Source organism: Fringilla coelebs (genome assembly GCF_963513975.1).
Source record: "Fringilla coelebs genome assembly, chromosome: 17".
In the NCBI taxonomy this organism is placed as follows: domain Eukaryota; kingdom Metazoa; phylum Chordata; class Aves; order Passeriformes; family Fringillidae; genus Fringilla; species Fringilla coelebs.
Window position 1 is genome coordinate 3,330,853 of NC_140043.1, and position 117,594 is coordinate 3,448,446.

Consider the following 117,594-nt stretch of genomic DNA (forward strand, 5'->3'; position numbering starts at 1 on the left):
CAAAGGCAGCACTTGGAGGGGGAAGGAGGCTCCAGGTCTTTGGTGAGGATGTGCCAACAGAGGAATCATGAAATCCCAGAGCCAGCAGCTCTTAGCACATCTCATGAGCACTTCTGGGACGGCAGACCCCAGCCCTTTCCACATTTTAGGGAGCAGAAAGTGCCACCGTGGAGCCACCTGCCTGCCAAGAGAGATGTGTGTGGCATTTTGGGGGTGAGGCCCCTCTGTGCCACCTGCCAGTGGCACGAGCTGTCTCAGCCAGGACAGCTCCTGTGAGAAGGGAGGTGAGATCAGCTGCAAAGGTGCTGGGCTCTGACACGCTCACACCTCAGCCCTGCTGCAAGAGCCTGGCCCCAAAAGCAATTTAACACAACCACAGAAAGGTTGGAGGAAACAGAAAGCCTCTAACAGAGAAAAGCTGTCTGCAAGGGAAAGCAAACGTGACCTTGTGTGTCCTTCTTGCTGCTGCACCCTGGAGAATCACAGAACATTCTGAACTGGAAGGGACCCACAAGGATCCAGCCCAGCTCCTGGGTGAATGGCCCATCCAGGGATTGAACCTTGGCGTTTTTTGGCTCTGCCCATCCCAGTTTGTCCTCCCTCGCTGCCGCCACAAGGACAGCAGGACATGGCTGCAGCTCTTGCTGGAGGCAGGAATGCAGGGTTGGCATCTTGAGGTGGCAGCTGCTGATCCTCCCCTCCTGCCCTGCTGTGCCCAGCTGTTCATGGATATCCTGGATGGAGCCGAGCTCCTGAACTGCTGACAGCACAGGGATTGCCCAGGAGCTTTCACAGGGCTCAGATCACCTGCCCTGAGCTAAAAGCAGCGCAGGATGAGCTGCAGGAGCTCTGCTGCTCTCCCAGCCCATGGAACAAGCCCCACTGTCCCGGGCTGTGCTGTTTTTCCCACCCTCAGCCAGGACCTCCTGCCACGTCTCCATGGGCTGTGATACCTTCTGCAACTTCGACTCCCTGAATCCCTGAAGCATCTCCAGCCCAAAATCCTGGAGCAAAAGGGCTCCAGGCACCGGGAGAATTTGAGATCCAGGTCTGCTGGTGCCAGCTGAGCATCCAGCACGGGATAAAACGAATAAATGCTGCCACGGTGTGGCCAGAGCTGAGCCGGCAGGGCTGGGACGCACGGCCGGCTGAGTGGCGCTGCCTCGGCACTTGGGGACCCGGAGGGGAAAGCTGGAGAGCATGGAGGAAAGGACAGCCCACCCCAATGCCAGGGCAGGCAGTGGGATGGGGGAGCTGGGCCCCTTGGCTCGGGGTGTGTGAGTTTGGGAGTGGTCCTGTCTGGGAGAAAACTGCCTCTCTGCAGAGCTGGGAACTCGCAGCAAGCTTGGCCTTGACCCCCATCCTGGGGCTGCAGAAACAAAGCTAAAATCAGAAAGGAAATCAAAGAAAATCAGACTCGTCCTCTTCTTTTGGGGAATTCTGGCTCCTGCTTTGTGCTTTTGGTCCTCCTTAAGAAGAAGGGAAAGATGCAGCCTGATGAGGAGGAGGAGGTAATGCCTAAAGAAACATCTCTTTGTCATCTTCCCAGCTCCCACTGTGGTGCTGGCAAGGTTTCCCTCCTGTCCTGCCTCCTGCCTGCCCTGCTGTACCACCTCCCACCTGCAGCCCGTGCCTGAGCTGGATTATCTTGCTTTCAGTGCATCCCAAAGCTCCTCAGCTCCATCTCCCTTCCCAAGGGAGCCAGCAGGGCAGCACAGCCCTCCTGCCATGGCTCTGCAGAGGGTCTGGGCCAGGCAGGCAGAGCTCAGCAAACACCTGAGCCCTTGGAGGGGAACTGCTGGTTTAAGGCTCCTTGCCTGGACCTGGAGCAGAAATCCCCTCCCTGGCATGAAGGTCCATGAGGTTAAACCCCCCCAGGGCTCTGAGCTGCCTCTTCTCCTGCTGGCTCCTCACAAGCTGCACCACTGGGAATTTTGATTCACTCTTTGCTGTTGAGTCAGTCTCAGACGTCTGAACTGCTCCCCTTCATCCCCTGCACCTGCAGGGGCTTCACACTCCCCTCGAGCTCCATTTTCTCCCATAGCAACAGGGGAAAGAAACTTGTGGATGTGCTTTATTATTCCTGAAATGTGGCTCTTCCAGCCTGGCCTCTGCTCATCTCCCTGTGGCCTTTCTGATGTGCAGGTGAAGCCACAAAATCTCTGCTATGAACACAGAGGGAGGTGGGTCTGCCCCAGCCCGGGGCCCTGAGCTGCTCCAGGGGTCACACACACAGGGGTTGTGCCTCTGGGGCACTCAGGTGACAAATCTGTCCCCTCTGGGTGCCTGCTGCCCACCCCTCCTGTGCTGGGCCTGATGGACCCAGCCTGGCCAGCATCTCAGTGGCTCTCCCAAGGATCTCCACCACCTCCACCACCCCAGTTTGGAGCAGCTCTGCTCCTTTTCACTCTCCAGGTGTTAAAGAGTCTCTTCTCTGAGCAGGAGGTTTGATTTTCAAGACACTACAAAGTGGGATTTTGTGCAAAGATTTCACATCCTAGTTCTTTCAAGTGTCCACAGAGAGTCATTATATGGATTTGAAATCCCAGGGGGAAAGGTTCTGTGTTTTCCCACCCTGCTGTGTCCACCAGCAGGGAAAAACCACTCAGTGCACAGGTATCCAGTGCTGTGCTCTTGGTGATTTCCGAGGTTTCATCTCCTGGGAAGGGCTGCCTGGGAGTTTGTTGTTCTTCTGTTTATGAGAGACAAGGGCAAAACAATGAGACAAGAGCAAAACAATGAGACAAGAGCAAAACAATGAGACAACAGCAAAACAATGAGACATCTGCCACCAGGAGTGGCCTCACAGAGCTGTCACCTCCACGTCGTGGCCTGAGCTTGCTGCTGGAGAGGAACTGAGCCAAACTGGCCAGAGAATGGCATCTGGCTCTGGGCTGTCCCTGTCCCCTTTGTGCCTGTGTGTCCCCAGGGGGAGCAGGGACTGTGACACCCCCTGGCACGGGGATCTGAGGGGTCTGAGGTGTCTGTGCACAGCCTGCAGTCCTGCAGCTGTGTCCTGGCCAGGAGCCACACCCTGCAGGGAGGCCATGGGAGCAGAAGGGACAATGCCCCCGTGTCCAGCCTGTGGCTGCTCCTTCCCTGGCAGTGTGTGATTCCTCTGCCCCACCCTGGCTGTTTCCTGGGGATCCCTCCCTTGGCAGCCCTGCCTGCCCAGCTGGGAGCACAGGGACTCCCAGTGCCTTGTGCTGGGCAGGGAGCACAGCTCTGCTCCTGCCTCGGGCTCCTTTTCCCCCTGGGATAACTGGGAGCAAACGCAGCCCCCTCTCCCTGAGCTGGGGTTCCACAGGGGGATGGAGCTGGGGGAGGTCACAGCGTGGCTGCAGACTGGGGCTGGGAACTCTCCCACACCCTGGAGAGGTCATGGCTGTGCTCACAGCCCAAGCCCAAGCCAAAGCTGCTGCCTCCTGACTTCTGACCACTGAAGCCATTCCTTTGCCCTCTGAGGGTTCCCACCATTTTTTGGAAGGATGATTTTATGCTCAAAACTCGATTCTGTTCTTGCTCTCACCAGGGACTCGTTCTCAGCTTCAGAACTGCTCTGATAACTCTGCAATTGCGTTGACAGTTCCAGAGGGGAGCACAGTCCCTTCACACAACAGATGGAGACACATTTTCAGGACCATTCAACTTTGCTGCAACTCCCTGTTTGTTATAACAATTCCTTCTGCTGTAACAGGGAGAGCAAAATTTGGCCAGTGCTCTTGAAAAACCTGTAATCCCGAACTTGGATAAAATCAGCCTGGAATCCAAGTCCTCCCAGATCCAAAATGCCTTCCACACCTGCTGGCTTCAGTGGCACTGGGGATTTTGGCAGCTTGCACAGCAGCAGCAGTAGCAGCAGCAATTTCAGAATATTTTTGCGTGTGTCAATCTGCGCTTGCACGTGCCTGCAATGCATGGCTCCAGCAATGCCTGGGAAATCTCCCCCTTCCCAGGAAAATCCCAGCTCCAGCTTCTTCCATGTGGCCATGTGTGCTCAGCAGGGAGGCAGGGGAGAGGGAGAAAACTGCTGCTTTAAAGCACTTGGTTCCAGAGGTGAAACAGAATTTAGGAGAGGTGGAAATCAGCTTGGTTTAGCCCAGGGAAACTCGTGGCATATCCAAGCATTGCCAAGCAGATCCACCTTTTTTTTTTTTTTCCTGCTGGGAAAATGAAGCAGAGTGGCAATTCCTGGCCTCCACCCCTGCAGATGTTTGGCTGTGATGGAAATTTGAGCCCTGGAATCACAGGAATAAAACCCCAAGAGGTTGTGAGCTCAGAGCTGAGCAGAGGCAGCACCTCACTGCCAGGGCTGCTGCTCTCCTGCCTCACTCATCCACGTCCTACCTGGCCAGATTTTGGGGAGGGAGGAGGGAGGAAGTGCCTCAAAGTGAGCAAATCAAACCTGTGAGGCTGGCCCTGAGAATTCCCGGTTTACCAGGAGCCTACAGGCTGAAGTTTTGCAGCTATTCCTCATTGCAGTGGAGAGGAATTGGGCAAGACTCTTGTATCCAAAGCTTTCAGAGCTGTTCTGGAGCTGTGGAAAAGCAAGAACTGGGATGCAGGGCAGCTCTCTGCAGGGCTGGTGTAGAAATCTGGGAGGGAAAAAACACCAGGCAAAGCATTTTCCTTCCAGGGGCATCCTTAATACCTGGAAAACTGAAAGGCTAAATAGTGGAATAGTTGGTCTAAGAGAGGAGCTAATTCAGGGCTCCTTTTTGCTGCTTTGTTTTCCTGTGTTGGTTTTGGGGTGGGGAAAGCAAACAGAGAGCAAACAGCCAGCATATCAAATTTGGATTAAATCAAACTTTTTGTTCCTACAATAACTGCTGGCGGAGATTTTTAAAATTTATCAAGGGCAACAAAACCAGCCTTAATTAACTGAGACATTAATGCTCCTTGCTTCTGAGCCTGCTTTTTTGTTCTCCTTTCCCTGTGATCGTGGCATGGAATCCTGTCTTAACAAAAACCACTTCCCAGCAGCCCAGAGGATGCTCAGGAACAGGGATGGGGTTGGAGAATCTCCCTGCGAGTGAGGTTCAGTGCAAAATCCCTGCTTTGCTAAAACCCTACCAGATAGGCAAATCCCCACAGTTCCCAAGGTTGAATTCCCATGCTCTGCTGCCTCGAAATGCCTTTAAAAACCCCAGGCTGTGTGTGCTTTGTGAGCAGTGTGCAGCTTTTCCAGAGTGCACACGCAATTCCCCAGGCAGAGGATGAGCAAGAGCGCGGTGCCTTTCAGCCGGGACTCGTCGCTTTTTCGATTGCACGGAGTTAAAAACACCACTTCTGCCAGCTGCCCGGGGAATTTGATATTCAGTGCCAATTAATTTTTGTAATAGGAGCAGGGATTTATCCCCTTGGCTCCCCCAGGCACCTTCAGTCTCAGACTCAAAGGTTGGGTTGGAGTCTTTCATTTTCCAGTGGCCTTTTCCTGAAGAGCAGCGGTGCCACGGTGAGGACTGGGCTGGGGAAGGTGGCAGCTTTGGGGCAGGGAACTCCCAAATTTTCCATTGTAAACCCTTCAGATGTGGGTAAATCCTGCTGGGCTGGCTGGGGCTCCCAGCCCTGGCTGCTCCCTGCTCCCCTCACACCCTCAGGTCACTGTGCCTTCATCCGCTCGAGGAAACGATGCCAAGATTTGAGCCTGGCACTCTCACTTTGCATCCCATCCCCCAGGTGTGTGTGGCTCAGGGGGAGCTCCTTTTGTAGCTGCTTTCTGTGTGATCCCAGGGTAGGTTTGTGCAGGGGTGGGGTGACCTGAGCTGTGTGTGATCCTACCAGTGCTTTAAGCAGCCAGAAACGTGGTTCTTCCCCTACCTCCGAGCTCTCGATGCTGCTAAAATCTCTGCCATTCGTCCCCCGTGCTCCAGCCCCTCTCTCAGACTGGCTCTGGCTCTGTTTGCAAGATATCCACGTTGTTCTGAAGCATGCACCTCTCTGTATAGTCCCAATCTTCTGATTTTATGGAATACTTATGCCTGTTTGCATTACGGTCAAAATAAAAAAGTGAACTGAAAGCCGGCAGTTCTTCTCTCCTCTCTGGGTTTTTAACACCAGAAGGTGCTCGAGGTCTCTGCCGGTGCCTTGGCCTCGCTCTGCTCTGCCACCTGTAATGCCAGGGTGCCACAAATAGCACAGTGACAATCAGCAGCACCCCTTCACCTGCCAGACACGCACGGTGCCTCGTGAGGGGGCCTGAGTCACAGCACTCGCGTGTGAAAAACACCTTCACTCTCCTGGGAGCATCCAAAAAGTTTCACAGAGGGCAGCAGGAGAGAAGGAGCACAGAGCAAGGGTGATTATGGCCAGGTGCATCCTGGCACTGAACCAAGAGCACCCTCTTATCCTCGGGGTGCCCCTTAAATACCTTTAATTGCATCAGCATGTCCATAGATCCTCATGCAAAATGAACTTTTCCCAAACTAGTTTATATATTCCAAGAACTGTTTAGCCTGGCTCCTCCTTGGATCCAGCTTTTCAGAGCATGCAGATTCCTTGGTTGTGGGTTTAAACTTTTTATCACCACCAGTTTTTGGGGCTTGCTCCTCACTGCCTTCAGAGGGTGAGTGCTGATGACTGGAATATCAATAGCAGGATCCTCATCCTGTGTTCTTGGTGTTATCCCATCCCAGCAGGCATTTTAACACAAGCACACTGATACCAGATATTTCACTGAGCTTAATGAACACCAGAAATAAAAACTGTATCTTTATAACAAAGTTATAAAGCACCACACATTGTAAAATTGGTGAAAAGCCAATATTTTAATCTGTATCTATAACACACAGATCCTGTCATTTATCCTGATGAGAATATAGTAGTATATATATAAAATACATATAATATACAGTATACATTGTATTTATTATTATATAATTATATAAATAATATATAAAATTATATTTATATAAAACAAAATAGAGGTTTTAGGGTGGAAGCTAGTCCTTCTTCTTCACCTTCTTCACAAATTTAAGTAGTGTTGTGCAATTAAATAAAATATCCACATTACAGAACACAGGTAATTCATTAAGTTAAAAATAAAAATAATTTAAGTGCAATTTCTTAATTAGACAGTTTACCCTTAAGAGACCTTATACACATTGATAAGTCTCCTTTTGGTATATTTTGAGATATTTTTACACATTGATGTGTTCCCTCTGTGCAACCCTTTAGGTACTGATACGTTAGAACCTCAGCTGCTGAGAATTTTACATTTTCTGTGCTGACAGACACTGACCATCAAGAGAACACAGCATTTGTCCTGAGGCCGTGGAGAAGGCTTCCAAAATGGAATGATAAAACTGAGATTATGGGTGTGGAGTTTGGATAGAAGTGTGTAGAAAACTTAGAGTTTAAAGCTTTAGAGTATAGTAATATATAAAAATTTTATGTAGATATAATTTATATTTTTAATATATATTTTTTTTTATATAGGTGTATATATATATTTAAAAAAAGAGGGTTCAGGGTGGTAGCTAGTCCTTCTTCTTTGCCTTCTTCACAAATTTAAGTAGTATTGTGTAATCAGATTTAAAAAGTCCACATTACAGAACACAGGTAATTAGTTCTTAAGTTAAAAATAAAAATAATTTAAGTGCAATTTCTTAATTAGACAGTTTATCCTTAAGAGACCTTATACACATTGATAAGTCTCCTTTTGGTATATTTTGAGATATTTTTACACATGGATGTGTTCCCTCTGTGCACCTTTTTTAGGTATTGATAAACATTGAAAAGGTCCCCTTTGGGCTCCCCCTTTTCAATATTGATCCCTTTTGTAAGTCCCCTTTGGGCACCACCTCTTAGGTATTGATACACATTAGGTATTGATTAGACAAGGCCCCCTTTGGGCACCCCCTTTTTGCTATTGATACACATTGATAGGTTTCCTTTTTGGAATCTCCTTTCTGGTATTGATACACCTTGACAGATCCCCCCTGTGCACCCCAGCTTTGATATTGATACACAAAATTGATGCAGTCCCTTTTTGGAATCTCCTTTCTGATATTGATACACCTTGATAGATTTCCCCTGTGCACCCCGTTTCTGATATTGATACACATTGATGAGATCCCTTTTTGGCCCCCATTTCTGATATTGATCATACTGATACAGTCTCTTTTTGGCACCCCCTTTCCAATACTGATCCCACTGATGCAGTCCATGTTTGGCACTCCATTTCCAATATTGATCACATCGATCCCTTTTTGGCACTCTGTTCCCAATACTGATACACATTGATGAGGTCCCTTTTTGGCACTCTCTTTCTGGTATTGATCACATTGATGAGATCTCTTTTTGGCACTCTGTTCCCAATATTGATACACATTGATGAGGCCCCTTTTCAGCCCCCATTTCCAATACTGATCGTACTGATGTGGTCCCTTTTTGGCTCCCTTTTCCAACACTGATCACATTGATGAGGCCCCTTTTTGGCCCCCATTTCCAATATTAATGATACTGATGTGGTCCCTTTTTGGCACTCTGTTTCCAATAATGATCCCATTGATCCAGTCCCTTTTTGACACCCCCTTTCCAATATTGATCCCATTGATCCAGTCCCTTTTTTGGCACTCCTTTCCTGATATTGATCACATTGGTTCAGTTCCTTTCTGGCTGCTGTTTCCAATATTGATCACCCTGATGTGGTCCCTTTTTGGCCCCCATTTCCAATATTGATCACATTGATCCCTTTTTGGCCATTGTTTCCGAAATTGATCAAATTGATGCAGTCCCTTTCTGGCCGCCATTCCCAATACCGATCACATTGATGAGGTCCCTTTATTGGCACTCCTTTCCTGATACTGATCACCCTGATGTGGTCCCTTTTTGGCACTCCATTTCCAATATTGATACACACTGATCCCCTTTTGGCCGCCGTTTCTGAAACTGATCACACCGATGCAGTCCATTTTTGGCCCGTTTCCACTATTGATCCACATCGATGTATTGGCCCTTTCTGGCCACCATTTTCAACACTGATCACACAGATGTGGTCCCTTTTTGGCACTCCCTTTCCAATACTGACCACATTGATGCAGTCTATCTCTAGCCCCCCTTCCCAATACTGACCACATCGATTCGGTCCCTTTTTGGCCCCCGTTTCAATATTGATCACACTGATTCGGTCCTTTTTTTGGCACTCCCTTCCCAATACTGATCACACTGATTCGGTCCCTTTCTGCCCTCCATGTCCAATATCGATCACACCGATGCGATCCCTTTTTGGCACTCCGTTCCCAACACCGATCACGCCGATGCGGTCCCTCTGTGCCCGCCGTTCCCGGTACCGACAGCCCCCGGTGCCCTTTCCGTCCCCGCCGTTCCCGTCACTTGTCAGACGCTCCCTTGCCCGTTCTGCGCCCGGCGCCGCGGCCGCACTTGGCGGACGCTCCCCGGGCCGCCCCTCCCCGGAAGCGCCGGCGGCCCCGGAGCGCAGGTAAACAGCCAAGATGGCGGCGGAGGCCGCGGGCCCGGCGGGGCCCGGCAGCGGCGGCGGGACGGGCCTGACGGACCTGCCGGGCGAGCTGCTGGAGCTCATCCTCTGCTGCGACGTGCTGGGCGCCGCCGACATCGGCCGCGTGTCCTGCACCTGCCGCCGGCTGCGCGAGGCGTGCCAGCCCCGCGGCAAGGTGTGGCGGGAGCGCTTCCGCCTCAGGTGGGCAGCGCCGCTCGGCCCGGCGCGCCCGGGCTCGGACGGGAGGGAACGGGCACCGCCGGCCTTCCGCGGCACCGGGGAATGTTGGGCTGGGCAGGGAGGGTCGCGTGGGGCGGTGGAAGCGCCGCCGTCACCGCCCGGTCCCTTCCCGCTGAGCTCCGCTCGGGCCGGGTGAGCCTGCGGCGCTCCGGTGGCACCGTGCGGGCTCCGGGCGGTGCGGGTGGGAGGGAGCCGTGAAGCCACGGTTCCACCCCGTGCCACGGGCAGGGACACCGAGCGGTGCGGGTGGGAGGCAGCCGTGAAGCCGCGGTTCCACCCCGTGCCACGGGCAGGGACACCGTGCGCGGTGCCGGGTTGCTCCAGGTTTATCCAGCCTGGCCTGGAACACTGCAGGGATGGGGCAGCCACGGCCTCTCCGGGCGGGTCCTGCAGGGCTGCTGCCCTTCCAGATCCCCTGGGGAGGGACCAGGCCCAGCCTGCTGCTCGCAGGGGCTCCCCCTTGGCCGGGGATCCGTTCTGTGGCCCTTTCCACCCCGGGGCCCGTGCATCCCCTGCGCTGCCAGGGCCAGCCCGGATTGGCCTCCCTGACCCCTCCAGAACTCCCAAAGCAACAGCCAAGACCCATCTCAGGACCGATGCTGGACGGCAGAGAGGTGTTTCTGCCTGAGGATGGATTTGGGCAGAGTTGTTCTCACAGACAGCCAGGTCCCTGGCGTGGGGTTTTGCTGCTGTCCTTTTTCCCCTAGGGGGCTGTGCTCGGTGGCACTGTGCAGATTTTGGCTGGGATGAAGGGTGACACTGGTGATGCTGTGCTGGTCTCAGCAGTCCTTAGGGCAGCTCTCCTCATTCCTGAGGCTGTCCAGGCTCATCTCCTACCTGCCTTTGTCTGTGTTGGCACAGGAGAAGCAGCAGAATTGCTTTCTCTCACTGCCAGTTGGCTCCTGAAATTCAGCTCAGCCCAAATGTGGGGATTGTTCCCTTTTTCCCCCTTTTCACAGGGGTAGAAAAGCTGCTGAGGAATTACAGCTTCACCACTGCACCAAGCCATGGCTCTGAGACTGACTTTCAGCAGTTCAGTGGCTGCAGTTCCTGCAAGTGTCAGCCTGGTTGGGATCCAGCAGCTGGAATGGGATGTGGTGGGTGATTGGCACAGGTTGCTCTCCTCCTCTCTCCTTGATAATGGAATTTTTGGCAGGAGGCTTCACCCTGACCTTGCCATTCTGGCAGGATTCCATCGTCAGCAATGGCACTTTCATCTTTCCAAAATTCCCACTGTCCTTCCAAGCCATGCAATTCTCCTTTTTAATCCCAAAATAAAGGACTGTGATGGTTATTGTGAGGTGGCTGCGTTTCAGCAGTAGCTGAAAGGCCAGGGATTCATCAGGAGAGAGGTTGTTATGTAATGTGAGGTTATTTGACTTTATTTTGTGGAGACAAGTGCAGGGGAGTTTTATTATTAACCAGCAGTGAAATACCTCCCAGGTGTTGTTTGGACACTGGTAATAATTATGATAGAGGAGGAGTGATTTCAATATTTGGCAAATTAAATATATAAATATGTATATACATATAACCTGAAAAGAGCCTACGACAAAGGAAAATGTTTTGTAATAATGAACAGCATTTCAAAATGTGGAATAAATCCCCCAGCAAATGAAAAGAAACCCCTTTCTTGCAGTTTCATTTCCAAAATATTTCCATCTGTGCTGATTATTGTTCATGTTTCTCACACAAGTGATCCTGGTGTCTTCACAGCAGCAGGAATTGCAGTGCTGGCACCTGTTTTATGGCACAAAGCTGTGTTGTGGCAGCACACACCCACTTTATTCAAAAAGGTGCTGCTAACAGCCCCCAAAGCGTGCCCTGAGGTTGGATTTTCAGCTGAACCTTGAAATTCTGAGTAAGCTGTGAAATGTGTGGTTTTTTGAGTCTCAGTAAAAGAGGGGGTTTTTACAAGAAGGCTGTAAGGTGTTGGGTTTGGTTTTTTTTCAAACAATTATTTCTTGTCTCTTGTCAAACTGCAGAAGCATTTAGCTGTCACAATTTGACTTCAGGTTGTGTTTTCCTCCCGTAGATGTTGCCACCAGCAAGGGCAGTGGAGGGAGCTGTGTTTTTAATGAGCTCCCCGAGGTGGTAGGAAGAACACAGGACAGAGAATTCCCCTTCTGTTCAGTGCCAGGTTGGCTTCCTTCTTTGTGGTAAACTCTTTTAATTATAAAACTGAAGCATTTAGGATGTTTAGGTATTGAAATCCTGGAGTGGGAGCCTCTGAAGGCTTCAGGAGAGCTGGCTTTTAAGTAATCATTAATGCACAGCTGCAGCTGGGGAGTTGTGCTTTGATGTCTGAGGTAATTTAATACAATTTAAAGCTGGGCGGTGTCTGTGCTCTTTCTCAGCTCCTCAAGTCATCCTGGAGGTTCTGAGGGAGGTGAAATATTAATGGTGCTGTTGGTTTGTGTGTGTGTGTGCAGGTGGCCATCCCTGCTGAAGTACTACAGCCACAGTGACAGTGTCAGCTGGCTGGAGGAGTACAAGGCACGGCACAACGCGGGGCTGGAGGCACAGAGGATCGTGGCCTCCTTCTCCAAAAGGTTCTTCTCAGAACATGTAAGTCCTCCTCTCCTTGTGTGTGTGTGCAGCAGCCCAGCCACCTGTCCAATAGAATCATTAATAAAATCATTAATCCAATCATTAAGGTTGGAAAAGACCTCCAGGATCAAGTCCTGAACCCTGTCCCTAAGCACCACATCTTCACGTTTTCTGAACCCCTCAAAGGACCTTTGAAAAGCCAGGGCTGACATTCCTGAATTCCCTCAGGGAAACAAATCTTGCCCCTCTGCAAGGAGAATGTGAGAGCAGCACAGTGCAGGTGTCTGTAGGGCTGCTTGTGTTGGTCTCACAGCTTTGTCTGCTGGGCAGAAACCAGAGCTCAGAGAGGCTGAGCTTTCTCACAGCACCCTGGGATGGCATCTCAAGACACAAAAACATCATCATTATTATTATTCTTTCAGAAATGTTGGGGCTTGCAAACGATGCAGCCACAAGAGCCCATGTTCCACCCTTGGTCTGCTGCCAGAAGGGTTTAGGTGAGCCCAGCACTGGTCCTTGCACCGACCCAACAGCAGCTGCTGCCAGGAGATTTTCCTTCCAAGGGTCCAGAAAACTGAATTTCTTTGAAGGACAGCAGTTGCACCACTTCCCTAAGCAGCTTGTTCCAATGCTTGACAGCCCTTTCAATTAATCAGTTTTTCTTAATATCCAACCTAGACCTCCCCTGGAGCAGCAGGAGGCTGTTTCCTCAACACTGCCTGAGCATTCACATCACCAGGGTGTATTCTTCTTTAAAAGTTCTTAAACCACTCAAAAGTTGTTTATTCCATAGAGGGGTTTTGCCTTTTAAAAATGTGTTTATTTAGTCCTTATTATTATTTTTATTAGGAAAAGGTTTTTCCTCCCCCAGAGGGTGCTGGGCACTGCCCAGGCTCCCCAGGGAATGGGCACAGCCCTGAGGCTGCCAGAGCTCCAGGAGCCTGTGGACTGCACTGCCAGGGATGTGGTGGGATTTTGGGATGTCTGTGCAGGGTCAGGAGTTGGACTGAATGATCCTTGTGGTAGCTTGGGGTATTCCATGATTCCATAATAATTCAGAGATTCACCTTCCTTGATTGTGATCAATTCTTTTTATTAGTTTCTTTTGCCCCTCTCTCCACATCACCTCAACTGTGCACTCAGAGATTTTACATTTCCTGACTTTGTGTAAAATGCTGAAACACAGCCAGAAGGGGAGAGAGTTCCAAATCCAGAGGTGTGTGGAGTGCAGCACACCCCGGGATTGCATTCAGCCCTGAAAGCTCTTTGCTTTGTGCTGGGAGTTCAGCCCCGGCTCTGGGAATTCTGAAGGCCACAGGGTTTGTTGACACAAAGCACAGCTGCTGTTTCTCACTGCAGACCTTGTGCAAGGACGAGTTCTGAGAGCTGTCACAAGCCCTTTGAGTTCAGGAGCAAAGCACAACAGGGCCACTCAGTTGCAAAGTGTGTTTTTGAAGTTCTCCAGCCAGCCATGGCCCTGAAATGCTTCTGTGTTCAGTGAGGAAAAAGGGAAATTATGGTCAGACTGACCTGCACAGGACAGGAGTTACTTGGCTGTAGCTGTGGATTTTGGCAAGCTGTGCAGCTGGGTCAGCCTGGAATTCTGTGAAATCAATATAAATACTTGCTGTAACTTTGGCTGAATTCAAAATCCCACACCAGAGCCGCTGAACAGCCCCCCTTGTATGGCTCCTGTGCAGAAGGGAGGCAGCAGGGCCAGGTGGGTGTTTGGTGTCTCCTGGCTGCTCTGTTCTGCAGCAGCCAGACATTTGTCCATGGAGAATTGTCAGAGCATTAACTGGGAGAAGCAGCTCCTGGATTCCTCCTGTTTTGATCACATATGCATAGACCATGGAGAGACCATTAAGCAATGCCCAAAGGCCTCATGATGAGAACCATCTCCTGTGGGGCCAGAAACTGCAGCTTGATTCCCTGCTCAGAGCTGAGAGGAGAAGGATTTCAACCCATACATGAGCCCATATCCTACAGTGAAAAGCTTGAAAGCCTGGGTTTTTTTTTTTACAGTTCAGCCAAAGTTTAAAAAGTAATTCTGAATTCTGGAAGAAAATAGCAGTTCTGAATATAGATGCAGAAGTGGTTGTTGCAAAAAATAAAGGCTCCTGCCTCTTCATTCCTTCACCCAGGATGAATCTCCTGCACAGGAGTATGGAGGGGTTTGGTCAACCACAAGCAGAAGTTGATTCCACCTTAAAATCGCTTGCAGCTTATGCCCACTCTGCATAAATGTGATTCTGCTGGTCCTGAACTCAGCATCACAGCCCTAAATGCTGCCGAATTGGGCTGAAATTGCTATAGAGTATTCCTGGGGTTCTCAATGGATTAATAAATCCATGAGTACAGTCTGGGAGTATTTGGGAAGCATGAGGTTCTTAAGATCTTTAATAAATTGGAAAAAAAAAAAAAGGACTAATTTGGTTTTGAGACTTTTTCTGAAGTCATGGGAGAAGCTGTTGTGCTGTGCATGACTCCTTGTCTGCTTTGGCAGGTGCCCTGTGATGGATTCAGTGACATTGAGACTCTGGGGTGCCCCAGCCATTTCTTTGAGGATGAGCTGATGTGTATCCTCAACATGGAAGGAAGGTAAGAGAGGGCTGAGAAATCCCTCTTTCACCACTTCAGGGAGAAAAATACCCTGGTTAATGCCTGACCTCAGCTTCTGCCCTTGGTCACTCATTAAACAATACCCCCAGGCTTGCTGAGGCCTGATTTCACAGCAGATTGAGTATTTCCAGAGGAAACCATGGAAACCTTGGCCCACAAGAGGAAGATCCTCTGACTTTGTGGTGCTTTTTGTTGTTTATGTCCTTGCCAGCTCATGGCATCTCTTGGGACATATCCCATGCACCCCTGCCTAAGCAGTTCCCGTTCTCTTGTTCCTTTTTGATTTAGGCCTGGATCAGTTTGCTGAACTGATTTGCAGGATTAGGCCAGAGCACCAGAGGGGAGCAGGAATCCTTCAGGAATGCCACCATGAATCCCTGTACCCTGAAATTCAGCTTTTTCTTTCCTATTCTGAGCTGGAGTAGGTTGGTCCAATTTTTGTCCCCAGAGAAGCAACTGAGTTGAATTCAGACACTGCAAAATTTGCAGTTCTGTAAATTATTCAGACAGGTGGTAGATAAAACCCCTGGGTTTTATCTGCCTGGGTAATCTCATCACCTTGATTAACACTGGGTAAGATGAGTATGTTTATTTGAAGGTTTTATTTGCTTTATTTGAAGGTTTTTCTGCTGGTACCACCTACACAGGCTGGGTCTGGTGAGATACAAAGCTGTGATAAATATCCTTAATGGGGCCTAATAGCCTTGATTAGAGGGACTGTTAATAGGGCTTGAAAAAACCCAACTGGAATGGCAATCATCTCATTTTTGCCTTTTCCCATCCATTTTATTGCCTTCTCTATTTGAGCTGGGCCTGAGCATCTCTCATTTGACAACTGGTTAAAAAGCTTTTGAGGCTTTGCACTGGCCAAATGCCTCCCCATAAAGCAGAATTGATGCTAATTACACCCTGATTAAGCTGTAGTCAGTGCCATTCAGGAGCATTAGGCTAAATCATCTCCCTGGAAGATATCCCAATAAAGCAGTTGTCCCTATTGAGGATCCCAGTTTATTGGAAGAAGATAAAATATTATGAGTTTTGATTGTCCTGCTGTCCAGGAGGTTGGAGAGGCTTTAGAAAGTGATGGGGCTTTGCTGTAAAAAGTTTTGGAATTTTGTCATCTACAGAGCAACTGTTGATCTCCTCCTGCCTTTTCAGAGCTACAGAGTTGGTTTTCCTCTGGGGAATTTTGTTTTTCTTCTGAATACTGTTGGACTGACATTCATGTCCCTCATCAATCTATATTTAATGCTGAGAGGATGCTTTAGGAGTGGCTCTGGAGAGATGCAGTCAGACAGAGGGTAATGTTTTATGAATAAAGTATAGGATTTTAATCAGATATTCCTGAGCTCCTTTAATTAGGATCTGTGTTGTTTCCCATGATAAAAGAATATGGGATGGGATGAAAATTGGAGATGATAGGAGCAATGTTTTGCAGGTTGTGTGGCTTTTTGTGATAAATTCCTCTCAGCATTCCCCTTTTGAGTTGACTTTCAGTGACAGTGCTTGTTGAGAAAAACAATAACCCAAACTGTAAACTTGTAAAACTTAAACCAGCTGTTCACCCCTCAAATACCTGTTAAGGGAAATGCTTCCTCTCGTGTTTAACTCTGCAGGAAAGGTCTCACCTGGAAGTACTATGCAAAGAAAATTCTCTATTTCCTACGGCAGCAGAACATACTAAAGAACCTGAAGGAGTATCTGCAGCGCCCCACGGAGCGACAGTCCTTCCTGGAGGGTGAGTCCTTGCCAGAGAGCCCAGCCAGAGCCCCTAATGACAGCTCTCCATCATGCTTTGACTTGCAGGGAGCCTGCCTTGCCTAGATTCCAGCAAGCCCTTGGCTAATGACTCAGAGTTCAGGTTGGATTTTGGATGTGTCTGGAATCCTTCCCATCCGGCAGCAGCGTTGCATCAAAATGTCAGGATGGCAGCAGGTGCTGTCAGTGCTGTGTGCTTGAAAAATCTCACCCTGGACAGCTGGGCTGAAGGCAGAAAATGGTAAAACACTGGAATCTTGAACAAGGTGCTGAGAAAAGGAGCTGTAGCTCGACATCCTCGTTACTGACATTGCTGCTGTGGCCCCTGAGCTGCTTCCCAGTCAGCTCCCTGCTTTCCCCCTTCCCAGGAACTCCTCAGATAAGGGCAGGGAGCAAGCAGAGGGAATTGCTGTAGCCTGAGCACTGGGAGTGCCCCAAGAACTGAGTGCTGGACTTTGGTGGGAAACAAATTCAAGTCCAGTCACATGATGGGAGGGCACTTACACCTGCTGAGAAAGACAAAGCTCTTTCTTCTGTTTTCTGCTCTTCATGTCCTCAGTCTGGTGGATTATTCTTCTTCTGTTTTCTGAATGGCTCAGAAGCTGCCAAGGGCTGTAGAAGAGTCCCTTCCTCTTGGTCCACACTCCAAAATGTCCCTGAAAGAGGACAAAAAAGCCTGGTTCTTGTTAATGCAATAGACTTTGAAGAAGGGGCTGTTAGGGCAAGAAGGGAAAGCAAAAAGTGGCATTTTCTAGAAAAAAACTAATTAATTATGAGACTTAGTCATGTGGGTCACAAATATGTGTGATAGGTCTGCCATGAACGTGCCTTTGAAGCACCAGCAGGAAGTGTTTTGGGAATTTCAGCAGAGGGAGCACTTTGGGAGGACAAGAAGGAGACATGGGGCCCTGCTGAATTTCTTGATTCACAGACCACTCATGGGCATGCTGACAAAGCCATGTAGGAGGCTGGAAGAGGTATGGTCCATGCAAAATCCTTGCAGCTGATTCCAGAGTTTGAACTAGAGGAGGCTTTGGAAAGAGCAGTGGTACCAAGGAGAAGGTTCTGTGAAAAGGAAATGTTTTCCTGCAGAGGCTGGGGCAGGAGGAACACGAAAGCTTGTTCTGTTCTGTGTTGTGCTAGGAAGATGGAGAGCAGGTGTGGAAGAGAAGGATGAATGTAGCAGATAAGGGAATGATGAACAGGGATGATATGGAGGATGTGACAGGGAGCAGTCAGAACTGAGGCAGTTTGAGTGCAGCTGGGATGGTTTCAGGCTCTGAATAAAAATCTCTGTATTTTGGGGAGGTGCCAGGGACTGCAGTGTGAGCACAGAGCTGGTCAAGCCTGACCCAGCAGCATTCCTGCTCAAGGTACAGATACCTTTCAGCGTGGTGGAGAGGGCAATACTGAGTTCAGCTGGTAATTTCTCATGTCAGCTCACTCTCTGCATTTTGTGTATCCAGGAGGTGACTGCAGGTTTCAGACACAGAGCTCTGCTGTTCTGCTGCAACCACTCGCTGCATGCCTGGAATGTAGAGTAGGCAAAACCAAGCAAAGAAAAAACTGAAGTCCTGTTTCTTATGCAGTTTGTTTTTTCCAGGTGCTGTTTTGATTGATCAATACTGTAACCCCCTGTCAGACATCTGCCTGAAGAGTGTCCAGGCTCAGGTGGACGATATCACGGACAAGGTGCGCAAAGTGCTGCGGACCAAGAACCCCAGGCACCCCAGCTTGGCTTCCAAGGCAGGTACTGTACAGAAATGTGCCTTCCTGCAGAGCCTTCCTGCCCCTCTGCACAGCTGAAACAGCTGGGGAGCTGTGGCAGCTTAAAGAGCTGTTGTTTTTATCCCCTGGCAAACAAAATTGTGACATTTACTGAAGCCATCATTCAAGAAACAGCTGTTCAGTAGCCCAGGGTTCAGTCCATCTGATGGTGAAAGAATTGGGAGGGGAATTCTATTTTTTCCCATTTGTCTCTGAAATCTTACTAGTCCTGTTATCTACAGCTGAGCTGTGGGACTGGAAAACAACCTCTTTCCTGCCAATCTCAGAAAATCATCAGTAGAAAGGTGCATGTTTATAATCTCCAAAGGTCAGGCAGCATCTTGCTCCTTGGTTTTATAAACACTGAGTAAAAAAAAATCTGGCTTCCAAGGGGAGACTGAGCCTGCCCATGTGAAGATTTCATTGCATAACGGTTGAGTGCTCTTGTTTTCTCAGTCTTTATTTCACTGCATGTGTTTGCAGGAGAGGTTCTCATTCCAGAAGTGGAACTTCAGAGGCAGGTGCTCGATGCCATGAACTGTGTCCTGTATGAGCAGCTGAAATACAAAGGAAATGAGCTGGATTACTACAATTCCCTGAATTCCTACATTCACCAGGTGTGTGTGTGTGGGAGGCTGCAAGGCTTGAGACACTTTATTTGTCTGAATGTAGCCAGACAAGTAATTCTCTGTGAAGAACAACTCTTAAATAAATATGTTACCCTTCAGTGCATATTCTGTCAAGTTGCATTTTCAGTTGTGAAATCAACCCCTGAAATTCCTGTTTTTCTGAAATCCCACTTTTGTTTTTGTCACATTTTTTTCCCCTAGGTTTTGATCCGCAGGACAGGAATTCCCATCAGTTTGTCTGTGCTTTATTTAACAATTGCCAGGCAGCTGGGAGTCAAACTGGAGCCTGTCAACTTTCCCAGCCATTTCCTGCTGCGGTGGTGTCAAGGGAAAGAAGGGTGAGTGACCTGCTGAACTCTGAAATTGTGCCCACAGTGACAAAAACCAGAGCGTATGTACAGCTCCACACCTGTGTGAGAGTGTTTAATTGTGTTCCATCTGCCTGTACAGAGGGAAAGATCACATCTTTAGAAAGGTTTTCCTAGAGCTCAGTTCTGCTGCTGCTGAATGGGAACAGATTTCCTGCTCTAGATCTAGAGGAGAATGTTTAATTATTATCCCTCTGGAATTATAACCTATACAGGTGGAAAAGCCAGATTTTTAGGAAAGTTTTCTTAAAACTCAATTCTGCTGCTGCTGGATAATAACATATTTCCTGAAATAATAATACCCATGAGGTGATGTGAGAATTATGGAAAAGAGAGAAGGTACCAGGTAGCCTCTGTTTGGGAAGGAGCTGAGAAATGAAGATGTTTAGGAAAGTTTTCCTAGAACTCAATTCTGCTGCTGCTGCTGAATGGTAACAGATTTCTTGCTCTAGACCTAAAGGAGAATGTTTAATTATTTTCCTCATGGAATTAAAACCTATACAGAGGGTAAAACCAGATCTTTAGGAAAGTTTTCCTAGAACTCAGCTGTTGCTGCTGCTGAATAATAACAGATTTCCTGAAATAATAATACCCCTGAGGTGATGTGAGAGTTATGGAGGAGAGAGAAGGCACCAGGTAGTCTCTGTTTAGGAGGGAGAGGAGGAGTGAAGGACACGGGTTGGAAGTGCTGAGGGAAGAACAGAAACAGCAAACCCTGCTTTACCATGAGGCTGATCACAGTTTGGGCTCTCTGTTGCCTCCTCAGGAGCACAGATATTTTTGACTACACCTACATTGATGCCTTTGGGAAGGGGAAGCAGCTGACAGTGAAGGAGTGCGAGTACCTGATCGGGCACCACGTGACAGAGGAGTTCTATGGAGTGGTGACCTCCAAGGAGGTCCTGCAGCGCATGGTGGGCAACCTCCTGAACCTTGGCAAGAGGTGAGCTGAGGATCCATACCCTGGGGAAAAGCACCTGGGTACATTATCTGTATGTCCAGTATTGCTGCTGCCAAAAGGTGTCACTCACCTCATGAGATCCTGAAAATTCCCTGTGCACAAGGCATTTTAATCTGAGGGGAAACACAAATATTTAATGAAACTAGTTCCTCTCAAGAAAATAGACAAGATGTTTTATTTTTTCTGTGAAAAGCTGATAGGGACTGTCCACCTTGAGAGCAGAGCCTTTTCCTGTCATGTGGTAGGCACAACCCCCAAGTTCAAATGGGCATTTTCAGAGATCCTGTTGGTGTACTGAACATCAAGTTTTGTTTCCAAATCCTCCTGATAATCCCTTTCCTGAGCCACAGACAGACTCACAGGAGTGGAAGGATTGTTGTAGGTGTCAGGGGAACAAAAGGAAGTGGCTTGGAGAGGGAATTCTCCATGTGGGATTATCTGACCCAGGAGAAGAGCAGTGGGTGGGAGGGCAGCGTTCAGTGATCAGGTGTGGAGTGCTTTTCCTTGTAGCAGGCTGATGTGGTCAGTGACAATCCGTGCTAGAGTCACTGCTGTGAGCATGCTGCACCTGCAGCACCACCCTGGGGACTCCCCCTGTCCCTGGGAGCTCTGGGGACAGGGCTGCAGAGCCTCACAGGTGAGTTTCCTTTCTGCTGGCAGAGAGAGCACTGACCAGTCCTACCAGCTCCTGAGGGACTCCTTGGACCTGTACCTGGCCATGTATCCAGACAATGTGCAGCACCTCATGCTCCAGGCCAGGTTATACTTCCACCTGGGAATCTGGCCAGAAAAGGTACCTGGGCAATCAGGGGAATGCTTTGGGGAAGGCTGAGCACTATTAACACTGGGTTATTGATTTCTGGGCTATGTCAGCCTGCATTACAGTCTGCCACAAGTTGTTTCTGTAATAAATGCAGTTGGAGGAGTTCTCACATTGCAGGGAATCAATTTGAAGCAGGGAGAGTGGATGATTCTTGGCTGCTTGTCCTGGGGGAGACTTGGGAGCAGCTTTGAGTCATAAGTTATGATTTACAGCTTGTCTTGCAACCAACACCATGGACTGTGAGTTCTAAGAGCATCCTGTTTGCTCTGTGCCTAAATTGTGATAAAGCTCCTTCTGGGCTCCTGGAAAGGGAGCAATTACCTTATCAGAAAACTTTAGGAAGTTATCTTTTATAAATAAAACCAAAGCTGTGCTCCCAACTTTGGCCACACAGTCTGTGGCTCTTGTGAAAAAGCAGCTTGATATTCCTGTCCTTGGAATTCCTTTTCCTTCAGGGTAACAACTCCAGTCCTGTTATCTTGGGAGTGTGGGAAGGAAGGTGCTGAGATTTACAGGTTATCTGGATCATCCAAGGTTTTCACTGAATCAGGGAAGAGCCTGTAGCTCAAAAAATCTGATTTTTTTTTTTTGGTGTCACTGCAGCACAGAGGTTTTTCCTACTCAGAATCCCCTGTGCTGGTTCAGTGGAGCCTGTGCCAGTTCCATCTGTGAGGATTGGGAAGTGGACAGGAATATTGGCTGGACAGCTGAGCAGAAATAAAGCTCTTCCCACCAAATCAACTGGAACAGGATGCTGGAGAAGCTCCTTTCTTCCCTTTGGAGAGCAAACTGTGCTAAGCTTGGCCTTCCTTTCTTATGGCAGCAAATTTTAGGGTCAGCACAGAAAAACCAGCACCAAAATATTGTGTATGGGAGGGATTCAGTGAGCTGGATATAAATAGGGAGCACTGAAAGATCTTCCTGCCCCTTCCTGGCATTCAGGGATGTGTTTGGAGATCACCAGACTTGGATTTGCAGCCCCCCAGAACACATAACCCAACCCCAGGGCCGAGTTTTACTGAGCTCTCTGCACCAGCTGCAATGGAAATGAGCAAATTTGGATTTTTCAGGATTGTATCCAGTCGTTCCAGGCTGTCAGGCAGGATTGCAGCTAACCAGAGAGAATGCTGTGTCTGACAGGACACAATGTACCAGCTTTGACAGGGGCTGCCAGATTTATGGATGGGTAGGAAATCTAAAAAGTCCTGCAGAGCTACACTTAATGTTGCCCTAAATATTTGTAAATAACAGTAAATAAAACTCCCTAGAATCTCTGGCAGCTGTGGTTACTTACTTCCTTTAGGATTTTTCATGATTTTCACATCCTTCTTAATTCTTAATAGAATTAAAGTGCCCAAGAAGCCTGAGCTGTGCTTCTTCTCATGAATTACTCACCTGTCCTTTATTTAAATTGATTTTCCTCGATTTTTGGCTGCTGTTCATGCTGAACAGCCTGAGATTTCCATTCCTCTTCTGCTGCTGCTCTGAACTTAATGACCAAACCTATGATCAAGGAGACAATCCTTTTGCCAGGTGCCAAAGTGTGGCAGATTTTGGGACTTGAGGATTTGATGTTGAGACAGATGCCTGTCTTTTCCCAACGTGTTTACACAACATGCTGGGTTTTTTTCCTTGCTTTTACCAAAAAATGAAAATTTGCTTTGCCTGCCTCTAACAAACTCAGCAGCAGGTGCTCTGATGTTGTGCCAGAGGCTGTTGGGAGGCTGGAATTGTGGATGTGCAGACCTTGCTGCTCTGTGTTCTTTGTCATCCTGAGACAAGCAGCTTTTCTGTCTTGTTCCTTGGGAAAACATCATGGAGGTTATTTCCATTTCCTCCTGTGCTGCCCTATTTTTGCTCCTCACAGACATGCTGAGAAGCTCTTTTAAGTTAAAATATTAGTTCTCAAGAGCACCAGAAGTCACCTGGAATCACTTCCCAGCAGCATTTTTGGGACATTGGGAACTGCATTCTCATGACCAGAAACTTTGAGAGGTGCTCTGTGGGCACTAAACAGGACGTGATGAACTCATGGGGCTGAGTTTTAAGGAGCTGCTGAGCTCTCCAGTGCCTTTCCTGAAGCTGGGAGCTTTACAAAGAGAAAAGGAATAAGAACAGGCTGTGTGCAGGCTGAACACAAAGCTATGGCAGAGAACAGTGTGGAAGATGTTGTGGCAGATCTCAGGGCACTCAGATGCAGCTGACTGCAGCAATATATCTTTATGTGTTTATGTCTGGGTCTGAAAAGAGAGGTGTGTGCTGAGGAAGGCAGGAGACTCCCTTGAAATGGAAAATGCAAACCCCCTCCCTCCAAACTGTTATAATTTTGAAATTTAGGGGCTCTCAGGTAAAGGTATGGGAGTAGGAATAACAGTTCTTTAGCAGGAAAATTAAAAATACAAATGCAATAGTACAAAAAAAGGAAAACAAACCACTGCCAGAGTCAGAGCAGTCCCTGTCCCCCTGTGTGTCAGGGTGGGGGCACAGCCCCATCCCATGGGGGCTCAGCCCTCCTGCAGTGCCAGCTGTGGCTCTGCTGCAGCAGGATCCTGCACAAGGGGGGAGTTTTCCTCTGCAGCTCCAGGGCTGCTGGAGATGGGCCTGCTCTCCCTCTGGGAATGCAGGGCAGGAGAAAGCTGCTCCTCTGGGAATGCAGGGGGCAAAGGCTGCTGTGCTGTTCCAGGGCAGATTGTATCCAGGTAGGAATGCTTGGCTCCTGCCCTGGGCAGAGCATCTCCCCATGGGATGGTGGAATTTGATCAGCCCTGCAGGGACACTCACTGGCCATGGACAGCAGATAATTAATAATTAATGGCCCATGAACAAAAGAGATCTGGAGGGAGGATTGGCTGTGAGAGAGATAAAGAAAACTGCCCCATGAACATCAGAGAACTGCCCCACCATAACAGATGGGGGTGGAATACACACTCACAGCTACACCTTTCAACCTAAGACAGTTTATAAGTTGTGCTGCTGCAGGGACGTGTCCTGAACCTGTTTTTGCTGTGGTTTGGAAGGTCCTGGACATCCTGCAGCACATCCAGGCCCTGGACCCCTCCCAGCACGGGGCTGTGGGGTACCTGGTGCAGCACACCCTGGAGCACATCGAGCGGCGCAAGGAGGAGCTGGGCCCCGAGGTCAAGCACCGCTCGGATGAGAAGCACAAGGAGGTTTGCTTCTCCATTGGGCTCATCATGAAACACAAGAGGTGAGCTTGGAGCCTTCCCCAGAGTCAGCTCTGCAGCAGCAGAGCAGAAGGGTTTGAGCTGACAGCAGTGAGATGTGGTTTAGTGCCAAGGAGGAGTGGGAAATGCCAGGCACGTGCGTCTGTCCCGTGCAGGAAAGTGGAGGAGGCGCTGGGAGTGCCTGGAGAGAGCAAATGTTTGCACTGCAGAGAGCCTGACTTGTCTGAGTCATCCTCTGTCACACAGGTAGCATCCCCACAGCACAGAGCTCTCCAGGAAACAGCAGCAATCACTTTATGAGGGACTGTGCCACAGAGTCAACTTCAGAATCTATTCTGATATTCCCAGGACAGTCTGTGAATGTTTTCCTGCGCTCTCATTCCCTGTTCCTGCCTGCACTGTGTTGCTTTGGCCACTCTTCTGACTCCCCAGGACATCCAGAGCATATTTGAGGGGCATCAGCAGTGACAGTTAAAACCTCTCACAGTTAACCCCATGAATATTCTGTAAATAGTGATGGCTTTCTTCTCAGTGTTGGGGTTCCCACGTCTGTGTGATGAGCACGGAAGAAGTTGCACAGCCCAGCAGGGTGGTTGATCCTTCCTTATTTCTTCCTTCCTCTTCTGCCTGCTGATTTGCCATTCTCATTCTTGCTCACATTTAGTTTTGCTTTGTCTTCAGCTGTTTATTCCTGTCTGTTTATCCAGTCATTCAGAGTCACTTCCCTCCACCTCAAAATGCAAACACAAAGTCTTTCTGAATAGTTGTATTTTTCTCCCTCTTGCTCCTCTCCTCCTTGTGCCAGCTCTCAGGAGGTTTCTATCCTCTTTGTGCTCTGTTAATCTTGAGGAAAAAGAGCTGGCTCTCGAGTTTCCACAGCCTTTGTGTGCAATTTCTTGAATCAGGTATGGCTACAACTGTGTGATTTATGGCTGGGATCCTGCCTGCATGATGGGCCACGAGTGGATCCGGAACATGAACGTGCACAGCCTCCCCCACGGCCCCCACCAGCCCTTCTACAACGTCCTGGTGGAGGATGGCTCCTGCAGATACGCTGCCCAAGGTGAGCAAGGGCTCTGCCCACATCAGGACAAAGAGCTGCTTCAGTGATTAATTAAGTGTGGTTAACGAGGCTTGTACAGGTGGAGGTGGGAAGGAAATGATCCTGAGCCGTGGCCTGCTCTGTTTGCCCTCCATGAAATCAGCATTGCTGGGATGGCCATGCAGGCTCACTCTGGTGTGATCTCCTCTTGCCCCAGGAGTGTTTTGGACACTCTGATGATGTAAACCTTGATTGCTGCTTTGAAAGAAATAATTCAGCTTCTGCTGGAGGCTGAAGGTCAGTCAGCAGCTCCCCACAGCTGTGCCTTGGACAGGACCTGGAAATAGGATTTAGTGAGGGATTGCTGGTCAGGACATAGTTCTGTCCACTGTCACATGCCAGGATCCCAGGGGACACAGGTAACCTGGCTGTTAGTGCCACCTTGAAGCAGAACAAAAATGAATGTCCCTTCACAAGTGCAGGGAGGTGTAGAAATCTCAATGTCACATGTGCTTTATGCAACAAACCATAAGAGGAAACTCTTGTCTGGTGGTCAGAGTGTGTGGTTGGGATGCAGGAAGAACTGTTGAACTGAGGTTCTGAAGAAAATTACAAAAGAGAAGCACATCTGCGACTCTGTTCATTGTAACAATGTTAATTTGCCTCATGTTTGTGTTCCCCCTGTGACAGGGAGGTCCCATCCAGGCAGGGCAGCTGCACAGCCAGAGTGTGTTGGGCTAAGGGAAGATGTGGAAGCTGCTGGAGGGAGAATGCTGACCAAAATGCCCTTTCCCTGGCTGCTCCCTCATGTTCTGTCCCTGAGTGTGACAAGAGGTGGTTTTACAGGCAGGGACACTCCTCTCTCTGTAGATCTAAAGTGCAGGTGTTTCCCACTGTCCTGAGATTGGCTTTTTTATATTCAGAAGCCCACAAAGATGAAGTGGCAAATCCTGATGGCTCAGATCAGGCAGGGCTTGGCCTCAGAGAGTCTTAAACCCAGAAATGCTCGTGTGCCATGAGTTGATATTAAAATGTGCATCTTGGTAATTACCTAATCAGGTAATTGTCCCCAGTGCTGCTGGGGCTGAGTCATCACTTATCTTGTGTCTAATGATGTTTAAACAAACAGAACCCTGTCTGGTCCCACAGGGTAGGCTGACACTGTTGTCTCTGTGTAGGAGACACTGCTATCACTGCATCTCTGTGGCCTGCAAGAGTTCTGATATTGCTGGGGATAAGTGAAGGGTTTGTTCTTGCTGCTATTGATATCCCTTCTAAAACATCCTCAGATCATTTGGGAAGGATTATTTCATATCCTCCTGACCTGACTCTGGGGAGGGAGGGAGAGATTTTACTGAAAGAATCCTAAACAAATCCTCATGTGGAGTTTAATTTAACCAGCTCAGAAATAACCTCAAGCTTATTATAGATAAATGTACCTCAGTTTGAGGCCTTCCTGTAAATCTGTGGGTTGAGTGCAGCTAATTCCAGAACTTCTGTGTTGTTCAGGGAGTTTAGTACCTGTCCACTCTTGTCTGTGTTTTGTTTGCTTTGTGACAGCACAGGAGAGAGATCTGTGGCTCAAAACTGCTTGTCAGCACCTTTGGGAGGCTCCCACCTTGTGCTGAAGTCAGCCTGTTCCCCTGCCAGCTGCTGTTCAACCCCTGCAGCTCCATCCCTGCAGCTCCCCATCCCTGCAGCTCCATCCCTGCAGCTCCCCATCCCTGCAGCTCCCCATCCCTGCAGCTCCCCATCCCTGCAGCTCCCCATCCCTGCAGCTCCCCATCCCTGCAGCTCCCCATCTCTGCAGCTCCCCATCTCTGCAGCTCCCCATCCCTGCAGCTCCCCATCCCTGCAGCTCCCCATCTCTGCAGCTCCCCATCCCTGCAGCTCCCCATCCCTGCAGCTCCCCATCCCTGCAGCTCCCCATCCCTGCAGCTCTCCATCCCTGCAGCTCTCCATCCCTGCAGCTCTCCATCCCTGCAGCTCTCCATGCCTGCAGCTCTCCATGCCTGCAGCTCTCCATGCCTGCAGCTCTCCATGCCTGCAGCTCTCCATGCCTGCAGCTCTCCATGCCTGCAGCTCTCCATGCCTGCAGCTCTCCATGCCTGCAGCTCTCCATGCCTGCAGCTCTCCATGCCTGCAGCTCTCCATGCCTGCAGCTCTCCATGCCTGCAGCTCTCCATGCCTGCAGCTCTCCATGCCTGCAGCTCTCCATGCCTGCAGCTCTCCATGCCTGCAGCTCTCCATGCCTGCAGCTCTCCATGCCTGCAGCTCTCCATGCCTGCAGCTCTCCATGCCTGCAGCTCTCCATGCCTGCAGCTCTCCATGCCTGCAGCTCTCCATGCCTGCAGCTCTCCATGCCTGCAGCTCTCCATGCCTGCAGCTCTCCATCCCTGCAGCTCTCCATCCCTGCAGTTCCTGAGCACAGCTCCCAGCTCAGCCATGCTGCTGCAGAGCACTCAGCAGTGCAAATTGTTTTTCCGCAGTGGTGCAGTACCCAGAAAGGTCCTTTGCAAGCCTCTAGGACTGCACCAGGCTGCTGAGGCATGGAAAGCTCTGGTGCTGCTGGCTGCACACCCTGCCATGCAGCAGCTTCAAAGAGCCTGCATGGATTAATAGGAATTCTCTGTTCCCACTAATGAACTGGATTTCAGAGACAGATTATTCCTGAATGACATTCTCTGCACCCCAGCTTGTTCCTGCCCTGCCCAAAGTCAGTCTTTGATCCTGATGCAGCTTTTTTTTTTCCCTAGCTAATACTACCTGTTTTATCTGGCACTGCGCTGGAAAAAAATGACATCATTTGGGGAGTGCTGCAGGGCTCCAGCCTGTGGGATTTACTCCCAGTCCCTGCTCTGCACCAACACTGGGGAGCAGAGCTGCTCTTGGCTGGGGCCACCTTTGGGGCTCAGTGTCCAGGGGTCACCTTTGGGGTTCAGTGTTGTTTAACTTTGGTGCATAATGAGGTTATCTGGAGGAAAGGAGCTGCTGTGGGAAATATTAAGCGTGTCCTTCTTAGGGACTTCCACTGGACTTGGGGAAGTTTGGATTTAGGGAGGTTTATTTTGCTGGAGGCACATGCTGGGCTTTGGCATGGTGGAACACAAGCTGAGGGAGGAGGCTCTTGGCTCCTCTGCCAGGACAGCCTTGTGCAGGTGGGCTCACCTTGGAGCATTTGAGGGGGATCTCTCCTAGAACAGATCCCCCAGGGCTGTGAGGGGTTAGGGGAGCAGAGCTCAGTGCAGCAGCTTCTCCCCACACTTACAGCCGAGTCCTGGGAGCAGCATTCTGCTCCTCCAGCCTCATGCAGGCAATCCAGGCATAAAGCAGTTGCCATGTGCCTGGTCAGGGGGGTCATCAGGAGGGGAGGCTCTGTGAGCAGTCACACTGACCTGCTCTGCCCATTAGGCTATTTTTTTCCTCTCAGGCACCAGATTTGGTGTTTCTAGAGACACAAACAAGGCCTGAGAGAGGCCCAGGGTTCACTGCCCTGCATCAGGCTGTTGTGTGCTGGTAACTGCTGCTTCCCTTCCCTGACAGAGAACCTGGAGTACAACTCAGAGCCTCGGGAGATCCCTCACCCCGACATCGGCCGCTACTTCTCCGAGTTCACCGGCGTTCACTACCTGGCCAACACCGAGCTGGAGATTCGCTACCCCGAGGACCTGGAGCTCACCCGAGCCACGGTGCAGAAGATTTACAGCTCAGGCAAGGAGTGAGTGCCAAAGGCAGCCTGGGGACAGAAGCAGCTGGAGTGTAGCTTTACCCTCTCTGCAGAACTTGCGTGGGAAGCAAGTTTGGTGACAATCCTTTGGCTTAATGCATTGAAAACTGCACTGAACTTGGAAACTGGTGCTACAGCATCTTCCCGTTGTCTGCCTGCCCGTCCTGGCCCAGGGGCACAGGGACACTTTGGGACTTGAGGCCCAGCAGGAGGATCTTGCAGGGACAGCTGTGCCGGGAGCGTTGTCCTTGGGAAGGATCTGCACATTCTGCTCCTTCTGTGGTGGCCTTAGAAGGTCAGCACAGCGAGATCCTGGTGTGGAATATGGAGGAATCCCCTCTTCCAGAGAAGGAAGTGGCTTGTCCTGGCAGTATTTTTGTTTGGCTGTGTCTGTCTGGTTTGGTTTGAGTGTGTATCCCATGCAGGCAATAGTTTTTAAAGTCTCTCACGTTTCGCTGTTGTCTTCTCCAGTCTGAATTTCTGGGTCAGGTATTGCTTCACCTCTGTAGTCTGATTGTTCCTAGAGCTACTGTTCCAATCCTGAATATCCTTCTGGGCCTGGCAATATCCTCATGGGCCTGGGAAAGAGCTCCAGCCACGAAACCAGCAGCAGTGAGGCTGGTGAGCAGTGCTGACCCGGGGGCCAGGTGGCCACCTCGCCGACGGCAGAGACCCCGAAAGCAGAGGAGGAGCTCCTGGCCCTTTTCCATGCCTGCTGAACACACCCAGCCCACGTCCTGACCTTGTTCTTCGGTCTGTCCATGGTGTGTGTCCAAGGTGGGGTCCGTGGCACAGCCATGAGTGTTCCCAGAGGATTTGGAGCCTCGTGGGGATGTTTGGTGGGACCCTGAGTGACTTCGATGGACGCGGAGCTGCCACTCGCTGCCATCTCCAATTTTTTTTTCCAATAGGTATTTGTGCAATACAGTGGAATGATGACTGGAACCTGGCCATCCCTGGAGTCAGCCAAAGCATTATGGAAGCAAGATGTTAATTCCTGCAGCTTGAGGCCTTCTTCCTTCTTGCCAAAAGAAAACGGATTCTAGGGGGGCGCAGGCTTGGCTGCCTACAAGGGAGGAGCTTTAGCAGCCCGAGGCACATGACTTTTAATCTTGACTGAAAGGCCCAGACAGAACCACTGCAGAAGAGGTTTTCCTCTGGGCTCAGGGGCTGTGGGGTGCAGAGTGACACAGTGTTTGTGCATATCTTTGTGGTTTCTGAAGCAATGTGTGTAGAGTAGCTGCAGCTCGTGTCTCCTGTCACTGTCCACTTGCAACACAGTAATTCTTCTCTCTGAGCTGACAATTAGGGCCCTGTAGAGGTAGGTGGATGCTCTTTAGTCTCTTATGCACTACAGGTATCTCCATGTGGAATCACAGCCCTCCTCTCCAGCAATGCCTGCCCTGCATGTCACCTCCTGCAACCCTGAGCACTGGTTTGCTGTGGAAATAAATGCTGAGAGCCCAGCACTTTGGTGGTGGTGGTCTGCAGGGATTTGGGGCTCCAGGAGGAGCAGCCTGTGGGGAGAGAGTGAGGAATGCTGAGGGGGCTCTGCTCCAAGCACTCTGTCTTTAAAGAGTCAGAATCCAGAATGGTTTGGGCTGGAAAGGATCTTAAAACTCCTCTTGTTCCATGGGCAGGGACAGCTTCACTATCCCAGGTCTGTCCTGACAGGAACCTGGAGGGAGGGAGGGAGGAGTTCCCATGGTGAGGCAGGGTAGGGAATCCTCAGGCAAAAAATCTGAAATTCCATCTCTTGTTCTTGAGGGTTGGAGTAGACCCCAAACCTCCAACCCGCTGTGAAAGCAGATCCCAAAATATTCCTGGCAGGGATGCGGGGTTGGGAATGGGGCTGGTGAGTCCCAGGATGGCTGAGAAGGGGCGGAGCAGGGCTTGGGCTCCCCATTCCCAGCTGCCAGCAAGATTCCTGGGGCTTTGTGCTCCCTTCTGTTGCCACTGGGCCTCTCTCCAGTGCACCCAGGGAATGACAGAGCTCACAGGAGCCCTGAGCATGAGGAGCTGCCTGAGCTGCAGCCGGGCCATAAAGAGCCACAGGAGCCAGCAGAAAGCACCCAGAGTTTCCCTGGGAACTGGCCAGTGCTTGCCAACCCCCCTGGAGAGCTGCTGGGTGCCTCAGGGTCCCAGAGCTGCCAGCAGGGCCCTTTCTGTCCCTCCTGGGGCCACTCTGTGCTCACTGCCCAGGAGGAAGTGTGGGAGCTGTTGCTCACCACAGACTGGTGTGGCCCGGGGTGCAGAAGGGTTGGGTACTCAGGGCAGCCCTGGAACTAAATCCTCATCCCTCTGGCAGGAGGTTTTGGAGGAACTGTGACCTCAGGCAGCTCTGCCTGCTCTGGGGTCTGCCCACATCCACAGCTGGGCTGTTGGTGTTGGGTCACCCAGAGCACCAGCACAGCCTTGGAGGTGCCAAATTTGGAAAGATTGGGCTGAAAAATTGGAAATATTGGTTCAATGTGTTTTCCACACAACGTCAGCCCAGGGGCCAAGTCAGATTTTGGGGTTAGAGACAAACCCAAAGGGAATGGTGAGTTCCCTTGGTCTCCCATTTGGGAAGGGTGTCCCCACTGCCTCCAGTGCTGCTTGCCCAGGGTGGAGTCTGGTCTTGGGGAGGAGAAACTCCCCTGTGAACACCTGCTCTGTGAGAGGCCTCAGCCCAGCATCCAGGGTGACCAGGAGAGCTGGAAACCCCCAGGATACATCCAGGGTGAGCAGGAAAAGCTGGAAACACCCAGGATGTATCCAGGGTGAGCAGGAAAAGCTGGAAACCCCCAGGATGCATCCAGGGTGAGCATGGAGAGCTGGAAACCCCCAGGATACATCCAGGGTGAGCAGGAAAAGCTGGAAACCCCCAGGATACATCCAGGGTGAGCAGGACAAGCTGGAAACCCCCAGGATAGCTCTGTGTCCATGCTGGAACAGCCTCTTGGAATGCACCTGGGTTCCCACAGGGTGCCCATCCACGGCCCAGCACTGTGGGAATGCCTCTGGGGGATGGTGGGGTGGCATTTGGGATTTGCCTGTGCCCCTCCCCTCCTGGCAGGGCAGGCACTGTCACCTTTTCCCCAAGGGGACAGCAGTGGATCCCAAAAGCTCCTTGTTGTCCGTGGTGATGTCTGAGTCCATGGTGTCCATGTTAAAGGTGGTGCTGATGCTGTCCCTGGGGATTTGTCCTGTCCTGTCTGTGTGCAGCTCTCCCAGGAAGGTTTCTGTGGCTTTCTGGAGAAGGTGGAATTGCCTCCCCTCTCTCCACCAGGTACAAAGCCAGGCCAGGTCTCTCCTGTGCAGTGCCACAGTCCTTGGGAGCAGGGCCTGAATTCCCTGCAGTTCATGCCCTGCTCTCCCTTCCCCTTCCCATGTCACAGCCACCCATCCTGGGGACAGAACAGCCCCAGTGCTGGCATGTGAAATTCCAGGGGATGAAGGGAAAAATCCAGAATGGGGCAAGAGGAGGCTGGGAAGGGGCAGAAGCGAGGAGTACTCAGTCTGAATGGTGAGGAAAAGCCAGGGCTGGTTCCAGGCTTTGCCACTGGGTGCTGGCACTCGGGGATGTTCAGGCAGTGCCATTCCCAGGCAGTGCCATTCCCAGACACTCTCCTGGGGGCAGCAGCATCTCTGGGAAGTTTCTCCACCCTTGGAGGCTGAGCTCTGGGTGTGCTGCTGCCACGGGGCAGGCTGAGGAGCTGCTGGTGCCCTCCAGCAGCCAAGGGGCAGGGAGGGACAGCTCCTGGATCCTCTGGGAAAGCCCTTCCAACCCCTTTGGAGCCATCCTGGCACACAGGGATCCTGAGAGCAGCCTGACACAGCGAGGGCAGGCAGTGAGGCCCCTGACAAACCAGGGGAGCTTGTCTCCAATCTTCACAGGAAAACCCAGCCCCAGGAGTGTCCAGAGGAGCCAGCCCTGCCTGGGGCCAGGGAGAGCTCAGGAGGATGAGGAGGAAAGGGCTGCTCTGGGCTGGAGAAGGCTCCCTGGGATCTCCTGGTCCCTCCACCTGCTCACCAGCTGGCTCCAGGTGCTGTCCTGACCCATCCTGGGCATCTCCAGGGCTATCCCAGCTCTGAGGGCCCTCCCTGCCTCCCTGCTGGCTCTTCCCCCACGGGGGACACGGGGACTGTTGGCAGGGACAGAGTGCTGTGTGTATTTCCCACCTCCTGCCTGGAAGTGCCTGGGCTGGGCAAAATTCCACGTTGGATGGAAAACTGCTGGCCCAGGAATGAAGGATGAGGAGCGCTGAGCCCCAGGCCCCCTGAATCTGACAGCTGAGGTTGCAAGATGGGGACATCTTTCCTTTCTCCGTTTTTATTTATAAACAGGTATTTTCGGGGGCAGCTGGAGGCTGGAAATGATTTCATTCCTTTCCTGTTTATATCTGGCTTTAAACAAATAAACAACACTGACTTGCTACCTACTGCCGGTGTGCTGTGCTCTTTGAGCTGCTCCCAAACCTCTGCCTGCAATCCTGGCAGGGCTCTGCTCTTCCCTGTGCCCGTGGCAGGGTGACGTGTCCCTGCCAGTGCCAGACTGGCACCGGGAGATGGGGACAGACCCCCCGAGCTGCCGAAGCTGCCTCCTGGGGAACCCTGGGGTCATGGGGGGCCTGGGTCACCTCTGGGCGTCCCCCTTTGTCCCTGCCCGCCCAGGGGACACAGCCCGGGCAGTGCCGAGGCTGGGGCGGCCGGGGGGTGTCCGTGGGAGACCCCGGCCCCGGTCCCGCACGGGGACACCGGGGGCGGCTCCGTGCCCTTCTCGGGGGCCGCCAGCGGGGCGCACCCCGGGGCTCCCGGTGCCAGCACCGTCGCCGGGGCTGTCCCCGCTCCCCGAGGCTCCCACCCCCGCGGGCCCGGCGCTGCCTCTGGGCGGGGGCGCGCAGGGACCCGGGGCCGCCGCGCCGCCGCCGCCTCCCCGCCGCGCCCGCCCTTAAAAGCGGCGGCGGCTCCGGTGCAGCGCCCGCGGCGCCGCTCCCGGCACGGCCCGGGATGGGCTCCGCGCACTCCGTGCCCGCCGAGATGCGGGAGCTGGCGGACAGGACGGGCTGTGAGTACCGGGGACCCGCGGCCGCCGCCGCCCCAGCGCATCCCACCCCGCCCCGAGCCCCCGGCCGCGCCGCCGGAGGGGACACCGGGGTCCGGCCCCGCAGGGGACACATCCACTCACGGGGGGTGCGGGACGTGTCACCCGCGGGGGTGCAGGAGGTGCCACCCGGGAAGGGAGGGGGGGAGCACGGGAAATGTCGCCGGGGTGGCCGGGGGGCTGCGGGAGGTGACGCTCGAGCAGGGCAGGGGGTGCAGGACGTGTGGTGTGAGCCGCGGGGAGCACGCAGGGAATGTCACTCGGGAGGGTGCAGAGGTGTCACCTGGGCTGGGGGAGAGCAGGATGTGACACCGGGGGATGGAGCGGGGGAGGGGACAGGCGGTGAGAGGGGAGGGTGCAGGACTGTCACCAGAGGGTGCCAGCATGTCACCCTGGCCGTGCAGCCGCGTCCCCGCTGCCACCAGCCCCCGAGCCGGGGCGTCGAGCGGCCACACGTGCGAGCCCCAGCCGCGCCACCGGGCAGGGCACTGTCCCCGCAGGGCTGCTCTGCCCCGGAGCCGCCGGGCCGTGACACCCCGGGGCTGTTCCGCGGCTGCTTTGGGATCGAGGGGGGCAGGGACACGGCCAAGGGCTCCCCGCAGGAGCCGGGTCCGTCCTGGGAAGTGTCACCGCTCCAGGCTCGGCAGCTCCGGGCACGGGGATCGGGAACTCCCGCCTGGATCCTCCCGCTCCGGCCCTGCTGAGCCGCGGAGGAGGAGGGAGGGCTGAGGGGCATCTCTGCCCACGGCCAGAGGGGCTGTGGGGACCGACAGGGCCCGGTGACTGTCCCCAGTGCTGCTGCTGCTCCTGGGGTCGCCTCTCCTCTCCTCGCGAGGGCTGAGCCCCCCACACCCCACTGAGCCCCCCGGGGCGGATTCAGGATCTTGGGGAGCCCTCGGGGTGCCAGCCTGGCAGCCCAGGGTGGGAGGAGGATTTTGGGCAGCCTCCCGGCCCGGGCACCTGCAGCAGCATCTCGGGCTCAGGCAGCACCTGCCGTGGGAGGCTCCTCCCCGGGGCGCCGCGGATCAACGCCAGGGCAGGGTTTGCGAGGGCAACACCCAAAAACCTCATGAAAATCTCAGAGGAGGGAGGGGAGGAGGAGCCCACAACTCCAGGCCATGTCTGGGGTGACTGTCCTGTGCTCCCCGTGGTATTCACAGAGCTCCCCCTGTGCTGTGGCTGCTGCCAAAAAGGGCGTTCGCAGCCTCGCTGCTGCGCTCCGACCTCGCACAGGGCACTGCAGCCAACCTCGGTCCTGCAGGAGGGGCAGGGACAGGGCAGAGCCACCCGGAGGAGCCCCAGGATCCTTCCTTTGCCTTCTCCCCCGTGGAGGGACGCCCTGAGGGGCTGCTGGGGGCGCTTCCCCTCCCTCCCTCCCTCCCTCCGTGGGCTCCATCCCAGAGCTGCAGCAGCGTCTCCCCGGGGCGAAGTGGCTCCTCCCGGGATGCTGTGACCATCCCTGCAGCCACGCTGGTCCCACAGGAGGGCTGAGCCCCCCCTGAGCCCCCCCAGAGCCCCTGAGCCCCCCCAGAGCCCCTTTCCCTTTGCTCCAGCAGCACAAACCACACAAGGCTGGGAACAGCCAGCCCGGCTCCCTTTGGTTGAAATCCCATTTTTCCCCCTTCAGCAGAGGCTGCCGTGCTTGGACACGGGCCTGCAGCATCAGGATGCTTCTCAGGGACACGAGCAGCCTCTGCTGCCCTTGAGCCAGCCCTTCTCCCAGCAAAGCTTTTGCCTTTTCTGCAGATTTCCCCTTTTTTTTTTCTGGAAAGCAGCCGAGCTCTGCCACCTTTAGAGGCCAGAGCGATGCTGGGAGAGCTGCCCTGGGAGGAGCACCTGGGATGGGGAAAGAGGCAGGAAAAGAGGCAGGAAAAGCCTCACTCAGCCTTCCAGGGCCAGCCCCAGCACCAGCACCCAGCCCAGCTCCTTGTCCTCTTGGTGCCTGGGACGTTTTCCTGGGAGATCAAAGCTTTTTGGGCTTGGTGGCCCAGCTGCTCCCATGGTGACAGGGATGGCGTCACGGCACAGAGGCAAAGGTCACTTCTGCAGGGCCAAAATTGGAAAGCAAAGTCCAGGGAAAGTTTCCATGGGACAGCAGCAGAGCAGCAGGCAGGAGGGATGGGGGGAGGAAACATCCAGGGGGGCCTGGGCATCATCACCTGGGGCCAAGGGGGGTACAGGGGGTTTGAGGGGGATCCTGCAGAGATCCAGGCAGGCTCAGGGATCCCCTGGCCCATCCCAGAGGGGTTTCCAGGCTGTTCCAGAGGGCTCTGAAGGCCCAGCCCCGCTGATCAATGCAGCTGCTATTTCCAGGCTGTGGAGCAGCAGTGGGGAAAGCAAAGAACATCATTTAAATATCATAAAAGGCAGCGAGGGAGGCAGCTCAGCCCAGCTCTGACCCTGCTGTCTCGCTGCAATTAACCCTTTGCAACCCCTTTTATGTCTCTCCATGATGCCAGGAGGGGCTGATTTCCAGCTGCTGGGGCAGCCCCAGCCAGGGCTGCAGACCCCCCCAGCCCACAGAGACACAGCTCCAAAACTTCCCTGGCTCCTGGGAATGGCCCCTGTCAATGTTTGCACAGGAGTCAGGCTCTGGGGGGTTACAGCCTGGTTACAGCCCCTGCAGTGGCAGCAGTTTCAAAGCCAGGAGTTGATTTTGGGGTCTGCTCTGCCCTGTCTGTGTCCTTTGCTCTTCCCTGGCTGCTGCCAGGATTTCTGATCCCAGAGTTGTTCCCTGCAGCAGCCGTGGCTGTGGACATGGAGGAACCTCCAGGCAGAGCTGGGGCAGGGGGAGAGGAACTGCCTGGGCACAGCTCTGCTAACCCAAAAAAATGCCAAGCCTGTTCCAGTGGGCTGGCACCAAGGATCCTGAGCTGGGGGTGGGATCCCACTGTGCCATTCCATGCCGTGCTGGGCCAGGGAATGCCCTGCAGAGCAGGACAGGGAATAACCCAGCCCTTGGCAGCCAGCACAGGGCACAGGGACACAGAGGGACCCTGCAGGGTGGCACCCCAGGGCAATGGGGGGGGGCACAGCCGTGCCCAGGACCCTGCCCTGCTGCTGGGGGTGGGGGGACAGGCAGGGAGGGGTGTCCCGGGGGTCCCCTGGGGCTCAGCCCCTGTCACCTCTCTCCTCTCCCTGGCAGTCACCTCCGAGCAGATCGAGCACCTGCACCGGCGCTTCAAGCAGCTGAGCCAGGACCAGCTGACCATCCGGTAGGGAATGCCAGCCCCAGGGACAATGCCAGCCCCAGGGACAATGCCAGCCCCACCTAAATCCCAGCCCCAGGGACAATCCCAGCCCCAGGGACAGTGCCAGCACCACCTAAATCCCAGCCCAGGACAATGCCAGCCCCAGGGACAATGCCAGCCCCAGGGACAGTGCCAGCCACAGGGACAATGCCAGCCCCAGGGACAATGCCAGCCCCAGGGGCAATCCCAGCCCCAGGGGCAATGCCAGCCCCAGGGACAATGCCAGCCCCACCTAAATCCCAGCCCCAGGGACAATGCCAGCCCCAGGGGCAATCCCAGCCCCACCTAAATCCCAGCCCCACTTAAATCCCAGCCCCTGGGCAATCCCAGCCCCATTACAATTCCCATTCCATGGCAATCCCAGCCCTGCTGCAATCCCAGCCCTGCTGCAATTCCCATCTCATGGTAATTCCAGCCCCATTTAAATCCCAGCCCCATGGCAATTCCAGCCCCAGGGCAATTAGAGCCCCACTGCAATTCCCATCCCACTGCAATCCCAGCCCCACTTCAATCCCAGCCCCATTACAATTCCAGCCCCACTGCAATCCCAGCCCCACTGCAATTCCCATCCCGTGGCAATCCCAGCCCCACTGCCAGGGCCACTCCCAGCGTTTCCCCCTTCCCTGGGCTATCCCTGGGTGCCTGTCCCGGGCTGGGATTCTGAGTCCTTCCCTGAGCCATCCCTGAGCCAGCTCCTGCAGCGTGGCCCTGTGAATATTCCAAGGAAAAGCACACAGTAACCCACTGGCCTGGGAGCAGGGGCACTCCTGACAAGCATCTCATCACCCCCCAGCTTTAAAATCAGCTCTGGGGAGGGCAAGGGGGTTGCAGGTGCTCCTGCCTCTCTCCTGAGTGGCTGCACAGGGAATTGGGAGAGCTCCGAGCTCCCCCTGCTCCCCAGGGTTATTTCTTGGCTCGTTTGTTTTATAAATCCCAGAGATCAAAGCTCAGCACGGGCTCAGCACGAAGGTGAGGGGAGGGTGGACAGCAGGATCTCCTTGGTGAGCCCTCCCTGAGGCCTTTTTCCTGGGAAAACTCCCAAATCCGTGGCAGGTGGAGCCACGCACAGAGCCCCGGGGTCATCCCAAGAGCTTCCCCAATCCCAGTGGGACAAAATCCCTGAGCACGGACTCGGTCTCAGTCTGAACAGGATGAAAAAGGCTTTGAAATCAAAATCCCTTTATTTTTCCACGACTGCTCGGGAAGGAGGGGTTGGGTCTCCCGGGGGCTCTCGGGCTTCTCCCTCCTCCCCTCCTCCCTCACGCCCCGAGCTCTCCGTGCCTTTTGCAGCAAGGAGAACTTTGACAGCATCCCCGACCTGGAGTTCAACCCCATCCGCGGCAAGATCGTCCACGCCTTTTTTGACAAGCGGTGAGAACGCCCCGCACCCCGGGAGGGAGGGAGGATTCACCCTCTGGAAACGGGCGGGGGCTGGGCAGGGACCTTCCCTAAAGGCTGGGGCGGATCCGGGTGGGGAATGAGACATTTGGGGACAATGGAGAATGAGACATTTGGGGACAATGGAGACATTTCAGCTGAATCTGGGGCCAAACCAGCCCTGGGGCTTCACTGGGGGCCGGGGTTCCCCGTGGTCTCTGTCTCTCCGGGAGCCTCTCAGGAGCCCCGGGCAGGCGGAGAACCGGGAGATGCTCCCTGGTGCCCCGAGGGCAGCCGGGCTGGTCGCCTTGGCAGCAGGAGAGACACCAGAGACACCGGTGGGAGATGAAGGGGTGGGCTCCTAGCAGGGGTTAATCCAAGGTTTATTTCAGGAGCTCTGGGGAGCCCCCACACTTCAGGAGCTCCTGCTGAGAGCCGCGGGAGAGGTGCCAAGGTTACATTTCAAGGGAGGTGGAAACCCAGAGCAGATAACATTTACTGACCAATTAGTGACCCTAAGGGATGGGCGCTGGGAATAATGGACATTCAGGACAGGGTATGGGAGAACACTTGGGGGGGCTGACCCCTGGGCTCTGGCTGAGCACTCGATGTCCTGGACAGAAAGTTCTAGATGGAGGGGATGGGATGCTGAGTGACTGACAGAGAGCCAGGGTGGGGATTTGGGGATGATCTCAGCAAAGGAGAGGGATCGCACAGGCAGAGGGAGGGGACACAATCTGGGATAAAACATTTGAGATACAAAACCAAAACTATTACAAAGTATTCCAAAGTATAAAACCACACTGCAACGCCAGGAACCTGCGGCAGGAGTCGGACGGGCTGGCGGAGGAGATCAACTTCGAGGACTTCCTGACCATCATGTCCTACTTCAGACCCATCGAGATGAACATGGACGAGGAGCAGCTCGACCGCTTCCGCAAGGAGAAGCTGAAATGTGAGGCTGCCCCAGAGCCAGCCCGGGCTCGGGGCTGCTGGGGAGGGGCTGCCCTGACCCTGCTGTCCCCTCCTGTCCCCTCCTGTCCCCTCCTGTCCCCCCAGTCCTGTTCCACATGTACGACTCGGACCACGACGGGAAGATCACGCTGCAGGAGTACAGAAATGTAAAGTTGGGGAAGTTGGGAGCCCCCAGCCCCACTCCCATCCCCATCCCCCCGTGCCCAGGCCCAGCTGAGCCTCTGCCCTGCAGGTGGTGGAGGAGCTGCTGTCGGGGAACCCCCACCTGGAGAAGGAGTCGGCTCGGTCCATCGCCGACGGGGCCATGATGGAGGCGGCCAGCATCTGCGTGGGACAAATGGTGGGAGCCTCTGCTGGGAGCCTGCTCCTGCTCTGAGGGGCTCAGCTGGCACCCAGACGGGGCTGGGCCGTGTCCCTGCTCCCCAGGGCCCCTCCCTGTGCCACAGCAGCTTCGGCTGGAGGTGTTTTCTGCAGGCAGCAGCTCCCGGGGTGATGTTTTCTCATGAGAAAGGGATCAGCAAACAGCATCCCATAAACCCCCCCCATAAATCCTCACTGCCCGTGGGAAGGGCTGCTCCTGGCAGCTGTGGGGGTTTGGGAACCACTCTGGGGCTGGCCGTGGGGTACAGGGCAGGAACCCCTGGGAGATGTGTCCCTCAGCCCCAGGGGACATCCCCGGACCACCCCTCCCCATCACCCAGGGGCAGCTGCGATGTTTCCTCTCACCGCGGCAGGGCCCGGACCAGGTGTACGAGGGCATCACCTTCGAGGACTTCCTTAAGGTCGGTGACACGCCCGTGTCCCCGGGAGGAGGGGCTGGGGAGGGACCAGGGACCGGGATGAGCACGGCCGGGACCGGGATGGGCACGGCAGGGACCGGGATGAGCACGGCCGGGACCGGGATGGGCACGGCAGGGACCGGGGGCAGCCCTGGCCCCCTCAGCCCCGGCCCCTGGCAGATGTGGCAGGGCATCGACATCGAGACCAAGATGCACGTCCGCTTCCTCAACGTGGACACCATCGCTCACTGCTACTGAGAGGGGCAGCAGGAGGAGGAGGAGGAGAAGGAGGAGGAGGAGGAGGAGGAGGAGGAGGAAGAGCGCCCAGCAGCAGCTCCGTGTCCCGGCGCCCGGCTCTGCCCCGCCTGTGTGCCTGCTCCACGCTGGGGCTGCCCTCCAGAAACGGAGTCTGGAATCTCAAATCAGAGGCTTTTATCTGTAATAAAAGATATTTCTCTTTTTAGTCCTCGCTGAGAAACACTCCGTCCATCCATGGCTCCCTGCTGGAGCGTTTCCCGGAGCAGAAACCCTCCACAAATCCTGGCTGCCCCAGAAATCCGGGATTCAGCCTCTGCCCGGTGCTGCTGTGGGGAGGGAGCTGCCAGGGCTGATCCCAGGCCGGGGGAGGCAGGGCTGGGGATGCCGGGGGTGACAGCAGCACCCTCAGGACAGCCACGTCCCCCTCTGCGCCCTGCAGGGAAGGTGCTGGCGGCGACACAAGGAACATTCCCAGTTTAATCCCACACCAGCCCCCCCGGCGGGCGGCAGGGACGCGGGGACGTGGGCTCCTGGCAACCAGGTGGCTTCTGCCCCCTCATGTTCCCGCTGGAACAAGGCACGGGAGCCGGGGGTTGTTTACTGCCATTAATGACTGGATGGCTCCAGGCGGGTTTCTGTCGCTAAGGCAGCCTGAGCTGGGGAGGGAGGGAGGCAGGGAAAAAAGGGCAATGGCTATTTTTAGAAAAGCAGAGAAAATTTATTTGTTTTATTAAAAATAAAAAAAAAAAAAAATCAGCTTTCCCTGGTGACAGGGGCCGGCACAGCCGGCAGGTGAGGGGCTGGCAGCGATGGGTGCAGAGCCACCCGGCCCTGTGTCACCCCTCTGTCCCTCCCTGTGTCACCCCTGTGTCCCTGTGTCCCTCCCTCTGTCCCTGTGCCTCGGAGGAATCATCCCAGAGGAGCCCGGCAAGGCGGGGAGCTGGAGGCCAGCAGGAGTGAAGAGGATGGATGAGAGGATGGTTCTTATCCCCTGGGTTAATTAGCTATAACTCCCCCGGGTTGATTAGCTGTAACTCCCCGGGGTTAATTAGCTGCCCCCGATATTCCAAGCGGCGAGGAAAGCGAGGGAGGCTGGGAGATAGAGGCAGGACCCAACAGACGGGACTGCAGCGTTTTCCATTTGTGACACACAGCAATCACTTGTTTCTAAAATTTTACAAGTTTAATAGTAATCAAATGGTTATAAAAATAGCAATGTAATTAGAGTAATAAAAATTTGGGCAGTTAGGATTTAGGACAACAGGAGACAATAAAAACAAAGAGTTGCAGACAGTTCAGGTTCCTCTTTCTGGGCAAAATAAGCCCGAAAAAGGCCCCACGTTAACAGAGGATTAACCCCTAAAAGCAACAGCCTGCTGCACATTCATACACCTCACACATGATCCATAAACTCCATTCACACACAGGATTCTGTCTGGGCAGTGTCAGCTCCTTCCTCTGAATCCTGAGGCTGTTCAGGCCTGAACAAGGTGGGAAGAGCTCGATAAAAGAGCAATAAATTCTCTTTCTCTGAAAGGCTGAGGTGTCCTGTGGCTGCTATCTCAAGTGCAAGTACCTCATTCCACTCTTAAAAAAATATCTCACATATATAGTTTCTATTTTAACATTATGTTATAACCTAAACTATATTTAACACACTACTTAAGAAGATGAATCCAGCATAACTTTCTAACATAGCACATGTAATATTCATTTTAATATTTGCTAAAAGCCAATCATAAAATGTGCTTTTTTCACACCTTCGCTTGTGTTGGGAATTCCCGGTGGGAAATGGGAGAGGGGAGAGCAGGAGGGAGCCGGGCTGGGCAGGGGGAGGGAGGGAGGAGCAGGGATGGAGCATCGTGTTCCACCCAGCCAAGCCCAGCGAAGCAGGGATGGATAATCCTCCTGAAAATCACAGGGAAAGCTGGCAGAGCCCCGGGAAAGCTGGCAAGGGCAAAATCCTGCAAAGCACCAGAGCATCCATAAAGGAAAATGGTTCTGTTGTGGGGCCAGGATGTGGCACACAGAGAGCTCTTCCAGGGCGGGAACCCGAAAATTGGAGCTGCCTTAGAGCACACTGGGAAACTCCAGGGAGGATGGGAAAGGCTGGGCAGCATCAGAGAGAGGAGCTGCTGGGGATGGAGGGGGGGACTGAGAGACCCCAGAGCTGGAAATGGGAATGAGTGACCCCAGAGCTGAGTGACCCCAGAAATGAGAGACCCCAGAGTGACCCCAGAGCCAGAGAGGGAACTGAGTGACCCCAGAACTGGAAATGGGGACTGACTGACTCCAGAGTGACCCCAGAGTGACCCCAGAGTGACCCCCTTGATGCCTCAGGTTTTGGCTTTTCTATTTTTCAGATTCTGAGCTGCTTTAGTGGGTGGGTCTGGGTTTCATGTGAGGGGATGCTGAGCTCTGTGCACAGAACAGGGAGACAGAATATTCCTGCTCCAGCTGGGCACCAAGGACAAATGAGCCAAATCTCAGGCCAAGAGCAGAAACAACTTGGGCTGGAGAGAGAAAAACAAGGATGGGATTTCATAAGCTAAAGATATAACTGGAAAAATGAACTGCAAGGTGCAAATGGAGCAGAACTGATCCCAGGGAGAGACCCCGTGCCCGGCTGTGCATTTTGGGGCCATTTTGGTTTACCTTGGGTGCAGCCCTGGCTGGGCTCTGCTGCTGCCCCAGATGCATCCATGGAGGTTTTTTAATAAATCCCTGCTTTATCCTGCAGCTCTGCCCAGCTCTAGGTCAGCCTGAGCCCATCCCTTCCCCTCGGGGACCTCTCCAACAGCCTGGGTGTCCTCACCCACATGAGTCAAACACACCCCCCTGCTGTGGGGCAACCTTCCTCAATTAACGGCATTAATTAACAGGGAAAGCCCAAAGGAGCACCCGGGGGAGCTGTGATGTGCCCGTGGAGCTGCTCAGCAAGGGAACAGCAGCCCGGGCAGGTGCTGCAGAGCCATCCCAGGACAGGATATCCCTGGCACGGGACAGCCTGGCACGGGATAACCTGGCACGGGACAGCCTGGCACGGGCGGGGCAGGAGGAGAGGGAGCAGCAGAACGCGGGGCAGCGCTCCGGGAAAAGGGCACGGCACAAACTGAGCGGCTCCTCGCAGCAGCCAGAGGGAGGAGAGCAGAGCTGATCCCTGATAACGAGCAGAGATAAGGGGAAGGGAGAACAATGAGCTGGCTGGAGCAACCCCCAAAGTCATCCGTGCTACAGAAACCGGGATTTACTTGTCAGGTTTCAGCTGAAGTCCCATCCAAAGTGTGCATCCATGACACGTCCTGCTCTTCCAGGAATGGAGGGAGGGAGCTGGCTTCCCAGAAGGGTAAAGAAATAAAAAATAAAAGAGCAAAGCTTTATGAAAGATTAAATTTATTGGTCAGACAGAACGGCTTTGCCCCTTGCACTTTTTGTGTATCCATCACATGGAAAAAGGTAACTTAAAACCTAAACTGTGACATTTTGACCCCAAGCCAAAGGAGGAAAAGCAGTGAAATCCAGCTGTCTGCAGGGCTCAGTGCCTGCCCAGGGCTCAGTGCCTGCCCAGCCCCTCTCCTGCAGGTCTGGGCACATTCCTCCACCCCTCCCTCACTTCACACTGATTCCATTAACCCAAGAAAAAAGGTGTAAGTTAAAACTTAATCTCAATTTAAACAGAACGGACACAGCTTTGGTTTGCATCAGCAAGTTTACAAGGGCAGATCACAATCAAATCATTTCAAATCAGTAAAAAGATCCATGCAGGACTGGAGCTCTCGTTCCCCAAACTGGTTTTACCTGTCTGTCAGTGCTACCTGGGCTCAAGGTAGAGCCTCACTCCTCATTTCCACCTGAACAGCACCTCCTGCCCCTCAGCTGCTGCTTCCCCACAGCTTTGGGGCTCAACACCCAGGGAGGGCACTGGGGCCACCTCATCCCTCTGTTCCATCATCACTTCCCAGCTTGGGAGCAAGGAGAGCACTGAAAACCCTCCAGGGGCTGTGAAAGGACATGATCCAGCCAAGAACACACCTGACAAGCTGAGCCAGCCCTCTGTCCCAGTGAACAGGGGTCAGCTCTCCCTAAAAGGCTCAGGAAAAAAGCCCCACAGACAGATGTACACATACAATTAACAAACATCTGCTCCAGGATTTTAAAGAATTAAAAAAATAATTTCTTCTAAAATAACTTTGATGTGTGTGTGTGCCCTGCTGAGTTCCCAAGCATCCAGCCTGGCCTAGGGAACCTTCCCCTCCCTCTCTCCATCCCAGTCTCTCTCCCAGCCACTGTAACCTTTTGTGCCTGGTGTTCCCAGGCACATCCCAATGCACTCCAAGGAAAACAAGAACCAGCAGCTCAATACCAGGACAGACATTTCAAACACGTGGCTCAGCACACGCTTTTTCCAAGTCCTTGGTGATTTTTTTCCTTCTTGGGGTAGGCAAGAACTCCTCAGAGAGCTCCCATCCCTTCAGTGCTCACCCTGCAGTGCTCCCTTTCCCTCCTGAGCCTCTGCACTCCCCCAGGCTGGACCTCTGGCCATGTCCAGAGTGACACACTGCAGCAGGGCGCTCCAGGGCAGCCCTGCCCTGCTTGGCTTCACATCCCAGGGCTTTCTGCAGCCCAGCCCAGCTCTTGGGTGCTTGTCCCACGGGGATTTAGCCGTGCCCTGGCTGGCCCAGAGCCGGGGAGGGCTCTAGATGCTGTCGTAGGGCACGGCCAGGCCGATGTTGTAGCTGTAACCGGACACCTCGTCGTAGGAGGAGCGGCAGATGGGGAGGACGCTGTCCACGGCCAGCTGGTCCACGGAGAAATCGTAGGAATAAATCACCCCTCGGTACCTGTGTGCAAAACAAGCAGGAATCTCACCTCAGTGGGAGAGCACACAGATCTCAGGAAGCACTATAAAAACCATGTGAATGGAAAGAGGAGATGCTGCAGGAGCTGGATAAAACCCCCATCCTCTGTGCTGAGCCCTCTGAACAGGGAAAGCTCCCTCCTGCCTCCCCCCAGGAACCCTCCCGGGCTGGTGAATCATTCCCCCAGCCCTGCAGAGACGTGACTGTCATCTGCTGAAACATCTCCGGGCCCTCCAGCACGGGGGAAGATAAATACATTGGTATTTGATAGTTCAATTAGCACTAACAGCCATTTGAGATGCAAATACCAAAACCTGCAGCTTAAATGCCAGTAGTTTTCCTTTAGGAGGAGACAGCATTACTAATACTTCGAGCATGGAGAGGGCAGCATTCCCTGCCTGGCTTCAGTGGACTTTATGTTCCCCTGCTGAGGAAAAAAAAAAGCTTTTTTTTTTGTGCTCAAGCAAATCAAGAGCCAATTCATTGCTTGTTTTATAAACCTTACCCTTAAACTTGTTTTAATTTTATTTTTTTGCTGCTATACCCCCTCTGTAAGCGCTCTGGGTGATGACTCAGGTGCTCAGGGTGCTATTTAAGAAGAAAGCACATTGCTGAGGGCTGGTTTCTCACTTTCGGTGCAGGCTGGGGTCGTCCTCGGTGATGCTGGAGCCTCGGGGGTTCTTCTCCTCGGGGATGTTGGCAGTGATCAGGCTGTGAGAATCGAACCACACGTGGCGCACGGGATGTCTGCAACACAACCAGGGCACGGCGTGAGCGGCCACCCGCGCCGGGCCCCCAAAATCCGAGTGCTGGGCAAGGACCGGCTTTGGAACGAACCCAGGGACTGAAATCAGCGCCGGGGAACCTGCATCCCGGCTCCTCCAGCCTGGAGCACATCCCACATCTTCTATCCCCATCTAGTGGGCTCTGCCCAGAACACACGAGGAGGCCAGGAAATGCTGCTGGAAAGCAGAGCAGCGGCAGGGAGGGAGGGATGGAGGGATGGATGTGGGCTGGGCCGGTCGCCCTAAGGACTGCAGCAGTCCCGGGAAGGGCAGGATGCCTCCCAAAAAAAGGGGAAGGACACCCCTCACACCCTGCACTGAGCTGGTTTAGAAATGCACGGTAAGGCACAATCTGAGAGCCATGGAGTGGGGAGGGACCCCCAGGGATCATTGATCCAGCCCCTGTCCCTGCCCAGACCCTCACCAATCCCACCCTGGGCATCCCTGGCAGCGCTGGCCAAAGGCTCCTGGAGCTCTGGCAGCCTCGGGGCCGTGCCCATTCCCTGGGCAGCCTGGGCAGTGCCGGCACCCTCTGGGGGAAGAACCTTGCCCTGAGCTCAGCCTGAGCTGCCCTGACCCAGCTCCAGCCGTGCCCTGGGAGCTGTCCCTGTCCCAGAGCAGAGATGGAGCTGTCCCTGTCCCAGAGATGGAGCTGTCCCTGTCCCTGTCCCTGTCCCAGAGCAGAGATGGAGCTGTCCCTGTCCCTCGGGAGGAGCTGCAGCCCCTGGTGAGCTCTGAGCTCAGGCTCCTCTGCTCCAGCTGAACAATCCCAGCGCCCTCAGCTGCTCCTCCAGACCCTTCCCCATGCCCATGTCCCTGCTCTGGACACTCAGGTCAGGTCCTCACTCCTTTCCCTCCCTGGTGAATACTGAGCCCAAACCCACTTTGTGTTCAAGCAGGAGCCACTGTTCTCCTCAGCTGAGCATGGCTCATCTCCACACCCCAAATGTGTCTCCTGTCACCTCCCTCAGCTCCTGCTCCTGTTTTCCATTCCTGGCAGGGGGCCACAGGCAGGGATAACAGCACACACCTTATCTAGGCAAGCCTTTTAATTGAAGTGATCCCTTCTGATTGCTCTATAGATTAAACACTGTTTTCTACCTGTTTAATCTAATGGTTTCACTAGGAGCACATCCCTGAGCTCAGCCCTGCCCTGCTCCTGGAGCAGCACTAATGAACATGCCAAGGAGACAATCAATGGAATATTGTCCTTAATGCATCAGCCACATCACAACAGGCTTTATCATCCCCAGGGTCAACACACAAAGTGATACCTGCTATTAATCAATGACATCTCCAGCTTGAACTTCCCTGGCTGTAAATACCTCATCTAGCTCCTCTTTGGGGAAGATGCATTAAAACTAATAAAGAAAAAAACGAAATCAGGATTTATCTGTTCATTTTATGGATATCACTCAGCTAAACCCTTGAGGCTTTATCCAAACAAAGCCTGGGAATTGTGCTTTGATCAGGAAATTTCACTTAGCTGTACAAAGTGTCAGCTCCAGGATGCTGATCTCTGCTTGTACTTTCAGTACTGTGCTCAGTACAAACTGATATTTCAATATTTAAATGAGTTTAAATGCTTTGATCCTGACCATTAAGGGAATGTGTGGATGAGGTGAAGAGAAGCACAGGGGTTGTGATGGATGCACTGGATGGGGACAGCCAGAACCAGCTCCTCTCCAAACAGCCAGTCCAGCATGTCAAACCCAAGGTTCCACAACTAAATAGAGGTTGGGGATGGGGCAGGGAGAAGTCACTGATGGAACTTCATGGAAAAACCAGGGAGAACAACCTCCCTGCTCCCCAACACCAACTGCAACACTCAGCTAATGAGTAAAAAGGGCATCACAGTGATGCCTCAGGTTTTAGCTTTTATATTTTTCAGACTCTGTGCAGATTTGGTGTGTAGTTCTGAGTTTTCATGTTAGGGGATGCTGAGCTCTCTGCACAGAGCAGGGAGACAAAACAACTCCTTTTGCAGCTGGGCACCAAGGACAAATGATCCAAATCTCAGCCCAGGAGCACAAACCCTGTGGGCTGGAGAGAGAAAAACAAGAAGGATGGGACTGCATGGGGTAAAGCTGGGATGGGACAATGAACTCCAAAATGCAAATGGAGCAGAACTGATCCCAGGGAGAGACCCTGTGGGCAGTCAGGGATTTTGTGACCATTTTGGTCCATCTTGGGTGCAGCCCTGGCTGGGCTCTGGTGCTGCCCAAGGTGGATCCATGGAGGAGACCCTTTGAATAAATCCCTATTTAGCTCTGTCTGGTCTCTGCTCTAGGCCAGCCTTCACAAGGCACCTACAGGGAGGAGACAACCCATCCCCAAACCCCACAGAACTCCCCCAGAACTCTCTCAGTGCCACACCTCCTCCCAGCCCCGCTCACCTGGCGTGCATCTCCCAGAGCTTGGTGGCCATGCGCTGGTCCCAGACGCAGAGCAGCCCCTCCTCCCCTCCGCTGACCACCTTCCACTCGTCCATCTGCACGGCACACACGCCCAGCTGGTGCCCCTGCACGCAGCACACGGCCTGGCCCTGCCGCAGGTCGAACACCCTCACCCTGGGGACAGGCACAAACGAGGCACAAATGACCGTGGGATTGGCCATTAAGGAAAAACAATTCACATGGAACCAGTCAAACATTCAGCTGTTGGTAAACAGTGTCCAAGCCACATTCCAAAGCAGCCAAACACAAGAGCAGCAATCAGATAATTATTGTTTTCATTCCTCTCTGAGGATTCTCCTAGTCCCAGGAGAAAATCCTGGGCAAAGAGGACTTTTCAGAAAATAAAATGTCATGGTGACAGTGGTGTCCCTCAGGGCTCTGTGCTGGGGCCAGCTCTGTTCAGTATTTTTGCTGACCACATGGAGGAGGGGATCGAGTCTTTCATTAGTAAATCTGCAGATGACACTGAGCTGGGAGCGTGTGTCCATCTGTTGGAAGGTAGGAGGGCTCTGCAGGGAGACCTGGAATGGTTGGTAAGGTGAAGTTTAACAAGTGCAAGCACCCAGTCCTGCACTTTGGCCACAATAACCCCCTGCAATGCCAGGAGCTGGGGACAGTGTGGCTGGACAGTGCCCAGGCACAAAGGGACCTGGGGGTGCTGGTGACAGCCAGCTGGACACGAGCCAGCAGTGTGCCCTGGTGGCCAAAAAGGCCAATGGCTCCTGGCCTGTGCCAGGAATGGTGTGGCCAGCAGGAGCAGGGAGGTCATTCTGCCCCTGTATTTGGCACTGGTGAGGGCACACCCTGAGTGCTGTGTCCAGTTCTGGCCACTCAGGTTGGGAAGGGTTGAGATGCTCAAGCACCAGAGGAGGCAACGAGGCTGGAGAGGGGCTGGGAACACAAACCCTGAGAGGAAGCCCTGAGGGAGCTGGGGATGCTCAGCCTGCAGAAAAGGAGACTCAGGGGTGCCCTCATCATTCTCTCTGACTCCCTGAAAGGTGGCTGTGCTCATCTGGGGCTGGGCTCTTTCTCCAGGAACTGACAGAACCAGAGGACACAGCCTCGAGCTGCACCGAGGGAAATACAGGTTGGATACTAGGAAAAAGTTTTTAATGGAAAGAGTGATAAAGTTCTGGAATGGCTGCCCAGGGATGTGGTGGAATCCCCATCCCTGGGGGTGTTTAACAAAGCCTGGATGTGGCTCTGGGGGCCAGGGTTTAGGTGAGGTGTTGGGGCTGGGTTGGACTGGATGATCTTGGAGGTCTCTTCCAACCTGGTCATTCTGTGAATTCTGGGAATATTTATTACAGTGCTGGACACACGGGGAGTTACCTCCCAAAGCCATGTGCAAAGAGTCTCAAACTCTTGCTCTCTATTTATCCAAAAAGGTTTTACCTATTCAGATGGTTCCCAGGATGGTTTCTACATAAACATCAGCTCTTGCCTGTCAGCACTGAGTCAGAGATGACTGCAGTAGGATCAGATGGCAAAGTGGCAAAAAGCCTCCTTTATTTCATCCTCTCTCCTTTTATAACTTAGTTTGCTCCAGGGGGACCTGATTGGTCATTTAATCAATACATTTCACATGACTGGCTAATTAACAAGACACCCATTTGCAAACAATCTTATGAGTAAAACAGAAAAACTGATTATTAGAAAAACACCACCTGCAGGTTGTTTTAATATTTGGCTATCATTTTTCATCTCCAGCTCCCTAAAGCTTCTCAGGCTGATTCTGGGAAAGCTCATCCAGCTTCTCTCTGACCAGGCTGTCACATCCACACTCACCTCTTATTATAATTAGCTGAGTGTCCATTATGGCTGTGCAATTGTCCTCTTTAATTGGGTCAGTGGACTCCTGGAGAGGAAGTAAAACCTCTTCCTCATGCTAAACTCTTCACCTGTGTCAAGCTGGCAGAGCTCCTTGGCCTGCTGGTCACAGTCCAAACCTCCTCTCAATCTCAGAAGCCAGTGGTATCTCTGCTTTCTGCACTCTTACAATACTCCATGTATCACCTGTTAGTCCCAACCTTGTTTCAGTTATTCAATTAATTAATTTCCTTGTTAAGCTCCATATGATCTTTGCTAACTACATTTCTAACTTAGAAATTCATTTAAGCTCTTAGTTAAAATATATCTATTTTTCACTATCTTAGGTCTTGACTCAGAGAGAGAACTCTGGACATGCAGAGCCCGTGGGTTCTCCTGGAAGGGGCTGACAGCTGCCAGGGAGAGTCACCTGGAGAAGAGGTGCCAAGAGTCCCTTAAAGGAATTCTATCAAGGTTGTTGACATGGAAACTGAAAAGAAGAAAAGATAAACGAGGGGACATGGAGTTGGAGGTGGCTGAAAACAGCAGTGGAGACCACTCTGTGCCAGTGAGCACTGTGTGGATTTGTTGTGGCCAATTAATAAATATAAACTTTCTGAGAAGGTCTAACAGACAGCATGGTGTTGGAATAAGCAGAGAGAAGCCTTCTGAAATGCATGGTGTCCTTCTCTGGGTTGTGACTGTCCCAACAGTGAAAGGTTCTGACAGCACAAGGATTTGGGGTTATGGAAACACATCTGGGACAGCAGCAGTGCCACTGCTGCTCCACAGCTGGAAAACCAGTGAGGCACATCCTCCTCACCACTGAATTTTCACTCTGACTTCTGTGATCAAAGATCATTTTCAGGCAGATTTCTCCCACCACACAGGACCTCTCTGAGTTTCTGCAGGTTTTAGGACCTAAAGAGGGCTCTGGGGTCTCAGCACAGGAGGGACCTGGAGCTGCTGGAGAGAGTCCAGAGGAGGCACCAGAGATGCTCCAAGGGCTGGAGCCAGGCTGGGAGAGCTGGGGGTGCTCACCTGGAGAGGAGAAGGCTCCAGGGAGAGCTCAGAGCCCCTTGCAGGGCCTGAAGGGGCTCCAGGAGAGCTGGAGAGGGACTGGGGACAAGGGATGGAGGGACAGGACACAGGGAATGGCTTCCACTGCCAGAGGCAGGGCTGGATGGGAGATTGGGAATGAGGAATTGTTCCCTGGCAGGGTGGGCAGGCCCTGGCACAGGGTGCCCAGAGCAGCTGGGGCTGCCCCTGGATCCCTGGCAGTGCCCAGGGCCAGGCTGGACATTGGGGCTGGGAGCAGCCTGGGACAGTGGAAGGTGTTCCTGCATGGCAGGGGTGACACTGGATGGGCTTTGAGGTCGCTCCCCAACAATTCCATGATTCTATGAGTTATGATATAAAATAAAAGTGAAATTTGGAGAAAGCTCCTCTCTCTGTGTCTCCCAAATCATCAGCAATGCCATGAGGCATGACACACCCATTTTGGACACACTGCTAACCCATCCCACCCTGGTACATGCCCACATCCACTAAGGACCAGGGGTGATATCATTATCAGGATCAAGGAAAGGATTATTGTTGCAAAGATTCCAGAGGAGATTTTATGTGTGGCAATTCAGAAAAGACAGGGAATTACAGGGTTCATACCCTTGAATTAGTCACCAATATTCACAGCAAGCACCCAGCAACCAGGATCTGCTTTACTTCAAAAATGCAACTGACTGTGGCCAATTTTTAGGTACATTTGGTTTTTGGACATTACTGACCACCCAGACAAAGCATTTTGAAGAGAAAGAAATTGAAGACTCAGTCAGAAGCAGAACTACAGACAAAGACCTTAGGATTGCCACAAGGCCACAATACCAGCTAGAAGTAATGGTGTTAAGTTTTAAACCCATCTCATATGACAAAGGAGTGTGGGATTTGATCCTTATTTATCAAAATTAAGAGATAAAGCAAAGTACATGAATAAACAAAAAATGCAGCAAATGAAAACAGAAGGAAAAGGGAAACACTGATCTCAGGTTTGAGAAGAAGCCAGAGCAAGTTCCTCCCAGCTGATGGCCATCAGGAACAAACCCATCAGGTACACATTAATCCCAGAAAAAGCCAAAACACACTTGTTCCAACACATTAACTGTACTTCGTTCCATACCCCTGCTATGATCCTAATGGTGCTGCAAGTCCTTCCTCTCCCCTTCTCCAGCAGAGATTGCATCATCTGATTTCACAAATAACACATTTCAGGGACTGAGAGACAAGGCAGCAGAGCAGGCCAGAGCTCCAGCAGAGCAGCATCCATCTGACAAGGAGGAGAACGCGCCGAGAACGCTCTGTGTGCGACAGCCACAGCATGAGGGGCAAGGATTCCTCAGTGCCCAGCTCCAGCAGAGAGCAGCTCTGGCTCCAGCCTGGGACAGGATGGGGTGTTTGGAAGGGCTCACTCCTGGAGCTCTCCCCATTCTCCTGTGTGTGTTCTCCCAGCAAGCAAAGCTGCTGCTGTTTGGAAAGCACAGCTGGGATCTGAGCGAGCCCTGCTCATCCCGTGAGGAAGCACCCAGCTTTCAGGCAGGTGAAAATGCCTCTCCCATGCTGGCCCACCCCTGGGAGAGCCAGAGGCACACTTGGCTGCTCAGATGTGCCCTAAGGAAGAAAAGGAAGGATGTTTTGCCAATGCCACGTGCTGCTGTAAGGCAGAGCTGGCCCAGCACGTCCTGCCCGGACAGCTGGGCTCAGCGGGAGCGCTCCGGACTCAGCCCAGCTCCAGGGAGGTGTTCTGGAGGCCAGGCCTGGCCCCTCCTGTCACACTGCCTTGGGATGAGCTCCTGGCCTTCAGGAGAGCCTGGGACACGTTTGGATGCACACCTTTGTGGGTTTGCCATATGTTTGCTTTCCCAAGGCTCCTCTCCAGCCCAGCTCCCAGCAAGGCGAAGCAGGATCAGCACACGCTCCCTGCTAGGAGAGGAGGCGTCTTGCCAGAGCAAAGCACAGCTCAGGAATCAAATCAATCCCTGCTTCAGCAGCAAGTTCAGATGGAAAGAGAGATTTTACAGGTCCTACCAAAACCATTTTGTGAGTATTAATTTTCAAAATCATGGTTTTGAGTAAAAGAAGGGCAGATTCAGGTGAAATTGGGAAATGGCTGTATTTAATTCAAGCAGTAACTGCTCCCTCCGGCCAGCAGCAGCCTGAGCTCCCATGGCAAGGTCCCTGCTTCATAAACTCACTCCATAATGTGGCCATGGAGATTCCAGTCTCATTCCTGTGGATGCCCAGCACCTTCCTGCAGTACCACAGGAGGATGTGACTTCTGAGATGCTCTGCTCCTGTTCCCTGGATGCCAAACTCATCTTCCCAACTGTTCATCCCTAACTCCTTGCTGTTCTAGTGACATCCAACCCCCTGAACTCAGCCAGTGCTAAAGCTGGAAACATCTAAAGCTTTCTGGAGGGGAAGGACACAGACCCACTCTGCTATAAAGGGGAGGGATACCAACTCCAGCTCCTCTCCTGTCGACTTGCAGGAGATCAAAACTGGAGGCAACTTTACTGGGGTGCTTTGGAAAATCAATTATCTGCTTTTAGAGGGAAAAAACCTCCCAGGGATTCAATTCCACTTGTCAAACTTCAGCTATTTCCTTTATCCTCCTTGCTGAGAAAGTGTGAGGCTTGCTCACACTCCCTATTCTCCAGGAAGGAAAAAAAAAAAAGCTGTTTGACAAAATAATCATTTTTGCAAGCTGCTGCACTGGCGGGACAGAGGTCTGGGATTTGGCAGAGGGAAGTGCCCGCCTTCCAATCTGATCCCAGCACCAGAGCAGAGCACCACCTGCAGCCTGGTGCCCAGTGTGGAAAGGAGGAGGGAAGGAAGCAGGAGCCATTAGAGACTGGCTCCTGGCCATCCCACATCTCCTTTGGTGCACTGGATCAGACCCCACAAACGACTCGCCAAAAAAAGGAAATCTAAAAATTGGACTCAAAGGGTCTTTTTAAGCACTTTAATCCTTTTGCACTGCCTGTTCCCAGAGAGGCCATTCCTGGCAGCAGACACTGAGCTGGGAAAATCCTACTCCCCAAGCCAAGGAGTTAAAGAGAAAGCTGCTAATCAGCTAAATAGAAGCTGGAATCTGTTCATATGAAAGTCTCTTTTTTCCTCTGTCACCTGAGGGACATCACAGTGTTCCCAAATACACTTTTGACATCATTTGGCAGCAGGGCCCATCTCATCCTCCATGATTCATCCCTTAGGTTATTTTTTTAATATCAGAAAGTGAGCTTTTAAATGCCAAACTCATTTTGCGGGTGGCGGTGGGGAAGTGGAAGGGATTCCAAGTGGTCTCGCTGGGCTGTGCACCAACTGCCTCCACCAAATGGCTCAGAAAGCTCCTCTTCCCATGGAGCTTCCCAGACAAAGCACACTGACAGCCACATCCAACTATTACCTAATAGTTTGTTCCTCAACTTCATGGAAACACGAGAGGAGAAAGCAATTCCAGCAGGGCCAGATGTAGGACAGGGAGCTGGAGACGGGGATCACTCACCTTCTGTCCTTGTTGCCTGCCACCAGCATGTTGGGGGGGCTGCTGTGGAGGTTGACACATGAGAAGTCACCCATGGAGTTGCCCACCTTGGTCACACACTGGTTTGTTTCCAGGTTGTAAAGGAGGATCTGGCAGAGAGGGAATAAAACAACACATCAATTCAGCGGGAGCACCACGACGAGGTTGTGCTGCCCCACAAAGCAGAGCTGGGACCACCTGAGGTGTTCTGCAGGACTTGTTTCTTGATGTGTAAAACAGAAGCAAGAGACAGATCTACTCCTGTGAAGAAAGGCAATGACACCCTCAGAAATCAGGAATTCAGGTTTCCCAGTGGGATCCAGCAACAAGCAGGGATGCACCCCCAGAACGGCCAGGAAAACCACACAGGTGACATCTTTGGGTTGACAGGAAAAGCAAAGGGTTTCCTCATCAATTTTAGTCTTTGAGAGAGCAGTAAAAGCAAACAGCACCAGCCCTGAGCAGGTTTGGACAGATGGACAGTGAGAGGCAGATCCAGTCAAGTGCAGCAGGAACTGCAGGGCAGAGCTGAGCACTGCTGAGAGCCTGGGTGGCCTCACACACACACACAGAAATGTCACATCTGAAGTGGCAGCTCAGATGGGAAAGGCAGGAAAACAACTCTGATTTCAGGCAGCATCTGAGATGATTCAAGCAGAGCCTGGATGAGAAGCACGAGTTGTTCCCCGTCCGTTCCCACTCCTCTCCTCCATCAGTTTAATCACGTTTGCTGTCCTTCCTGTGGGGCCAGATCTGATCTGTCTGCTTGGGCCTTTCAATTTAGGAGAACAAATATTTTTAGAAACAGAAAAACGCACTGGTCAAAGCCCAGTGGAGCTCAGTGCTGCACCTGGCCTTATATAACTTCATAAACATGATTCAATTTCATGGTATTGCTCGCTGAAATGAAAAGAAACCTTGTGACCATGAGAAGAGTTAATGGTATTGAAAACATCAGAAAAACCCCACAGCTTCCATGGCAACATCAGCATGGCCATGTCAACATCACCATCAATACTCTTTACTTCTAATTTGCTGATTATAGCCACGTGCAGCTCAATAAATATTGCACTATCTGGATGGATTATTTCAACATTTGCCAGAACAGCAGCACTGATGCTGCCTGGCCTTTGATTTCCTATCTGTGCCATTTCAGAGATCTGAAAGGTGAATTAAGAGAGCAGGAGAGGATCATTCTGTGATGGAGGCCTCTGGGCAACCAAAGTGAAGCTTTAAAGATCTCAAGGCACAGGGCAAAGAGAGACAGAGAATTTGCAGGTTTCCTCCACCTGCCATTCTCCCAGGCAAATTCAGCTCCCTATTAGGATCAACACATCCAACTTCCTTAGGTGTTCCTAAGATTTATAATCTCCCAATTAATTCTTTGGGAAGCTGTCTCAAAAAACATGGCATTTTTCATCCTTAAGACCCAAAAAAACCAAAGCAAGGATGACTTTTGTTAGAAAACTTAGGACAAAAAGTTAAATTTAAATAAAAATTAATTTAAACTTCCACCCCAAGGAAAAAGCTGCTACAAACTGCATGGCAAAGTTAGTGTTTGAGGTAAAAACCAGTTTACAGCCTGTTCTCACTTCAGCCCAGCTCCCAGCTGCTCAGTAACCAAACCCACAGATAATGATGTTCTGGCAAAGGCACCTCGAAGGGTTCTCAGTGCAAAGGAAATTAATATCTGTGCCTGGCAACCCAAACTTCTCCTTGGAAAGTTTGGAACAAAAGACAAAGACAAGAAACTGCTGAATTCAGCTTAAGAAAGAACTGACAGGGTCAGGAGCAATGCATTCCAGCTCCCAGTTGGGCCCTCCCCAGCTGGATGTTAAAACTCCAGAGGGGAGAGGGCCAAAAGCTGCTTTCTTAAAAGTCCCCTGGGGCTGATACTTGCAGTGAACATCCATAAACTATTAATTTATCTAAATGGCCAGAGCTCCCCTCTCTGCTATAAACATAGGATACATACTTGAACATCCAGCCATGGCCTTGAAAGGCTGGAATGAAAAATTGCACTGAAAGATTCCCGTGCAATGTTTTCCATGTTATATTTGCTCTGCCTGCAGGCCCATGGCAAAGCTCACAGGTAACAGCAGCTGGAAAAAAAAACCAACTTATTTCTCCTCACATAACTTGAGGGTGGCCAGCAATTTAAAGTGTTTGCATCTAAGAATCTGTAAAAAAAATAAGGGTTCATACCCACAAAAATGGAAGAAAAGCTTGTATCCTCTTCTTCTACCCCCTTCAATTCCTCCTCATGCCCATCTCTATTCTTTTAAAAAATTGTTTATTTTAACCATCAATCTTATTATTGATTTAAATTTATTTTAAATTTTATCATGCACAAATGTCCTTCTAACCAATTAGTCCCATCATTGAAAGAGTCTCTGTGATTTTCAGTATCCAAGTTTTTCCCATCTCAAAATTCAACCTATCTTGAGCAGTTTCATGACCTGCAAATGAATTTCAAACCCTTATCCTGACCAAGTGATAAGTAAAGAAGCTAAAAGCACTCAGAATGCTTAAGTCTGAATAATAATTTCCTGGAGACAGGGATTTAAAAGCACACTGATGACAATTCTGAAGTTGCTGGAACACCTCTGATGAGCCCTCCTGTAATATCCCAAGGCAAGAAGGATTTTCCTTACAAAGGCCAAGGAGAGAGAATGGAAATACCTGGTCAATAGGGACTTGAAATAAGGGCCTGTGTGTTAAAGGGCAGATAAAGCATAAGATCTCTGGGAGGTTTATAATCCTGTAATGCACACTGCAAAGAGATTACCCTTTTAAAGGTATTTATAATCCTATAATGGACACCCAAGCCCAGTGACCTAATAGGTACCGAACTGGGGGAAGTGAACCAAGAGCATTTGGGTGTGAAATGAAGAACCCTGGGATAACACACTAATGAGCAGCCCTGGCCCCACTGGGACCTCAGGGAGGAAAAGCATTAAAGACCCCGTGCAGGCAGCACTGGGATCCAACGCCCCAAATAAAAAGTGTCACCTATTAACATTGGCCAAATGAAGAGTCCAAGCTGTTGGCCAAGAGCCAGGCAATCTCCCTGAATGCTTAATAATTCAACAAGCCAGGAATAGCCAGAGCACCTCCAGCATTCTGTTTAGTTAAAGACCACAGAGATTAGCAAACACATTATCCATCTCCGAGGCGATCCCTTGCCTGTTACAAGTCCCTTAACGACCTTTACCATCTCTCCCTCTCTCTCTCTCTCTTTTAATAAGGCTGAGCAAATGGGACTTCATTTCAGCCCACTGCCACAGACTGGGGGTATTAATTATTCATGCTCATAGTCTCCTCTTTGTTAAGGCAGTGCATTAGACTAATTCCCCTCTTTGCTGGGTGACTTGGGCACAGCTCAGCCTGTGGCTGCTCCTCGGGGAGGGACGTGCCGGGAACCCGGCAAAGGCACCAGCCCAGGCACAGGAAAAAAGGCAAAGATACTGTTTTGCACAGAACTGCAGTGCTGGGGACAGGGAACTCTCTTTAAATGCTGTCCAAGAACTCTTGAAGGATGCCTGAAATGAATTCCCAAAGAATTAAAGGCTCTGGAGCCAGAAGAGCTGAGCTGTGAGCTTTGTTACATCTCGCTGCTAAGTGAGGTCAAGCGTGGTCGATGCACTCTGCTTGAGACACTTCCAAGAAAAACCAAGGAACTGTAGGAAATGCTGCTGATGGAACTCTTCCATGCGTGGCCAAAACCCCAGCAGGTGTTTTGGGATGCTGTGTTGTTGGAGATGTCTTTTTTGGACAGAACATTAAAACAACAAATCCCTGAGCACTTGTTATCAAAGAGCCTGTGGTACTTTCAACAAGAGCTGGGGTGTCCATCCCACTGTCCTGGATGGCAGCCAGCACACGCCTGCTCTGGGAAGAGCTGCTTTCCCTTTCCCTTTCCCTTTCCCTTTCCCTTTCCCTTTCCCTTTCCCTTTCCCTTTCCCTTTCCCTTTCCCTTTCCCTTTCCCTTTCCCTTTCCCTTCCCAGCTGGAGACCGAGCTGTGTCTCAGAACTGGGTGAATCCCTCTGTGTGTTGGTTCTTATTATTCTTATTTTCTGAATTTGGTTCTTATTTAGTGCAGTATTGGAGGGAGGATCATAAATATCAGCAAAAAGTACATTGTAAAACCACACTCAAACCCTACATCCTTCTCCTCACTGAACAACAAGCAGGATCCATTACAGAAGCACTTTTTCAGAAAGAGCCATCCAGGATTGAGGTTTCTGTCATTTCAAGTAAAATAAAACCACCCTGAGTTGCTCAGAGAGGTAGAGGATCAAGCAGCAAGCCTGAGAACAGAATTTACATTTATTTTCAGATTATATTTCTCCCCTTTGCTTCTGTCCAGCCCTCTGCCAATTGGAAAAACCATTGCCTGAATACACACAAATATTGCCAATGAAAAAGGGGCTGTGAAATTCCAAGTCCACCATAAACAAAAAGGGATCTGGTTTCTGCTCAGGTCAAACCCATCCAATCCAGAGGGTACCTACAAAAGCAGGAATATGCATTTGTGGGGGAACTCATCAAATTAAACACAACATATGGCACACGCTGCTGCAAGTTTGGATTTTATATCTAAAGTGATGTGGAAAACAAGAATATTTTTAAAGTTTACAAGCCCCAGGGACACAGTTTCCCTGTGCAAATGTATTGGATTGCCTACTGTAAATATGGCACATAACACTGCAGCAACAACAAAAACAATCTGACTGTTAACAAATGCAAGGTCAGCACGCTGATACTTGTGCACACAGATAAGTGTTCTGGCTCCATAAATTTCAAGATGAGCTAAGATTTAAAAGGAGCAGCTGAAGGAGACAGACAGACAATCAGAGAAGAAGAAAAAAGAGTAAATCAAACACAAAACAGCCAGTTAAAAAAATAAATAAACAAAAAAGCAGTTAATATCCATGAATAATGGATGTTTGATTTAAAAGCAGTTTACTCCAATATGATGTAATTTTTGACAATCAGCCAGAGAGACTATTTTTCAAGTTCTTGCCAGATATAAGTCATTGTGGGGAGCTGGGAACACAAGTGCTTCTCTGAGCATGTGGAAAATTGACTTTCATGCCATCCTAAAGGTGACTTTTGCTGGCAGACGCATGCGCTGGGCAATGCCTGAAAACCCAAAAGCAGCACAGCCTGCAGCAAATCCAGCAGGAAAAGCAGCTCCCTGCTCCTCCCCATCCAACACCTGCTGCACAAGTCACACACAGAGCTAAAGACAAGTGCAGTTTGCTTTTCCCTTTGAAGTTTCCCCGTGCCTGGAGTTGCAGAGCGAGGCTTCAGGCTGGTGGCAAGGAGGGGAGCCAAGCTCTGCGCGGGCGCTGCCAACGCACCTGCAGCCCTGGGCACTGCCAGCCCCCGGGGCTCTGCCAGCCTGGGATGGGCTGGGATGTGGGCAGATGTCTGCTAGGACTGCAATGGGGTCACCAGGCTCGTTTGACTCGTGGCTGGAGCCTGGGCTAAGAGCTGCAGGGCCCGTGGGGAGGATGTTGTGTTTACCCACCGAACCACCCACACACTCAAAAACCCCTCTGGCCCAGGGCAGGTGTTCCTTAACCCGAGGGAAACCTTCTCCCATGGAGAAGGGAGGCAAGGTGAACCTTTAAAACTGAATTAAATCCCTTGGTTTCATCACCTGGAATATTCATGGCACATCCCAGCAGCTGTATTTTCCAAACCTGAGGCACCCACCTCACCCACCGTGCCAATTTTGAGGCACTCACACTATAGCACAAACAGGGGAGAAAAAGCAGAATGTCCTTAATGTCAGCCAATAGAAAGGGGTTGATTTATTTATTATTTATTTAGTCTTTTACTTATTTCAACTTGCAAAATTATTCCTGGTCACTTAAGAGTGTTTGATCAAGAAATCACGCAAAATTTAGACAAGGAAAAGTTCTGGACTCTCTGCTGGTCTCTTTTTCTTGTAATAGTTCAGATCCTCAGAGAGTTCTGCCTTTCTGACGTGGGACCAAAGAGCTTATAAAGAAAAAGGTATTTAAAACACCTTTCAACACCTCCAAAGATCTGCTAACACCCTGCAGTCCTGCAGCTCCTCAAAGAGACACATTTGGGCAAGTTCCATCTGTTCAGACAGCAGCAAGCCCTGCCCTTGTACTGGTAGGAAAAGAAGAGTTCATAAAGATTAATTTGTTGAAAATTGGGCTCTTTACAAGGGTCACAGAGGCCAACAGAAGTGAAAAACCCCACATTTTTTAAACAAGAAAAACTAAGATTAAAAAAATGGAAGTCTTTGGAACTCTGTGAGAACTGGAGATACTCAACACCAGGAAAGACAATGCAGCTTCTCAGTTAGGAGGATTTTAGTTAAAATAAGGTGTAAGTAAGGTGTAAAGGCTCACATCAAGCAGTCATGAATTAAATATATCATCCAAAAATGACTGTAAAGTGTGAAACTCAATTTCAAGGAGTATTTACTGTTGTCCAGAGAAGCTGTGGCTGCCCCTGGATCTCTGGAAATATCCGAGGCCAGGTTGGGAAGGGCTTGGAGCAGCCTGGGACAGTGGGAGGTGTCCCTGCCCATGGCAGGGGTGGCACTGGATGGGCTTTGAGGTCCCTTCCCACCCAAACCACTCAGGGATTCTATGATTATAAATTTGTTTTCACTCACTATCACTGGTTAATTCCACTGGGCACACCCACATTTCCAGGCAGCTGAAGAATTCCATGGAAACACAAAATCCAGGAGCAAACCCAGGCAGTGTTTCACTGGCTGCTGAGAGGAGCCAGGTGAGGTTGAACACCTTTCCTCAAGCACAAGCCAATCAGCAGCTTGAGAGAGCTGCAAAAGCAGCAGCAGGAACCAGCATCACCCAAGAGAGCTGATCTCAGCACATCCAGCTTCTGCCTCAGAGCTGGAAGCTGTAAAATCACCCTTCCCTCCTCTCCTCCCCATCCACCAGCCCTGGAATCAGGTTCATGTTTGTACACAAAGCAACCAAATCCACACCTGAACTGTGCCTGACAATATCTGTAACAAAAATCCTCACCTGAACTGTGCCTGACAATATCTGTAACAAAAATCCTCACCTGAACTGTGCCTGACAATATCTGTAACAAAAATCCTCACCTGAACTGTGCCTGACAATATCTGTAACAAAAATCCTGATGCAGGCTGTGTGAAGCTTCTTTGGTAGAAAAACCCCCAAATCCTCCTTTGTTCATTATCTCATATCCCCATGAACTGCTGAAAATGTTAAAAATTTTGAAGAGAATTTGAAATTTGTGGTTTAGGATTTTTCCTCTCATCTCAGGAGAACAAACACCTCTAAATTTCATAGAAATAATCCACAAAGCTCACCTGAGCCATAGCAGGAAATCAGACTTACCTGACAGCAAATTCAGGGAAGGTTATAAAGGCACCAGCTATGAGAAAAGCTCCAGACTGCATCAGAAACCAGATGAACTCCAGCCTAACATTTATCCTGCTGCCTTCTTTTGAGGTTTAGATCCTGATGAAGAGGACCAAAGCCAATCTGTGGATTTAATCTCCCCCATGGTGTTTAAACCCAAAATCCCCACAGCTGAATGCCCAGCCTTGTGGTGCTGCAGCAGCTCTGTGACCAGGGGGCTCCAGCTGCCTGACACAGGGGATGTGTCACTGGCCTGACATCATCCCTCAAGGAATGTCCCCTGGATGCCCTGGGAATAAGGATTTCCCCCATGGGTCATTATCTGGACTATTTCATTAGCCCAAGAGGAGCCTAGATGGGAACACAGATCTCAGAATTTGGACTTGAAGGGATTTCATGCTGAGTTAACAGAGCTCAAACAAGAACATCTTTCATAGCTTCACTTCAAAAAAGAATTCCAGGAGCACTAAAGCAGAAGAACTTTCAAGAAACAGCTTCATATTTGGGTTGTCTGGTGCTACTAAAGTGCAAGCTGAACTTCTCAGGGATGAAGCACTTCTGTTCTCCCCTCCCTCCTGCACGGGTGTCTCTCATCTGACAGGAGCCAAGTCTAGGCCACGGATTTGATGTTTTCCTTCTCTCCAACATAAAAGTTCCCACAAAATTTATGCCTCAGATCTCAGCTCTGCTGTCAAACGTGGCTAAAATTAGAAAATGATTTAAAAAAAAAAGAGAGGGAGGGAGGGAGGAAAAAGATGGTTTCCCTAAGTGTTTTGATCAGGAAGCAGGTTACTAGGCAGGAATTGCCAGAAGGAAAATAATAACCAGGAGGAAAACAAAGAAAACCCCAAACTGGGGAGGAACACAGGCAGCAGCCAGGGGGGCTGGAATCCTCCAGGATGGCATTTCCAGGCTGGGGAGCTCTCCCCAAGCCAGGCTGTCCCCGTGGGCCCAGAGTAATCAGCCACTGCAGAGTCCCTGCACGTCTGCGCGAGGCCGCTCGTTAGCGTAAGAGCCATCAGTAATTAATTTCCGGCGTGATGTCAGCTGGAGCAGCAGTGCCAAGGCAGTGTCCTTGTCACACCCCCTGGCTGCCTGGGCCCATCTCCCTGATTAGGATGCACCAGGCTTAATGCAATCTGCCAGCAAGAGCCAGGGAGCTCAGGACTAAATGAGGAAAGATGTCTGAGCACCACTCGGGGCTGGGGAGGTCTCTTGTCAGGACCCAGGAGATTCCTCTGGCTGCCCTGGGTGACCTGAGACCCTGGCATGGAGTCAAAAACAGCTGTGCCTTCGAGTTTAGCCCATTACCAACTTTGTGTGAAGAATTCCAAGCCACAAGAGTTTGAGTAGAATGATGGTGAATTTGTCAGAGGGTGAAAAAGCAGAATTTTGGGGATTTAGAATGGGGGTTCAAGAGGCAAGATGGAGGAATCTGGGTGTGTCCTGTCCTTCTTCTTGTCCTCCATCTTCTGCTGGGATGGGGACACTGCTGGATTGGTTTAGAGTAGAGACAGACTAACATAGGTGATGGGTATTGGGAAATTATTGTAAATAAAGTACAGGTAGTTCTTAGTATAAAAACCAACCCCACCCCAAGGGCAGGGACTGTGCCACAACCCGACCTGCTGGACAGATCTCAGCAGGTCAGAGAAAGAATGTGACAGATAAAATAGATAAAACAGATAAAATAAACAACCTTGAGAAGCAGAATCAAGGGATCTCGACTTCTTCTGTGGTCACAGGACTGGAAAAAAGAGACTTTCTGACACCTCAGGGTCATCTCAACCACAGCAACCTGAGAGTTTCTCTGTTCTTTACGAGGCACAAAAGTGATCACTGGGGTAATGCCCCCAAACGAGGCAATTTCACCTCCTGCCCTCCCACCTCTGGAGGGAAAAGAGCTGGGTTAGGACAGCAGAGGAATGAATAGACAGCACAGCTCACAGCATTTCAGCCCTCCAGGTATTGATGGTGAATTTATGGGGGTTTTGAGGGGAATGAGATGCAGCTGGACACATTTATCCCGCACAGAGGAAGCCCTAAATAAAGCTTTCCCATTCCAGTCCCTTGCCAAGGGAAACCCTGCATTTTTACACTCCAGACCACAGTGGTCAGCAGTGGGTGCTGCACTCCTGCTCCCTTCTCCAGCTGCCTGAAGCCCCCTCCCTCCCTCCCTCCCTGCTGACAGCCTCAGTGTAACACAAAAATGGAATGAAACCAGGGACTGGAAAAGGGAGGAAGGTGCAGGAAAGGACAGGGACTCTTCCCAAGGCATCTGGAAACACCAGAATCCCCTCACAGTTTGGCCAACACTCAAGAGACAGCACAAAAAGCACCCTCCTCCTAAGGGTGCTCATTTGCCTGACACTGCTCAGGACCACCAGAGAGGCTGAGGGATGGTTTGGGATTTTGGGTTGTCTACTGGGGTTTTAGGTGGGATTTTTGAGAGGAGTTCCCCCTGATCCCATTGATGCAGCACAGACTGAGCTGGGCCCTGCTGAGGAGCAGAGGGTGCAAGGGATCCCAGCTGGCTGAATGTCAGATTATGCTTTTTCCTGACCTAGAGATGGGGCAACCGAGAGGTGTTTTAAAAACTTCCACTCTATTTTTAGTCTCTTCTGAAGGGTGAGACAATACAGATATTATAATTTACACTACCACAATTAGAAGCTAATTATTTCTTAATTACAATATAGTATAAGTGGTTTTTGACTTATTAATTTTTACCACAGTGCTATAAATGCCTTTAAACTAATCATCTAAAATTACTCTTCCTAAGTCTTACTACAATACATTTTTCATAATTCTATTTCCCTAAAGTATCTAATCTTATTTATAAAACCCTTTGAAACTTGTTTCTAGTTCTATTTCTCTCTCACAATATCTAATATATCCATAATATTTCTAAGTCAGTATTTCCTATCTCAAAGTTTACATACAGATATATACTATGAAAACCTTGTGCCAAACTTTAAAAATTCTCTACAAATTCATTTCCCACAGCTGAACAATAATCCCTCACTTCCCACAGAACACAAAGCAGCATCAGATTATTGCATTGAATTGTCTTCTCTCTACACACAAAAGCTGGGGAGCAAGAAAAGAAGTCCTCAGCATAAACTCTTTTTTGTCCTTAATTACAAAGGTAGAAAAATCTTCTCAGAAAACAATGACAATACCTGGTTGGGCTCATTCAATAACCAGCCAAAGGTTTTGATGCCAAAGGCTGCCTGGTGAGCAGCCACATCGAGGCAGGTGACAGGCTGGCCATAGACTGAGTGGAGAATCCTGGCAGGAGCCTCTGCTTTCAGGAGATAGACAATGTCCTCTGCAGCTGCCACTGCCACTGGGCTCCCTGTCACATCTGGAACCAGATTAAGGAAGTTGACCTAAAAAGAGCAGACTTTTTATTTTATTTTTTCTTTTCATTTATTGTAGTACAGTCAAAAATTCTATTGCATCACTAGTGCCACATGCTGAACTGAACAAACTACTCGTGTGTGTCCTGAATCATCTCAGCTATGGATGAATTCCACACAAAGACCAAGCATCGAGCTTACTTCTGAACTGTAAGACAGACTTAGAGCTGGAGGGGGGATTAATCAGGAGTGGTTTAAATCACTTCACACCCTTTAACTGCACAGCTTTCTCCTACAGGAGAGAGGCTGCAAGACTCAATTATTCCTACACACTTCCTTCCCCTTTCAAACAAATGCTGATACTCTGAGACAAAAGAAAACTTCAGAAAATGAGTTTTAATTACAACTCTCAAAACTTCAGTGACAGAAGGTGCAACCTAAAGAAGCTGCATGAGTAGTTACAGCTTCACAAGTGACACTATTAGGCTGCCTGCAATATCCTGCCTCAGAATTAATCAGATAGTGTGGATCTGGAATGAGACCTGGAGTTTCAGCTCCAATTCTATGCGAGAAAACTGATTTACAAAATGAGCCAGCTTAGTTTACTGTTGACAAAAAAAAAAAAAAAAAAAAAAAAAGAAAAAAGAAAAAAGAAAAAAACCATCCCAGCCAACCTCCTGCACCATATGGACTTGTGTTCATTTTCACTCCTAGCTCAAGCCAGCAGTTCACCCTTGCTCTTCAGGGATGGAAGACTCACCCTGAACCTGCTCCAAAGTCAGAGCCGCGAGCTGCTACCGCCCTGATCTAGCTGTAAGACTTGTCTAAGAACCATCCCAACCCCACCAACGATAACCAGCGGATCAGGAGCTCCTGTAACGAAGCAGAGTAGCCTGGAGACTCACCAGTTTCTGGATGTCAAAGGTTCCTGGGGTTTGCCAGAAGCCTCTGTCGTCGGGGCTCTCCAGCCTGACCTGGAAGGCGGAGGCCGTGGCCACGGCGGCGCCGCCCGGGGCCAGCGCCAGGGCCTGGATGTGCTGGTTGTGCTGGAAGTGGTGGATGGGCTCCTGGCCCAGCAGCAGGCTCCAAACACTGACAGTGCCTGCACGGGGGAAATGGCACTGGGGTTAGCTCAGCCTCTGACACAACCTTCAACCAGCCTTTAAACAGCTGCAAGTGGAGCTGGTGGAACAAAGGAATACACAGGGAAGAGACGGGGGCAGGACACCTGACCTTGAGGATGCTGTGACTGCTCTGGCCACGGGTGCACAGGAGAATTTATGTGCTCTGAAGCTGAAGGAGAGGATGTATAGATGGGATATTGGGCAGGGATTTTTCCCTGGGAGGGTGGGCAGGCCCTGGCACAGGGTGCCCAGAGCAGCTGGGGCTGCCCCTGGATCCCTGGAAGAGTCCAAGGCCAGGCTGGACTTTGGGGCCGAGAGCACCTGGGACAGTGGGAGGTGTCCCTGCCCATGGCAGGGGTGGCACTGGATGGTCCTGTGGGAATCTCTGTGGTCTTCAGGTCACCCATCCCTCTGCTCTGGAGCCAGGCTGGGAGAGCTGGGGGTGCTCACCTGGAGAGGAGAAGGCTCCAGGGAGAGCTCAGAGCCCCTTGCAGGGCCTAAAGGGGCTCCAGGAGAGCTGGAGAGGGACTGGGGACAAGGGCTGGAGGGACAGGACACAGGGAATGGCTCCCAGTGCCAGAGGGCAGGGATGGATGGGAGATTGGGAATTAGGAATTGTTCCCTGGCAGGGTGGGCAGGCCCTGGCACAGGGTGCCCAGAGCAGCTGGGGCTGCTCCTGGATCCCTGGCAGTGCCCAAGGCTGGACAGTGGAAGGTGTCCCTGCCCATGGCAGAGGTGAAATGGGATGGCCTTTAAGGTTCCTTCCAACCCAAACCCATCTGTGATTCTGTAATTCCAGGCTCTATTGCTCTGTACCTTTTCCTGATTTCTGACTGTTCAATAACATTAGCAGCTACCTTGAGGAAGAGTCTTTGACTTCCCTCACATTTCCAAGTTTGGAGATCAAACGTAAACAGACACCTGAAATTCTGTTCTATTACAGAGAGGCTCTCAGTTACCCCAAAACCAGTGAGGAAGAACCCACATTCCAATTTTAAGACACTTTGCTGCATGGTTCATAGAATATCCTGAGTGGGAAGGGACCCACAAGGATCATCCAGCCCCTGTCCCTGCCCAGACCCCCCAACAACCCCACCCTGGGCATCCCTGGCAGCGCTGGCCAAAGGCTCCTGGAGCCCTGGCAGAGCCAGAGGCTGTCCCCACTGCCCTGGGGACAGTGCCCAGCACCCTCTGGGGGAAGAACCTTTCCCTGATCTCCACCTAAACCTCCTAACACAGCTCCATTCCCTGGGTCCTGTCCCTGGTCACCACAGAGAAAAGCTAAAGAATACAAATCCTAAAGATAAAGGAGCGTAAGTCAGAAGAAAACATATTTATAATTGCATTTTTGCCAGCCTGGCTCCCCAATTCTCTATTTAAAAGCATCATAATCTGAGTAAGAGCAACCTGAGGCAATCAGGAGGGAACAGAAGGGAATTGGAGCCTTCTGGGCCACCTTTGCACTGAATTGAGAAGCAATCTTCCAGCGTGACAGGCAGGGCTGGAGAAGGCTCCCTTGCAGAGGAGCACGTTAATGATGAAATGATTAATGGCAGCTCTTCCTTCAGAAGGAGACATAAAAGCCCTGACAGACAGCTGTGGATGGGCACCACTGCCAGTTTGCAAACACTCCTCCCCAGTCCCAGAGGAGGTGAAGCAAGAGTGTGGTAATGAAACTGCACATAGTGAAATGGTAGCTAAATGAGTTTAAATTGATTTATGGTAGCTTTTGTAAAGATTATTTGGTATCTGGAAAGTGCTACCCATGTGAAATAATGCAGATAATCCTTAAGATCCCTGTCTAATGGCACTCCCACTGAATATTTATATTCCTCACCATGGGAATGAGTACCATAATGGGGACCATTTTTGTTTTATTAGGGATGAATATTTAAATTAATCTGCTATTTGCCTAAACAATTAGCCGCCTCTGTTTGTTTACACAAAGCCAAAACTGCAATTAGGCTTCCATCAGAAAGATCAGTCCCGACTAAAACTGTCCCGACGGAGCCGTAAGGGCTCCGAGCAGAACTCCCCAAAATGACTTCTTAGCATAATGGTAATTATGTTAATTGCTTGAAAGGTAAATAACTGCTGAACTGGGTTTGCAAAACAGACTGGTTGCAAAAAACCAGCTTCAAACCAGTTAACAAATCCAAGAGGGCAGCACAGGGCAGGGCTGAGCTGGGGCTGCTCCTCCCCAGAGCAAAGGGATGGGGAGGCCTCACCTCCAGGAGAGGGGATTCAGCCAGGACAAACCCCACCAGTGATAAAGTGCTATCAGACACAGGGAGTGACAACTGGACTGCTGTGGCAGACCATGGATTTGGCTGCCAGGCTCCTCCAAGCAGGAGGATTTTCAATTTCTGTTCAGCAGAAAATTGATCCAAATTAAAGACCAGGTTCATGAAGGGGAAAAGGGAGGCTGGTTTGCTTTCAGAAGAGCCTTTTGTTCATCTCTGTGATGAACATTCCACTGGATTCAACAATGCCTAAATGGATGAAAGTTCTGAAAATTTAAAAAAATAAAAATTCTGATCACAGGAGCAAACTGAGAAACCCAGAGCTCTGCTCTCTAATTTTGGGCAACAAGTCACTAATTATTACTGTTGTTTATTATTATTATGATTATTATTATGATTATTATTAGTAGTATTGGTATTGGTATTAGTATTATTATTATCTCAAACATGACAAAATCTGTCCAAAAGAAAAGATTTTAAGCAGGCAAACACAGAGTGTACAAACACAGATATGTGCATCGTGTTGCCCATATAACAATACATGATATGGGCAATACATTCTGGTAATCTAAACAAAAAAGTGACTTGTAAGGTCACAAATTCATGTGATGAAGGAGCACAAAGTAAAGAGTAACCTGGAGAGCTCAAAGAATATCCTGAATTGCAAGGGACCCACAAGGATCAGGACAGAAAGAAAACAGAAAAAGCAAACACGGCACTGGATTTATAAATAGGTAAAGCTGCTATGAGGGCTAAAAGTGCTGCTCAGAATATTCTGCATTTCACTGCAGAAACAACAAAAGGTATTTATGGGTGTGCAAGTCCTTGCAGCAGTCAATCACGTTTGGATAAGAGCAAAAAAATCCCACACCATTCCAGTTCAGGTTATTAGTGTGGCACTAAAAAAAAATCAGGCTAAGATTTAGCAGTGCAGATGAGATCACTGCTCTCCACAGTCTGTCTTCCTGCCTCCAGCACTGCCCAGCACCTCATTTCCACAGCAATTCCTCTGCTGAGGTGAAGTTAAGGTTGCAGCCATATGTTATCTTTTTTATTTTTTATCATACTGAAATCTTCCCAAGTGTTAGAAGGTCACAAAATGAAAATTATAAGCAGTGGTTCCACAGCACGCTAAAATCTGCACCATAATTGTGATTATTCCAACTGAACTCTAACAGTAACTCCCCAAAATTATGTAGAATTATGAGCAAACTGGAAAGTCACTGTGGCTCATGAAAAGAAGTGCAAGAAGCTGCTGCTGGTGGTGCAATGCTGACATTTAATGTCACAATCACTGCACCAGCTTCATTTAGCACTTTGCCCCAGACTGGACAAAAAATTCAACTCCCAACCCCTGTATTTCTGAATTGTGGCCTGATGAAAGGTCCATTTATTGCCAGTAACTCCAGACTGCACAGTACTTGGATGGAACATTGAGCAGGAGGCTGCTGTGCCTCAGAGTGCAGCGCTGATCCTGACTGAACTCCAGATTTTGGGAGCATCACCAGCCCTGCACAGCTCTTGCTGTGTCAAAGGTGGGAGGCTGGAGGCTCCTCTCTCTCCACCAGCAGTGCTGGCAGCACAAAAGACATCCTGCAAAAGCAGCTGTTACATCTGTTTTCACACAGGTTTTTCTCTGCTATTACAGGCAATGCATTTGCTACAAAATTAAACAAACCCAAGTATCTTTTTTCCTTTAAAATCCCCTAATCCTCCGACAGGGCAAGGCAGCACAACCACAGAGCAAACAGTGCTAAATCTCATTTGTAAATATTATCCTGGCTGTGTCTGGCAGTGTCACAGAGCCTGTCTGAGCCCCTCCTGAGCTGGGCACAGCTGGCACTGCCCACCTGAGCTGCCTGCTCGGGGAGCTGGGGGTGGGAGGGCTGGCTGTGGGTGTGGAGGATCCCAGCTCGGATCCTGAAGACCTTTTACATCAGCTCTTCCACATTAAAACCAGCATTTGCTGTCAGCTGGTGGCTGCTGCCAGCTTTGGAAGAGATGTAAAGCAATCTACATGCACATTACCTGAAAAAAAAACCAAATTTAAAACCCCAGAATTTTGACTGTGCTGGAGCAAGGAATCCAAATGTGCTGATGGTTTACAAGCTCATTCCCTTCAGCTTCTAAACACAACAGCCTGGGAAAGCCAGAAGGTGCTGAATCCACATCATCTCCACAGTGCTTGTCCTGTTTCAGAGCTGTGGTCTTGCCACCTTGATTTAAACAAAATAAAACTCTATTTCACCTTTTGAAAACCCTTGGACTTGATGATCCTTCCTTGTGGGTCCCTTCCAACTCAGGCTATTCTGTGATTCTATGGCTCCCTACAGGTGGGGTTTTTTACTCCAAAGTGGGAACATGAATTTATTTCCTTATAATAATTTTCAGCTATATCATATCTCTATGATGTACAAGCAGTATAAGAAAAGCATGAGTGGAAATGGGCACCAGCCTGGAGTATCAAAACTTATGGCTGTGAATTTTGAGTTTTTCCCAAAAACATTTCTAGTTGGAGGAGCCAATTTAACCTTAGTAGATACTTGAAGTTCATTAACCAACATTTTACATTTAATTTTCACTTCCAGCAGGTCCTGAGAGTACAAATAGTGAGAGATCAGACCTCAGTGCCAAGAGCCTTGCCCTCACACTACCATTACCACAACAGTTCCCACCAAATGTTCCCAGATTTTACTCCCACCACCCTTCTTCCAGGGATTTCCACATAACACCATGCCTGGACAGTCCCTTGGAGAAGGCACAGACCCTGTTTCACTCCCAGTGTGGGGAATGGGATATCACACTCCACTCACCCAAACCAAGAGATCTGCACCCACAGCCACCAATGGGAATAAACATCCCAGCCCCTGCTCCTGCAGTTTTCTTCTGACATTTTTTCCTTCACTCCAGCCAGCCTGGAATGCTCCTGCTCTCTTAGAGCACGTCCTGGCACTCGGGGAAAGGCACCAAACCCATCACTCTGCAAAGAGGGTACAGAAGGGACAACACCCCCAGGCAGCTTTAAGGGCATCAGGAAGGACAAGAGCACGGAAATCCACAAAGCAGCGCTGCCAAAATTCCCCTCCTGGAGCCTGCAGCAGGCAGGAGCACCTCGGATCCCTGCAGCAACCACCCTCCTCTGCCTCCTCTGCAGCTTGGGAAGGCCACCAGCTCCTCACAGTGGGCCTGAGGGGGTACAAGCAGGGCAGCAGGGCCGTGCTCCCCACCGTGCCTGCAGCAGGGTGGCCGTGGCATTTAAAGGACAGCAGGAAAAAGTTCTGTTCTCCTGTTGCTGCACATTGTTTGCCAGTCAAACCATGCAACTCCAGAGCGCGGGGGGGAGAGGGATGGCTGAAGCAGACTGCTGTTTCCCAAAAGCTGTGGCTCCCAGCCAAAGGCAGGCAAGCATGGAGCAGATGGAGTCCTGGCAAGGCCTCTCCTGTCCCTGCATTAGCAGCATCTGCTCATTACCCAGAACCCTCGCCTGCTTTATCTAATGCTCCAGGAAAAGCATTTTGATTTGATTCATTTCAGTTCGGTAACGTGCAACACAATTAGTGGTAAAATCAAACTGGAGCACTGCCAGTGCTGACAATAGGAAACAAGGCAGAAGAAATATGAGGCCAGTGGGTTGGAATTCAAAAATCACAACTGTGGCTCGAGCTGCCAAGTCCCGTTGCCCCAGGTGTACATCCAGTGCCCCCACTGAGCGCTGGCACGGGCACAGGGAACTTCATTTGCTCCTCATCCATTCCTCCCTCCTCTCCCTGTCCCTGCAGCCCGAGGCTGGCACCATCAGGAACCTCCACCAGGAGCCACAATCCCGTTTTCCTCCAGGGCCACCACGGAGTGACAACCCACTTTGGCCAGGGCATCCCAGGAGGACATCCCTGTGTGCTTGCTGTGCCTGGGAAGGAGCTGAGGAGCAGAGCAGGGCGGGCAGCGCCCGGGATGGGCAGCCAGGGCCAGCGCCGCGGGAGCCCTGCGGGACCGGGAGCAGCCGATGGTGTCGGGGCCAGCCGGGGATTCGCCAGGGAAGTCTAGACTGCCTGACAGCACCACCTCCAACACGAGCAGATGGTTTCTCTGGGTTAGTCAAACTTACAAACAAAGAGGAAAGGGAGCTGGAAAAGTACAACAAAGAACAATCAAACACATTATCTTCAAAGCCGTCCGCTCCCTCCCCAAAATTTAAAATAACTCTCTCCAGCAAACTGTAAATATGTGCTTTCGGCTTGCAGTTAGTAAACACTGCTAAAATGGGTCTTTTTATTTCCCTATTCCCATAGAAACTAATCTATTCTGACCAAGGCTCCTCAAATCAGAGTAACTGCCATATCACAGAGCCTATTAAAATCTCTACCCAAAAGAATAAAAGATGCCGAGCTTTATGCAAACTAGTTCAGTCACAACGCTGACAGCAAGGGATATGACAGGCAAAAAACCCAGACAAATTATTAGATTAGTCAGTGGGAAACTAGAAAACAAACAAAAGACCCTCTGCTAGTCATTGTTTGGAACACTGGAAAAAAAGCCAGCACTTAAACCTGTGTTATAATTTCCTATGACTCCAGTAAATAATATTAATAACACCAGATTTGCTGCTGTCAGAAAATGTTGCCTATTAACAATTTTTACCCACAGAAAACCATCCTGGCAAGATCCAAGCTAGAAAAACAGCTAAGGATGTTGAGAATCTTAAAACACATACAGCATTTAATTTACTTCTAAAATAAAAGTATGGATTAGGGATTTTGTTTGGATTATCCACCTTCTGTTTTGTTTTCACCTGCAGACACACCAGGATCAAAGACAGTGTGTGTACGAAGCTCTCTAAACTTACAAACACTCTTTATTTATACCCAAGGAGACATTTTAAGTATCAAATTTTACATTTTAAAGATGATGGGAGTTGAGTTCTGCCCGAGCCCCTCAGTTTAGGATCCCAGTCGGCCGGTATTGTCCAAACCTGACTTTTTAAATTGCTGTTCCCACATCCAGAAGATGTTGGTCTCTGGCTCTTGTTGTCCATTACAGAAACCCTCCAAGGATATTTAAAACAACGCACACAAGCAGGATTTTATGAGGGTTTCACTAAATATTAGGTGAAAGCTTTCATTTCTTTAAATCCAAGTATATAACAACAACCCAGCACTGCAAACCAACACTTCAGTGCATCCACACACCAGGCCAAGAGCGAGAGGGATGGGGATTAATCAGACATCCAAGTTTACCACCATCCCCATAACAAAGCTCCACAGCACCCCAGGGGAGCTTTGGCCAGAGGAGAAGGCTGGTGGAAGAATATTTAATATTTTTATAGCAAAACAAGTTATTTGCTTAAGATAGCTTGGCTGGACTACAGCCTGGCACTCAAGCTTTGTGCAGCAGCTCCGGTAGGAATTAAATCTCAGTTTTAATGGGTGCTATGTTCCAATGCCTCCTAATGCATTTAGGGTTATTGGCCAACTTTCTCACATAAAAGCAAGTGTGTGCGTGTGTGTGGATACACAGGATTACAGACACACAAAAAGCTGAGCACAGCTGCTTCATTTTTGCAAAGCCCTTTTTTTTTTTTCCTGCTGTTGTTTAATAGGGAGGAGAGTTGTGCTTGCTCACCGTCCTCGCGGGCAGCCACGGCCAGGGAGCTGTTGATCCTCACAAAGGAGACGTGTGGCAGGGCTCCAGCCCCTCCAGGGCCTGGCACTGCTGCCAGCACAGGGGCTCTGTAGTCCCAGGTGCGGGTGTCCCACAGCCTCACCTCCCCTGAGCTGTACCTGCAAAACAAGGGCAAATGGAAAATGAATGGGAGAGAATTTTTACAGCTTGATGGAAGGCTCACATACAGAGATAAGAATTGTTTTCCTTTCTTCTCTCTCCCAGAAAAAATCCTGGGAGAGAAAGTGATGTCTCTCTCTGTTCAGAGAATGTGAATGCCACAACATAGTATGGATCTGTATGCAAACTGTGCAGATAACCATAAAGAATCTGAAGGATTGTGTTGTATAAAATTATCTGACCATTCAGAGTCCATCCATAAACAACTTCAAAAACGAAATCATTTCACAAGTCAAATTAAAACAGAGAGATCATAGATAACTTGATTGTTTAAAACATAGATTGTTTAAAACATAGTTTTACACCTTAACTGAAAAAACTTTACAAAGTTTATATGCATTGATTGTTACAGTGACAATGCCTTGCACACTTCACTGTGCACAGCAAACAATAAACAAAGCTACCAAAGAAGTTTTATCCGTTCAAGAGAGAGAGGGAAATGTGGGAAATGAACTTGTAGAGAATTCTCAAAGCCTGACAGAAGGCCCACACAGTGTGCATCTGTGTGCAAACCTTGAGATAAGAAATGCTGACTTAGAAATGCCATGGAATAGGACAGACATTGCTGGGAGAGAAATGGAGCTAGAAAAAGGTTTCAAAGGTGGGCTCACAAGGATACTTTGGAGAAACAGAACTATGAAAGATGCATTGTAGTGGGATCCACAGGGGGTAATTTTAGATTATTGTCTTTAAGGCATTTACAGCATGGTGTGGCAAAAGCTGATAGGCCAAGAAACACTTACAGGGTATTATCATTAGGAAATGGTTGGCTTCTGATGGTGATGGTGTGAATTATAACATCTGTATTGCCTCACCCTCTTCATGAGACTGAAAATGGAATAAAGGTTTTTAAAACACCTCTCAGCTGCCCCATCTCTGGTTCAGAAAAGGGCATAATCCAACACCAACAACCCCACAGCACCTGCAAGGAGGTGGCTGCAGCAGAAGGGAGGAAGGAACAAGGATGGGTTCAAACAGATCCCAGACTGATCCTCCCCCAGCCCCCTGTGCACAAACCCATCAGCTTTGCCCATTTTAGTCCCATTTATTGAATGTGGCACCAAAGTCTACCAGGGCAGGCAGGAAAATTGAAATTGGAGCTACAAGGAATGGTGCAGCCAGCAGGAGCAGGGCAGTGATTCTGCCCCTGTGCTCAGCACTGGTGAGGCTGCACCCTGAGTGCTGGGTCCAGTGCCAGGGCCCTCAGTCTGGGAAGGAGATTTAGGGACTGGGGTGTGTCCAGAGAAGGGAAACAAGGGAAACAAGGCTGGTGAGGGGCTTGGAACACAAGTCCTGTGAGCTCCTGAGGGAGTTGGGGTTGTTTAGCATGGAAAAAAGAAGGGTCAGGGGTGACCTTATCACTCTCTGCAAGCCCCTGACAAGAGGCTGTCTGTAGCCAGGGAGGGTTGGTCTCTTCTCCCAGGCAACAGAATGAGAGGACACAAGTTGAGCCAGGGGAAGTTTAGGTTGAACATCAGAAAAGAATTCTTCACTGAAAGAGAGACTGGACAGTGGAACTGTCTGCCCAGGGAGGTGGTGTATCCTTGTCACAGCTTTTAATGAAGGGATGGCACCAAAGGGATGGGCTAAGAAGGATTTATTGCTCAGATAAACATCACTTCCAGAGGCCATGAGATTTTAGAGGAGCAAGCAATCAGCCATAGCTCAAAATGGACACAAGTTCCTTGTTACAAGACAATACAGAACTTTCTAACCCAATGAATAGATGACACAAGGTTTATTTTGCTTTTCTAACCTATCACCTTTACTTACTTCTACTGCACTGTGGATACTTTTGTCCAACAGGGTTCTGTCTCACAGGCACACAGATGCTTCTATTGTAACTCCTAAACTCTCAGCTTATTCCATACAACCCCACCCCTGCATTATAAACCCTTCACCACCTTATCAATGCAGTTTCTCACTTATTTAAGGCACATTCTTACAACTACAGAAACACACATTTATGATTCTCCTGCTTAATGTCTGTGTATTGTATTTTTTACATCAATCCAAACTTTTTCTAAGGCTTCAGATCAAACTTTCCAGTGTCTGTGGAAGTTTCTGTTTTTCCAGCTCCCACAGTGGTGGGATCACTCTCCCTGGATGTGGCACTCAGTTTAGCTGATGAGGAGCTGCTGGGTCACAGGCTAGACTTGATCTTCTCAAAGGTCTTTTCCAACCCAGTTCATTCTGAGCCACACAACTGAGCCACCACTATCAGAACCCACTTTGCAACTAACACACAGGGAGAGCCAGGCTCAAGAGGAAAAAGGAAATCAGGAATAAGCCTTAATTACCTCATGGTAAAACTTCAAACTGGTTCTTTTCAGTCTTTCAAGATTTCTGGTTGTGTTAAACCAGAGCACTTATCTATGACCATAAAAGCACCCACCCAACCTACTGCTCTTTATGGGAAGAAATTTCTTTTTATAGCAGAAATTTCTTGATGTCTCATCAACAGATCAATTTACCTACATCTCTGAAGACTAATTAATTAATTGATTTGACTAAGTGTTGTCTTTAGAATTAAGGCAATGCTTCATTTTTTGCAGCAGGCTCACTAAAATATCACAAGAACTGTAATTTAACATCAGCTTGTCAATGAGGAAATAAAGATAATATTGAATATATCTGAATGAAAGAAGGTTGTTACACAGTAAACAATGGATAAACTGCTCTGAGCCATCTATGACCACACTAGAGACTATTAAAGGGAAAAGAAAATCACAGAGAAGCTTCTCCAGCTGGTCAAAGACCACAGTTCTATAATTATTAAAGGCCAGTTTGACAAAACTATGATAATTAAAACTGTCTGATGTCTTGCTCTGGCACAGGTGACACTTGGATTCTTTTGGAAAATCAAAGGTGCTTCCTGCTCTGTCACCTTTGTTGTTACATCCTGACTTTTGGGGGAAAAGCATCATGGAAAAGTGATTCTTACAAGCCTCAGAGGTCTGGTGGTTGGGAATCTGGCTGTACTTATGAGGAAAAAAACAGTTAATTACAAGAAGAAGAAGGAAAGGAAGGTTTAGGAGATGAGGGAGTTGCACTCAGGTTTCCCTGTTCTCTGGGCAGTGCCATGCCCAGGGCTCCTGGTGCTGGGAGCAGATCCCTCCCCATCTCCTGGTGAAAAGGCTCCAATTTATAGAAGGAATTCAAGTGCCCAGGGGGGTGGGGAAATCTGTCAGGCAGGCAGAGATGCACATTAATTCCCTGCACTGATCAGGAAGAGAGGGAAGCCTGTCCTTGTCACCTGCCTCCTCTGCTGTGCCTTACAGGGGAGCACCCAGAGAAATGAGAACAGGGTGGGACACTTCTCCCTTTCCCTCCCTCTGCAAACGAGGCCCAAACCCCTCTGAATCCTCCTTTCATTTCCAATTTACAGCAGCACAATCTAAGAAGAACAGGCCAAGAAAGAAGCTTCCCCAAAGCAAAATGTTTCATGTTGGATTCGACAGGGAGTGCAGATCAGATCACAACAAATCTCCTCAGTTTGCAAAACTGGAAAGGGCTCATTTTGCTTCAAAATCTGGATATAAACCTCAAAAGGACAGGTGATTGCACAGATCTGCTGCAGGCCCCTTCAACAAGAGGCACTCAATGCTTTGGAAGCATTTTAATTTTGAAGTGATTTTTGTTTCCTTACATTAGGGTTGGTTGGGGTCGTGTTTTCGAGCTTCTCCTCACTGCCAAGAGCAGCAGATTCCTCCCAAGGGAAGCCAAAATCCTCTTGTCACTGAAAACTGAGTTCCAGGGGAGACATAAAACACTGGTAGACTGGACAGAAATCAGTGACAGAATATTTGTTTTCATCTCTAAATAAACAAGGAAGAACAGCATCTCCTCCTAGTGTAGGTCTCACACAGTCCAGGCTGGAGATGTAAAAACAAAGACTGAGGGAAGGAGAAAATGGCAGGAGAAGAGGAGAGACCCAGGGCTGGATAATTCTCAGGGCACACTGCATCTGGTTTCCCTACACAGCCTGGAACACAAGGGATCCACCAAAAATAACAATGCATTGACTGCAATCCTGGAATTGAAGAAACAACATCACAGGACCACAGTAAATCCTTAAACTAACTTCATCTCAGAATTCAATCAAGTCAAAATTTAGTTTGAACTGTTCTTTGTTCAAGAAGAACCACCTGAACTACCTCTGAGCCAAGCTCAAACTGGAGCAGCACCACCAAACACTTCTGGCCATTGGTTTGAAAACAATTTGATGATGAAATAAATTCTCATGTGTTTTTGCTGGGACCTGTTTGGCAGGGTCTGCACCAGCCCACCCTGCAGCCTCCTCCTCCTCCAGTCCCAGGTGGATCAGCTCATGCTGGAGACTCCCACCCCTGTGCCAAGGAACCACACTGCTCTTGCAGGACCTGCAGGACACCAGAGTTTGTCCCCAGAGGGCTCTGGCACTGCCCAACAATCCCTGAGAGCATCCTGTGCTCCTTCAGTGGCACAGACCAGGGAGACTCCACATGCCCACCAAAGCTCCCCCACGGCTGCCCAGAAATCCCAGCAGTGCCAGCACAGGAGAAATTCCTCAGGAAGGTTCCCAAGGCTTCCTGTATCCCTCCTCCCCCATTTCTCAGCATTCCCATCCTTCCCAGGGCAGTCCTCTCCAAGGATTGGGAGAGATGTTCCACAAGGCCGTGGTGGGATCATGAGTGGAGCAGCAGGTCTGGGCAGGGAGCCAGCCTGGGGAAATGGGAGATAGAAACCAGCTCCTCCACTGCCCATTTCCAGTGTGCACTGGGCCTGTACCAGGACTGAACTGGAAAAATTTCAAACACAGATGAATCCAATTCAGAAGGAAAAAAAAAAATTTAATGCTGCTGTAAAGAGCACCACACTTTCAATTTGTAACCACAACAAAAGGCTTTTAAACTATTAAAGCACTGCCTTGCTGTAAAAAAAATAAAAAGGCTGCTTTATTGCAGATAATTGGCAAATCTGCCCTATCAACAGAGCTGGCTGGAGAGAGGAACACACTGCACTATTTCTAGATAATTTCAAGATTTCTATTCATTTCACACCACAACTTTTACATTTTGCCCAGAAAATTTCATTTGGATCACTCAATGAAATAACCCCAGATGCAAGTCCTGCCCAAGAACAAGCCCAGCACTCCAAACCCACTCAGGTACTTGATTTTCTACCAAGATGGCAATGAAATGCCCACTTAGCTTCCTGCTGGAGTGAAAAAAACAACCCAAACCAACTCAAAACTCCCTTCCTGTTTAATACAGCAATGATCCCATCCTGTTTGCTCTGACACCAAGAGCATCCAGCTGCTGCTGCTTTCCCCTGATGGGTGCCACGAGCTGATGACTGCAGTGCAGGGAAATCCTCCAACACCTAAAACCACTGAGCAGACCCAACAATCCAACCCCAAACCCTGAAACAACCCACATCAGAGACCACACCTGCTTCATTTCATTTAGAAAGGCTGTCCAAAGTCTTGCTCTCCTGAGCACAACAGGGAGCAACAAGGAGCCTGTTGCTCACAAGGCCAATTTCCCCCTCTCCTGATATCCCTTCCCTGATTTCTTCCACCACACCACACCTGGCTCCCAGCTCTCTCTACTTACAGACACATTTTTCCTTCTCTGATGTTCAACAGATCCTCTCCAACCAAACAACTCAGCTTCTTTGATGGACTCACATTCCACTTTGCCCTTGTTCTTTGGAATATTTCAGTATAGACACATGAGAAGCAGCAGCACAGAAGAGACAAGCTGTATTTTTCTAAATATACTTCTCCTCAACAAGCCCATTCTGTAATTCTGGCCAGATATGGATCTAGCTGTAAAAATTACCCTGAACATTCAGCTTAAGCTTAACACAGATGCATCAAAACCTTGCTGAAATGGAGCAACAATAGGTGGAATGCACATGGCATAGAAAAACTGGGGGGAAATTAAATTCATATACAATAAAAATACCTACTTACTAACCAAAAGCATTGTGACTATTTTTCAGTGGCAGTAATGAGATGGACATTTTGCTGGTGCCCTCCCACACGAGTGCAAGCAGAAGGAGCTGGGGTTAAAGGCTGCTGCTGCCCCACCATGAATGTCTGGGAAGCAGGTGGTGGAGTGCAGAGCACATGTGGGAGGAAGCAGAGCTGGAGGCTGGCACAGCTCTAATGAAGTGGTGCTGAAGAGGCAGGCGATTTCATAAGGAGAAAAACATCAGGAAACTGGTCAAAACACAGAATCTCATCTGAAAAAGCTCCACTGTGCTGGATAGCAATAGCCAGAACAAATTTGGGGAAGAGGAGGAGGGGGAGGCTGATCCCTCTCCAGAGCCCCAGATGTCTTTATGGTTGCCTAATGACAATTATACTCAACCAATTAAGACACTGCTATCACAGTTGCATTGTTAGTAAGGCTTTGGCCCTGAGTGTTGATGGCTGTCTAATTAGTGTTTGTGCAAAGTACAACTGCAACTAATATATAAACTGACAAATACACAAAAGAAAAACTGTTAACAGGAGCATTTTCCAAACAGTCGAGACTCCGCTCATTCAGTCCATGGCAGCAGCAAAGACAAACTGCTTCCCTTCATGGCTGGGGTACTGCTGGCACTGCAGAATTTCCCTTCAAACCACAGGGTCAACAGGCCCCTTGCTGGGTTTCTGTTCAGACAGGATGCTGGTGCCACTCACTTTTGGTGCTGCCTCGAGCACAACCCTCCAGGACAAGGCTTGCTGCACCAAATTGGGCTGGCCACCAAAGACTTCTGATAAAACCCACCAGAAACCAGTTTACATTTTCCATATTTTCTCTAAAGAGTCTGCAGCAAGGAAAAGGAAGGAGAAAGAACCCCCTTTGTTTCACAGTCAGGTCTGATTTCCAGAAGGCAAAGTCTGTTCGGCTTCCAGATACCTGCGGTGATCAACAAACCACAAAAAAAAACCCCAACAACTTTGTTTCAGGCAGTCAGTGACCATCTGTTAATACTCAAAAGATCTTATTATGAAGTCCTTACAATGTCAGTGCATTTTATTGAAGTCAGTAGGAATTTTGCTGCAGTAACAGTCTCTGTTTAAACGGATGCCTGTTGATAAGCAAGTAAAATAATGAGTATTTTGCATTGTCTTGCTCCAGCAAGCACCTCAGAGCTTTCATCCTTATTCCACCAAAAGCAACTCTCCAGTCCTTCCTGTGTTTAATTAAGGTATCAGCAGTGCCCCCCTCAGCAGGCTCAAGAATAAGGCCCAATTAAAGATGCAAACCCAAGCCCAAACACCTTCAAATTGGTTCAAATTGCTCTTGAGCTCCATCTTCTCTCCCAGGCTCAAGTGAGACAGTGACAACTCAAGGTCCAATTTCAAAACAGCTCCTCCTCACAACCATAGCATGTTGGGAGGTAACTCAATCACAGTGAAAAACCACTGGAATTCAAGGGATTCTAGCACCTTCTTTGTACTCCTCTGAAGTGAGGGATGAGCGATGGACAGCTCAGAATCATCTACCACAGGGTGAGGAGCCTCAAAGATTGGAAAAGGTAAAAGTTACCAATTCTCCTTGCATTCTCATTCCCAGGTATTATATGGGTGCATTGATTTTGCCAATTCTAACCAACAGGTAGCTTGGTAGAAGGATTCCTTAAGGAAAGGATTCAGGAAAAACTAACAGTAGCAGAAAAGAACTACTTCACGTGGCAGAAAGGAATATAAATAGAACACAATGGCCAAAAATAAAACACAAATGGAACAGGGATGAGAAAATTTTCTATTACATAGCAGAAAGCTACACCATAAAACACAAGGAAAAACAGATGGGGGTAAACCAAAACCAGAGTCTGAAACAATCCTAATGCTGGTAGAAGAATGCAGAGTAGAAAATTAATCTCCCTGATTTCATCCAAATGTACTTTTGGGTCGCTTGATATATATGAGTGCAGCCATGAAAAATGTGACTAATGTGTCCCAAAATGGATCTGGAAACACTTTCAGATTTAGCATGTAGGAAATCCATTCTGAGCATCCTCATGACCAGTTCCCAAACTCTTCTGCTGGAACCCAACTTTCCAATTTACCAACCCACGCCCATCTGTGCACCCCTCACAGAAATGGAGCTGCAGAGAGCTTCTACCTTCATTTTTAGGGCTTTATTTAGGAAATTATCCCTCAAGAAAGTGGGTTAATCTGCTGGAGTGTGTAGTTCTGCAGCTTAGCACTGTTATCTGTAACAAAATTAACATTTCACCATCCTCACTGCTTCTGCCTCACCTTCTATATTAAGTGCATGCAAATGTCATACCAAGGGAACAGAAACAAGCCAAAGGGTTGTACTGTAAGGAAAACATTTTAATGAACATTTATAAAAGCAGCAATTAGAAAAAGCCACACTGTTTCTAGTAATTTGATTTTTAAGGCCAAAAATCTCCCATCCCCTAGCTCCAGGTTCCAGTGGCTTGCATCAGCCCAGGCCCATTAATTAAAGCAGCTGCTCTATCAAGGAAACAAATTACTGTGGGTTCAGGAGAAAAAAAATTATCTTTTCCATAAGAATTCAGGAGGCATTATGATGCAATTTGGAAGGCTCTGCTCCATCAGCCCTATTATGTCACAAAGGACAAAGCACAGATAAAAACAGTGGCTCCAGTTGCAGACAGAGGTGAGAAAACACCACTGGAGGATGCTGCAAATTGATCTGTTTGCTCTGGAAGGAACACAAACTGCAACAGGCTGCAAGCAGCAGAGAGGAGGGGCTTCACCTGAGCTCCAGGCACTGATGGTGACAGCCCAAAGAGTAAAAATGAAATCTTCAAAAAGTTTAGTAGAAAGAAGGATGGGTTTGTCTGGCCTTAGCAGAAAATCAGGATTTACAAGCTCAAAACTACTGCCTGTGCCTGAGAACACTGAAGTGACCACTGAGCACATCCCTGCAGCAGCAGAACCCAAGGTAAACCAAGAGCTCCAGGCAGGCTGGAAAAGCAGCTTGAACAGAGTCAGATCAGGCTTCACAAGCAGCTGGAGTGAAAAAAAACCCCAAACCAACTCAAAACTCCCTTCCTGTTTAATACAGCAATGATCCCAGCCTGTTTGCTCTGACACCAAGAGCATCCAGCTGCTGCTGCTGGGTGCCATGAGCTGATGCAAATCCTCCAACACCTGATACCACTGAGCACACCCAACAACCCAACCCCAGCCTGGGTTTCACCTGAAAGGCTTTTTCTCCAGGAGCTGGCAGAAAAGGCAGCCTGGCTGTCACTGACACAGCCTTACCTAAGCCCGTGCTCATCTGTCACCTGAGCCCTCTGAACTCATGATGTCACTCCCCTGCTCAGGGTGGAAAGAGGAGCCCTGACACTGCTCCTGAACAATGATGAGAATGAGTGAAGAGAGCACAAAAGGTCTGGGGAAGGTTGTAGAAAAAAGCAATTATTTTCACCTTTTGCTTTGTTTGACATCTTGGCTCGCAGTCACTGGGAGGGGAGGGAGAAACTATGAAAGTTGTGGCATCACAGAAGTGAAATTTAGGCAATTAAACAAGGCAGGGGTTTATTCGGGCTGTTGGAAGTCTTCAGTTTGTTAACTTTGATTCATTTTCATTACTAATTAATATTTTGGTTTCCTCAGGTCTGCACACTGAATTAAGATGCAAGAGCTAATAATAAATACCTTGAGAATAACCCACAAGCCCTATAGCAAAAAATCCAAATTAGATGAGAGTTGACATGAAGTTTTAAAAAGTGCAGGAAAGCTTTTTCAAGCCTTTCGGGCTAGTTTCACACATCATTATGAAATTAAAGAGAGTGGCAAGCCCAGCTTCTAAAAAGTCATTTGCAGGTCACCTTTGAGCAGGAGCAAAGTGGAGAGGAAGGTGATGGAAGAGAACAAAGGAACTCACCATAAAGGAGCAGCTACTTGTGTGGAGATGTTGCTCAAAACGAGTTAAACTGAAAGGCCCAAATTGTTTGTGAGTGCTCCCAGAATAAAGACAACTGTATAAAATCATGTCAGCATTAAGGATGGCAGTATGAGAAATAAATGTCCAGATTCCCCTAACAAACCATACAGGACATTTAGGAAGTTCTTCCTTAGCCTCTCATTGCCTTTATCAAGCATCAAATGGGGAAACACCACCTGTGCCAGGTGTGCCCCACCCTGAAAAGGGAGGAAATGTGACTCAATTGCTTTATCAAGGCAATCAGCAGATGAATCTCACCAGTCCCAACTCCTCAAATCTCAAGGAAAGCAGGGAGTACTTAGGGGGGAAGGAGGAAAACATCTGAAATTAAAATTTCAAGAGAAGCCAGGGCTGATTTCTTAGTCTGTAAGAGGTGCAGGGACTCCTCACAGCATCTGCTGAATCAGTTTGTAGCCAAGCTCTTCACTACCAGGCCACCACTCAGTCATGGAAAACTGAAGAAAAAAGAAAGAAAAAGATGATACTTTATAGTTCTGGGTCTGGGAAGGGTGCTCTGACTCTGGACCTCTTTTGTTTACTTCTTTTCAGAGCCATCACAAGCAGCAGTGAAGCCACGGTGCTTTTTCTGCAAGCATTAAAAATTAGCACATCCCCCTCAAAGCCCCCTGGTGTGGTTTCAGGGGTGAGCTGTGAGGTGAGATGGGCACCAGCAGCACAAGGCAAGCTCACCCCAGGGCTCAAGAACAGCCACAGGTCAGTATTTCAGAGCCAGTCAGGAGCAACAGTCTCAGGACATGCCATGGGCATGTCACACCGTGGGATCTTCTGGAATGACAAGGTCAAACAAGGACCAGATTCATGTTCTGAGATCACTCTGTCCAGGAGGACCCAGCCTCTGCAAAAAAAAAGGGGTAGCAAAAAAAGTAGCAATTTTACTGTCTGAACAAGCATTTGCTTCAAAAACCCCATACAAATCCAGATTTTAGTAAGGGAAACTGAAGCAATGCAGGCATTCTGCACAGTAAATGACAGCATCAGGCACAGGGAGCCTCATCACCAGCAGGAATTTCTAAAAGCCAAGCAAGCAGCTATATAATTGCTTTAAGTAAGCTCTGACTTAGGGCTGAAACTCCATTTGAATGGGGGGTGAGGGGGAGAACATCACCCCTTTAGAGAAGATCCTTCGAGACGTGTAACTGTAGAAAGGCTGGCAAATCCAGCATCGATTGGGAGTGAGGTAACCACAAACACCACTGGCTCAAATGAAAAGGGAGTCAGGGGCTGACCCAGAAAACAAGCCTGCTAACCACCGGGATGAAATTTTAATGACAAACACAAGAAGCTCTGCGTGCAGGCCAGATTGAATTATCTGATGTCAGGCAGCACAAAGGAGAGCTGCTCGCTGCCACCTCCGCTCCCAGCTCAGGTTGCACTCAATCAATCCTTGATATTCTGCCATCTCCTGGCCTCAGCCTGGCCAGCAACGTGGGGACAAGGGGAGAGTGCATGGAGTAGGAGCGTTTCTGTGCCTTTGCTTCTTTCACAGATTAATAAAGAGCTGCTCCTGAACCAGCTCAAACTGTGCCTCTATAAATCACAGCTGCTGGTTTCAGTCACTCTGCCCACAGCCTGTATAAATTCCCTTTCAGAAAGGTTAAAAACTTCTACAGCAACTCAAATAAAAATGATTCCACTTTGCAGCTCAGTTTGAAGCAGGACAGTGAAGATGACAAGATCATGCCTAGCACAGCACAGGTTCAAATCAATCAGTGACTTCAGGCTTGCTCCAAGATTCCCAAACACACCAACCCCAGCATTCCTGCTCTCTCCAACCAGAACTCCTCTCAGCCCAACTAGAACTTCATCTGCCTGCTGCCAGAAAAAGAGTTAAAGATGTTTCTATAAATACATCAGCAACAAAGGATTGCTAAGGAGAATCTCCATCTTTATTGGATCAGGGAGAAACAGTGACAAAAGATGAGGAGAAGGCTGAGGGAATTAAGGCCCTGTCCTCAGGGTAGCCAGGCTGCAAACAGGGGGTACAGGGAGCAGGATGGAGGCCCATGATCCAAGGGGAAATGGTTGGCATCCTGCTGCACTTGGGAGCCACCCCAGGGTGCTGAGGGAGGGGGGCAGAGCTCACCCCAACACATCCCCCCCTTTCCCAGCAGGGAGGCCATGGGCCCTCCTTTCCCAGGGGACTGAGCTCAGCAACTGTGATTGCTGGGCTGGAAGGAGGATCCAGGGAAATGCTGCCCTGCCAGCCTGACCTCAGTGCCAGGCAAAGTGCTGGGTCCTACCTTGGGCCACCACCACCCCAGGGAACGCTGGAGGCCTGGGCAGGAGTGGCTGCACAGGGTGGGCAAAGCCCTGGGGGTGCTGGTGACAGCAGCTGGTCACCTGCCCAGGTGTGCCCAGGTGTGCAAGAGGGCCGAGGGCACCTGGGCTGTCCCAGGGCAAAGCACTGGGCACTCCTGGGGCACCTCCAACCCTCTGTCCAGCTCTGGGCCCCTCAGGACAAAAAGGACCTGGAGGTGTCCGGGGAAGGGGCTGGAGCAGCAGGAGTGGCTGATCAAAAAACCTGCTAAAAACTGAGCAGCCCTGAGCAGAAATAGAAAATATTTGGAATAGAAAATATTCTGACTAGAAAATCCTTAGGAAATGCCCCACAGTTCTGGATTAGCAGCACCAGGCCTTGCAAACTCACACATTCAGAGACACAGGTCCCTCTGTAATCACTGATTATTCCCATGCAAAGCTGAGCACACAAGTGTTTGTGAAACAGGAGAGAGAATCATTAAATGTAACAGATAATTGATATTTATACTGAGAGGAGAATTGACTTTGTAAACCTCAGCTATTAAATTACTTCTTCAGCACTGAAAGAACACAACAGTTTACTATTGATCACCAGATTCATTACACTTTTATGACAAATTTGAAAGCACAATGCCATTAAGTTCAATTTTATAAGCTGGGAGAGACAGGGGAGGGTTATGCTTGGAATAAAAAAATAAAAACACAGCAAACAACAAAATCCCAACCAATTCCTTCGTATCCTAAATACTTACCAAATGCACATAAAGTATTTCTCTGCACAATTTGCTGATGCCCTCTGAAATTTTAGTTATAACTTGAAGTCTCCCTTGTTTGACAGTTACCATTTACCAAATTAACAGACAAAGCAGAGTGAATGACAGGCAGTAAACAGCAAAGGACATAACATTATCTTTGAGTTCCAATACTCTAAACTCCTCATTTTATAACCAGGTAAATTCAAACAGCTGAATTCTAATTTCCTCAAATATAAGCATGTGTTTTATCAAACACATGCTCACAGCTTCCTAAAGAGATAATTCATTTTTCAGAGAAAGTACTGGAAAGTCATTTAAGTGAACATCATTTTTTCTAAAGGATACACACATCTAGATTTCCCTCACTGGTCTCTTACTTGCTCACCCATTTTCAGGAACCTGAATTATTTAATTGTATCACACCCCTGATGTAAATTCACCAAGAGAACCAGGAGATCTGGAGGAACTGGAGAACCAACATGAAAAGAGTGTGTGCAACTGTCAGAACCCAACTTCCCTCATACACCAAGCCAAAATATGGACTGTTGGAGTTTAATAGGCAGGATTCATAACCTTTTATTAATACTTCTGAAATTTAATCTGTATTTAATTTCTGTATTTAAATCTGTATTTAAACTCTGTAATTTAATCTGCATAACTCCTATCTACTGCACATTTGGATATAAACACAAGGGAGAAAATGAAGGAAAAGAAGAGCTGGAGGTTTTGGCAGCAGCATGGAGACAATTGGGTTTGCTGTCTGAAAGTTTAGAGTCGTGCTCTCAGCTGTCCAAGAGCATTCAAAAGGATTTCCATGAATTAGAGTTCTTCAGGCATCTTTCTTATAAACAGTCTGTGAATTTGGAAGTATTTTAGAAGCAGTTTTCTCAGTCCCACACCATTAACATGAAGTGCTACCATTAAACATTGAACTCTGATATGTCAAGGACAATGTAATAATTTTATTTATATCATAATTTTTATTTACTCATGTCATTTCTGGAGGGTAACTAATTAGTGAACCTGTAAAATTCAAACAGAACACAGGAAAGCCTCACACTTCCTGGGAGAATCACTGTAACCTCTTCTAAAAATTCATCAGATTCTTAAAATTGTATTTAAGAGTATAAACCACATGAACAGGTAACATTAAACCAAGGTCCAGAAAACTTCTACATTAGGAAAAGAGAAGTTTGAGTTTATCTATTCTGAGTGGGTTATTTTCCTCCCAGGTTGTCTTTTAAGTAAGAATGGACAAAAGTAACAGTCCTTCTAAAGTTATTTTTGTGCTGTGGCAAGATACCCTTGTGATTAAGAGATTTTTATGAAAAAAACATTTAAAAGGGGGATTTTTTCAGTAGATGTGTAAAATGTTCAATACATTCTGGGCGTTTCCACAGCAAAACAATAGATGGAGTTCATCAGAAAGCACCTGAGTTTTTACAGGGACTATTTGTACATGAGATAACTTTTGAATAGTTCCATAAAAATTTGAACTGCTGAGGTAAATTGTAGATAAACATCCTCATCAGTCACTAAAGGACAGCCTGTCTGAGGAACTGCAGGTGAATCCATTCTTGTGCTTCAAACAGATGCTGCTTTTGAATTTATTAAAAGGAGCACCTGAGATTTCAGATGGTGAAAGTGGAGTAAGCCCTACACAGCCTGGTAAAGATGGAGAGGGCATTACACAGCCTGGTAAGGATGGAGCAAGCTTTACACACTCTGTTAAAGGTGGAGTGGGCATTACACACTCTGGTGAAGATAAAATAAGCATTACACACTCTATAGAAGGTGGAGTGAGTGTTACACAGCCTGGTAAAGGTAGAGTGGGAATTACACACACTATAAAAGATAGAGTGGGCATTCCACACTCTGGTAAACATGGAGTGAACATTACACACTCCATAAAAGGTGGAGTGGGCATTCCACACTCTGGTAAGGATGGAGTAGGCACTACACACTGTTGCAGGTGCAATGGACATTACACATTCTGTAACACACAGAGTGAACATTACACACTATGAAAGGTGGAGCAAGCTTTACACACTCTATAGAGGATGGAGGGGGCATTACACACCCTATAGAAGGTGGAGTAGAGGATGGAGTAGGTATTACACACTCCATAGAGGATGGAGTGGGCAATACACACTCGATAGAAGGTGGAGTGGGCATTACACACCCTATAGAAGGTGGAGTAGAGGATGGAGCAGGCATTACACACTCCATAGAGGACGGAGCAGGCATTACACACTCCATAGAAGGTGGACTGGACATTACACACTCTATGGAAGGTGGACTGGACATTATACACTCTATGGAAGCTGTAGTGGGCAGTGCAGGCCCTATGGAAGGTGCAGTGGGCAGTGCAGGCCCCTGCAGCCCCAGTGGGCAGTGCAGACCCTATGGAAGGTGCAGTGGGCAGTGCAGGCCCTATGGAAGGGGCAGTGGGCAGTGCAGGCCCTATGGAAGGGGCAGTGGGCAGTGCAGGCCCTAAGGAAGCGGCAGCGGGCAGTGCAGGCCCCTGCAGCCCCAGTGGGCAGTGCAGGCCCTATGGAAGGTGCAGTGGGCAGTGCAGGCCCTATGTGGGGTGCAGTGGGCAGTGCAGGCCCCTGCAGCCCCAGTGGGCAGTGAAGACCCCTGCAGCCCCAGTGGGCAGTGCAGACCCTATGGAAGGTGCAGTGGGCAGTGCAGACCCTATGGAAGGTGCAGTGGGCAGTGCAGACCCCTGCAGCCCCAGTGGGCAGTGCAGACCCTATGGAAGATGCAGTGGGCAGTGCACACTCTATGGAAGGTGCAGTGGGCAGTGCACACTCTATGGAAGGTGCAGTGGGCAGTGCAGACCCCTGCAGTGGGCAGTGCCAGCCCCGTGCTCACCCTGCCATCACCACGCCGTCGCAGCAGTGGACGTCGCACAGGACGCGGCCGGGCTCGTAGTGCAGCTGGCTGACGGCACCCACGCGGTTCTGCAGAGAGACACAGCCTTGGTGTTCCCACTCCTTCAGCCACCAAAACCTGCTGCTGCCAAACTCCCAGCTTTGCTACTGCTGCTGAGAGAAGACACATCTACCCCAAAACCCCCCCAGCAGCTTTCAACTGGGAAAGAGGAGCTGCAGAACACAACACCAACTCTTCTCTCCCACTTGCTCTAAGCAGGTTCCCATTTTTCCCAGTTCCAATTTTTCCCCAATTCCTTAATTTCCCTCTCACCTTCCAGTTGGTTTTCAGCATGTGCTCTCTGGCTCTGCAGTTTTTGAGGGCAAGTTTCCAGCAGGAATGGTCAGAGATGCTCATGTCCAACAGGTATCCCTCCTCCTGGCACAGCCGGTACCACAACACTTCGTCTTCTGCAAGGATTTTCCATGTCCTGCTGACCTAGAAATCAATGTTTACATATGGATCTCTCATAAATGGATAAGGAAAAATGAGATTTAATATGAAATATTAAACAGTATCTGAAATATAAAGATATAAATTAATACAGGCTGGTACAAAGTTGAAAGTCTTACTTTAAAAAATATATTTGTTCAGTCTTTATACAACTGAGTGTATAAAAATCCCAGACTTTTAACAAAAGGCTTGTTTTCTGTGGTGTCTTCAGGAAATAACTGAGTTTATACTCCACTAAAACTCCACATAACATAGACACCAGTTTAGTGGCCCCTCTGTCAACCTGAAATATCACTGACTGGAAAATTTTGACAGGAAAAGCAGCAAGAAAACAATTAAGAGAGAATTGTGAGCTTAGAGCAAAAATATGAATATATTTTCATATTTGTAGCTAAGAAACCCTCTCGGATCACAGCACCATATCTCTGAAGTCCCACTGACAATGCCTGATTAGGGGTATGACATTAGTGATTTATAACCTATTGTATTACAGTATGCATAAATAGGAATGAATTATTAAGTTTTTCAAGCAGCCTCAAGTTGCTGCCCATTCCAGAGAGAACAGCTTCATCACAATCAATTGTGGGCTCAGAATTAAAGATTCAAGAGGTAAGAGCCAACTTAAGTAGCCTTTTTTTTTTCCTCTGTAATCCTTAATTTAAAAAAACAGACGTAACCAATGAAAGCCACGACTGGTGAAAGCAGCAATCAATTGTGCTCTGGTTCTAAAAAGATTAAAAGAACCTTCTGAGACTGACATCATTTTTAGTAAGTTACAATTAAGCATCTAATGCTCATTTCAGTCCCCAGATTATGCCAAGAATCCAAGCCTCCCATGGACACAAACTCCCCCAGGACCATCTCTTTCTATTTATTTGCCATTTTTTTCCACAGTGACACACACACAAAATGTTTAATATGATGAAAGAAGGGGTGATCTGAGTAACCTGCAAGTGTTTTTAGGGTTTGAGACCTACAGAGAAAAGCAGTGCTCAAATAGGAATATCCAAAAGCAGCAAAATGAACATTCTGGATCACCCAGAGACCTCAGTGCAAACTGGCAGAGGGAGACAATCCCCCTCCATCCTCTGGCAAAGGAAACAACCTGTACAGGGCAAGAATAATGCCCTGAAATGACAGAACCAGCACTGAGGCTTCTCCAGCAACACACAGCACCCTGGAATCAAAGTGCTGAGTGCTCCTGTCCCTAGAGGGACACACTCAGCAACTTCAAAAGCACCAAAAAGAGGCAATCCCAAATCCAAACCATTGAGAATTTGCTCTCAATTTGATTTGAAAGTAGGATAAATATCTGTGTTATTGCTCCAAGAACACAAAAAAAAAAACAAAACCCCAAAGCAGCTTTCTGCTGACACACCAAAAGAGCAGCTGTGGTGCAGGAGTGGAGCTCCCCAGGCAGAACCTCTGCCCCCTCCCCAAACAGCAGCACATTTTCCTGACAGGGACAGGCTGAGCACACGCACAGGGGAGCACAGCCAAACCAGGCCAGCTTTTGCCTTGCTTTCCAAAAGAAAAATCAAAAATAAACACACACCTTTCAGCCTGCCAAAACAGACAATATTGCACAGACCTTTCAAGTTTCAAGGTCTTAAAAGCATTTTATAAAGACAGTAAAACAAAAGAAAAGGGAGGGGGGAGCTACATAAAATTTTGACTGCCTTTTCAACTTTCAGGGGGAATAAAGATCCTATCCTATCCTGATTTTTTTTCAATCAAATTACAGCAAACCCTGCTGCTTTACAAGCCTGAATTTCCAAAGGGTCCCTAACCCAGCCTTTTCTTACAGCCCCAAACTCACATGCCAATCCCTTGTAAAACCCCACTGAGCGAGGCTCAGCTGCACGAAATCACTAATAAAGAGTCTCAAGCATTTCACTTTACAGCACCACTGTGAGCTGCAGCATTAAAACCAGCCATTGGCTCCAAGTCAGCTTTATTAGATCTGCTTGACTTGGAGTTTCAGGTGAGGCCCCAAAAGCCAGGGCATTATGGCTTTATTTACATGCACCCAAAAGCTGGGTGCTGGAGAGGAGCTGAGATGTGCAAAGCTCTTGTTAAAACTGTTTCCAAATCTAAACTGTACAGAAACTCCAGCAAGGATCAATGACAGCATCTTACAGACTTGTTTATAGATTTGGAGTCCTGAATTTAATTTTGTCTTCAGTGTTCCTATTATCTTTTTACAACTGTTCTCAGCAAAGAAAGTTTGGGTTCCCCTGAGCTCCACAGAGGGACAGTTTTATATTTTATAGTTCAGCAAGTAATAATGTTCTGAAGGACTTCAAAAGCTTTTGCTGACACAGGCTTTGCTATTTGGTTTTGCCTCTGGGGGATATTTTTCCCTCTAAAAAACCCCACCTCTTCCATCAAATCCAAAATTTCTTCTAATCCTATCTAAATCAACTGGCTCAAATCCTAATGAAGGTTTATTCATCCCTCTGCATCTGATAATGGTTTTTATTTCACTAGGTTTATTTTCTTCCCCAGACACACAAAGGCAGAGTCAAGGCTCATTTGCTGGGACCAGGGGCCTCAATTAGAACTAGCTGGACTTTGAGCTCAGTACAAAAAACAGTGCCAAGTGTTTAATCCAAAGCCATTCTGATGGAAGCTGCTCATCTTTTCTGCTCACAGCCCTGAGCACAAAATGGTTTGGCCTGGAAGGGACCTTAAAGACCAGCCAGTGCCACCCCTGCCATGGCCAGGGACACTTCCACTGTCCCAGGCTGCTCCAAGCCCTGTCCAGCCTGGCCTGGGACACTGCCAGGGATCCAGGGGCAGCCTCAGCTGCTCTGGGACTTCCATCCCAGGGAACAATTCCTAATTCCCAATCTCCCATCCATCCCTGCCCTCTGGCAGTGGGAGCCATTCCCTGTGTCCTGTCCCTCCAGCCCTTGTCCCCAGTCCCTCTCCAGCTCTCCTGGAGCCCTTCAGGCCCTGCAAGGGGCTCTGAGCTCTCCCTGGAGCCTTCTCCTCTCCAGGTGAGCACCCCCAGCTCTCCCAGCCTGGCTCCAGCCCTTGGAACATCTCCTCCTCTGGTCTCACTCCAGCAGCTCCCTGTCCTTCTCATTTTGGGGACACCCAGGGGCAGCTCTGCAGGTGGGGTCTCACCTGAGTGGGGCAGAGGGGCAGAATCCCCCCCTCCTTTCCTGCTGCCCACACTGGGGGCTCAGCCCAGGGCAGGGATATCTTTATCCATCCATTTCTCTGCACTGTCTGGGAATCACAAGGAGAATGGATGATGGCTTTTACCCATAAACAACCTTGATACAAAACCATGCTCAAAAAACCACATTCAATTTTCCTTTTATAAATGTATAAACATTAAAGCCTCAACAGTTTGACAGTCCCAGAAGCCCTGGAGGCAAGCAGCTGAAATTCTTGATTTATGCATGACAATTCATTCCTAAATTCCTAGAAACAGTCTCCCTTGCCCTAGATACATACACAATTCCTGTGTTGGTAAACACTTCTAAACCTTCTCTAAGATGAAAACCTAACAGGTCAAGGGAATTTCCCACTGATCTGTTCAGAAATAAAACTACCAACATTCAGTGCTGCTGAATTCAAACACATCCTCTTCATCACCAAGCTGAAACATAAAGGCCATGGGTAAAATAAATGTATTTACAGTATCAGCCCTAAATCACACAAGGGCATTCCAGTTTGTCACATCTGTGGTGTCCCAAGGGATTGTTTTTCCTTTCCCTCTACACCCTGACCAGGAGGAAGGAGTGACTGCCCCTAAACCTGCTCACAGTCACAGGAGAGTCACTCATGGTACAGATATTTCTGCCAATGGTCAGAACACAATCAAAAAGTGCTCACAGGGCAAAATTCTGCCTTACCCTGGCCTGTTCTGTGCCACATGAAGCCCTGGATACTTTTCTCCTTGAATTCCAAACATGGGATATTAACAGGGACTGGTCTGGTGGATGCTACTGATTGTCACCCCCCTACTGCAGACCCAGCAGAGCTCAGGCACTGAGGACACTTATTTACAGACTTGTGTACTTCCAGTGCCACACTGACAGGTTGTGGTTTACACTACTAATTCCAAAAATCAAAGAAAAGCTGTGGGGGAGCGAGGGAGAGGGAAATATCAAGGTGAAATTCAAGTTCTCCAGACAGTCTGTGGTGTGATTAAATCTCAGAGAGGCTCTGCAGTCAGGCTCCTTTCCTGTTAGCTGCTTACCAATTTGGCATAAAGAACTAAGCAAACAGGTTTTCTCCAAAGGCACTCACATGGATCATGATGCCAATTCCACCAACTGGCCCAATTTCACTGAAATCCCTAGGCACCTTAATAAAAAAAAAACCTTTCTAGGATAACACCATAAAGCAGCAGGGTTTTCCATGGAACAGAAGAAGGATCCCCCCCTTCAAAAACAAAACCACCAGGAGAAAAATGAAAATGCTATTTATTTTTATGGCTCTGCTTTTTATTTGAACAGTTAAATAGAAGCCAGCTCTGCACTGGATATTCATCAGATTGGGGAAGCCCTGTGAAACACTGGGCACTTGCTCAGCTACCTGTCAGCTGCCACAAAGGAACAGTGACTTGGGAACAGGAAAATGAGAAATGTGGAAAATTGTCTCTGTTAAAACACATCTTATGAGAACAGGTTCGAGCTAAAGAGCAAACTGGAGAAAAATCCAGTGCAGCCCTAAGCACAGGGAAAAGGAGCAGCCTTACAGCAGCCAATCTTTTTACTATGCCATGAGGTAAAGTGATCATGCCCAAGGAGGGGGGAAAAAAGACTGAAAGAACAACCTTAAATTAATCCACTTCAAAAATGCAACCCTGCTCCATGTCACGGGCTGTGGCCTTTGCTGATGGCACATCTCAACTCCAAGGGACAGAAACCTGAGCACATCTGAAAGCTTCCCAGTCCTGGACAGCACCAAAAGATAATTCTAGAGAATTTTCCCCTCTGCAAGAGCAGCCCTGCACAAGGAATTAATTTTATATACACTGTTCCTGTCCCTAAAAGAAATTAGCAACTCATAGATTTAAGCAACAATCACTTGTAGCTATTTAACACTACAACACGCTCATACTGAATATTAAAAGCCCAATTTCCTTTCAAAGCCTGGGCCATTTGCAGAATATTTGAGTTCAGTTTACCATCCTCAACAGACCCTGTCACTTCTCAGTTTTCACACATTAACATTTTTCTCTTCCACTCAAACCATGCTCTAGACTGTCTGTAACACAGAGAATGGTTTTGGTTGGATTTTGTGAGGTTGCAAGATGTGCTCTGTATGGAAGAGTTAATGACCACCAGCCTGGCACCCTAAACAGAGGCCACAGGAGAAGCTGGAATGGTATCTCCAATATTCTGCTTGATTTCACAGGATAATCAGCACTTGGCAATTAAGATTGCTTTGAAGACTCATTCAGAGAGGAGGTTCATCATTCAGTGGGTGAAGAAAGGAAATAAAGAGACTCAACAGTGTGGGCTGAACAACCCTGAGTGGAATGAGGTGAGAGTGAGTGTTTCAGTAAAGTTCTGGAACAGACAGGCAGTTTACAACTACACGTAAATTATGGACCATGCCTGAGTAGAGACTGCTGAGAGCATTATCTGAAAGTATCAGAAAAGAAAAATATAAACCCCTTGCAGGGCTGGGGAGAGGAAATCAGGGTCATTTAAGAATTTAGCCTCACATGGAAATACTACAGACAAAAATTTACTACTCCAGTGCCTGTGGTTCAATCCCATGCTGGAAATTGGGAGAAGCAGCTCTTGCCATGCCCTTAGCACTGCCAAGTGCTGAGTCCTAAACACTGCAAGACACTCACCTGAATCAAAAACACTTCAGAACACTCACTCAAATCAAAATATCTTTGCACTATTTATTTTCAATTTTAAGGCTTCGCTGCTGCCCAAGCCACAGATGTTTTATTTAACTCTGCTCAAGTGCAGCTGTAAATCCAGCTCATGTACCATTACATTTCCAATATCCAGCTTTGGAACTGTCTCCTGTGAGTGAAAGCACAACCAGCTGAGTTCCTTGGGCTACCGCCCCACTTGCCTACATGGAGGTGCCTGGTTTTTGACTATTTCTGCCAGTTTTAAGTGGAATCAGAGCAGCAAACTGCCAGCAGCACTCACCTGAGCACACCTTCCCAGCTCAGCCTTGCCCAGGTACTGGAATATCTTCAGTGCCAGCTCGTAAGGCAGCTGCACGTCAAAAAAAGGAACCTCATTGATTTCATTCTGGGAAGGAAAAAGGAGAAAATACTTGGTGAGGCTGGGTTAACACACAGTTTGACAGCAGGAGAAGTTACCATGGTATGGAGAAGGAATGGTGTGCCCCCAGGGCCACCACAGCTCCATGAAAACATCATTTTTCTGCCCCTCTCTTCTTTCATGGCCCTTTAAAAGGCAGAGAAAGGCAGAACACAAGTTCTAGTAAAATAGTTTGTCTAAAAACACCCAATAAACAGTCACTTTGAAGGTATATGCCCATTATTAATTTCACCAGCAAGTTTTCAATCCCACATGATGGAAAAATGAATGGAGACGACGTTGGTTTCTTTCATTACTAATGTAAAAATGTTATTTTAATATGAAATGTTCCTCCTTTTACTAATTGAGCATCTCAAACAAAAATTTGAAGCCAAATCCATCAAGCTAACAGCTAAATGCAGCACATTGATTTTTCCTGGATGTATTCTGTTTAGTTTAATTACATAATTATTACATCTTCTTTCTGCAGTTATCACAACAAGACTTATCTTCACTGTTATCCTGTCTAGATATTCAAGATTCTTATACTCTATAATAGAGAAAGAGCTTAATCAGCTAATTCTGACTATTTCTATGTCACCAGTTTTGCTCAGCAGTGTTTACTCTGGTTTCTGTCCCCCCACAGGTGCTCCTGATCGTTGTCCATCAATCCTCATGCACCCAATCAGCTGCTCAGTTAAAACCCATCTCCACTGTTTGCCTTCAGAAGCTCAGGATCATCTCCTGGCACTTCCCTAACCCTGGTACCTTTGTTTCTTTGCAGGTCTCTCCTACAGCTTCTCATTCAAATCTGGGCCATTTGCAGGACCAAAGCAGAACAGAAGGGATATTCTGGGTTTATTTAAAGCAGTTACTCAGGGAAATCCCAATATAATGTGGTGGTGTGGCTTTTAGAGCAAAAGACACACTCAGGACAAGACATTCTAAACGCAGGCAAGCGTTTAGACAACACAAACGTGGACAATATTCCCATCAGGTCTTTTAGCAACAAAACATCACTTCACACGCACTGGAACCTCCCACTTGTTCTAAAGTTACTTAAAACAGGAGCTGCAGCCAGCCCTGCTGCTGCCCGCCCTCCTCATCCCCAATTTCCCTGCACAAGCAGCTCCCTCTCCCTGCCCCGTGCCGCTGGCTCCGCAGGATCTTTTGCTGTAAATCCCACCCGTCTCCAGCGGGGACACCCAAGGAAAACACAAAGGGAAGCTCTCCGCGGCCACATGCGGGCCGGCCAGATGTGATCCCGCTCGGCTCCAGCGGCCACGGGCCGCCCGAACAAACCGGAGGAGCCACCGGGCAAGGATTGTTAGCTCCGGGCTGATGAGCACCACCACGGGTATGCCCCTTGCAAATCGGGCTTGACTCGTGTCCAAGCAGCAGATCCTGGGCTGGCAGGTGCACGCAGGGGTCTCACTGCAAGGAATGAGGCACAGCAGTGCTCACACAAGGCTCAACAGCAACGCAGGAATGGAGGGGAAAAGAGAAAAAACCACCTGCACAGGCTTTTTATAAACTGAGCTGCAAGAGGATTTATACCCTGCTTCAAATAAACCCAGAAGTGCCTCTTTTTTTCTGCTTCGGTGCTGCAAAGGGTCCAAGTTTAAACGAAGAGTAGCTGTAGAAGAGACCTACGAGGAAGGAACGGAGTGAGGGTTAGGAAGTGCCCAGAGGGAGGGGATGATCCTGATTCAGGACCTGTCTGAGGTTCTGGAGGCACAGCACAAACTCCTACTGATTCCATTCTAATGCAATCCTAACATTAGGGTTAGAACTGCATTAGATCCAGGTCTTCCCACACCCCAAAAATTCCTGCAGCTTGTCCTCAGCACAAGGAAGCAGGGATGTTAAGTCAGCACCAGTCTGTCTAAAAGTCTACTGGAATGAGTCCAAAACTCAAATACAACCAGCCCCTCTGAGACAGATTCGGGCTCCTGTGTGCTAATGGAGCACTAATTCTGTAAAATGGATTAATTTGTGCCTTGCAGACAGAAATTTAATCTGTTCCTTTTAATTTTTTTAAGCAAAGAGTAATTAGTCATAGTGAGGTTAGTGAGAACCAAGAAAATTGGTCTCCCCCTTAGTTTTCCTATGCTGTAAATAACATTTCTATGGCATTTAGAGGATTTACCAAAATAACTTTTATCTGGTTCAGAACTGTATTTAAGACTATTTCCAAATTAACTCCTTTATTTAAAGAATTAAAGCTTGTTTTCTTATTACACTTCTGCATCACAAGGCAGGATATCCTTAATTGCTGCACTCACATCAAACTGCCTGAGTAAACACCAAAAAATCTTAAGAGGAAAAAAGATATTATTATTTCATAGAGTCACGGCATATCTCGGCTTGGAAGGGACCCTCGAGGATCATCGAGCCCAGCTCCTAGCCCCGCACAAGACACCCCAACAATCCCACCCGGTGCCATTACACAGGACAAGCAGATTCTGAAGGGTTAAAACTTTGTAAAAGGATGTCTATTCAGAAACTGACACTATCAACAAGCACGCAGGAACACAAATTCAAGGTCCCCTTTGCTCGCCGCCTCCCAGCGGCCCCTCAGCCGAGCCCTCTCCGTGCTCCGGGACCGGCCCCGCCGCGACCCCGCCTGGGGCCCGCCGTGTCCCCGCCGCAGCCCCAGGGCCGCCCCCGGCCCCGCGCAGCCCTACCAGGTCTCGGATCAGCTGCCCCAGCAGATCGTCCCCATCTCCGGCCTCCCCATCCGCGGGTTCCCCGGCAGGCCGGGCGGGCGCCGGGCTGCGGCGGGCCGGGGCGCTGCCGGCCAGCAGCCCGCGGGCCAGCGCCAGGTACCCGGGCTCGGCCGAGGGCTCCCGCGGGCTCTCTCCCGGCCTCTCCGGCGGCTCCTGAGGGGGTTCCTCCCGCCGCAGCCGCTTCGCGCCCCCGGCCCGCTCCTCCCGCCGCCGGGGCCGCTCCCGCTCCGCCGGCACCGCGGCCATGGCGGCGGGGCCGGCCCGGCGCGGCACGGAAACCGCGCCCCGCGCCCGCGCGTTCCGCCGCCACAAGGTTCCGCCGCCGCCGGGACCGGGGCCGGTGCCCGGCAATGGAGCCGGTTTGAGGCCGGGGCCGTCGCTTTGTGGTCCCCACACGAGAGCGGCGAGGGCGGCCTGAGGGCCCGGCCTGGCTCTGGAGAGCTGCGGGCGGCCGAGCGAGGCCGCGGCGATGGCAGGGTCGGTCTGGGCTGCGGGCGCCGCTGGGAGCCCTCGGTTCCCTCACAGCCATGGCCGGGGACAGGGACAGGACAGGGCAGGGTCCCGCTGGGAGCCCTCGGCCCCCTCACAGCCATGGGACAGGACAGGGCAGGGCAGGACAGGGTCCTGCTGGGAGCCCTCGGCCCCTTCACAGCCATGGCCGGGGACAGGGACAGGGCAGGGTCCCGCCGGGCCCCGCTGGGAGCCCTCGGCGCCCTCACAGCCATGGCCGGTCCCAGGGGAGAAGCCTTTCCCACGGGAGGGTTGTTGCCGCTCTGAGTGACCGATGTGCCTCTTTGAGGCCATTTTTTCCTTTCTCTTGGCCACATCTGAAGTGGAGCGGGTGGGCAGGGATGGCCCCACCGCTGCCGTGCCCACCACACCTGCTGGAAGGTGTTTCGCTGCTTGAATTACACCCACCTCCTGCGGCCACCATAGCCCGAGAGCTGCCACTTTGATGGCGTTTTGGGGAGGATACAAAGTTGACTCAGTTCCTCTCCACACCTTGGTGCTTGAGGCTGCATTCAAATGATGCTGAACCGCAGCTGCGAAGCTTCTGCGCCTTCAGCCAGTCCAGCTGCCCAGGGAAGCAGAGAGGCCACGAGTACTCAAGTCTTCAGAATGATTCCTGAGGAGCCCTCAAGGAAACAGAGCAGGTAAGTGATGTGTTGGTGTCAGTCAAACAGCTGGTTCTTCTAGGACAGACTGTGAAACACAGCCCATGCTGTCAGCAGCAGCTTGTGCAGTTACCCCCACCCTGGTGTCTGCCTCTGCCTTCCTCACCAACCACTTGCTGGTTTCTCTCCTCTACAGCTTGCCTGTGCTGTTTATAAAACCCAACCTAATGAACAGGTGTCCAGGAAGAACCCAAACAACCTCGTTTAGGGGAGGAACTCCTGCATGTAGAAACCTTGCAACAGAGAGGTGGGTGCAGGCTGGCCATGCCTGGCCTGTATTCTGGACCCCAAAACCCCCCTGCCCTGGGCTGAGCCCCCAGCGTGGGCAGGAGGAAAGGAGGGGGGGATTCTGCCCCTCTGCCTCGCTCAGGTGAGACCCCACCTGCAGAGCTGCCCCTGGGTGTGGGGTCCCCAAAATGAGAAGGACCTGGAGCTGCTGGAGTGAGACCAGAGGAGGAGATGTTCCAAGGGCTGGAGCCAGGCTGGGAGAGCTGGGGGTGCTCACCTGAAGAGGAGAAGGCTCCAGGGAGAGCTCAGAGCCCCTTGCAGGGCCTAAAGGGGCTCCAGGAGAGCTGGAGAGGGACTGGGGACAAGGGCCTGGAATGCCAGGACGAGGGGGAATGGCTTTCCAGTGCCATTCCAGAGGGCAGAGATGGATGGCATATTGGGAAGGAGTTGTTACATGGGAGGGTGGGCAGGCCCTGGCACAGGGTGCCCAGAGCAGCTGTGGCTACCCCTGGATCCCTGGCAGTGCCCAAGGCCAGGTTGGACGGGGCTTGGAGCAGCCTGGGACAGTGGAAGGTGTCCCTGCCCATGGCAGGGGGTGGAATGGCATGAAGTTTAATATCCTTTCCAGCCCAAACCAGTCTGTGATTCTGTGACTTGTTTTCCCTACAAAACAGTCACTTGCAGGCACTTAGAGGAGGGGTCTCCCTGGGGTGCACATGCTGGTGAGCCCTGCCAGAGGTGGGATTGCAGCCCAGGAGCTGCCCCTGCAGAGGATGTGGGGCTGCTCCAGCGAGGGTGCATGGGCTGGGATGATTTGCCAGGAGGTTTGCAGCAGCTTCTCTGCAAGCAGGGGGGTGAACGGGGCCAGTTTGGGGAGATTGCTGGCCCAGAGGGTCCATCCTGGGCTGGTGTGTGCAGGGAGCCCTGCCCGGGGGTGCCAGCCCTGCTCCCGTGCCCTGGCAGCCGGGGAGGCCCCGGGTCAGTGCCGGGGGCTGCGCGCTCCTGCCTCGGCCACCCGAAATGTGATCCGAATCCGTAATGCTGTGGGTGATGAAATCGGCTCCAGCTCTGTGTAATCCCCTCACTGCCCCCCTGCATCTCCTCGCTGTCCCCTCCTCCAGCCCACAGGCATCTGCAGCCTCGCACTGTCTCTCTATCTCCACACCATCCCCTCTGTCCCACAGTCCCCTCTATCTCCACACTGTCCCTACATTGTCCCCTCTATCCCCAGTGTCCCCTCTATCCCCACAGTGTCCCCTTCATCCCCATGCTATCCCCTCTATCCCACACTGTCCCACCTTCCTCACACTTCCCCTTTATCCCCAAACTGTCCCTCTGTCCCCACTCTGTCCCCTCTATTCCACACCGTCCTCTCTATCCCCAAATTGTCCCTCCATCCCCATGCTTACCCCTCAGTCCCACCTTCCCCACTGCCCTCTCTGTCCCACATTGTCCCCTCCATCCCCACGCTATCCCCCCATTCCTATGCTGTCCCATCAAACTCCCACCCTGGATACCAGAATCTTCCACCAGACAAACACTATTCCCTCCACTCCCACTGTCATTCTGTCCCTCGTGTCCCTGCATTCCCGTGCTGTCCCATCCATCCATCCATCCATCCATCCATCCATCCATCCATCCATCCATCCATCCATCCATCCATCCATCCATCCATTTCCATGCTGTCCCACCGAACTCCCACCCATCCCTGGATACCAAAATGTCCCATCACACAAGCACTCTTCCCCCCAGTCCCCCGCATGTCCTTCTATCCCCCCACCATCACCTGCATCCCTGTGCTGTCCCTCCCATCCCTCCGCCGTCCCACCGAACTCCCACACCACCGCTGGCCACCAGACCGTCCCACCACCACCCCACCGCTGTCCCCCTGCCCCCCACCCCCGCGCCGTCTCCCGGCTCCCCCCTCTCCGCCCGCGGCCGAGCACCGCCCCGCGGGGGATGATGTAACCCCCCGTCCCCCCCGTGTCCCGCCCGCGTCCCGCCCGCCGCACACTCGGCGGGCTCGGCGGCGAGCGGACGCAGCCATGTGCCCGTGCGCGCTGCGCGGCCCCCCCGCGCCCTGCAGCCCCTGCGGCCCCGGCCGCGCCGCCCGGCCCGAGGCCGCCGCCCGCCGGGTCGCCGCCCGCCTGCGCCGCCTGGGCGATGAGCTGGAGCAGCGGCGCAAGGCGCGGGGCCGCGGCCCCTCGGCCGCCCGCCGCCTGGCCGCCGTGGCGGGGCTGCTCTGCGCGCTCACGCCCGCGGCCGCGCTGGCCTGGCTGATCCGCAGGAGGAGCCTCTAGGGAGAGGGGCGCTGGACGGAGCGGGGAGCAGGCGGGACGCGCAACAGGTGGGCGCGGGACGGGGCGGCCGGCGGGGCTCGGCTCGGGACGGGAGCGGGCGCGGGGGCTCGGCTCGGTCCGGCCCGGCGGAGCGCGCTGTCCGCGGTACCCGCGCCTCGCCGGGATGCGGGGGCTGACCGCGGCGGCGCACCGAGCCACGGGCTGCTCGTGCTGCCGGGTCGCGCCGATCGCTCTCCTTTTCCTACCCTTCTTCCTCTCCCCAGTCTCTTCCTCTCCCTGGACTGCCGGTGCCGGGTCGCACCGACCTGTCGCTCTCACCTCTCCCCCCGTCCCCTCCATCCCCACTTTTCCTCTGTCCTCTCCCCTTTTCTCAGCGCTCCTCAAACGCCTCCTTTCCCCTTCCCCAAACTTTTCACGGCTTCTACCCCCGTGGCTCCCCTCCGCCCGTGCCACCCGTGCTCCTGTGGGGCAGTTTGAGCTCCATGCCCGGCAGCGGCGCGGGGCAGCTCAGGGGAAGCCGAGCAGGTCCAGTGTTGCCCCTGCTGCCGGTCCCGAGAGCTGGAGGGTGCCCCGCACACCCGTGCCTGCCAGACCTCCAGCCTTTTTTTGCGTGGAGAAACTTTCCCTGTGTCCTGTCATTCCCTGGTGGGCTTTAGACCCGCGGGTGCGGTGGGGCACTGGGTGGTGGAATGTCTCCACTGGACTTTCCAGCAGGGCACCTGGGACATTGGCTCTGCGTTTTGGATAATGCCTTGCCCAGTGTTGAGGGTTCTCCCAAGCCAGTGGCCAGGAAAAGCACCCAAGCCCAGTTACTGCTGGTTCTTTTGGGTGCTGTAAATTGCATCATAAACACCCCCCAGTGTCTGTCCGTGTTGAGGGAACAATTTCAGTGCACGTCTAACTTTCAGCATGCACTGGTATCCCACCAGCTTGGATAGGGCAGCGTGGAGGGGAAGTCAGGTTATCAGAGAGTTTAAAAATGAGGTTTTCCAGCAGGTCTGTGTGTTTGCACTGTGTGTGCACACTGTGGGGGGGCATTGTTGCCATCCATCTGAGCCACAACTGCTGTGTCTGGCGGGAGGCTCCGCTGGTCACCTTTGGAAAGCTTTCTTTGAAACAAAAACAGAGGACAACTGTGGGGTTTTGGCGAATTGAAGCCTCAATTTCTATAAAAGCAGGCGCTGGATGTTGTCTCAGAGGTGGTGTCAGTGGTGTGGGACTGTGGTCAGGAGCAGAGCAAACACATCTCTCCCTCCCCGTCAGTTTGTGGCAAGTTTGGTTCCAGTGTTTGGAAGCAAACCCACCCGTCTGCCTTGCTGGCCTCTCTGAGCACAAACAGAGCCGAAATCCAAGGGGGAACGGCAGTGGTCTCCCTTATCTAATGTCTCAAATGTCCATTTCTTTCTGACAAGCCAGGGAAATTCCTCCCTGCCCAGTCTGGGACTCCGTCCCAAGCAGAGAAGGTGGCAGGTGAGCAGGGCTGGCAGAGCGAGCCTGTCAGCTGGCCCCGGTGATCCATGCACACGCTCAGCCCAGACTTGCTGGCAATCCCACGAGGCCAAAGCTGTTTGGAGTATTAATTTTTGTGAAGGTTTATTGGGCAGACACTATTCTTTTCCCCCCAATCTCTTCTGCTGTTGATCCTGGAGTGCTCACTTCCATTTCTGCCCACCAGTTGCTTATAAATGGCTTTGATGAGAGGCTGTGGAAAAGCCAAGCATTATCCTGGGCGCCTCCGAGGCGAATTCCATGGGCAGCACCGTCCTGCCCATGGCTTCAAAGGCTGCCACAGACAGTGTTGAGCTGCCTCCAAGTGCTCCTGGACACAAATACACATGTAAGGCTGAAAAGGAGCTCCTGGTGAGTGATGGGAAGCGGTTTCAGGGATAAAGGCACAGATGAACAGGCTGGTGACACTCCTGGCTGTCCCTGTGTGCAACCTGTCCCACTCCTGCCATGCTTCTAAGGCACAAGTGACCAAGCTGCAGATGAAAATACAATGCAAGCCCAGAATAATTAACTTTGTCATCTGCACCTCAGTTCCTCGGTTATTCTGGCCATTAATAATATTTTCATCCTGAGCAGTAATTTGCTTTCACCAGTGGAGGTTTCTGACAGTCTGCAGTGTCTCAGAGCCCCAGTGACAGTGCAGTGAGCTGGGTTAGCCTTGGAGATGAGGTAAGACAGTGTTTGATTACCTCAGCAGAGTATTTCTGAACAAAACAGGCATTTTTCTGCCATCCTCAGAGAACTCTGCAGTGACAATAACATTATCCTGCAACAAGCTGGGAAGTCCAGCCTCTAACCACTTGTGATCTTTGGATTTCATGGAAAGCCTGGTAAGAGGAGAGTAACTCGTACAGTTAATGAGTGCCCTGCAGAGTCAGCCTTTGTCTCATGATCTGGTGGTTGCAGAAGGAATGGAGAAAAGAGGAAAAGGCCAGTTTCAACTTGGGTTATTCCTCGAGTTCCCCTCCTGCTTTTTCAAGAGGCAGCAGTGTTGGCTGCTGTGAGCCTCTGAGGCAGGAGATTGGTGCTTGTTCCCTGAGCTCCGTGTGGCTTCACAGAGCAGCACAGCTCAGGGAATAATCCCGTGCTCCAGGGAACCCCTCCTGCTCCCACAGCCCTGGCTGATGGCAGTGGGAGCAGGATGAGGGCCACTCTGTGTGAGCAGCTTGCATCTGCGGACCCTGCTTGGGATTTGGGGCTGGATGCTTTGCAACTGGTAGTTTTGTAATATGTAATCTGACATCACCTTGAAACATCCAACCAGGGCATGAAGTATAGTTGTCAGGTGCCAGTTTGGCATACAATGTCACTTGTATTTCGCTCTGTTAGTTCAGGAGTGGCAGTGTATTAAAATCAAACCCTGCTTGTCCCTGCCAGCTCCACCAGCCTGGTTCCGTGCCCACTGTGTTGCCAGGAATTCCCCCCACTGTTTGCTGCGAGGTTCATGCAGAGCCACTCTGTCCAAAGTCTCAGTGCAGTTAATTATCTGTATTAAAACTGGGTTGATAAGATTTCTGGAGGTGTCCCACTGAGCTGTGCAGGAGAGCAGAGCAAACGAAGGACCAGAGGCAGTGGAGATGCAGAGAGCTGGTTCTGCACCAGGACAAACATCCAGCCTTGTGCATCCCGTGTGTGTCCCTCACACAAAGAGGCAGGCTCTGTTGTTTATCCTCCTGGATCAGGAAAAAGCCAGCCCTTCCCAGTGGCAAGCATCCTGCTCAAAAAAGCCAAAGGTCCCTGCCACCCTCGGCCCAGCCTCGCAGTTAAATTGAAGAAAGAAAACCTTCAGCATTAATTCTCCCGACAAACATCAGAGTTTGCACAAACAAACAGCAGCCCCGGAATGGCTCATTCCACGGGTGGACTGAGGCCAAGCAGGACGGTCTTTGTGGGAGGATTGGAGCCCAAATGTATTTTTTTACTGTCTGGGTTCCCTGCTCTTCCTATACGAAGATCTCCCGGACACACCATTCTTCCCAGTTCGTCCCTAGCACTCCTGAACCCCGTCCTAATTGTTTTTTGGTCTTCCAAGTTGCCCTTCCACCTCCCGCGGAGATGCTAATGAAGTGTGAGTGTACACGGATGGGGCTGCTTGGGAATTTGACAGGGCTTGTGCCCAGCCCTTGTTCCCTCATTAAGCTGCTGCTGCGCGGGGACGGCAGCGATTGTGCCTCGTTTAGTCCCTGCCTCCAGCGTGCCCTCAGCGATCCAAGCCCTTGGGGATATTTTTCCCTTTCAATATATCAATAACTGTTATTTTGTTTATTAGCAGTGGGACGTGTGCCAAGCGAGTGGCCCCCGTAATCCCTTTAAATGGAGCAGTTCCATGCTGACACAGTAGCCGTGAGCACAACTCCTTTTTCCAGCTGCTGCCAGAGCCGGCAGCTCAAACTCTGCTCTGGCTTCCTGCAGGTGCTGCCCAAAGGTGGCTTCTCCTCCCCTCCCTGAATACAAATCAGTCAGAGGAGTGCTAAGAGACACGGGACCCCCTACCTGAGTCGTTTCATGCCCATCCCACTCAGCATCCATGAGAAAAGCAGCTTGGGTTTTTTGGTTAAGCTGTGGGATAAGGCTGGAGAATTCCGGATAATCGGGAAGTGGAGCTGCCTGTGTGTGTCAAAGCACCGGGATGTGGTGAGGTTGGCTGAGGTGGTTTTGTAGCCAAAACCATTTGTTGTCTCTTAACCTTATTGTTTCCTTTGTGCAATGGTTGAGGGCAACTTTCTGAGCAAAATCAGTCTCTCCCTAAATGCCCAGGCAGAGGGATTCATCACCAAAAGGAATGTCAGTTCCCATGAAAAAAATTTCAGAGGAAGTGAATTTTCCCTTATCGTTCCCATCCATGTTTCCAATAGACACTGCACTTTTCATACAGGCACTCAGCCATAACTCCTTTTATTTTATAAGGAAATGAAAATGTTGATAGTTGTGGACAGTTTTCCCCAAAGTTTCAGCCTTTTAAGAATGGCACATAAAATAATCAATTTTTCAGCAGCTCTACAGAAGGGATATGCTGGTTCTCTTTCCAACTTACTATCCACCTCAGTACAAATGGGATGTAGTTTGGCTTTCCCCAGCCTTTTTCAGACCCAAAGTACCAAATTTTGCTCTGTCTGCTGAGTGCCTATTGTGGGAAATTTGGAGTAACTCCACTGGAGTCAATTGGGTTGCCCTGGATTTACGGTGCTATAAATGAGATCAGAATTGGCTCAAAGTATATTCCATTAATGAGTCAGATACTGGCAATGCAGCCAATATGCACCCAGAAATGGCTTTAACACAGCCTAGGATATTCAAAATTGGTTTATTGAGAGATGGGCTCAGGGCCAGAATTCTGGGGTTCTCTTTTATTCTTTCCATGAAATTCACCTTCCTGCAGAAGGCCAGCACGAGGCTGATGCAAAACTTAAGAGCCATTTAAGCCCTCAGAATGGGGCTTGTGAGGTGCATAAACATTGTGCTGAGCTCTTTGCCTGCCCTGGAGCAGATTTATCGCTTGGAGTTCAAGATGTTCTAGGATTTATCAACTTTTACAGGTTTTTATAGATTTTCTATATGTTAAGTGACACGGAGAGACAGTTTGTAAAATACAGCGACACCACGGATGATCTGTTGCCAGCCATGGGTGGCACAGCAGGACAAGGGTTCAGAGCTTGGCAGTTGGAAGTGCTGCTACAGGAGAAATAAAAAATAAGGATTAAATGGTTTTGCTGTGGAGGAAATCCTTTAATCAACTCCTGAAGTCTTTATTCCAGTGTAACTTGAGTAAATATCCCACCTCATCCTCCCACTTTGTACAGTGCCACACTCACAGCACAGCTGTGCCCTGCTCTGGGGAATTCTGGCATTTGTGTGGGGACTGAGGTACCAACTCCCCTCCTGGTGATGTTCCCGTGGAGCTGTGTGCCTGTCCCTGAGCACACAGGGAAGCAGGGTGCATTCCAAGCCCTGGGCTATCCCTGGAGCTCTGCACTGACTCCCTGTGCCCAGCTGCTGGATTTGTGTAGCTGTGTTTGTCCCTCCCCACACAGCAAACACCTCTCCTATTTACCTTCTGCCAAAAGAGCCGAGCAGCTCTGCTGAAGCACTTTGGGATACTCCAGTACTTCCAGAGGGCAGGTGGGATGTGGGAGATGGAGCCTGGAGGTGCAGCAGCCCTGGGATGGGGATGGCTGACAGCCTCGATCACAGCCAGGCTGGAAATGTGCTTCACCTCTGGGGGGTTCATCCCGGCCTTCCTCCGTCCTGCCATTCCCAGGGGTGCCTCAGATCCCTTGGAACCAGAAAGCAGGGCTGGGAATGAGGGAGGGAGGGAGAGGCTGCAATTGCCACATCCTGTGGGCAGCTGGCAGCAGCTGGGATAAAGCAGACTCGTGGTTCAGGCTCCTGCCGAGGAACAGAGACATTCCAGGTGGCTGGGACAGGGAAAGGTCACAGCCCCAAGGCTGTGTTTGCTCCCAGGCCCAGGGGGGGATTGCTGGGGTGTCCTGGAGTCGGGAGCTGGGCTGGTGATCCCTGTGGGTCCCTTCCCACTCGGGATGCTCTGTGATTCTGCTCTGAGTCCGTGCCAGCACCACAGCTCACCTCTGTCCCTGGAGGCTCAGCCCATCCCAAGGCTGTCTCCTGCTACCTTCCCGCTGGCATGAGCGGGGCAGGACAGCAGGAAGGGGAGGGATTCCGGAGTAAGGCAGCTCGGGATCTGCCCCGGAGCTGTTGGCCAGCCCTAATTAGCTGTGACTTCATTGCTGCTGCGGTTGCACCGTCAGCGACTCCCCCCTCTCCCCGCGGTGAAATCACCTCATCCCGGCGGCCGGCGGAGGTTTCTCCGCGCAGGTTTTTCCAGGATCTCTCACTGTCACCCCCTGCCAACGAGATATCCACGGCATCTGCCCCAGCCAGGGCTGCTGTCAACAAACTGGGGGACAAACGCTGGGAAATGGGAATTTCATCGCAGATGCCCCTTGGGCACCTCTCCTGCTAATTTGCACTTAGATGGGTGCTTTTCTCTGAGCACTTTATTAATTAAGGCTCGCAGCCCACCTGTGAGGCAGGGAAGTTATTAGTGCCCTCATTTTCCAGCAGAACTGAAAGCAGTGGTTTGCCCAAGGCCACAAATCTAATCAGTGGCAGAGGCAGGGATGAGTGAGTTCTTGCAGTCTCCTGTGATACTCTGTGCACCCCACTGCCTACCTGGAACAAATTTAATGGCTTCCCTAAAAGTTCACCTTTTTGTTAACGCAGTGTAAATGAAGATGGAGCGCCCAAAAGGAGCCTTGCAAGGGGGAGAGCTCCCAAAAATCTGCAGTACCCAGGGCCAAAGGCATCATCTCCTGTCTGAGCCACAAACCCTCCTCCCCATAAACTCCACACTTCTTCTTGTCCGTAAATTTAGTAGGAGGGTTCAAGCATAAATTTAAAAGAAGCTTTTATTGTGCCCAATGCATCAACATAATTAACACCCAATCCCATTCTTTTGCTTTCTTAGGCTGGAACAAACCCTGTGCCCTTGGAGAAAATTGTTTCCCCTTTTCCTCCAGGGAATCCAGAGCCTGAGCAGCAGCTGTGAAGAGTGGAGAGAAAGAAAGAAGTGGGAGATGCTGGAAGTGCTTTGGGCGACGTGAGAAGGAGGATTTGCCCGGAAGGAGCTGTTCAAGGGCCCAGCAGCAAACCAGAGACACAAAACCTGCTTATATATAGAAGAATGTAACCCCTGTGTATGCAGACGTGGACGCGTGCATGCCTTGTCGAGAGCGTAAGCGACATTCCCTGTAGATCGCTGCCGTGAGCAGCCCTGCTCCTGCAGGCCGAGCCTTGGCACTGCTGCTGGCCCTGCTGGACACCACCCACTGCCCTGCTGGCCCATTTCTGCAGCGGGATGAGGAGGAATCTCTACACCCAGATTTGTAATCCTGAGAATTCCAAACGTGCTGCGTGGCGGGCACGGCCCAGGCGTGGCGGGGAGCGGGTGCGGAGCGGCTCGGACAGCAGTTTGTGTGTGTAAATATTCATGCTCTGGCACCAGGGGAGAGCAGCTTTCCTATGACTTTAGTTTCTCTGGTGCTACATTTAATATTTGTCTGGGGCTAAACTGCCTCTCTGTGGTGCTACAGTTTCCCCAAGAGGATGTTCTGAAACGTGGGACAAGGAAAGATCTATTTTGGTTATTGATATTTATACACAAGATAGCAAAAAATAAGACTTGTTGAGAAGGTGCTATTTTTTTTTTCTTTCTTTCAATCTCTGCAGAAACTAAGACAAAACAAATAATCTACCCCAGAACTTTATAAAACTCCTTTTCTTTGGAGCAGTTCTTTTTTATTTTTGACAGTGTGGAGCTTGGGAAGCAGCAGGCACTGAGGTGGAAAGGACACAGGGCCCTTTCCACTGCAGTGTGCACATCAAAGTCTGCTAGAGCAGCACTTTCTGCAGCTCCAGAGCTGGGAATTCTCCTGCATGGTGATTTATTCAGTCCCACATCCCATGAACCAGGGAAGAGAACTCTTATCCAGACTGATCACTAGAGCAGGGGATAACAGGAGAACTTGGCCTTAGAAGTCAAAGGGCTTTTTTCAGTCTAGTACTGAGCACTTTTTTCCTTGCAGCCAAAACTACCGTCAGATTTCGGGTACCTTCCACATACAGCAACCTGTGCACAGTTTTTTAGAAACATTTTTCCTACCTTCAGATATTTGCACCAGAAAATTGACCCTGCCACGGCAGGGAGGGCATTTTCAAAGGCATAAAGGAATGTTAGAACCCGATTTCTGAAGGAAATTTGGCTCCTTGTCTTTTAAAAATACTTCCCACCCCTCACCCAGCCCAGGAAGAAGCTGAGTGGCCTCTGTGTCCAGTGAGACCCTGCATTTTCCACTGCTGCAGGAGAAATGTTTCTAAGCAACCTGCTAGCTAAATTCTCCCTTTATCAAATATTCACTGCAGTGTTTTGAGCCCCTGCACACTTTTCCTGGCTGATATTGATCCAAGTCCATTCCCAAACAGCAGCAAGGGCTCTGCTGGAAGAGCAGATGGTTCCTAGTGAAGAGCCTTGGTGATGTGCAGTGTTGGGAGGGGTGGTGTAGCTCCGTGTAGTCTGTCTGTCCATACCCTTGGGGTGGTCCTCAGCATCCTGAACCTCCTCCCAGCTCAGTCTCCTACAGTGACAAAAGGAGGAGCCTTTCTAACAAAAGGAGGAGCCTCAGCTGATTCCAGCAGTGCTGGGCAGAGCCTTAAAAATACCAATTTCTGCAAACCCCTGGAATGTGGGAGTGAAATTGTGCCTGTGGAATTGCACAATCCCACTTGAAGAGGAACCATGGATGTGACACTTGGCTGTAGGGCACAGCCCCTGCAGCTCTGCCCTGCACATCCTCCCAGCCCTGGGACAGGCCCAGAGCTGGGTCCCACCCTCAGAGGCTCTCCCACAGATCCCTCACCTTTATCAGCTCTGAATGTAATAAACTTCTCACCTGGAATAGGCATCATTCCATTTTCCCTGTGCACACAGCTGGCACTGCCCTGCCTGTTGGGGGCTGCAGCCTTCAGGCTGTTCCCAGTGTTTCAATTCCCTTGGAACAGCACAGGCAAGGAAAAGGAAAGGAAGTTCTGTCCTCCCCACCTCGGGAGAACCCCCAGATCTGTGATCAGCCCCAGTGCAGGGATTGGCTGATCTCCCTCAGTCCCAACCCTCCGTGGACAGGCTTGTCTGTGAAAATTCCCAAACCTCAGAGCTCCCAGGGGATTGCTCTCCTCAGGGGCTCCAAACAGTCAGCAAAAAATGTTAACAGACTTTTCCTGCCCAGCCTGGAACAGCCACAGGGATGGTGCTTCCCAAGTGGAAACCAGAGCAGGTCTGGTACCCCAAATCCTGCCTTGTTCCTGGTTTGCTTCACTTTTGTAGTTCCAAACTGGATGTTTCGCATGAACTGAGGGTGAAGTTTTGGAGTTTTGTAGCCAGAATTCCCTGTACAGAACTGGAATTCCTTTTTGAGGGTACGGATTTGTCAAAGCCTTACATTTTGTGGTGTAATTGCTATCCTTGAACGCCTCCATTTTTTGACAAGGAGTGTTTTTATCCTTTCTACAAGATCTGCTTTTCCCCTGGTTGGTGTTTGCACGGAAAGGGAAGGGTGCTGTGAGCTCCCTGGAAATTCCCAGTCCCCTCCTGTGGGCAGGAAACCGGCACAGTTCCCCTCTGGCCCTTTTGTTTTCTCACAGAGCAATCCCTGGGTTGGGTCAGCCGGGAGGGCTCTCCCGGTGGAGAAACAGAAACAGAGCCCTCTCGGGTTTCAGAGCTCACTTATGAGCTCATAGTCTGCGCAGAGCAGGGCTGGGAGGGAACTCTTCATGAATCTTTAAAGCAGTTCTCTGCCAAGGCAGCTCCCGGCACAACCTGGAATTCCATATTCCAAGGTAAAAGAGCAGCCTGGTGTGGGCTGCTGCCACCTGCTCCGGCTGCTCCTTGGGCCAGTGAACTCGGCAGTGGTGGGTTACCCCGGGGCAGGGCTTGGCCCATGAGCTCCACATTCCTTCCTCTTCTCCTGCAGAATCCTTCTCAGCAGTAAAAGAGCTGAAATGGGCCCAGGCCTCCTGTCCCACAGCTTGGTGTGCCCAGGAGGGGCAGCACCCAAAGCAGGGAGCTGGCAGTGCCCAGGGGGGATCCCATCCTGCTCCTGCTTCAGAGCAGGGAGGCAGGAATTCCTCTGAGCCAAGCCCATCGCTAGAGCAACTCCCTTAAATCCTCCTTAAACACTTCTTGGATCAGCCTCATCTGATTTGTGAGTCTGTTTTGTTTCTAGATCACAGTAAAAGTTAAAAAGCTCTCTTAAACCCTCAGCATGAGCAGAAGCAGTTCCTGCTGTTGAAATCCATGACAAACTGAACTGGTTAAACTGGTGCAGTGTCTGTCCACAGCCAGCCTGGAATGAGGCATTCCCAGCTGGAAAACTGCACTGCCCTGTGAGAAATGGCCCCAGTGAGGACAGAATAGCCCATAATATTCAATTTTCCTACACAACATCTGTCCCTGATCTCGACAGGAGCCTGGAGTGTATGGAACAGACACCTGAGGCTCCACACTGAATCCTGGACACATTATCCAGCCCTCCTGGCCGTGTCCCAGCTCCCCAGCAGGTGCACACCTTTCCCTGGAGCCACTTTGCTCCCAGCAAATTTGATTTTCAATCCAGGCTTCAAACTCAGCCTCGTTCTTGTGGAACTTTGCTGTGTGTGAGCTGAACTTTCCATCTCATCACAACAGTGAGGAGACTCTGGCCATGCCAATTCCAGGTCCAAGGGCTGGGGGAACTGTGAATTCCATGGGAACTGGGCTTCCCTAGGACCAGCCAGTCTGAGGAGAGGGATCCTCACCTGCTGCTCCTGCCTTGGGTCTTTACACCACAAAATACAATTTTTTTTTTTTTTCAAATATTTATTTGAGTACAGGAGTGAATTTTGCTGTGACTTCAGTGTCCACTCTGAGGGAATCACTGAAGTGCTTGAATTTCCCAAGGTTTTTAATATTTACAGGAAGTGACTTTGGAGCTTGATAAATATTCACTGAAAGCATCTGAGGATTAAATGGCCATTATCAGTCACACCATTATCACTTACACCTTTATTAGTTACTCCATCAGCAGTTACAGGTGGCTGTAGAGCAAAGCAAGCAGAGCAAACCCAGCTGCAGTGGGATTTAATTCCCTGGGTTTTTACAGCATCCCTTTTCCAGTCATTCACCAGTTTATCACAAAACCCTCCCATCCATCCATCCTCATTAGTCCTGAGGCCACTGGGAATTCCCCAGTCTCTGCCAGGGGCATTGCCCAGGGAATGACAGGCAGGGAATGCCCAATTCCTGGCATTTTGCTGATCCAGAACCATTGGGATGAAACTCCAGCAGGGTCACTGTGCAGGTTTCCCCTCACCAAAGCAAGGGCAGGGCCTCTGCTCGGAGTTCCTGGAGCTCCAGGAGGCTCCTGGTCCTGGCTGGATGGGGCTTCTCTCTTTTGTAAAAGGAATTTCATATGCTGAGACTCTTTGTACATATTTATAAGGAATTTATTAAAAAAAAAAAAAGAAAAATAACTGTTCAATGGCAAAAAAAGGCTCCGGGTTTTATTTCCTCTCTCTGAGGAATTTCCTTTCACAGCCTTCCCCGTTTTCCCATGGAAATCAGCAGGTTCTGGAACTGAAGTTCCCCCTGGATGTTTTCTGGTCCAAGTGTCATGTTCTAGGAGAAGGTGGGACTATCCTCCCAAAAAAAAAACAACCCCAAAACTTTAGGATTGCAAACCCACACTTTCCCTTTGATTTCCTGCCTTACCACCAATAAAAACCGAATTTTGAAGCAGTGTATCCTACACTTTCCTCCTGAGCTTTTCCTACATTCCTCCAAACACATTTTCCAGGAGCATTTAGAGAAAAAAATTCAGAATGAGAAGCAGCTTTTCAAACAGTTTGAAAGCAGGAACACCAAGCCTTGGGTTCACTGGCACTGCAGTGACACTGAGGCTTTTCAGAAACTCCCTGCCCATGGAATCACTGATTTCCCTTTTCCTGGTCAATATTCCAGGCTATCACATATCACATTTTTTATGCCCAATGAAAACCTTGCTCCCTGCTATTCTGAACACTCTCCCATCCCAAAGATAGGGGAGCAATGGGATTCCTTGGCTCAGTTCCCCACTTTCACAGGGTCCATTAGACAAGGATTTGACATCACTTTGGTTTGGAAATCAAAGCTTTTCCTGCTCTGCTTCCCTGGACCTCCCAAGCCAGGTTTGGACTCTGCCCAGCTCAGGCTCTGCTCTCACCACTCCTCCTCAGCCAAACTGAGCTTATTTCCAAAGAAATGTGGAGCTTTACTCCTGTTCCCATCGGCTCCTGTTTGCTTTAATTCCTCCCTGTGGAGTTTCCATCAGCACAGTCAGAACCTCCTTCCCTCAGGAGCCTCTTCCTGCCCTTCAGCAATCTCCATGGCAATGAGCTGGGGGGATGCTGCTGCTCCTGGGGGCGGGAGCAGAGGGGGTTTGGGGACAGGGAAAGCTCCAGAACAAACAGCAGCTCCCTCTGAGGGCTTGTGCTGCTGGAGAACCTCAGCAGCTCCCTCAGCACAGGGATGGGGTGAATTCCTGTTAATTCCTGCCAGGGATCTCCTTCCTCAGGAGCTCCTGCTGAAGCTCAAGGCTCTGGTTTTCCCTGCTGGAGGAGCCAGGCAGGTCCTGGCTGAGGAGCACAGGGCAGGGACACTGAGTTTGTGAGATGCTCTTAGACAGGAGCTGAATTTCCATCCAGGCAAACCCAACTCAACTCCAACCTCCCTCTGCTCTCCCCAGAGATTGGGAAATCAGAAAGTCTCCCCATGAAAATGAAAGAGGAAGAACATTTCCAGGGAAAGGAGGTGTCATTTCCAGCTTCACTGGCAGGGTCCTTCCCAAGCTCCCTGTGATTTTCCTAAGGTGACAGCACGTGCCATTTGTGACATCAACTGGAAAAACAGCAGCTGGGAAATGACATTTCTGCAACTGCAGCTGTGGACAGGAGATTCTGAAGCACTGCTTGGGAAGAGTTCTCAGAGAGAGGTGCTGTGCAATTCTCTAAAGTGATGGACTCAGGGAATGCAGGGCAGGGAATGTGGAGCTCCTCAGCCAGAGCACAGCTTTGCTCAGCACAGGCACTCACAGCTCCCTGCCCTGGACACACAGTGTTTGTCCATACTGAAAGGAAAACA

The 117,594-nt window shown here is 50.3% G+C and overlaps 4 protein-coding genes across 7 annotated transcripts; 3 read left to right on the forward strand and 1 right to left on the reverse strand.

Moving 5' to 3' along the window:
• Nucleotides 1–9,431: 9,431 nt before the first annotated feature.
• On the forward strand, nt 9,432–30,682 carry FBXO21 (F-box protein 21). 2 transcript variants are annotated; one of them, XR_014616572.1, is made up of 13 exons: nt 9,432–9,661; nt 12,133–12,268; nt 14,757–14,851; nt 16,489–16,610; nt 18,234–18,380; nt 18,881–19,014; nt 19,228–19,364; nt 20,161–20,337; nt 21,016–21,148; nt 24,196–24,386; nt 25,269–25,426; nt 28,949–29,909; nt 30,044–30,682. XR_014616572.1 is itself a non-coding variant. In XM_084216956.1 (12 exons), exons 1-12 carry the CDS (start codon nt 9,456–9,458, stop codon nt 29,125–29,127), a joined length of 1,815 nt encoding a protein of 604 aa, XP_084073082.1. In that variant the 5' UTR covers nt 9,432–9,455; the 3' UTR covers nt 29,128–30,680. The 2 variants fall into 2 exon arrangements, 1 of the variants encoding a protein (XP_084073082.1); XM_084216956.1 differs by having other exon boundaries at nt 28,949–30,680.
• Nucleotides 30,683–34,066: 3,384 nt separating this feature from the next.
• TESC (tescalcin) lies at nt 34,067–40,885 on the forward strand. 2 transcript variants are annotated; one of them, XM_084217288.1, is made up of 8 exons: nt 34,067–34,182; nt 37,364–37,433; nt 38,760–38,840; nt 39,662–39,801; nt 39,906–39,967; nt 40,054–40,161; nt 40,523–40,603; nt 40,781–40,885. In XM_084217288.1, the coding sequence occupies exons 1-8, from the start codon at nt 34,125–34,127 to the stop codon at nt 40,856–40,858; spliced, it is 678 nt and encodes a 225-aa protein (XP_084073414.1). In that variant the 5' UTR covers nt 34,067–34,124; the 3' UTR covers nt 40,859–40,885. The 2 variants fall into 2 exon arrangements, with proteins under 2 accessions (XP_084073414.1, XP_084073415.1); XM_084217289.1 differs by having other exon boundaries at nt 40,556–40,603.
• Nucleotides 40,886–44,277: 3,392 nt separating this feature from the next.
• Nucleotides 44,278–100,915, reverse strand: FBXW8 (F-box and WD repeat domain containing 8). 2 transcript variants are annotated; one of them, XM_084217615.1, is made up of 11 exons: nt 100,616–100,915; nt 97,812–97,916; nt 91,492–91,656; nt 91,159–91,247; nt 75,099–75,256; nt 67,018–67,214; nt 65,933–66,142; nt 55,326–55,453; nt 48,899–49,072; nt 46,348–46,464; nt 44,278–45,699 (listed from the first exon to the last, which is right to left on the reverse strand). In XM_084217615.1, the coding sequence occupies exons 1-11, from the start codon at nt 100,901–100,903 to the stop codon at nt 45,555–45,557; spliced, it is 1,776 nt and encodes a 591-aa protein (XP_084073741.1). In that variant the 5' UTR covers nt 100,904–100,915; the 3' UTR covers nt 44,278–45,554. The 2 variants fall into 2 exon arrangements, with proteins under 2 accessions (XP_084073741.1, XP_084073742.1); XM_084217616.1 differs by lacking the exon at nt 65,933–66,142.
• Nucleotides 100,916–104,105: 3,190 nt separating this feature from the next.
• On the forward strand, nt 104,106–104,360 carry HRK (harakiri, BCL2 interacting protein; the record flags this gene model as incomplete). Its single annotated transcript, XM_084217291.1, has 1 exon — nt 104,106–104,360. The coding sequence occupies one exon, from the start codon at nt 104,106–104,108 to the stop codon at nt 104,358–104,360; it is 255 nt and encodes an 84-aa protein (XP_084073417.1).
• Between the last annotated feature and the right edge of the window lie 13,234 nt (nt 104,361–117,594).

What these genes read in the sequence shown, in the direction of transcription:
- FBXO21 (XM_084216956.1), top strand. Translation starts at nt 9,456, where the DNA reads ATGGCGGCGGAGGCCGCGGGCCCGGCGGGGCCCGGCAGCGGCGGCGGG. An exon ending in ATCCTCAACATGGAAGGAAG is followed by an intron (nt 14,852 to 16,488) that starts GTAAGAGAGGGC and finishes TTAACTCTGCAG; the next exon opens with GAAAGGTCTCACCTGGAAGT. An exon ending in TGAATTCCTACATTCACCAG is followed by an intron (nt 19,015 to 19,227) that starts GTGTGTGTGTGT and finishes TTTTTCCCCTAG; the next exon opens with GTTTTGATCCGCAGGACAGG.
- FBXW8 (XM_084217615.1), bottom strand. Translation starts at nt 100,903, where the DNA reads ATGGCCGCGGTGCCGGCGGAGCGGGAGCGGCCCCGGCGGCGGGAGGAG. An exon ending in AGCTGGGAAGGTGTGCTCAG is followed by an intron (nt 91,657 to 97,811) that starts GTGAGTGCTGCT and finishes ATTGATTTCTAG; the next exon opens with GTCAGCAGGACATGGAAAAT. An exon ending in CTCTGGGAGATGCACGCCAG is followed by an intron (nt 46,465 to 48,898) that starts GTGAGCGGGGCT and finishes GTTGTGTTGCAG; the next exon opens with ACATCCCGTGCGCCACGTGT.
- TESC (XM_084217288.1), top strand. Translation starts at nt 34,125, where the DNA reads ATGGGCTCCGCGCACTCCGTGCCCGCCGAGATGCGGGAGCTGGCGGAC. An exon ending in GCTGGCGGACAGGACGGGCT is followed by an intron (nt 34,183 to 37,363) that starts GTGAGTACCGGG and finishes TCTCCCTGGCAG; the next exon opens with TCACCTCCGAGCAGATCGAG. An exon ending in CACGCCTTTTTTGACAAGCG is followed by an intron (nt 38,841 to 39,661) that starts GTGAGAACGCCC and finishes CTGCAACGCCAG; the next exon opens with GAACCTGCGGCAGGAGTCGG.